Raw genomic sequence first — 133171 nt, forward strand, 5'->3', positions numbered from 1 at the left:
GTCTTCAAATCAGTGAGTCAGATGGCTGAGCGGTGAGGGAGTCAGGCTAGTAATCTGAAGGTTGCCAGTTCGATTCTCGGCTGTGTCAATTGACGTTGTGTCCTTGGGCAAGGCACTTCACCCTAGTTGCTTCGGGGGGAATGTCCCTGTACTTACTCTTATCCAGAGCGACTTACAGTGTCTGCTAAATGACTAAATGTAAATGTAATGTCAAATCTGTTGAACCTGCCGCTATTACTAAGGAACTGTTTATCTGATGAACAGCGTGTGGACGAGATGGGTTCCTGTCTTCTGAAGTCAGTCATGGGGTCGAGAAAACAGGTGAGGCCTAAGTCGAAGCTCATTCAGGACAGGTTCATCCTTGACCTCTGCCTATCAGCAGTGACCTTCAGCTGGCTTCCACAGTCCGATGTGTGTGATAAGCTTGCACAATGCCCTCCTATGTGGGAAGAACATTCCAGTCATATAGGCAAGGGGTATCAATGCATACACACCCAGCTGTTGCTTTTTAAGAGTGATCGGATTGCTAATTCCAAATCTTCTTTGTAACTTCTGTTCCATGTACCTCTAAATCACTTTTGTTACTCGTGAAGGAGATGTTTTGCATTCATGTGTTCAAGTTAACAAGGACAAGGCTGAAAACCACGATTAAGTTTCTTCTTCAATGCCAGTTACAAATCAGATATCTTAGAAAACTCACGGAGGACCTTCGACTAAGTGTCGGGTCCTTTGTAAGCAGGATCGCTGTGAGCACAAGGAACCATTCATGGTCTCGACACTTGAGACACTTGGCAGGTAATTCGATTTTCTCAAAGGAGGAAAAGGACACCTTGACTGCAGTAATGACCCAAACTCATAAAGCCACGTCAGTGACATCAGCAAATAATTGGAAATGATCATTACTGCAAGAGGCAGTGGTGGACAGACTTAACCCTTGTGTTATCTTCGGGTCATTCTGACCCACCGTCGTATTGCGACAAATTTACCTCCTACAAAAACAAAGTGAAGCGTTTTCTTTTAACTATCGGGCTGTCTCAGAGCCCCCACATTGCAATGGTTAAAAGAAAATTATTTTTATTTGTTTTTGTATTGGGTAAAATTGGGTAAACACTACGATGGTTCGTTATGAACCTTTGGGTCATGTGACCCGAAGGCAGCACGAGGGTTAAGACTTTGACCACCTGTCTGCACCCCTGTGAGAGTTATTGGCCCTTCCTGGTTTTGTTTGTTGCTTCATACCCAAGTGGCTCCTGTTCCATTTATCGGAGGCTACTTGCGTCCACCCTCAGCCCAGATTCCCACTTGACATATCTGGTTTCATTTAAAAACAGTGCCCATTGTTCTCCGCAACGATATTTATCACGACGCCAAAACAGTATGTCTGTTGTAATGGCACAGAGCTGGGCTTATCTTCCTGTGCGTTTTATTAAGACGCTGGGCGGGCGGGTGGGGGACAGCTACCTGAGGAGGAGGGCAGGGGCGGTTCTATCACTCTCCACCTGCACTCTGACTGGGACGCAGCACTGGGGAGAGAGACCGAGAGCGTGCGAGGCGTGTGAGACACAGGGAGAGAGACAGAGAGCGTGCAAGGCGTGTGAGACAGGGAGAGAGAGAGGCTGAAGATGGTTTTCCTGACCACCAAAATCATGCAGAGGACAGCTCTGTTTGTGTCCTTCGGAGGTCTGGTCACCACCCTCATCACCACCTTCATTCCCCTGTGGAAGACCATGAACTCGGAACTGAACGAGGTGGAAAACTGGTACTCGGGCCTCTGGCACACCTGTATCTTCACCGAGGAGGTGGGGGTGCAGTGCAAGGCCTACGATTCCATCATGGCTCTGCCCGTGGACCTGCTGGCCTCCAGGGTCCTCATGCTGGTGTCCATAAGCACCGGGGCGCTGGCCGTGGTGGTGGCCTTCCCGGGGCTGGACGGCGTGGAGCTGGGCCCGGGGAGGCAGGGGCTGAAGAGGGGGCTGCTCATCCTCAGCGGGCTGCTCTCCTGGGTGTCGGGCCTCACCACCCTGGCCCCCGTCTCCATCGTGGCCTACGTGACCGTGGTGGAGTTCTGGAACGAGGGCCTGCCTGATGTGGTGCCGCGCTGGGAGTTCGGGGAGGCCATGTTCTCCGGCTGGTTCGCCGGGCTCGCGCTGGTGATCGGAGGGACGCTGTTCTTTGTGGCGGTGTGTATGGGCGACCACGACCGGGAACCCCCCAGCCTGCCCGGATCCCCTCAGGGGAAGCCCAGGACACAGCACTACCTCAGGACTGAGCTCTTATAGATTGTGCTTTGCAGCTTTGAACACCTGAGAGATAAATGGGGAACACAGATATATGGTTTGTGGTGTGATTTCAGGTTGTGTTAAAGGTCTGATTTGTAAAGGTGTTTGATACTCAGTCACCTTGAAATGTTCTGGAGCCATAATGGTGTATTTTGATGTTGATTATGGATAAAGTATTTTTGACTGGAAACTGCAATGAAACCCTTTTTCAGTTAATTGTTTTTAGTTCATTTAGTAATGAAGTCATTGCTTTAACCCTTTGGTCAATATGTGTTTCATTAACATTCTTCTTAATTACTTATCTTTCGGTTGTCCTGCTTCAGAGTGCACTGTTGACTGAATAGAGGATGCACAAACATGAATGAACAAAATACGATAAGAATAAAAGAGAGTGCTTTTGCTCACAGCCGATCAATCGAAAAGATCAGTAAGGAGCTACGTAAGGTGACCCAGTGAAGAGACAGACAGTCTTGCGGGCTTTGAATCAGCATTGCCATAGCTAAGAGTAATTGCACAGAGGAGATGCATTCCAACCACGTCGATATTGCCAGGGTCTCTGTGTCCTGCCGTTCAGAGTTTAATAAGAGAAGCATTCCAGTCCTGCAGCTCGTCTGTGTTGGGTTTCCTACAGGGGAGGAACTTGGCTTTACAAGCTTGCTAATGCACATTCTGGCCCAGGGACTGGACAGTCGGTTGACTGTAGTTTGAATCCGATAAAACCATAAGAAATCGATGAAAAATCATAATCAGTTATGGTCAAAATGATTCAAAAGCTTTCGAGGTATCTTTATTCAGTTAAAACACCGATGATATCGAATATTTGTACATTTTAAACAGGTACATTTGAAATGATGAATCTGTCCCCATGTATGCATGTGTGCACAGGGGTTGCCAGCTTACAGGGGGAAGGTCTCAAATCCACACTTCTCCCAGTACTGTTCAGAGAGCCTATGATATCTTGGCCCATAAATGATTCACTCATCTGGCGTACTCCTCTGAGCTGTTTTTTTTCCTAGTCAGCACAGCCGAGCCAGGCTCGCTGGGTGCGTCGGAGCACTCGTGTAATTAAATTCAACTGACTGATGTACTAGTGATGTCACAGACCCCCACCCCTCCTCACCCTGTCCTTGGAGACAGCTGGTCATCTTTGCTGAGTGTACAGCATCGAACGCACATGACAGACCTGCATACACGTGCAGACGCACGCACACACACACACACACACTCGTGTTTTTCTCTAGCTGGCCAGCAGAGGGACCAGTGAGTAGAACACTAAGGCAGGAGAATCACATTGTGTTCATTGATATTAACACATTCAAGCTTTTCAGAGTTCAAGGGGGGATGTGGCACTGTTACAACTGCAGAAAGAGCAAAGCACATGCAGTGGCACCATCTTGTTTAGGGCATGAGGCAGGGACAACTGAGCAGTGAAAATGAAGTGTTTGTCAACATCTAAACCAAGTCTGAAAATTACCATAAAGTGGTTACATCAGTGCATAGGCAAGCAAATTGGTGGTCAGTCAGGTAAGTATTTACTAGAACCAGATAGATCAGTGCATAGATCAGTTAGCAGATACAGACAAGCAGGCAGGCAGACAGGCAGACAGGCAGACACAGGCAGACACAGGCAGGCAGGCAGGCAGATAGGGAGACAGACACACAGGCAGGCAGGCAGATAGGGAGACAGACAGACACAGACAGGCAGCGAGACAGGCAGGAAGGGAGACAGGCAGGCAGGCAGAGAGACAGGCAGGAAGGGAGACAGGCAGGCAGGCAGAGAGGCAGGCAGGCAGAGAGACAGGCAGGAAGGGAGACAGGCAGGCAGGCAGAGAGACAGGCAGGAAGGGAGACAGGCAGGCAGGCAGAGAGACAGGCAGGAAGGGAGACAGGCAGGCAGGCAGGCAGGCAGGCAGAGAGACAGGCAGGAAGGGAGACAGGCAGGCAGGCCATGGGGGAGCCCAGCGAGTCTTTGATCAGGCTAAACTGGCAAGTCAGGACTTTGACATCTGAAGTCGAGGCTGAAAGAATCAGAGCTGTGCAAGGGAGTGTGTGTGTAAGTGCGTATGTGTGTGAGAGAGGGAGAGAGAGAGAGAGGGGAGGGGTGAGAGGAACGTTTTGAGAATTCCTGCTGTGTGAGCATCCCCCCAGCCAGTCCATCAATACTGCATGCAGCTGAGAAACTGGGGTCTTGGTGCTGCATTTGTGTGTCCTGCTCACAGAACAAGAGCCCGGTTCCTCTTGAAGCTCCCCTCTCCGGCGAGGACCCAGCGCCCACCACAGCCCCGGCCGCTGCCGACACTGCATCACGGGGGGAGAGGAGGAGGAGGAGAGCGGAGGAGGAGGGCAGAGAGGCAGGCACAGAGAGGGAATACTCCAGGCAGGAGAGAGAGCCAATCCCCGAGCAGGGACGGGATTCTAAGGGAGTCTGGCGGGCTGGTTGTGATACCGTGCAGCAGGGGAGTTTGGACTGGAACTCGGCACACCTGCTCCACAAAGACTCGGGTAAGCCTCATTTTTCTTCCTCCTTTTGTTTACAGCTGCTCACAGACAAATTTATGATCGGGTGCTATTGGATGCTGATTGGCTGTCTTTGTGATGCTGTGGGAATCAATACTTTACTTTGACGCGTGGTGCGTCTGTGTCGGTGCTTCGGCAATTAGTTCAGAGTGAGTGGTCTCGTTAATGGTACGGGCTTCTGGTCCAGCTCCGCTGATCTTAGCAGTCCCTCGGAATAAGTAGGACGTAGTGGTGCAGTGTGTTTTTATACACACTGCTCTCGTAACAAACACACAGCGTTCAAACGTTGAGAAAACAAGAAAACACACACACACACACGTGGATACACTCTACCACAGGACTCAGTGGGATTCACTACAAATAGACTCCAAAAAGAGGGTATTTGAAGTGAATTAATTTATTAATTTGTACATTTGCTGTTCACATACAGCATGATATACGTACTTTATATTGATAACTGGTATTGCATTGTGTGTGTGTGTGTGTGGACATAATGTGTTTGTGTGTGTGCTTGTGTGTGTTTGTGTGTGTGTGTGTCACCTGAGAAATGTTTTAATTCGCTAGTTGTTTGTGGCTACCGGGCCTGGCTCCCTTGTGGGAGTGGACACTCCAAGGTACAATTCAGGTTTTCCATGACATCATGGAGAGGCAAGCGCTGAAGGCAACTTCAGAAGGACCCGACACTACAACTCTGCTATTGAACCTCTCTGCATCCGCTAGTAATGCTGTCACAAACCTCCGCCTACACGAATCTTACAGAAGTTTACTAAGGTTAACATAAGTGTTCTAAGTGGGTATTTAGTGTGGACTGACCTGGTGAACATGGCTAGGCATGTCTGTAGCCACATGATTTTGCTGTTTTATCCTCTCCAACTGCACTAAGAGTTGGCCTTTGAATTCCACAACCAGTTGAACAACATGACCTCTGGATCCTGATCATGGTGAAAACACATTTCATTACATTCCTGAGGTTCGTCCCTTCCAGTGGGTGGATGTAGAAACAGACGAGGCAGTGTGAATGCATGTTTCATCATCCAATGCTGTAGGAGTACACAGAACTATGACATCAGGATATTTCTTTATATCCAATGTTGATACTTTCATCGTGTAAGACTGGTAGTCTTGAGAAAGGAATAAAAAATCATTTGACAGCTTCTTTCCATCCGTTGACAATTCAAACATCTGTTTCAAGCATGTTCCTAATCCGACACAGGAACCATCTCTTTAACCAACCTGTAATTCTGGATTTTTAACATAACAAGAACGCCCATTTCGGGTGGGTTTGACTTTAAAAGCCTATGCAGTTTGAGGGGAAACAGATTGTAATTGTCGTTTATATTAATTGTCTTGTACCAGATAGCTATTGCTTAAGTGAAGGCTGATGCAATCCTGGGATGATGTCCTGGTATTTCACAAACCTCAGGATGCTAGTACAGATTGTGTTATCACAGTGTCAAACATTAAGAGTGGTGTGAGTCTGTCAGGAGATACTTTATCAGCTCTGCATCAAGCAAGGGTCTAATCTTTAACCAGAGAGTGCAGAACAGGTGTTTGAATAAGGAACAATAACAGCATGTTGGTGACACACCTACTCAACCATATTTCACAAACAAAAGATGGATTCAGTGACTGATTGATGGATTAATTCAGTGATTGATTAATTGATTGATTGGTTGATTCAGTGATTGATTGATTGATTGGTTGATTGATTCACTGATTCAACAAATACTCACACATTTCTGAGACACATATAGTTAGCCTACAACTGACAACGACATATCCAGTGAAATAATGATGTCTGAAGTACAGTGATTTTTTAAGGTAAAACAGTGCCTTTCACTTTTGGTAGGCCTACATGCTTTTTATCGGTTGTAACATGACAAGGTACTGTACACTTAATGTTACAGTTATTGTTACAATCACAGGACCAGTTATAGTAACAGTGACAATAACAGCTAAAGTTACAGGTACATTTGCAGTAACCGGTAGCTGTGCTGAAGGCTCTAGTTTTAAGGTTGTTCTGTCTCAGGGGGCTGTGGGCTGTTTCTGGGCTCTCTATCAGGGGAAATAAAGTGATCTTGGTGCAGGGAGTGGGGCTGAGGTGGGAGGGGGTGAGGAGGGAGGGGGTAGCAGAGTATCTTTGAGGGTATGATGGATGGAGCCTTTGCTGAGTCGCAACGCTGGATCCTCTGTGTGCACGATAGAAGGTGTAGTTCACGAGTTCTTTTAGCTGCGGTGGACAGCAATCTCTGGGGCAGTACTCGAATACTTTGTCCTTGAGATGGGAAGATTTGTGTGGTTGTCTGAATGCATCTGTGTGTCTCCGCGCTCCAAAGTTGCTGTGTATTCAGACTAACCTGGTTCCCCTTGTCACCTTCCGTACCACAGATACATACTCGGAGCGAGTGAAAGTCATGAAGAGGCTAATACCCTCCTACATTCCAGTAAAAAGTACTGCATTTGTGGAAGGGAGTGAAAGTGACAGCTTGTTTGCAGGAGGGATTATTAGCCTTGCTTGGGGACAAGCCCAGCAGTAAGAAACGGGGATCTGCGTCATGTGTTGTGAGGACCAAATCTGCTTAACCTACTTTAGGTTAGCACCAAATATCTCAGGCTTGCTGGAGACCAACGATGGCAGCCTTTTTCCGATTGAATTTAGTCTTCGTAAAATGTCCAGTTGTGCCAAATGATTGAAATAGAATCACAGAAAATAGTATATGTTTATTTTTGACTTCTCCAAATGCTTCATAGAAGGACAGGAGAAAGAGGAGAGGGTGACATAAGAGTTTTATTCACCGAGGCATGTTCGGTCTGACAACACGCTTTTCTCCGGACTTCAAAGACGGCGCCAAAGTTAAACGTGTGTAGGAGAAGATCCCATGGTTGCCATAGAGATTTGGATACGCGGTTGAGGCAAGGGCTCACGCCCACGTTCGGCTAAAAAGATGCCTTCCCACTTTCTGCATTCCTGTTCTCAGTTTACATTTACAGTACGCTCCCAAATCTGTCAAGTATTTTCTTTGAACTGATGTCAGTTTGTCTCTCCTGATACTCTAAGTTCCTCCTTAGAAAGAATTTGCTATCTCATTTTACAAAAGAAACACATACTGTAAACAAAGGAATCACATTTTTTTGTGCAGGAAAACCTTTAACCTCAGGCTTTTTTTACTTACAACATCTCTGATCGCTTTAAAGAGATCTTTCCACCTCCTCTTTGGTCTCGGGGACTTTGTTAACAACCGATTCATTCAACAGGCAATCTTTTCCCTACTTTAACAACAAAGTTGTGCTCTGAATATCAAGTAGGTGCTTTCGTTGTCACCAAAGGATAGTTTGCTAAGGAACCACATTTAGTCAGAGGAGTCAGGTGGCTGAGCGGTTAGGGAATCGGGCTAGTAATCAGAAGGTTGCTGGTTCAATCCCCGGCTCTGTCAAATGATGTTGTGTCCTTGGGCAAGGTCACCCTACTTGCCTCGGGGGAAATGTCCCTGTACTTACTGTAAGTCGCTCTGGATAAGAGCGTCTGCTAAATGACTAAAATGTAAATCTAAAATGTAAATGTGGTCGACTGCTTCACCTGCCATCTAGTGAGAGGTTGTTATAGCATTCATATTCCTATCAACTGCTGCTTTGCAGAGTTACATTGTGTGGGTGAAATACCAGGAGAGCGGTCGGGGGTGTGTGGGCAACATGGCAACCTAACAAAGGGGATTCAGAGCCTCAAGGGGCCTCCACTTCATTCCCAAACACGGTGTGACAAGAAAGTTAATCGGTGTCTGAATTCAGTTAATATTTAACAGTTTTTCACGGAAGAAAAAGGACAGTTTTTGTCACACACAAGACAAAAACATGGTTTTCGAAGCCTCATCCTGTTTAGATGCTTTTAAAATGTGAATGATAAAATGTTTAAATGGAGAGAGAGAGGGAGAGAGAGGGAGAGAGAGGGAGGGAGAGAGATGGAGAGGGAGGGACATCTTAAAGGATGGGTTACTACATTGTGTAACAATGTCCTATATTAAACGCTTTCCCGAGCCACATTCATGAACACGAACAGGGACGACGACCGTGGGAAAGTGCTCCTAATTAACCCTAGCTACCTTTATGAGGACATGCGCGCACGCTCAAATGCCCGCGCTCGCAACATGCCTGCCACTGCTGCCACCACTGCTGTTAACTTCCTCTGTGGCATGTCGTTTCACAGCAGAGCAGACCAACACAGAGGGCAGCTATTCTTTCTGATGAAGCTTCTTCTTCATGTGTTGGTCGGAGAGCCCTCTGTCACGTCAGAAACAATGTTGTGTGGCCTTATCTACAGTTGAGAACCTTGTGGACAACCACGCACTTCTTCTTCTATTCAATTAAAGCGCCGTCGTTGTTTTGTTTATGGTTGCGTAACCGCCATGGATACCGATGGCTGTTGTAGCAGTTTTAGACTTGTTAGCTGCAGTTTTATCCTTGTGCCTTTCTGAACAACCCACACAGAAGAAGTAACTGACTTCCCAAACATCCTTACAAACACTGTCAACAGAACTGAGAGCAACAAAAAAAACATCAAAACTCTTTGCACAGTAACCACGGTATTGTGATGAGGTGTGGGATGTTGGGGCGTTTCATGGTCTGATCACCCTGTGTTGTCCTCTTGTCTCCAGGGGATGTGGAGGAGCTGATGTCCACGATGGCCGGCCTGGACCTGCAGGAACTCGTACCCCGCCTTCGCTGTTGTCGTTCTCTCGCGACCAAGCGGCCCAGCCTGAGGATCTGACCCCCGCAGCCCGCCACCCCCCACCCTGTCCCACCCCACCCCCGACCCACCTCCACCTCCTCCACCAGGCCTGCTGGCTCCACCCTGGGCCCATCATGGGAGGATGCTTCTCCAAACCCAAACCAGGTGACCACCAGCCCTTCCCAGCAGCCCCCCGCCCGCCCTCACTCCAATCCACCCCCATCCCAAATCCTGTAATAATTGGCACTTGTTTGCCTTCTATATATAGGTCATACACACTGCTCTCCTGACTGCCTTTGTAGCATGGCGGTGGGCGGAGGAGGAATTTTAATGCTCTCGATTGCATTGTGTTCAAGAGGATTACGTAGTAAAACACAGGCATGAAATGTGTCCCAATGTATGGCTGTTTCAAATGTGGTCTTGCTTTCACACGTTTTCGACAAGGCGGCCAGTTTGTCTTCGTTTATCGTTGTGTTGAGTCTTTAGTTAACCGTCAAAGTGCTGCATCTCTCTGCTCTCAGGGAGTCGCTTGGCAAAGCTAAGACCGTAAAAGACCATTGAAATGATTGAAAGCTACAGAGGCTACATGTAGCGACTGAAAACAGCAGTGCTGTGGTTGTGTACGAGGCGGCAGAGACACCAGGTTTGTGCCCTGAGGGGGGAGTGGCATCGTACAGACCCCCTGCTGGGGCAGTCAGACCCCCTGCTGGGGCAGTCAGACCCCCTGCTGGGGCAGTCAGACCCCCTGCTGGGGCAGTCAGACCCCCTGCTGGGGCAGTCAGACCCCCTGCTGGGACAGTCAGACCCCCTGCTGGGACAGTCAGACCCCCTGCTGGGGCAGTCAGACCCCCTGCTGGGGCAGTCAGACCCCCTGCTGGGACAGTCAGACCCCCTGCTGGGGCAGTCAGGCCCCCTGCTGGGACAGTCAGACCCCCTGCTGGGGCAGTCAGACCCCCTGCTGGGACAGTCAGACCCCCTGCTGGGGCAGTCAGACCCCCTGCTGGGGCAGTCAGACCCCCTGCTGGGGCAGTCAGACCCCCTGCTGGGACAGTCAGACCCCCTGCTGGGGCAGTCAGACCCCCTGCTGGGGCAGTCAGCCCCCCTGCTGGGGCAGTCAGACCCCCTGCTGGGGCAGTCAGACCCCCTGCTGGGACAGTCAGACCCCCTGCTGGGACAGTCAGACCCCCTGCTGGGGCAGTCAGACCCCCTGCTGGGGCAGTCAGACCCCCTGCTGGGACAGTCAGGCTCCCTGATTGAATTAGTCCAACTCAATTAAACTTACAAAGCTCTGGACATGACCTTTGACCCCTCCGTGATGAGCACCGAGCGAGATAATTAACCAAATGAACAGAACACAGGTCAAGCCGATCATGGAATTGTCTTAGGACTTAAGAGATGGTGTCCTGTCCTGGTATGAGACTGTTCAGTTGAAGAGGAAAAGGGCTGATGGTGTTTATCAATTTCAGCTGTCTCTCTCTGACTTGGCTGTGTGTGTGTTCGGAAGGGGGAGAGAGAGAGAGCGAGAGAGGGGGGAAAGAAAGATTGAGATGGAAAAGGGAGACCAAATCATGTGAAAATAATACATTTGATTGCATTTTTACAAACTGTACACAAAACTGTCTTCATGTTGGAATGTGGAATCAAATGGACAGGTAGCATCACAGAAAAGCATGACTGGATGTTTTTTCAAAGATCCTGTAGGATATCTCGCTGCAGTGTGTCTTTGAAAGAAAGATCCCCTCTAAGTCTGGGAATAGAGCTCTCTTTCCTCTCTATGATTTTCCATTGATTTTAATTAAGACTTGCTCAGCAGGTGAAAATTCCAGACAGATTACAGAGTAAAGAACCGGATGGTCAGCACATTTTTCCAGCCGAAGAGATAAAGCTAGAACTGCAGTGAAAAGCAGTTACACAACCGGCCCCATCAAACGTAGACATGCAAACCCCTGAACGCAGAGCATCCCAGAACTGCAAAGTAATGATGAATGGTCTATCAGCGGCCCTCTACTTAGTAGAGCGACTGTGTGGAGAGAGTGTCAGGGGGATAGAGCTGCTGACGTCGTGTTGCTGATGAATTTGGGTAGCTCTAAATCATTTCTACAGCCAGGCCAGTTCTGCAGACCTTTTTAAGCAATGGCAGCCTGCTGAATAACGATGATCATTAAACAGATACAGAGGGAGAAATAGTGTTTCATATCTGTTTGAGTAGTGTTCATATCTGTTTGAGTAGTGTTTCATATCTGTTTGAGTAGTGTTTCATATCTGTTTGAGTAGTGTTTCATATCTGTTTGAGTAGTGTTCATATCTGTTTGAGTAGTGTTTCATATCTGTTTGAGTAGTGTTTCGTATCTGTTTGAGTAGTGTTTCATATCTGTTTGAGAAGTGTTTCATATCTGTTTGAGTAGTGTTTCGTATCTGTTTGAGTAGTGTTTCATATCTGTTTGAGTAGTGTTTCATATCTGTTTGAGTAGTGTTTCGTATCTGTTTGAGTAGTGTTTCATATCTGTTTGAGTAGTGTTTCATATCTGTTTGAGTAGTGTTTCGTATCTGTTTGAGTAGTGTTTCATATCTGTTTGAGAAGTGTTTCATATTTGTTTAAGAAGTGTTTTTTTCAACTGCGAGGTGTGTGTCCCCCCCACAGTTGAGGTAAAAGTGGAGCTAACCCTCCTGGAGAAAGAAAAGGAAGTGGACGTGATGTCACCAAACGGAAAGGCGAGCCCGTTCTCTGACTGCCGGCCCAACGGGGCGCTGGGTCACAGCTCCGACGAGGACTCCTCCGCCCGCCTCTACCACAAACCTCGCGACTACGTGGAGGCCTCCGTCTGTCACGTCAAAGACCTGGAGAACGGACAGTAAGATCTCAAAACACCCCGTGGTCACCCTAGCCCAGTCACATGCAGTATGCTAGGGTTTCTATGTTATGTATTCTTATCTGCAGCAGTAGCATTTTTTATAATGTGTGTGTCTGCCTGCCTGTGTGTGTGCCTGCCTGTGTGTGTGTGTTTGCCTGCCTGCCTGTGTGTGTGTGTTTAGGATGCGAGAGGTGGACCTGGGCGCTGGCAGAGCTCTGCTGATTAAAGAGCACGGAGAGTTCTCTGCCATCGGTCACAAGTGCCCACACTACGGTGCACCTCTCGTCAAAGGTGAGTCAGCTATTTGATTGGTTGCGTTTCGTTAATCTTCACTGTGATACCTAGAATCTTCTCTCAGTGATAATGATTCAATGTTTGTGGGAAATGTTTTTCCTGCGTACTGCAGGTGTCTTGTCAAAAGGGCATGTTCGCTGCCCCTGGCACGGAGCGTGTTTCAACATCGCTACGGGAGACATCGAGGACTTTCCCGGACTGGACAGTCTGCCCACCTTCCAGGTAACCCTCCTCCTTGTTGATGTCATGCACGTTCCCTGCCTTGCCCTGTGTCTAAAAGTCCTCCAAAAACTGTACACCTCATATCTGTTTACTTCAGGTCAGAGTTGAAAAGGACAAGGTGATCATTCGAGCGAACAAGCAGGTATAAAGACGAATATTCAGCGAGTGTTATTAAAGGTAAATAAACACAAACGTCTCCGTGACCTATGACCTGTAACCTCTGACCCCTGCAGGATCTACAGTCCCAGAAGAGGTCAAAGGTCATGTCGCGGTGTTCAGCGGTCATCAACTCCAGCACAGGATTCAGCCACATCCTCATCATCGGGTCAGGTGAGGGGCTCGTTCCATCTCTCTCTCCCAAAAACCAACACCGGCCATCATTCAGCACTGGTTGAACGATGGGCCTGCACTCTGCTGGTGTCTGTGGTTGACCCTAGGCCTGCGCTCTGCTGGTGTCTGTGGTTGACCCTGGGCCTGCGCTCTGCTGGTGTTTGTGGTTGACCCTGGGCCTGTGCTCTGCTGGTGTCTGTGGTTGACCCTGGGCCTGCGCTCTGCTGGTGTCTGTGGTTGACCCTGGTCCTGCGCTCTGCTGGTGTTTGTGGTTGACCCTGGTCCTGCGCTCTGCTGGTGTTTGTGGTTGACCCTGGTCCTGCGCTCTGCTGGTGTCTGTGGTTGACCCTGGGCCTGCGCTCTGCTGGTGTCTGTGGTTGACCCTAGGCCTGCGCTCTGCTGGTGTTTGTGGTTGACCCTGGTCCTGCGCTCTGCTGGTGTCTGTGGTTGACCCTGGTCCTGCGCTCTGCTGGTGTCTGTGGTTGACCCTGGTCCTGCGCTCTGCTGGTGTTTGTGGTTGACCCTGGGCCTGCGCTCTGCTGGTGTCTGTGGTTGACCCTGGGCCTGCACTCTGCTGGTGTCTGTGGTTGACCCTGGTCCTGCGCTCTGCTGGTGTTTGTGGTTGACCCTGGGCCTGCGCTCTGCTGGTGTCTGTGGTTGACCATGGTCCTGCGCTCTGCTGGTGTCTGTGGTTGACCCTGGTCCTGCGCTCTGCTGGTGTCTGTGGTTGACCCTGGTCCTGCGCTCTGCTGGTGTCTGTGGTTGACCCTGGACCTGCGCTCTGCTGGTGTCTGTGGTTGACCCTGGTCCTGCGCTCTGCTGGTGTCTGTGGTTGACCATGGTCCTGCGCTCTGCTGGTGTCTGTGGTTGACCATGGTCCTGCGCTCTGCTGGGTCCTCAGGTCCGGCTGCTCTGGTGTGCGCCGAGACGCTGAGACAGGAAGGCTTCACCGACCGCATCGTCATGGCGACCATGGACAAACACCCGCCCTACGACAGGACTAAACTGAGTAAGGTTTGTACAGAGACCCACGGTGCACCACAGAGACCACACAGATGTCCCTCCGGTCAGTGTTATTGATACAAGCCTTGTTTGAGTTGGACAGGGAAAACTACTTGCAGATGGAGCAGTTGGTCTGTCCAACCCGTCCATATTATTTGTATAATTTACTGTATTTTTCGGCTACCTTTTTCCCACAGATTTCATGCTTGAAATGTTTTGGCAGTTTGGTCATGTTGTTGAGTATTAGTCCAATTCGAACTGATCTTTAGTTGTAATCCTGAGACAACATTTCTGGCCAATTTTAATGTGGGTCCTGAAAAAACGATGGGAAGACCCTTTCCCGTTGACATCCAAGCCATAGACCACTTATTTAACACTGGGAAACGTCTTTACATTGTATCCACTCGTCATCGAACCCCGGAGAAAAAAAACGTGTGTGTGTTTGATTCGTGAACCATTTCCTCCCGTCAGTCCTTGGAGAGCACGGCGGAGCAGCTGATCCTGCGCTCCCTCGACTTCCTCCAGAGGCACGACGTGGAGCTGCTGACCGAGAAGGAGGTGAGAGGCGGGGGGCCAGGCCTCCGGGGGGCCAGGCCTCCGGGGGGCCCTGGGACGAGGGGCACCCCCTGTTTGATGTGTGGCTCAGAGATGTCCCCTGTGTAAATCTGCCATGTTTGGATGTCTCAGGCGGTGGCTGTGGACGTGAAGGCAAGGACGGTGACGTTTCAGGACGGCCTCAAGATGGAGTACAGGAAGCTGTTTGTGGCCACAGGAAGCAGGTGAGAAGTGACATTTTTTGTTGGAAATGAGCAGTTCTGTCTGTAGAGCTTTTTCACTTTTGCTCCCGTCTTGACCCGATGCACTTTTTTGTTGCTTAAGACCGAAGCCCATGAACTACATAGGCAAGGACGTCGGGAATGTGTTTTACCTCAGGACCCCTGAAGATGCTAACAGCATAGCCACTCTCGCCAACAACAAGAATGCAGTCATAGTGGGAACCTCATTTGTTGGTAAAGAAAAAAAAATGTTTTCTTGCCTTAACTAAGTTAACTACTTGAACTAGACCCAGGAAATCCCATAATACTTGCCTTGTGTTGGCATGGTAACAGAGTGTGTTCTGTGTGCCCCCTGAACCAGGCATGGAGGTGGCGGCGGCTCTGACAGACAAGGCACACTCCGTCTCTATCATTGGGATGCAAGCCGTCCCCTTCCGGAAAGCTTTTGGGGAGAAAGTAGGGAAAGCCATAATGAAGGTAGGGACCTCTCCCCCCCCCCCCTCACCCCTTCCCCCCTCCTCCCTCCTCCTCCAGGGAAATCAGGTTCCTTACACCCCACCTCTAAAAGTCCTTCATCAGCATTAAGCACCATTTTAAACGCAAATCATTCCTTTGATTGATCCTCTGACACAAGCAACAGAGACCTCAAAGGGAAAGGCAAGATTTCACTCTGGCAAACAAGTGTGTGTCTTTGTTTGTGTGTGTGTGTGTTTCTGTGTGTGTCTTTGCAGCTGTTTGAGACGAACAGGGTGAAGTTCTACATGCTGAACGAAGTGTCAGAGATGCGGGGTCATCATGGACAGGTATTCAGAAAGTGAGAGAAACAGCATGACATGATGCACAGTAGTCTCTCTCCCTCTTTGTCTGTCTGTCTGTCTTTCTGCCTGTCTGTCTCTCTCTCTCGCCCCCCCCGTTCATAGAGCAGGCCCAGAGGTCGGACCTAGACTATCAACAGTCAGCCGACAAACAAAGGATAAGCAATGAAATTACTACCAACCCCCCCACCCCCCCTCCCCCCCATTAGGGTGTGAACTGGTACAAGAGAGTTGCCAGGGTTACTTTCGCAAAAGTAGCAACAGAAAACGGAACTTTGTACTCGGGCAGGAATTACCGGAGCGGTGATCTAATGCCGTAGTAGACGCTGGGTCTAACTGCTGTTTCTGCCTCCTCCTCAGCTGAAGGAAGTGGTTCTCAAGAGCGGGAAGGTTCTCAGGGCGGACGTGTGCGTCATCGGCACAGGTACGTCCACACCGGCCTGTTTATCCCCAGTTCAAACCTGAGGACTAAGACACCTCCCAGGATTGTTCTGGTTCCCCTTTGCTGGCTCACCTTCTACCTTCCAGCATCCTTCCCAGGCGACTTCTAGACGTTCGCTGAACGTCAGGTTACCACAGGTAACCAGGTGTGTGTCATGTGTGTTGGCCTGTAGGGTCTGGCCCAGCCACGGCGTTCCTGAAGCAGAGCGGAGTTCACATGGACTCAAAGGGCTTCATCACCGTCAACAAGGTAAAACCCTACCGATTCCGAACGTTTGTTTCATTCACGGAACCCCTAAATTTGTTCGCAAGCTAGATTAAGAGTTATGGGAATTTATTTACTGTATATTTTATGTGATGATTATGTATGACTATGTTTCTTTGATCTGTAACCTGTATATATTATGTCATACGTGTGTATTTGTTAATTGTTCGAACCCTGGAAGATTAGCCCTTATAGGGCTAAAGGGTATCGCAATAAACAGAATAAAAATAATAAATAGCCTGTGTGGCCTGTGGACGCCGAGCCATGTAAACCCGCCTCGTTCCCTCCTCTGCCCGTCAGATGATGCAGACCAACGTGGAGGGCGTGTACGCCGGAGGAGACGTGGTGACGTTTCCTCTGCTTCAGCGCAGCAACAAGAAGGTGAACATCCCTCACTGGCAGATGGCCCATGTTCATGGTGAGTGCCACGCACCCCACACATCCACACCCCACCAGCTGCACACGCCCCCGCCGTGGCCAGACCCACGGTCTGTTGACGTGACCGAGCTCCCCGTGACCTCTGACCTCATGAAACAGGAAGGAGGTCATGAAAACATCCTCTGTACTGTTGTTGTTTTGTGTTGTATCGACAGGGAGAGTGGCAGCCCTCAGCATGATGGGGAAAGCCACTGAGATTAAAACGGTGCCTTATTTCTGGTCGGCCATGTTTGGGAAGAGCTTACGCTATGCAGGTAAACATACTATAGCTTTTGGATGGGGGGAAAAACTATTAGAAACTTCCAGTTAAGTAAATATGTGGGGAACTAATCTATAGCTTTGTTTATTCATGACTTGTTTACCAGACCAGACCTGCAAACTCTTTTGTACGTTTGAGTTTCATTACTGCCATCTAGCTGTGAGACCAGAACTAGGAGTCTGTGTGTCATGTTGAGGGGAGTTTGGGGAGTAACAGATAGTAAACAAAACTGTTTTGCGCAGGTTATGGGGAGGGCTTTGATGATGTCGTCATTCAGGGTGATCTGGACGAGTTGAGGTTCGTGGCGTTTTATACCAAGTAAGTGTTAGAACACCTCTGTCACTCACATGATGCGGCTTGGGAGGTTCGACGAACACGATCCCTCTACCGGTTCTGACCTCGCAGCACACACACAGTCTTACCTTCCGAGGAGTCCAAACGAAACTCCTCCTCTGACTGGTGACTTTCAGACACCTGGTTTTGTTCGTTTGCCCCGTCTATAGGAGTGAAGAGGTGGTGGCCGTGGCCAGCATGAACTATGACCCTATTGTGTCCCGCGTGGCGGAGGTCTTAGGGTCGGGAAAGACGATTAGGAAGAGAGACGTGGAGTAAGTGCACTTTTGAAATCTTGCGAGGGGCACACTGGTTATTCTGGGGGAGGTGGGGGGGTTATTTTACGGTTTGCAACAGAGAAACACTGGACATTTAAGAGAGAACTTGAAAGATGATTGTGAATTTACAGGAATCACATCAGATCCCAAAGTGCAAAACATCATGTTTGTATAATTCAAATCTGATATGTATTTTCATGTAGCTTGTCCACCATTAACAATTGACCACAATATGTATGAATGCCTTTGATATTAGTATTTGTCTGTATTATTCTTTAGTGTTGTTTTTCTGTAAAAACAACTGTCTCATGTTTCGCATTTATCTCTCGTTTTAATTGTGCGCACAAAAAAATGAAGGATGTTAACCCGACTTGGCAAGTACGAAAACACCGTGCCTCTTTTCTCTTCACCAACTGTTTCAACCATTCATTCATCACCTCGTTGTGATCTTGTGTTCATGGAGTCTAGGTCAATATTCTCAACCAGATGAAGGTTCATCCTGCCTCAGTCACCATGGCTGCAGCCCGCATGACATCTGTGCTGTTTCATCCTGGTTTGTAGGACAGGCGACATGTCTTGGCTGATAGACAAAGACTCCCAGTGACGACCCTCACGGCCACAGCCCTCTCAGTGTCCCTGGAGTCTGCAGGACTCTGAACTATAGACCCTTCTGGTGCAGCTATCTCGTGGACTTTGTGGACAAACTGCAGACCTGGTCTGATCCGGTTGAAACTCCTCCCCTGAAGACAAGACGGTCACTGTTTTACATTGCATTCTATAAAGACACTCTATTGGTCATGGGATTGTACAATACACTGACTGTCTTCTTAATACTAAGCGTGCCATACACAGTTTTACTGTGATGGGAAATCTTGTGGTTATGACAGTAAGGTTTTATCCAATCACAGCGAAGCAACACTGGATGAGCTGCCTTTGCTACTGCATGCTGGGTCTACATATCCAGAGGTGTGTTAACATTTTTTGTACAAGCAACTTTGTATATAGCTATAATCTTCAATGCACTGTTACAAAAACAGGACTGTACAATTTAAACTTAATTTTTAAAAGTATTTGGTTGAGAATGCTTGTGTGGGTTAAACTATGGATCTGATTTTAGCTGAAATAATATTTTGTTGACCCCCAACATAAAGAGAAATGCTACCCGCAAAATAGAAGCCTCGTAAAACAAACCTTAAATGTGTTAGCTTTACATAAACTGTCAACTGCACAAAGCCCATGCAAAGTAACGCAACAGCGAAAGCTACATAATCTGCAGCTGCATCCCTATTAACCCTGAATGTCCTGTTTTCCCACCTGACACAAATGTACACAAACACACAGAGGCGCATGAAATCTCCACAAGACAACTTGTGTGCTTTAAGATGCTAGTAGCATTAAGATTACAACATACCTCTTCCTATTGGTGACGAAAATTGAAAATCTACTTTAATCTACTGTATGCCTCTGCTTGCGCACTAGAATAGAAGTATTTTCTAACCAAATTAAAACAGCCATTATTTTAAATAAGATGCAATAGTTGCTGAAAAGTTATTTTTGGTAGTTTGGTAGGAATAAGCTAATATGGATGTTCTTTGTTACTAAACTCAGGAAACTGAGCTTGGAGGCCCTGTTATACTGGAGATGGTCCTGTTGCGTAAAAACAAAACAAAATATTTGTTTTTATTATAACAAATAGGAATGATCTGTTTTGTGATCTATCATTGTCGTTCAAAATCTGCTTTTAATACTTTTAGGGGTGTAGTGAAGGAACTTTCCCATTGTCGTATTTTTAATAAGTTGAAGATTCCAAAATACTTGAGCCCTGAGGTAGACAAAATACAACACTTTAACCAACATTTTGAAAAGCATATTCTTCAAACTGAAAAGCTTGGAATGGTATTTTTATAACAAAACTTTGAAATAAAAATCTTCAACAATGGGTTCTTTACTGCTTTGAACTTGTTTGTGAATTAAAATGGACTTGGATTGGGAATGATTCAATTATGCACTTTATTAGTATGACATTTTAAATAAATGCCTCATGCGTGAGGTATTGCGATTATGACATTCACAGATTCTTAGAGGAAGACATTTGATGAGAAATTGTAAAAACACTTTTTGAAAAGAACAAAAAAGTCACTTTGTTGATAATTTAAAGATAAACACGCAGGGAACAGCACCATTACATTAACGCCCCCCCCCCCCCCCAACCCTAAACATACCAGGTAGCCCTTTGTACACTTCTATTTTTTTCCACAGAGTAAATGTTTTTTAAGAAGTATTGCAAATATCCCAAAGATATTTCTTAGTGAATAAGTACCCCGAACACACCACTAGAGAGCAATAAATAGATCAGAACACAGAAGTCATTGAAAGCATAACATGGCTGATACTGTTATATTGTCTGGTAGATGAATTGCATCATAACGGTGACAACGCATTTAAAATGAAGACTTCACTACACAAGAAGACAAAAACAGCAGGAAATACACAAGTACATGAAACCTTACAGTTGACAAACAAGCAACAATACTAGTAATAATAGTTTTACTGGCTCTGCGAACCATTCAACAGACAGTCCTGTCTTTCCTGAACACAAATACACTCTCTGTGGAGACGACACCTCCATGTTTCTACCAGCAGAGACAGCTGTCCCTCTGGAGACTAATGTGACTGGCTTCTCAGAATATAACTGGCAATATTTAAATCTTGGAAAACTACTACAAATAAACGATGTGGTTACTGATCTCATCCAAGGAACAAATCCTATTTATAGAAAAAGTTTTCTATATATGGCAGTGCTTTCTAATATGAAATCCTTTTGTAGCAGTAAAATACCAAAGGACGTACACTCAACAATGGTATGATAAGATATAAAAAGACTGTTGGAAAATATGGAAGTTTGTTTATAAGTCACTAGGAAAGCTTGAATTTATATGTAAACAGCTCCATACTTCCAGATCCAAATATTACACACATCACAAGATACACAACAATAATCACAAATTCACCTCTGTCATCGGTAATTACAATCACATTTTCCCCTAAGGCACTTCACAGACTCTGAATTAATGCTTATTTTAAGTATGTCTTCTCATTTAGAAATACAATCCAAATCAATCACATAAAACTACCAGGTATGGTCCAGTTACGTTTTTAAAATTATCAAAGAGCACCCTTGGCATTAGAATCCTCTGGAGTGTCGCCACGGCAACACACAAGACGGCATGACATCTCAGTGTCAGCTCATCAGAAGTCATATTCAGCTGCACATTGCTGGAGGTATTCTTCATATAGTCTCCCCTGTTAAGAAAGATGAAATGATGACATGGGGAAACACATTTGGGCATGTATACACACTATATATATCTAAGTGGTAGAGAATTTGACCGCAGGTAAAGGGGTCACAGGTTCAAATACCCCCCCGTACATTGCTTTGGACAATGGCGTTGACTAAATGAATACATTATTATTATTTCAAGGTTAATACATAAACCTAACTGATGTGTAACGTACAGATTCCTACTTTGTCTGTTCCTCAAGAACAATCTAGAATCAGATTAGAGGTCTTTCTCACCTTCTTGGCTTTGACGACATCCTGGACATAATCTGTGTACTCAGCCAGGGTTCTCTTCTCCTTCTTCGTGAGAGTCCTAGTCCTTTGGCTGGGGCACAATCACAAGATTGTGAGTGTGTGGGCTTGTGTGTGTGGGTGTGACAGTGTGCGAGGGAAAGAGGGAGGGACAGTGTTTGGGGACTAGCTCTGTTTACCGTGCAAAATACTTGGCCAGCCATATCAGGATGTAGCAGAAAACACCAAAGAGGATCACAAACAGTATTTGTCCATCTTCTGGAATCCAGTCCCACAGATACACGACAACTCCCTGGTGACGCAAGCACGAAATCGTCAGTTACATAAACAAAGAGAAAATAACAAGTAGGGAGGTTACCTTAGCATTGCCGTCTTCCATACACGTAGCAATGTTAACTCATTCCACCCGATGTTAACATGCTCTCATGTTCAACAGTTGTACCTAACATCTAAACATCCTCCAGTTTCCTGCAGACCACTGAGGGTGTGCAGCAGTTCCCCCAGCAGAGCTAACACAGCTGAGAGGGGGGGGAGTGGAGTCAGAGGTCATGGGTGTCCCTCCGTACCGTGACGAGGGAGAGGGTGCGGGCGGTGCCCTCCCCCAGTAGCTCATCCAGCTCGCCCTGGGGGAAGGTGCTGAGCAGGAAGCTGAGGATGAAGAGGAAGGGGAGGAAGACGCCCACAGCCCCACACAGGAAGGAGTGGAGGCGGGTGCTGTGATTGGAGCTCGCCGTGGCCCTGCGGACAGAGAGACAGACGGGAACAGGAAGAGGATGGATGTGGTGCATTGTGGGACTGAGGCAAATGGCAAGGTATCTGTAGGAACACACATTACCTACAATAAACCATTAGCTATGAATATGATTTTTTCATATATTAAACTGAAGCTTGATCAAATAACTAAGCTTCCACAGGTTCATCAAGACATTGAAGGTGGCCAAACTGGACTCCCTACCTGTCCTGGACCAGTTTAGTGGTGATAGTGGAGCTGATGAGGTCACAGTCCTTCTCCAGCTGGTTCAGGGTCTTCTGGACCGCCTGGTTGATGGTCTTCTCAATCGTCTCACACACGACGTCAATCTGGTTCACACAGCGACTAGGCTGGGCGGCAGCAGAACCAACAAGGCGAGGATGAGCGATGTTGTGTACGGTAAGACTTTCTAACGAGTTCCTCAAACACTGTCTCAAATACCGTAATTAGTTTTTTATTACCGCTATAGCAATTATTAGTTGGGTCTTGAAGTATGTTGCTACAGAATGAACATGTTTTTACATATGACATACATCCCATGTATATGACTGTGGAGTGCGGAAAGACCAGAAAGTTCCGTTGTACAAGCGGAGGAGACAAAGACTGACAGCCTCTGAAGGCAGCGAGGCCTCCATCAGCCAGGGAGAGTGACTGGTAGCGAGGCAGAGGCCTCACCCCAGCCCCCAGCTGAGCCCTGGAGCACAGGGGGGGAGGAGGCATAAGTCAGGCCTGGGGCTGTCACTGTCAGTCTTGGCTGATCAAGTTCCCTGCTTTATAACCCCTGCACCCCACCCCCACCCCCGCACGTCCCGGAGACAAGAGTGTAACTCTCTCTGCCGTGTCAAGAAGAGTGTAACTCTCTCTCTGCATCCGATTGGTGCTGGTGGTTCCCCATCCAGACAGGCCACGAGAGGGAGAATCTACGTTCACGAGCAATCAATGGCTGCTCGATATCAGAGAGGGTCGGAGGTCGTAAATCCAGACCTCGTTCAACAGCTCTGTCTCAGCTGGAGAGACCTATTACAGAGAACACACTGAGGAGGAACGGTCTAGAAAAGCCTCATGGTCTCTAGACGTCTGGTGTACATGCAATGGAAGCATACCAGCTCTAAATGTGGAGTTCCCAACGTGAGAGAGCTGTGGATCGATTGGTCATGCCTGATCTCACCTTCTGTGGGTTGGGGATGTATATGGTGGGCATGTCGAAACCACACTTGTTGAGGCCCGGTCGTCGACACAGCTCCTGAACGATCTGCATCATCACACGCTGTGGAGGAGAGAGACAGGAGTCAAGTCGGGAAGAACAGACATGTCTAATCTGTTGGAGACGACGGTGCAAATTCGATTCCTGTCCGTGCAAAATGACGTTGTGTCCTCGGGCAAGGCACTTCACCCTACTTGCCTCAGGGGAATGTCCCTGTACTTACTGTAAGTCGCTCTGGATAAGAGCGTCTGCTAAATGACTAAATGTAAATGTAATGTAACTTCAGATCAAGAGGTAGCAGGTTCAATTCCCTTGCTCTCCATGTTGCCTTTAGGTAAAAGCATCTGCAAAATGAAGACTTTTATTCATCATCGTCATCATTGACCTCTAGATGGACGCCTGTTTTCACCAGACGCTGGCTTCCATAAGGACAGATCATGCTGACCTGTCTGTCTGTCTCCTTGCCCGCCTCGTCTGCCTTGCTGAGGTAGAAGTGCAGCTTGTCTCCACACTGCTCGCTCAGGTTCTCCACGATGTTGAGGGTGCGTTTGCACAGCGCCTGGCCCATGGGGTCGAAGAACACGAAGACAAGGTCCGCCTGTTCGCCTACGGAGAGACAAAGGAAGGCGTTGAGGCGGCTTGGATTGACGTGCCTCCACTAACAAGGCTGTGGAGCCACACACTGACAGTTAATCACCCCCAAAAGGGGTCTGGATTAGGGGGTACTGTAACAAGGAGCCCAGCCTACTATGCAGTGGTGGTGCAGTGCAGTCCTTCCTCCAGCCACACTAAAACCTCCTGACACACAGCCATTAATTTATGTCCAATGTAGTGGACCTTGGTTTTGGTCTAGTAACTACACTGCCCTTGGTATGGTCGTTTTTTTTTTTGTCCAATTGAGAGAACATCCTGGGCTTTCTAATGTCGCAAATGAGAATGACCTCAGGATTAGCTGTGTCATTCTGATTAGTTTACTAAATACATCGAATTAGTTAATCCGATTTAAGAAGAATTACAATAGCAAATCAGCAAACTATCTGTTACAACATTTTAAAATCTTCTTCTTTTTTTTCCTGGTTTCATAAGGATAGCCAGGCCAGATCCATTGTCTTACCAAACGAGGTGATGGCCCTGTTGACGTCGAAGGGGTAGATCATGTCTCCGTCCACCAGACCCGGCGTGTCCACAAACGTCACCAGGCTGAACTTCTTCTGCTTGGAGGTGGAGATCTCGGCTGACAGGTAGTCAGTGACACCTGCAAAAACCACACACACACTGTGTGTGTGTACGTGCTGTCTGGAGGGGCACAGGGGACGGCCCCGGAGATGAACGAGGTGTGGGGGTACGAAGGAATCCTGCCAGTCCCAATGGGGCTTATATTTGTTAGCGGGAGCTGCAGTGCGGTCGATACCTGGAAAGCTAGAGAGCGACGAGACCAGGAGCCAGATCAACTTTTCCAAGTACCGCACATCTCTGAATTTGTTCTGTATTGCCAGAAACCGCCTGCTTTGGATTGTTTTGCGTAGTCACTGTACCTGAGATTCTGACAGCCCATTTCCCTAAATTAAGTTATCTTAAGACTGCTGTCGAACTGTAATAACCTGAGGCAAACAGCCACGTCGCAAAAGGGAGAGAACAAAAAAAAAATCCTGATGACACAATGAGTCGAAACTGTCGGATTTTAAGTTCTCTCCATTCGCACGGCAGAGAAATCGGTTGTCATGGTTACCCACAACAGCTCTTCAACTGGCAGCTTTACGGAGAGGAGCGGGACATAAAGCTAGCCAGTGAAGAACGACTGTGAAGCAACGCACAGTAGCCTCACGTTAGTCAGCAAACGTTGGGAGCGAGACTGCAACGCCTACACACACACACACACACACACATAGCCACCTCCCTCCAAGTCAGCAGCAGAACCGGATGGCTGTAGAGGGACCCTCCCTCCTTTCTTCACTCCTTCCCTCCCTGCCTCCCTCCCTCCCTACCCTCTGTCCCACCTCATCCTCCCCTCCCTCTATCCCACCTCCCTCCCCTCCATCCCTCCTCATCCTCCCTCCCCTCCATCACTCCTCATCCTCCCTCCCCTTCCTCCCTCCCTCCCTCTATCCCACCTCCCTCCCCTCCATCCCTCCTCATCCTCCCTCTCTCCCTCCCTCCCAGGGTCTGGTGATGACACTGGGGCTTTCTCCTAGCAGGCAGCAGGTGCTACCAGCCAACACAGATCAGACCCTTGTGCTGCTACTCCCGCCGTGGACATTAGCATCCCCCCACGGCCCCTCCTCCATCCACCCGGCCTCAACCCCCCACCCCCCCCAACCCAGCGTCCCCGACAGCCTCGCACGTACAGGCCCTCGCCGCCGCAAGACACGCCCCGGTCACACGGCTAAACGGCGAGCCGGGGACAGCTTAACGGCAAGATGGAAACGTCCTAACCCCCGACGAGGGTCACTGAGCTACGGTTCCCCTTCCTGGAGTGTTCAGACCGGGTCCTGTGCACTCCAACGAAGACTGCCAGGACCTTGAGGATTGTCTTCCTTATGCAAGGGAGGAATCTAGGTAGAGCAGCTCATCTCTATACCATCAGAACCTTAAGTGAATGAAACCACGTAAGCCTCTTTGAGAGGTGAAAAGGTCACGTGAGTGATAGCCCCTCCCGATTGGCCGTGACCTCCTCAGCAGGATGGCACTAACGCAGGGAGTGGACCTGGCAGGCCAGACCAGACCAGAGGGCTGCAAATGTGCTGCATCATGCTCTCCTTGAGGGGGATGTTGACCCGTGGAGCGCAGTGAAGCAGACCCAAGCAAGCACCACTGATTTGTTTTTTTTCTTTCACAGACGTTTCAAAACCCTTCCCCATTGTTGCCTCTTCTCTAAATTATTCAACGCCAGGATGGATTCTTCATCAGCTGTGTAAATGTTCGGCTTAACAGGGTGACGAGAGGCTTCAGCTAGTCACATTTGACATGCTAATTTTTTTTTTACTGCTTGAGGGGCAATACAACAGATCAGTGTGACACGACATTGACGACGCCTATGCTGGTAACAGACAGCAAATAACGTTGAGCAATAGAACGATATCAAAGGATTTTGATGAGTCATGCTCAGGCGCCATGACATGCGAGCGTTATGTATGTAGAGAGGGAGAGCGAGAGAGAAACGGAGGAAAAAACAGAACGAAAGATAGTGAGAGAGAGAGAGACGGACAAAGAGAAGGTGAGAAACAGAGAGAAAAAAGAGACAGAAAAGAAGGTAGAGAGAGAGACAGAGAGAGAGACAGAGAGAGATACAGAGAGAGACAGAGAGAGAGAGAGAGAGAGAGCATGGTGGCGTGGGTGTTGTCCCAGGGGGAACAGCTCCCAGCCTCGACCCCAGGGGTCACGTGTCACCGGGCGCGGCCTCGCTAGCGGCTCGCTACACGTCTCAGCGGCTCCTCAGGACTCCACACCGCACTGCCGTTGACGGGGCGACTCGCGTGCTCCGCACCCGCTGCCCTCCCGGTCTGCAAGTCTTCCTGTCCCAGAGGAACCCCTCTGACGGCCCCGCCCAGACATGCCTCCCCTGACCCCCCACACATCCTCACCATGCAGGTCCCCCCCTGCACCAGCACCAAGCCCTCAAAGCATACCTGGCCAGCGCCGTAAAAACAAGCGACACATCGTGCTTTTACAGGTCTGAGGACACACACAAAGATACGCGCAGTGGGAGAGAGCTTAGGGAGAGCGTCTGCTCACTCGTTCACACTCGAGGTTCCTGCGAAGACGCAGGAACACTGAGAGCTGATTTCCAATGAAGTGATAAAGCTTGATAGGCTATGACTCACGGAGAGGCGTTAGTCATCCAGATGAAGCACCTAAGCTCTGCTCTACCTCCAAACACACAGACAGGAAGCTGTGGAGACCAAGGATCTGTGTCACAAGCTGAGATCTTTTAAAGGACATTCCACCCCAGGCACAGTGGATTCAATAAACGGGGAATTTATGCATGACTACTTTTTTTTTTCAATTTCATTTGATTTGAAATTAAATTTCAGCAACATCTTATTTAATCTCAGTGAGAATTCCTAGTAAATTGACCAAATAGTGGCATCGACCAAATTATGCATTTTGGTAACCTATGTTGAAGTGGCAGGTGAGCAAAGTTCAGACATCTCTCAAACTCTTCACAAAAACACACAGAACTGTCAAAAAAGGGTGCAGGTTAGATGCCAAATACGACTCTGCTTACAAACAACCGTATCACTTTGCAGATTCCCAGACAAGGAACCCGAAGACGGGATCTGAGCCCTACCTTTAAACTCAAGGAGCGGTCGGAAGTGAGGGTAGAGATGGAGCGTGGCATTGCCCTGCAGAAGAGAGAAGAGAGATTAACAAGGAGAAAAAAACTGTCAGAAAACGACTACGTGTTGCCTGGACGAGACCAGCCGGTCCGCCTGGGCGGCTGGTCCTCTGGTCCTCTCCCCCCAGCTCGCTCGCTCGCTCTCAGCGCCCAGGGGCTTTGCTGCGTCTCCCAGCAGCTGACAGCGCCTGCTTTAAGCCCTGCCTGTATATAGCAGATAATCCTTCCACTCCGGTTGTCCTGAGTAATTATATTATGTATCTTCATCTCCCTTCACCGCAGTAGGACAGAGGGAGAATGAAAAGAGAGAGAGAGAGACGGAGAGAACGAGAGAGCTTGTTCCTCTGCCTGGATTGTTCTGCAAAGCGGACTCCTCCCCCCCCCCCTCCCCCCCCCCCTCCCTCCACACACCCACACACTCTCCCCTGTGCCAGTGCAGCCCAGCCCAGTGTGTGTATGCGTGCAGCAGCAGCAGACAGAGTCATCACCACTCGGCGAGACTGCCTCGAGCGCACACGCACACACACACGATTCTCACAGCATTGTCATTCTACTGTGGCCCAAAGTGGGTGCTTTGTACAGTTAAAGTCACACTACTGACATTTCTAGCTTACTTGAATATTGAATACTGATGACTAAGACACATGAAGTAGCATTGCTACAGCGGCTACCAGAACCATAATGAACATGATGGCATATCATCCTAGACGCATTGGTAATCATTCATTTTTATCAAAACTATTATTATTCAAGTCAGAATCACATTTCTTAAGTGTTTCACAGGGCTTGGGATGATGATGATACTGATACCAGGGTGAAGACAACAGCATGGTGGACATCTTCTCTCTCGGGGAGTCAGATGGCTGAGCGGTTAGGGAATCGGGCTATTAATCAGTAGGTTGCACGGTTCGATTCCTGGCCGTGCAAAATGACGTTGTGTCCTTGGGCAAGGCACTTCGCCCTACTTTCCTCAGGGGGAATGTCCCTGTACTTACTGTAAGTCGCTCTGGATAAGAGCGTCTGCTAAATGACTAAATGTAATGTCTCTGGGATAGTGTCAACCGTGGGGCTGTATCAACCTACCGTCAGCGATTCTCTTTTCCGACCACTTGTGATGAAGGTGAACCCCTGGGTTTCGATCGCCACTCCTGTTTTCTGGATGTGCTCTTCCACGTACCTGGGACGCACAACCATGTGACACAGTTCAGCGAATGGGGTCTAAGTATTACTGTTCTCTGTTATCTATGTGTTTGTTCTCCTGTCACTCAAGAGTATCGTGTTTTAAGAGAGTGTAGACTCTCTCTCACTCCAGCCTGCCATGAGCAGAGCTGGGGCGTTTTAAGAGAAGGTATAGTATGTGTTTCTTACCAGTTAATAAAGGAGCTTTTTCCAGCAGAGTGATTCCCCATAATCATCACGATGATCTTCTTACGTGGAGGAAGAATTCGGACTCCCAAGCCACTTGCTATCTTTACTAGTCCTGAAAACACACAAACGAGAAGGTTTATCAGCTGGATGATGTAGGTACACATTGCCAGTTCAAACACATTCACTGTAACGTTCATCATTATCGAAAGGAAAGCAAACCCTAAACGACTAAACACTGGATATACTGAAAGTAATGTAATTTGACCGAATGGTCAGAGTGCTAGTACTACACATGTTCCTTGATAGGCCTTTGCCATACACTAAATGCTCTTGTCTGCATTTGAACTATCTGATTAGGACACTATACATAGCGGGTCAAAAGGCTGCACTCTGCTACCGCATTGGCTTTAGAGGGATTTAGGCAAAATTTGTTTCCACTCAAGGTGATCCAATCAACTACAAATAACAAGGTAATCTGTTATAATTCCACATTCTTTCACTCAACACTCGTTTTACGAGCCAAGGGCAACATGCCGAGCGAATACAGTCTTAGCATGTCTAGAACTGTCCAAGATAACATCCAAGACGAAATGTATGCACATTTGTTTTTAAAGTTATGCATATTGTATACCAGCCTTATGGAGCTACACACACTTGACAGCTTTATAGCATGGGCGCATACGTTTGGCCATGGTCATACATTTTATGGATACTGTAGGTAGATATTCAGAGCTGGGGGATCTGATCTCTTAGCATTTCCAGCCTTCTGTCAGCGACTGACTGATGACGCCAGTTTGATCATGTTTGTTGATATTATTTGTATAATTTAGGAAGAAGCAACATGTCCCTGGATACTCTGTTGCATTACATAACTTCAAGACTTTTTGCATGAGTAGGCTATCTATACATGTCAATTTCGTTTAGGCTTTGTTTGAACTTATTTACCGTTTTCGTTGTCGATATATAAACTGTGGCATTCTTTCAAAATTCGCTCACTGGGAGTTAAAATCGCCGATTCCAAAGGGTTTGCAACCGAACGAGGTTTTCTACCTCCCGACATTGTGACAGTAGCGATAACTTCTTTGCCTACACCGCTTTCGACCCTCGAGTAGGGGGAACACTTAGGGTGTTACACACGTGTCCACAACGGCTCAATGTGGTCCTATACCGCCCCCTTATGGCAAAACGTACGCAGTCAAGAAACGGGCTTTGCTTCAGTCTTGTGGAAGACCAACCTTGTGGAAGACCAATCGGTCTGAAGCAACCCGGTCTCATCCCAACTCGTCAAATATTGAGACCGGGTTGGGAAGACTATAAGGGGCCGTTTCGAAAATAATTCAGACTGTCCTTACACAAACACTTATGAAACACATACACATATGAAACGTTCACCCACATTCATACTACTAAATGCTCACATCCATATATGTGAAATGCTCGCATCGACACATATGAAACGCAACACAGTGTGAAAATGCATTTCTTGGCCAGACACAATACCGCCCTGCCCTGAAATGCACCCCCATGTAATTTCTGTTCTGAATATCCCAGCATCAAATGAGTCTTACTGTACAATGAGGGGACTAGTATGAGTAACCAGAGTAAGTGTCATGCATGTGGCACTTTCCTAGTCAGTGAGCAGGGGGTGCATTTCTTGGCAAGGCACAATACAGCCATGGGTTTGGAATGGACCTGTTAAAACACGTGTTTTAAAGTACTGTTTTAAAATGTCTTTCTAATAAATGTATAAATATTAGGCTACAATAGTGTTGGATGTTATTGTTGTAAAATCTTAGGCCTGTTCAAGGTATCCATCTAAGTGACCTGTGGAATGATTGGGCTGCAGGCTAGGAAGAGGATTATAAGCTTTGGTGGTCACTTGACTTCAGAAACAATGAGGTCTTTATACACATTTAGGATTATATGAAGGGTTATATTATGGTATAATGTTTATGGTTAAATAAGTTCCAACTTTATGTAATTTGGGAGGTAAACATGATGTAGGCTTCTCATAGTTACCATACACAGTTTTTAGTTTGTATCAGGCTGGTGGAATGCTGTTTTCAAAGTTTACTGGACGCCCCACGGTGTTGAATTGAAACATCTTACGGTAAGTCACGCCTTACAAATTCCCTATTAGGTCAAATCGTTCTGCTACCAGATAATTGGAATCCAGAATCAGACTGCTGTAATGCCATTTGATTAAATGTGTGTTGTATATTTTCTTTCAATGATCAACTTTTAAAATGAACAGAAATGAAGAGTCAACAGAATCACAGAAAGAGGTAGGCTGATGTTTTTTATTTAATCATCAACAGGTTTCAACCTTTTCCCCAAGTTATCTAAGATTATTTCCGCACAAAATTGATTAGATGCATCCACAGTAAAAGACATTTCTGCACATGTCTTTTCAGTAGGCAACTAGAGCTGTACTGTGCTTCCGTGAAGGAGGAAAAAAACTATGGAAATGTAATTGTTTATGCTTTAGAAGGGACAACTCATCAATTGTATCATGTTCACTATATTAATGGGGAACCTCGTCCAGTTGACGAGACGTTTCCCGCTGAAGGATGAGCACATTGAAAACTTTTGTAACATTTGTAGACCACAACAGAAACGGTAGTGTAGGAAACTGAATTAAAATGACGAGGGATAAAAGAAACGAGGAACATCAGCCTTTACTTAAAGACATAAAAGAAACAAAGGGGACATTTAAGGTAGGTGTAGTTATTAAATAAATACACAATATTCCAGGATCAAAGTTTATTATTATTTGACTAAGTGTCAATGTTGGCGAGACAATAAGGATTGCTATATGGGAGTCAGGTGGCTGAGCGGTGAGGGAATCGGGCTAGTAATCCGAAGGTTGCCAGTTCGATTCCCGGTCATGCAAACTGATGTTGTGTCCTTGGGCAAGGCACTTCACCCTACTTGCCTCTGGGGAATGTCCCTGTACTTACTGTAAGTCGCTCTGGATAAGAGCGTCTGCTAAATGACTAAATGTAAATGTAAATGCTATAGTAATCTTTCCTTATGAAAACAAAATACAAAATCATACATTTTTTAAATGAGAATAGCCTTGTTGTTATTGATAGGTCTGTTCTACGGGCTATAGGCCACATGTTCAGAATATCAGAATAATTCAGTCCACACATGTTTATATATGTGTCCTTTTTAGGCCTATAGAATGCTAAACACGTTATTATTGTTGCAGGTTCCTAACAGATCGCTTCTACTGGCTGTTTGTGCAGCATGTATCGGAGGGACCTTTCAGTATGGTTATAATATTTCAATAATCAATGCTCCCACAAAGGTAAGATGCTTTTTCATATTATAAATTCGTAATTAGATTTCGTAAATTTGTATCTGCCGGCTACTTAAGTTAAGATAATGTTAGTGTTAGTAAATGTCGAACCGTCATTCTGTTTATATATAACGTAACCTTTTTGTATCAACATGTTACACGCCACAAAATTGAAATTATCAGTCCCCACGCAGAACACATAGTCACAGTTTGAGTCTCATGAAGACCCCGAGGTTTATCTGCCAACAAGACTGTAGGTCACACCAGCATTTCTGAATTTACTTTGGTGTTACAAGTGTATCACATTGAACTATGGAGAACACTGTATACTTGCCTTCCTAAAATACATTCGAAGTCTGGGGTTGTTTACATAATGTTATACTAATTAAAATAAATATACATTTCAGTTGTGATCTGTTTTTAAGAGATCTTCAGACTGCTCTGTGATGCTTTTTTCTCTGCAGTCTGTGCAGAATTTCATCAACCAAACGTGGCTGGAACGTTATGACAGTCAGATCTCAGAGCAAGCCCTTACTCTGCTCTGGTCCACCATCGTGTCCATTTTCACTTTAGGAGGATTTGTTGGAGCATCAATTGGTGGAACACTAGCCATTAGATTTGGGAGGTATGTTTTGTTTTTCCTTGTAATAGGTATACAGGCGGTTTTGATCAGTTTATCTGTATGTATTGATGATCTGTGTTCCTTCCCTCTCAGAAAAGGGACACTGCTTTTCAACAACCTGTTTGCCCTGCTGGCGGCTCTGTTCATGGGCCTGAGCTACCCCACTGGAGCGTTTGAACTCCTCATTGTTGGACGTTTCCTCACAGGGCTTAATGCAGGTAAACATCCCACTGGGGAAAACTATTTCGTAAATGTAACATAAGTTCCTGGGATATGATATATATATAGATATGCCTCTTGTGCCATCTTGTCTTCTGATTGGCAGGTATTGGCATATGTACTCAGCCTCTCTACCTGGGGGAAATAGCCCCTAGGGCACTCCGGGGTGCCATGGCGATGGGGACCTCCATATTTATCACTGGGGGGATTCTTACTGGACAGGTGATTGGTCTAAAGTAAGGAAAGACCCATTGCTGACTACGCCTCACAGAGCTTTATAGATATATAGATATATCTACTGTCATCTGTGAAACCTATACATTCTATACTGTGCGATATCTGTGTCCTCCAGAGAACTACTGGGTAAAGAGGAGTACTGGCCCGTCCTGCTGTCCACCACGTGTATCCCAGCATTCCTGCAGCTCCTCATTCTGCCCTGGTTCCCAGAGAGCCCTCGTTACCTGCTCATCGACCAAGGAGATGAACAAGGGTGCAAAAGTGGTACGGCTTCACAGAACTGCCTCCATCTGATGACATCTTATACCGATCTAACAGTTCAGATACGCTTGGAAACCTACAGGTCTATTTTTGTGGCATCTGCATAACTCTTCCTCTTGGCCTGAAGATTGATTTTGCAAGCTGCACATGACAGGAAGTCACCCCCATTTTAGGTCATAAATACCACTGTAAACATCAATTGTGGAATAAGTTCCCCTTCATGTGCCTCTGATTCAAGCCAAGCACATGACTAACAGCAGGTTCACAGCCAGGGCCGGTTTCACAAAGACCATCTTCCTTACATCTCATAGATGAATGCTCAATTTTTTTTGCTAGCTGGATGAATCTGTGAATGCATGAAAAGCTCAACAAATGGAAGACAATGTGATCCCTGTCTGGTGTTTCCTGTGTCTCTCTGCAGCGCTGAAACGACTGCACGGCACCGATAACTTTGACAGCGAGCTGGAGGACATGGAGAGGGAGAGGGTCAGCGCAGGCGGGGTCAAAGCCAGGAAGCCCTGGGAGCTGTTCTCAGACCGCAGCCTCCGGTGGCAGCTTCTCTCCATCATCATCATCAACTGTGCTCAGCAGCTCAACGGCATCAACGCTGTACGGACACCACCCACACCAACTTCCCTCCACCCACAACCACCTCACAGACTCACACGTCAATATTACATTTATACATGGAAATATCAAAGCATTTTCAGGGGCAAATAAACAAACAAATGAAAGTTGCTGATAATTGGATGGTATTCTAAAGGGATGTTGTTTGTCTCTCTGTTGCAGATTTATTTCTATGCAGATTATGTGTTTAGGCAGGCTGGTATTGCAGAGGATAAGATACCGTACACTGTTGTGGGAACGGGTGCCTGTGAGTGCATAACTGCCCTAACTTGTGTAAGTATACCTTTGTCTTTCTACACAGTTCCAGACACGGGAACATTGCTGACATGCCCTCCCTTGGATGTTTGATCTTTTTTTCAGCAAATTCTCTTTTCTCGATCTCAAAATGATGATTATTGATTCATCGACTTGACGGCCATCTTGTGCTGTGTTGTGTTTTTAGGGCCTGCTTATTGAATGCTTGGGAAGGAAAGTGCTCATCATTGGAGGGTACACCCTCATGTCTATCTGGTGCATTCTGTTCACTCTGACCCTCACCTTCCAAGTAAGGCTTTTTATTTTTATAGGATGTTCTATTTTTATCCATCCATCTACAGTATCTATTGAAACAACAAGCATGTGTGATTTGCAGTTGCCTGGAGAGCTTCTACCCCTCTCAGATATTTGATATTCCCTCATCTTTGCCCCCCCAGGATGCTAGTCCATGGGTTCCTTATCTCAGCATGACATGTATCTTTGCTTTCATCCTGAGCTTTGGTTTGGGGCCAGGTAACTGACCAACAGCACCACTGATAGACCACATCACACATCTGAGAGTTAGTCTGACCTAAAGGTGTTTACTCATGTAAGGATTCTTCTTCTTTGTCCTGAAGGCGGCGTGACAAACATCTTGACCACGGAGTTGTTCACTCAGACAACCCGCCCGGCTGCCTACATGATTGGAGGCTCTGTGAACTGGCTGAGTTTCTTCTTCATAGGAATGGTTTTCCCGTTCATTGTGGTAAGTGCTTCCTGTGATTTTAAAGATACTACCAACAAATGTAGTTAATATTCAAAGTTATGTTATGGATGTATATCACATGGTACCACCCCTGTCACCAGTGTTTGTCCCTCTGTAGGTGCGACATATCAGCTCTTTTCCAGAGTGTAGGAGACAGTGTCAATTATACAATTAAAGTAACTCAATGAAGAGATGGTTGCCACAGGGTTGAACAGGCAAGGTCCAGATCTGACGTGTTGACATCTTTCCGTCCACAGACTGGGCTGCGGCAGTACTGTTTCCTAGTGTTTCTGGTCGTTTGTTGCTTGGTGGCAATATACATTTTCCTGGTGGTTCCCGAGACCAAGAACAAAACGTTCTTGGAGATCCATAATGAGTTCCAGTCCAAGAAGAACCCCGGCAAAGCAGACAGTACTGATGCAAAGACAGCACTGATGACCACTCCTCTGTGAAACGCAGCCTCTGTTCATCATTCCACATCTTCCAATGCTATGCATGTCATAACACCTGCTTCCAAAACTGGAATCAAGATTTAACCCATTCTAACTATATAATGTGGGAATGTACAAAGCATTACAATTAATTAGGTGCTATTCTTTATCTTAATATGGTATGAATACTAAATGTTGTTGTTTTTTTTATGAGGAAATACATTTGTTTTACATTAAAATTACAAAAGCAGCTTCTTCGTTTTTTTTTGTTTTTTTTTTAACTGTTAAACGTTTATTTCTGTCTTTTATAGGTTTCAGCTCAGGATTAAATTTGAGACACGTGGCCCAGGTTTTATTTAGAAAAATGTTTCAATATTTCAGTACAGATGGTAAAGTCATTCTTCACTTCAGTAACCCCCCCCCCCCCCCCCTCAATAATCTGTAGGGGTTTTCAGCCACAGTGAAGCATGTGATCATGTTATTAAGAAGAACAACGAAGTAATTCAGCGCCATGAGAGGAGAAACGCAGTAAAACAATCATCAGGCAAGCCCAAAAGATTATTGCATATCCCACTCGTGTCGTACAATTGTAGATAATACAATTGCAATATATGTTTTGTCTATATACATTTTTATTTTTTTGTATACGAAATGTTTTGTACAGCACATTTCAAAGACAATAAAGTTAATCGTATCTTAAAACATTTTTCCGAAATTGAACAACTGGGAAAAAAGGACGATTATTTTTGACGTTATTAGTCAGCTTTTTGTTTTGCGGTCGTCACGATATTTTGCCTTTGTGGGTATGGAGGGATGTGTTGAGACAGAGGTGGATTTGGGTAAAGCACTGTTGGAAGCGCTTCAACGAGAGCTTTGTGGACAGTCCTAGATGAGATGTCTCTTCTCACAAGTTTGTCTGACATACCTCAGTCTACCTCTAATTGGATGAGTCCTTTGCAAACTTTTCTTTGCAAGAGTGTTTACATTTGTAAACCGTAATACAAACGGAACCATAGAGGAAATTCAGAGACTAAAAATGAATGAAGAAAAAAGTAATGGGGAGTTTCAGCCTTTACTTAACGACATAAAAGAAACACAGGGAACATTTAAGGTAAGTGTGATAATATATATTTTAAAATGATATTGTATCTAAATAGCTTATATTACTGAACTAGACCTGTACAATTAAACTATATTATATGTGAGCCAATCTTTAGCTGTTTACAAATAATAAAAAGGTAAATAGACAAAGATACGTTTTTATTTCAAGTAGTCTACAGTAGACCATATCTTAGAACACTAATCACTTTATGTTTTCAGTTTCCTAACAAATCACTGCTACTGGCGGTATGCGCAGCTTGCATTGGAGGGTCTTTTCAGTGTGGCTATAATACTTCAATCATCAATGCCCCCACGAAGGTAAGACGTTTTTATTGGATTGTCATTTACGGACATGAACTGATAACGTTAGTTGTCGTCCAAAGCGTAGTTTGAATGCTGTGGTAGGCTATTACTCTTGCCTACGCATTCTCGCCATTATAGGAATTACACATGCAGCCTTCAAGATCTCACGATCACAGTCTGAGTCACATGATTCTCCTGAGGCTTATATTTCAAAGTTGTAAGTCATACCTTAAAAACATGACTTGATTCCCTTGGGAATATCACAAAGAGCCTTTTTAATGAATCAACCGTATAATAGAAATACTTGTAGAAGCTTTGCAGGGCTACCTTTTGGGTTGTTAAGTTAATTAAATGCAAAGCAACTTGATCTCAGCTGTGCTGTATTAATGAGATTCAGTTTTTTTGCATTGTCTGATGCTTTCTCTCTCAAGTCTGTGCAGAATTTCATCAACCAAACCTGGCTGGAACGTTATGACAGGCAGATCTCAGAGCAAGCCCTTACTCTGCTCTGGTCCACCATCGTGTCCATTTTCACTTTAGGAGGATTTGCTGGAGCATCAATTGGTGGAGCACTAGCCATTAGATTTGGGAGGTATTAGAGATTTTTGCTACATAATTTCCAGTAATACTCATCCATCCCTTTCCCTTTTATGATCTGAATATATTGATGATCTGTGTTCCATCCCTCTCAGAAAAGGGACACTGCTTTTCAACAACCTGTTTGCCCTGCTGGCGGCTCTGTTCATGGGCCTGAGCTACCCCACTGGAGCGTTTGAACTCCTCATTGTTGGACGTTTCCTCACAGGGCTTAATGCAGGTAAACATCCCACCATGAACGCATTTTTTCTTAGATCGTGAGAGATATAATATGAAAGTCACCATTGATATATTGTTACCTGATTGGCAGGTGTTGGCATATCCACTCAGCCTCTCTACCTGGGGGAAATTGCCCCCAGGGCACTCCGGGGTGCCATGGCGATGGGGACCTCAATATTTATCACTGGGGGGATTCTTACTGGACAGGTGATTGGTCTAAAGTAAGGAAAGACCCATTGCTGACTACGCCTCACAGAGCTTTATAGATATATAGATATATCTACTGTCATCTGTGAAACCTATACATTCTATACTGTGCTAAATCTGTGTCCTCCAGAGAACTACTGGGTAAAGAGGAGTACTGGCCCGTCCTGCTGTCCACCACGTGTATCCCAGCATTCCTGCAGCTCCTCATTCTGCCCTGGTTCCCAGAGAGCCCTCGTTACCTGCTCATCGACCAAGGAGATGAACAAGGGTGCAAAAGTGGTACGGCTTCACAGAACTGCCTCCATTTTAGACTGAGCAGGCAGTTAAGCTAACTAAAAGGCAGGTCTGTTTGTACACCTGTTGTACACCTGTTAGAGTCGGTTTGTCATCCTTAGTCCTATCGTTTTACCTGGTGCATGTGATAGTACATCAGTCACACCTGAGGTCAGGTAATAAAACTAAAAAGAGAATTACTGGACTTACAGTTGTGATGCACATTTAAATTGAATGCAGATTCAATACACGGCTCATTATTTAACAGAAGATTCACAGTGAGGGGCTTCTTCTCAAAGACCATTTCTGTTACGTCTCCCTGAAACATCCTTTGTTTTTGGTTCATGTGTGAAAAGCAGAATCTTTGACTTGTGAAAGACACATTGGCCATGTGATCCCTGTCTGGTGTTTCCTGTGTCTCTCTGCAGCGCTGAAACGACTGCACGGCACCGATAACTTTGACAGCGAGCTGGAGGACATGGAGAGGGAGAGGGTCAGCGCAGGCGGGGTCAAAGCCAGGAAGCCCTGGGAGCTGTTCTCAGACCGCAGCCTCCGGTGGCAGCTTCTCTCCATCATCATCATCAACTGTGCTCAGCAGCTCAACGGCATCAACGCTGTACGGACGCCACCCACACAAACCTCCCTCCACCCACAACCACCTCCCTTTATCCAATGTCCACCTGCGCCTCATGCATTAAGTCTTTAATTCATTTTAAAATCAAAAGCCTTTTTTATATATATGAATACGTAAATTATAAAGCGCCACAATACAAACACTGTACACATAATATGAATATTTTCTCTTAACTAGATTGGATTTTTGATTTGTTTTCTGTATTTCCGTTGCAGATTTATTTCTATGCAGATTATGTGTTTAGGCAGGCCGGTATTTCAGAGGATAAGATACCGTATGCCGCTGTGGGCACGGGTGCCTGTGAGTGCATAACTGCCCTAACCTGTGTAAGCATCCAGATGTCTTCCCACACAGTTCCAGAACCTGGAACATTGCTGTGTTGACATACACTCCCTTGGGGATTTTTTTTATAATATTATTTTCTATAACTGTACCAACACGTTCTCACTCCTCACTATACCAGTTATTAGTTGTGGGTTTTTTCTTAAAATTGATTTCTCATTCAACAATGTTCTCAACAAAAACCTGCATGTCATGTCTTGTGTTTTTAGGGCCTGCTCATCGAACGCTTAGGAAGGAAAGTGCTCATTATTGGAGGGTACACCCTCATGTCTGTCTGGTGCATTCTGTTCACTCTGACCCTCACCTTCCATGTAAGGCTTTTTATTTTTATATTTAACACTCAGCGGATCATACAACTTGTCTTCCATTATTTTGTATGCAAGTCCTTTGATTTAAAGTTGTCTGAAGAGCTTCTACCCCTCACAGTTATTTGATATTCCCTCCTCTCTGTCCCCCCCCCCCAGAATGCAAGTCCATGGGTTCCTTATCTCAGCATGGCGTGTGTCTTTGCTTTCATCCTGAGCTTTGGCTTAGGGCCAGGTAACTGACCAACAGCACCACTGACAGACCACATTATGCATCAGACTTGACATTGTTTACTCATGTAAGGATTCTTATTCTTTTTCCTGAAGGCGGCGTGACAAACATCTTGTCCACGGAGTTGTTCACTCAGACAACACGCCCTGCGGCCTACATGATTGGAGGCTCTGTGAACTGGCTCAGTTTCTTCTTCATAGGAATGGTTTTCCCGTTCATTGTGGTAAGTGCTTGTACAGGTACGACAGTGAATTTATTTTTTATTTAAAATGCAGGACATTTTGTCAAATGACTAAAGTATCATTTGATACAAAGGGGTGGAGTGGTTGAACAGGTCAGGTCCAGATCTGACGTGTTGATATCTTTCCGTCCACAGACTGGGCTGCAGCAGTACTGTTTCCTAGTGTTCCTGGTCGTTTGTTGCTTGGTAGCAATATACATTTTCCTGGTGGTTCCTGAGACCAAGAACAAAACGTTCTTGGAGATCCATAATGAGTTCCAGTCCAAGAAGAACCCCGGTAAAACAGACAGTCCTGATGGAAAGACAGCACTGATAACCACTCCTCTGTGAAACTCAGCCTTCCACATCTTCCAATGCCGTACATGGCATCACACAATGTAGTAGAATGCTGGAATAAAGAATTTAACCCTGCCTACCCACTAGAGATATGTATTTTGGGAAAAATGCTCACTAAGCTTAGTATTTGCACACACACAAAACACACACACGCATGCTATGATGTTATTAGCAAAGAACAAGTGGGTTTTGAGGGGTTGAAATGTGTTCACTATAACAAGAGCTTCTAGAATACAGATGAAACCATTCATGATATTTTGAATTCAGTATTGTAAAGTGACTTTTGTGAAAAATACACATTTGATAAACATTTTCATTGTTAAATGTGTGCATTGCACAGTATTAAAGTATAATTTATATTGTAAAGTTACCTGGAAAACTGCTTTATTTGATGCATTTTCATTCATATTTCATTCATTCATATTACTCACAATGACCCAATGCTGGGTCATTGTGAGTTTGTGACCCTACCGCCATCTAGTGGTTTAAAGTGTGAATTACAAGTGCAGTTCTCACAGTAAACCACCAGATGGCGATGGTAAAGCGCAGCCTTATGGAACGGGTTTTTAAGGGCCCTGGAACAGATAAACTCTTCGTTCCATCGATGTTTCGGAATGTTTGGTCACGCCTAGCTTTGCTTCAACTCCTCCTACAAAAAATGGCGACCCAGTAATAAGTCCATGCTTGCTTGTTGACATTCGTATTTAACGTTTTCTCACTGTGTGTATGCAATACAGTTCCGCTAACCATGTCGAGATTAATCGTAAAAAACCTACCGAACGGGGTAAGTAATTGGGGTAGTGACAAATTACACTAAATGCATAGTTTTGACGTACTGGTTAGACGGCTAGCTAACGTGTTATCTCAAGCCTCAGCAAAACCTTTGCTACCTAACATAAGGCTATTTGTGGAGAGTTTAGCTCAGTTTAATCGTTTTATAGGTAATCTAGGATGTGAATGTATAGAAACTATAAATACTTTCTATGACGAGTGACACGTTGCAAATCATTAGCCTGTCACAGTTGGTATAAGTGTATCTGTCTCCGTCTACAGATAAAGGAAGACAGGTTCCGGACCTTATTTGGAGCCTTTGGGACCCTGACAGACTGCAGCTTGAAGTTCACTCAAGATGGCAAGTTTCGCAAATTCGGCTTTGTGGGTTTCAAGACGGAGGAAGATGCAAACAAGGCGCTGAAGCACTTCAACAAGAGCTTCGTGGACATGTCCAGAGTTACGGTGAGAAATCCCCTCCCAATCAACAACGATTGTCTTTCACATGCCTAGCGTGGCCCTCTCTGATGGCTCAGTGTTGCGTGTCTGTCTGACCAGGTGGAAATGTGTAAGTCGTTTGGCGACCCTACCAAGGCCAGAGCATGGAGCAAACACACCCAGAGTGCAGGCCCAGGGCCAGCCACCAAGGAGGCCAAAGAGGGGAAAAAGGTAAACAGAGAGAGAGAGATTTACATTTGAATCTTTCCATGTAATATTTACCCCCCATACTGGGGCACCAGTGTGTCTTTAATCTTCCTTTTGTGTTATTTTGTGCTCAGGACAAGAAGAAAGAAGAGAAACCCAGTGTTCTAGGAAATGTAAGTTTGTTTCCCAGAGAAAAGCATGACATACCAGTCAGGTGGCTGAGCGGTTAGAGAATCGGGCTAGTAATCAGAAGGTCGCTGGTTCGATTCCTGGCCATGCCAAAATGACATTGTGTCCTCTCCAAGTCGCTCTTGATAAGAGCGTCTGCTAAATGACTAAATATAAATATATATAAATATGACATGCCAGTCAGCGGTTAGAGACTGGGTAGAGGTGTAGGGAGTTGGAAGCCTGTTCTGAAGCAAAATCGCAAGATCTGATTCTAGTAAAGCTTGTAATAACACAAAAGATGTGTGTTGTCCATGTTTGACCCTGTCTTCTCTGTCTGTCAGCTGGAGGAGGATCAGAGCTTTAAGGAGTTTGTGTCGGTACATCAGAACCGCAAACAGGCCCCTACCTGGGCTAACGACATCGTGGACCAATCGGCAGCCCTCGAGGTTGGGAAGGGAACGAATCAGGAGAAGAAGAAGACCAAGAAGAAGCCTTTGTCAGATGATTACCTTAACTTTGATTCAGACCAATCAGAGGATGAGGAAGAAGAAATGGAGGTGGAGGATGAGGATGATGGTGAAGAACAGGGTGAGTTCTTTGCATAAGACGTGTTGGTGAGTATAGCTGCATGTGTGGAAGTGGTGCGGCTTTGAGGATTGTTGTACTAACTGTTTTTGTACTGACAGGTGCTACTAAGGAGGCTCTGAAGTCTGGCCTGTCTGATATGGAGTACCTGCGATCAAAGGTAGCACAGCCAGGGGGTAACGTGGAGCAAAGTGAGGAGGAGGATGATGATGATGAAGAGGAGGAGGATGAAGAGGAGGACGGTGATGAAGATGATACAGGCCCTGTGCCTACTGACAGTGCCTATGAAAGTGGAGACAGAGATGTCCTGAAGGACAAAGCCTCGGCCCCGGCCTCAGCCCCTGCCCCTGCCCCGGCCTCAGCCCCTGGCTCAGATAAAAACCTCAACAAAGCAGCCAGCAAGTCTGCCAAACAGGAAGTGAGGCCCTCTTTATCTTCTAACCTTGCCACCCGACATCAACCTGAACCTTCAAACTCACCCCGTGATATATATATATATATATATATATATATCATTGATCTTATATAGTGCTTTCTACTACTCAGGGTAGTACTCAAGGTTGCTGATCCCCTGAATTAATGGGTTTCTAAGTGGATTAGATTTACTTGAAAACTTTAACTGTGTGTGTGTTTTATATAGACAGAGCCCACCACAGAGTTCCAAGTAAAACTGAGAGGAGCTCCATTTAATGTCAAAGAGGTGAGTGCACAAGGGTAGGAATCACGTCTAGCGTTGTTAGCTCTCACTCTCCACATTCAAGTCCTAGTTGCTTCTGCATTCCCCCCAAAAAACGTCACTGTTCTGTGTGCGTGTGACACCACCAGCAACAAGTACGGGAGTTCATGACCCCCCTGAAGCCAGTGGCCATCCGGATCGGCAAGAACGAGACGGGCAACAGAACAGGTGTGTTAGTGTGTGTAGCTGTCTCGCCTGTCAGGCTGTTAGACATTATTCAGCAGGGTTGTGTTAGCATGAACTGAGTGTGTGTGTGCGCGTGTGTGTGTGTCTTGTTTCAGGGTACGTCTACGTGGATCTACGCTCTGACGAGGAGGTGGAGAAGGCCCTTAAAAAGAATAAAGATTACATGGGTGGGTGTGTGATTCAGGTGTGTGTGTGTGTGACTGTCTGGGAGTGCAATTTGAAGGCGTGTGTCTCACCAGTGCCGTGTGTGTGTCTTCAGGAGGGCGTTACATTGAGGTGTTCCACGTGGGCGTGCGAGGGCAGGCCCGGACGCCCACGCTGGACGGCGGCAGGGAGAAGAGCTTCACCCGGACGCTGAAGGAGGACGAGGAGGAGGAGGACGTGTCCGAGTCCGGGCGCCTCTTCATCAGGAACCTGCCTTACACGTGCACGGAGGAGGAGATCAGAGACCTCTTCACCAAGCACGGTACCCCCTCTCTCCTCCGACACAGACACACAGACAGGGTGACACACAAACCCTCTCTCTCACACATGCTTGATGCCAGGGGCGTGACAGCTGTTTTAGATAACCGAGGATGCAGTCAGTAGGCTCCTGCTTGACGCTCCGCTCTCCCGCAGGTCCCCTGGCTGACGTGGTCTTCCCCATCGACAGCCTCACCAAGAGGCCCAAGGGGTTCGCCTTCGTCACCTACATGATCCCGGAGAACGCCGTGTCGGCTCTGGCCCAGCTGGACGGACACGTGTTCCAGGTGACCTCTCTGTTCAGTGCCGCCTGTGTCACACTACCGCAATCTAGAACGTTCTGTGAAGTTTATAGCATCTTTTTTTCTCCTTCTTCTTCTTTATTTCTCTCCCCCAGGGAAGGATGCTGCACCTGCTTCCCTCCATCATAAAGAAAGAAAAGGCTGACTCTGCTGGTTACGGCTCGACCGCCTACAAACGCCAGAAAGATGCCAAGGACAAAGCCGCCAGTACCAGGTCGGTCACACACACACACACACCTGCAACTTTGTCTCCACTTGTGAATACACAAACTTATACACACACACTTTGTAGTTTAGCTGGCCTTCCTTGCACTTTCTTTTTGCACTGTTGGCATTGCTCAGTTGAAGAGGTCGTATGTCATGCATAAACTCTCTGCACGGGTGTGTTTTGTCTTTTCCAGCTCCCATAACTGGAACAGCTTGTTCCTGGGCACCAGCGCTGTCGCCGATGTGATCGCCGACAAATACAACACCACCAAGAGCAAAGTTCTGGACCATGTGCGTGCTGCTCTCTATACACACACACACACACCTCCACGCCTGTACCTTTCTTTATCTCCAGTCGTTAAAACGTACGCAAACGTATTTTGTTATCATGACGTGAACTTGACCTTTGACCCCCCCTGTAGGAATCTAAAGGTAGCGTAGCTGTGAGGATGGCTCTGGGAGAGACGGAGATCGTCCAGGAGACGCGTCAGTTCCTGCTGGACAACTACGTGTGTTTAGACTCCTTCAGTCAGGTAAGTCACCATCTGCAGGTCCACCAAGCCCACAGCCTGTGCATGGCACCTGTACCTTCATGCTGCGTTTGTTTGTTTGTGTTTGGTGTAGGCAGCAGGACCCAGAAGCACTTGCGTGATCCTGGTGAAGAACCTGCCCAGTGGGGTGTCTGCGTCCGAGCTGGAGGGCCTGTTCTCGCCTCACGGCAGCCTGGGGAGGGTGGTGCTGCCCCCCGCTGGGCTGACGGCCATTGTGGAGTTCCTGGAGCCCACCGAGGCCAAGCGGGCCTTCACCAGACTGGCCTACAGCAAGGTGAGCGAGAAGGCCTGGCATGAGATGGAGGAGAAGCCGTCTCTCTCAAACACATGCACCTCTCCTGCTGTCACACTCTCTCTCTCTCTCTCTCTCACACTCTCTCTTTCTCTCTCTCCAGTTCCAACACGTACCCCTGTATTTGGAGTGGGCCCCAGGAGGAGTGTTCTCAGCAGCTGCACCTGTGTCAGGTAACTACCCCCCCGCCCACGCACACACTCATTTAAATGAGCCTCCCTTACATCTGCTGCTACTTCCTAGCCGGGCCCTCCTGGGTGTTTCTCATTAGGACTTCCCTCATTGCATCACATCGCCAGTACCCGATACATCAACAACATTCATTTGTGTGCTTCTCAGAGCCAAAGCCCAACCCAGAGACCGCAGCCCCAGAGACGGGAGGAGAGGTGGAGAAAGGTGAGGAGGAGGAGGAGGAAGAGGAGGAGGAAGAAGAAGAGGAGGAGAGTGCCCCGGGGTCCACTCTGTTCATCAAGAACCTGAACTTCAGCACAACAGAGGAGACGCTATGTGAAGTAAGGAAGTCACCAAGCTCAAGGTCGGATTATAAAAAAGCACTTGCTTTTTAGCATGTTGACATAAGGTCCTTTCTTTTTTTACCTCCAGACCTTCTCCAAATGTGGCAAAGTGAAGACCTGCACCATCTCCAAGAAGAAAGACAAGACAGGTACTGATCAGCTAGCGCTGTCATCGAACGTTCATGATCACCGTGTGGGAAGCCATGATGTTTATGTGTCCTGTCTTGGTTCCTGCAGGTAAGATGTTGTCCATGGGCTATGGTTTCGTCCAGTATCTGACCCCTCAGGCTGCGCAGAAAGCCATGAAGCAGCTACAGGTATGAACACAAACACCCTCCTGGCAGCAGTCTTCACATGACACCCACCCTGCCCGCATCCCAGAATCTGGCATTCCTAAACTTTCCTTCCCTCCTCACCCTCCATCAGCACTCCAAGGTGGATGATCACCAGCTGGAGCTGAAAGTGTCGGAGAAAGACACAAAGTGAGTTACCACAGCGACGTGGTCTCGTTCTTGATCTCTCTTGACCGTCCGGTCCAGTTGGACTTCCTGGTCCTCTAGTGACGGGCAGCTGTGTGTCCCCTTGTCCCCAGGCCCGTGAAGACGCCTCGCAAGAAGCAGGCAGAGAAGAAACAGACGAGCTCCAAGATCCTCGTACGCAACGTCCCCTTCCAGGCCACCGTCCAGGAGATAAAAGAGCTCTTCTGGTAAGACTCACACACACACACATTCACTCATACACACACAAATTCACTCAGACACATACTCATACACAGGTTCACAAAAAAAAACATACATACTTAAATAAACAGATATTTATTTAAACGCTGTAATATAGTGTAGATCCAGCATGGCGACGTGTTTGTGTTTGTGTGCAGTACGTTTGGGGAGCTGAAGACCATCCGTCTTCCTAAGAAGGCCTCCTCGTCTGGATCAGGGGCGCATCGTGGCTTCGGCTTCATCGACTTCCTCACCAAACAGGATGCCAAGGTCCGATACCTCGGCTCAATCTGAGCCAAGATCTCTCCCAGCTTCCTGTGAGTGAGAGTGAGTCGTCTGGTGCTTTGCTGACATGACGGATGGTTTCCCCCCTCCCTCCCTCCTCCTTGCAGAAAGCGTTTGCCGCTCTGTGCCACAGCACCCATCTGTACGGCCGCCGGCTGGTGCTGGAGTGGGCCGACGCAGAGGACACCGTGGAAACGCTGCGCAGGAAAACTGCAGAGCATTACCATGGTAACACAACACCAGCCCCCACCCCGTTGAATCCCCCCCCCCACACACACACACACAAAAACATTCACCAGCTACACCATTCGATATACATTATAAACTCACTTTTACTCGTTTTTTTTTAAATCCCTCTCCGTTTTAGTCGCCCCCAAGAAACGGAAGCAGGCAGAGGTGATGGAGGGGATTCTGGAGACGATGGAGGGGGGACAGGTAGAGGACGACTGAACCCCCCAGAGCCAGACCTCCTCAGATCTGCCTGGCCCCGAGCGCTACTGTCCCAGGAGAACCATGTAGACCCGCTTATGGACCTGAGCAACAGACTCCAAGAACTCAGAGACTGCCTCTCTCTCTCTCTCAGTAACAGCCACTGGAGGACTTTCATTGGAGTTGACAAATGAATTCCAACTTCCATCTTTAGACTCCTGTGACTAGTGAACTGAAGTGTGTTTATACAGACTGGGGGTTGTGACTTAGAGATGGGTTATATATCGTCATTGTCATAGATAGGATTACTGTGTACATTTGCTCATTTGATACAAAATAGCCTATTTATGTATACAATTGAAGATGAAACATGTCATTTTAGAATTTTGAGATGTTTTATGATTAAAATTTAATAGTTCAATGTCTGCAAAGAAACTGTGTGTTTGCATTCACCACTACACACAACCATTTAATCTAGAAACTATTAAAATCTTCTTACAACCTTTGAGCCCATCACGGGTTTTGTGACGAAGGTGGACTTTTATTCCGAAATTCTTTGAAACGTTGATCATATGACCTGCTCTTCCTCACTAACTGGAAAGATGGCGTTTAGGCTGCTACGTTTGTCAACAACTTTACATTTAGCTGTATTTCTACATGTTTTATTTCTTTCATGCTCTTCAATAAAGGCTGAGATTAGTACGATAGTTCTTGATGAAAAAACGGGACAACTGACTATTCTGGAGGGATACCGAGATGATTACGTCGCCTGGGCAAACTTTACCGACGACATAGAGCACTCAGGGTAAGAGCCAGACCAAAAATCTGATTTCACAAGAATTTGAACATTGCAACACTGGCTGCATGAGTTTGTTGTTCTATCATGTGTTTTGTGCGTGAGGAGTGGTGTCCATAATCATCAGGACCATACCGATTCAGTCTCTTATTGCTATGTTGAGTTGAGGCCACAACAAAGTGCACTTTGGATCACACATGGATCAATCATGATTTAAAAAAAGAGATGACGATTTACTTGGCAGTGTCGGTAAACCTGTCTCCCCTCCTCTCAGATGGGCCTTTCTCGAGGTAACCACTAGCGGGCGCTACAATGACAGTATCCAGGCGTACAGTGCCGGAGCCGTGGAAGCAGCTCTCACTTCCCAGGTCTGACTTCCCGTCCCCCATAACCCCTCACCTTGCAGGCTTGAAGCTTCATATGCGAAATCAGTTCAGTTCTATAAAAAAACGTTCCGTCTCTCTGTCGGTCAGCTCATCTACAAGCACTGGATGAACACCTTGATGAACTACTGCGGGCCCTTCACGTTCCACTCCGGTTACTGCCACCGTCTGAAGAGTTACATCAGCACCAACCTGCAGTGGGTGACTGATCAGATCGACAAGGACCCGGAATCGCCCTACTGGCACCAGGTTCAAATCAAACACCTCCCACAGCCCTCTATAACTCTAACTCATGCTGTACACGTCCTCTTACAGCAGCACCTTATCCCTGTCCTCCCTCTCTACCTGTCCTCCAGGTGCGTTTGGCTCTGTTGCAGCTGAAGGGACTGGAGGATCTTTATAACGGTCAGATGTCGTTTCCCACTGGCCCTTTCTCCATCGAACCATTCGGTTTCCTGTAAGTAGCGACCTGCCGTCTGATTCGCCCACATTCGTTTCCTCCCCCCTTCTACGTCGAGTTGTATCCATTCCCCGACGTACAAATAACGCACATAGAATCTACACGCCAGGCGTTTATGTGAGGCTTCTAGAACCTTCTCTCTCTCTGTTCTCCTGCCTCGCAGGCTGTTCCAGATGGGTGGGGATGTAGAGGACCTGGAGGGAGCCCTCAACAAATCCAGCCAATCACAGCCTCTGGGCTCAGGCTCCTGCTCTGCCCTCATCAAGCTGCTGCCTGGCAACAAGGACCTCATGGTGTCACACGACACATGGAATACCTACCAGTCCATGCTGCGCATCATAAAGAAATACAACTTTGCCTTTAAAACATCCCCCACAGGTACCTCACTCATTTCCCTTTAATGGTGAATTGACATCTGAAGTAGGCTCTGTTTATCGTCCAAACTCTAGGTCTTAAAGCCCTCTACCTCTGGTCCAAAATGTCTCTCATAAAGCTACCGCATCTCAACGCTTTACGCTCAGGTGGCGATCCGATTCCCGGAGCAGTCCAAGCTTTCTCCTCCTATCCTGGATGCATCTTCTCTGGAGATGACTTCTACATCATCAGCAGTGGCCTGGTAAGAACTGGGCATGAATGTCGGATTGTGTGTGTGGGTGTGAGAAGGATAGAAAGACGGAAGAGAGAGAGAGAGATTAGAGTCTTTATCCAGTCGTTTTGTATTGAGTTTGAGACCCATTTCTTCACAGGTTACCTTGGAAACAACCATTGGCAACAGCAATCCAGACATCTGGAAGTTTGTTAAGCCGACAGAGTCAGTCATGGAGTGGCTGAGGAACATTGTAGCCAATCGTCTCGCTGCTTCGGGCAAGGAATGGGCCGATATTTTTAGCAAGTACAACAGTGGAACGTGAGTATGACCACAGTAGGCCTTGTCTTATCATGGGATTCAAGGAATCCTAATCAACATTCGTCTCTGGGCGATTGACTCTTATCTTGCTGACCTTAAGATAGGATCAGTGAGTTGTTAGAGAGTAGACCGCTCCATTTAAAGCTGCGGGGGGAGCTCAGAGGAAGGGCAGCAAAGAAAGTGAACAAACATCACATGAAGTGTGTGTGTGTGTGTGTGTGTGTGTGTGTGTCATCTGACAGCACTATTGTTATGATGAGTAGGAGTTGTTCTGATTTCTGGAGTCAAAGGTTGGTTGGGATAAGGTTATCTCTGATTGTGTGTTTGTTTGTTTCAGGTACAACAACCAGTGGATGATTGTGGACTATAAGCACTTTACTCCTGGGAAGACTGACATTAAAGACCAGCTCTTCACTGTTCTAGAACAGATTCCGTATGTTCTCACTCGCCACCACATGCAGCCTTTCAGTATACGTGCTGCTTTCCATGAACACCTTCTCACCCTCACCAGTATAACGTCTCTTGCTACTGCAGGGGGCTGGTGATTTACACGGACAAAACCCAAGAGCTGATGGAAAAGGGCTATTGGGCCAGCTACAACATTCCGTAAGTCCACAGAGCTAACGTTAGCTCTTTCTTCATCATTCCCAACACGTGAGGTGTGTTCTACTTTCCGAATCTAGGCTGAACAATTAAAACTGTTTGTGTGTGTGAACAGGTACTATGAGGAGGTGTTTAATGCTAGTGGCTGTCCTGAGCTGGTGAAGAAGTTCGGCCCGTGGTTCACCCTGGACCAGAACCCCAGAGCCCAGATCTTCAAACGGAACCAGACGGCAGTTACAGACTTGGACTCCATGGTCCGTCTCATGAGGTATGTCAGTCCGAGCCGCCCGCTGCAGCGTGACGAGTGTCAGTCTTCCTGTTCTTCTCCGCCTGCGTACATTCACATTTAGTCATTTAGCAGACGCTCTTATCCAGGGTGACTTACAGTAAGTACAGGGACATTCTCCCCAAGGCAAGTAGGGTGAAGTGCCTTGCACAAGGTCATTTTGCACGGCCGGGAATCGAACGGGAAACCTTCTGATTAATAGCCCGACTCCTTAACCGCTCAGCCATCTGACCCACATAAGCACGTTTGCGCGTCTCCTTTCAGGTACAACAACTTCAAGGAGGATCCGTTGTCGAGGTGCGAGGGCTGCGACCCGGCGGGTAATGGAGAGAACACCATCTCAGCCCGCTCCGACCTGAACCCGGCTAACGGGACGTACCCGTTCGGAGCCCTGAGACAGAGGCAGCACGGCGGGACAGACATGAAGGTCCGTTTCACTTCCTGTCTGGCCTCTTTCACTCCTCCCTCACTTCCTGTCTGGCGTCTTTCACTCCTCCCTCACTTCCCCCTCTCCCCACACACCCTCCTGTCTCAGCAGGTTCCTGTTTCTCTGCTGGAAACAATATTTAAATGATTTTCCCGGTACTTACACTGATCATTCTCTGGTGTGCTTCTTGAATGTCTGTCAAGAATTCAAGATTAGTACAGTTCATTGAGTTGAATAGAGGTAGGGATAATGTTGGCACTGAACATTGCTTATGTGTGTCATGAGGTAAGGAGGCAGACCATAGATCACTGATTGGTGTTTGTGTATAATTACTGATTGGCTTTTGTGTGTGTTCCTGTGCAGCTGACGTCATATGGAATGTTCCGTAATTATGAGTTGGTGGCAGTTAGTGGACCCACCTGGGACCAGGTGCCAGTCTTCCAGTGGAGCACCTCGCCTTACAAAGACCTGATACACATGGGTCACCCTGACACCTGGGCCTTCAAACCTGTGCACGTCACCTGGAAACCATGACAACTGTTCTTCATCCTCGCACCAGCCTTTTCTCTGGACCCTCACACCTGTACATGACCCCCCTAGGCCGGATAAACCCTGTTCCTTCACTTGGTTTTCTCCTAAAATTGCATCACCTCCACATTTACCCTTGAAATCAAGTGGTTGTTTGTGTTTTATGTACATTTCTGATGGAAAAGGATCCACAAAGGGAATAGGTTTTGGGAAATGTTTTTGTACAATTACAAATACAGAATGAGTTTTGCACTATTTTAGACTATGGATAACTATGTAATGTAATGAAATGATCAGAATTACATTTCATTGTGTCTTATCTTTAAATGCACATTAAATTAAAAGTTTCATTAATTTTTTTATATTTGATTTGTTCTTTTGTGACTGTAAAATAAAATGGTAATAAATGTTTTATGTCACCTTGTGTGGTTTTTGCTGAACTTTGGCTTGGTACAGATATAGTTAATGGCACATTTGACATTTCGAAATCAATCAAAATAGATTAAAGTTAAATGTACATTTGAAATGCTCATGAAGAAAACATACAGCAAACTGTTGTCATATTGTGTGGGCGTGTCAAACAAAATATCCAATCAGAGCACAGAAAGCATGTCCTTCACTTTCCACTATTCCGGCTAACAAAGGGAAATTACTTAAGTTCCGCCGACATTTCGCCTCAGCAGCTGGCCCTTTTACGTGACTTACCTTTAAATAGTTATTTCAAAATTCTTTGTGTCTAAACAACGTTGTAAAAAATAATTTAATGCTTGGTAAAATTCAGCTGTTAATGTACTCTAGCTAAACGAAATCAGTGTGGTAACCTGACATTGTAAGTTATTATGGCTATGATGATGGTGACTTGATATTTTCTCGCTATCTAGTGTACTTTCAACTGTGACAGAAATACTTCGCTGTGAGTTTGATAGCGAGCCATTGCGACAGCATGGCAATCATTAACTTGGATTCTAGAAACACAGAAAGTAACGCCATCCTTTAAAACCGAGGTAAGTTGACTTTAGGTTATATCTTGCTTGCGGAGTCCCGTACGGTCAGTTTCAAACACTTGTATGTGGCATCTTGTGACGCGCCGGTGACATGATGTTAAAAAACAGGAAGGGGGCATAAGAATCCGTTTTCTTAAGCGATATGGCCTCCACAGCCTATGTTTACTAGAGTTGAGTAGTAAGTATGCATTGCATAAGCTGTGTGTACGTATCTTTTTTCCATACGTTTTTCCTGTCAAATTGCAGGTCACATGTTGTATCCATAAGGTGCCTTATGTGATGGGTTCCTGGCACCCAGTTTCCAACCTGAGAAACTATGCTTCCCAACATCCTCCTGCGGTGACGTTTGTCTTGTGTCTGCTGATCCTTGCCCTCTCCTTCATCAGCATCAGCTCCTATGCCCACACACAGACCCTGCCCAATCCTGATACAAAGGTATGGTGGTGTATCTAGTTTATACACGTCTATAACACAGAATGTGCTGTTGTTGATGTCTAACCTGTGCAAATCGCTCATTTCCTTTCAGGACTGGAACAACTTCCTTTCCTCCATAGCCCTTCACCAGCTGTGTGAGGTGACCAATGGCACAACGGATGAGCAGGTTTCTAGTCCTCCGATTGAGCAGAAGACAGGTGGAAACTCATTGGAGAGCCCTTCCCAGAACCCGCCTCCTGTGACCCAGTACTCCCTCCTTGTCCCACTGGCTCTGGTCCACAAGCCTGACAGCCAAACCCCGAAGGTTGTGGAGCTGCACACCAGTCTATTGGCCAGTCAGCTGGGCTTGACAGGTTAGTGTCCCCCACATATTTACATTTACATTTAGTCATTTAGCAGACGCTCTTATCCAGAGCGACTTACAGTAAGTACAGGGACATTCCCCCGAGGCAAGTAGGGTGAAGTGCCTTGCCCAAGGACACAACGTCAGTTTGCATGACCGGGAATCGAACTGGCAACCTTCGGATTACTAGCCCGATTCCCTCACCACTCAGCCACCTGACTCCCCTGACACCTGACACATATCAGATAAGAACCCACATTTAGCAGTAAAAGTCAGTGCACTGTTGATAGTTTCTATTCTGAGCACGTTCTGATCAAGTTTGTCTTGTGTAGGTTGTGCCGAAGGCCTCCTGTGTCTAATGTTGTCGCTGATTGACATCAATGGTACATTGGGTGAATGTGTGAGATGCATGCGGTGGAATTGATCCTTTATACGCTGTGTTTTTATCATTTTCAGGTGATGAAACTGTGACTGTTGCTCTTCAAGTTTTCCCTCTCCCTACGGGGGAAAACACCTTCACCTGCCTTACCGTCAGCGCACCTGCACGCACTCTACCTCCAGCCCCGTGAGTCTCACATCCTTCTCCTCACAGACAGATGCATGTTTGTACTGTGTGTGTGTGTGAGAGCGTTTAGGCTTGATCTGTGTTGTTGTGTCCAGTCTTCCCCCTCAGTGTCCAACCAACGAGAAGATGAGCCCACCTGTCCGAGTGGTTACCGTGGAAACGGGTAGCCGGTCACCCACGGCCTCGCGTTTGTGTTACAGCCTGAAGTCCACCCATGACCCCACTCTCACAGCTTTGTTGACTGAGGTGCGGGAAACAAAATAAACTCCAAAACATGCTGCATTAGTGCAGTTTTTTACTCACATAAAAGCCAGAGAGTAATTTTTAAGTTGTCGTTTTTTTTTTCTTCTTCTGCAGGAGCAACGGGACATTGCAGTACAGCACCTGGTGCAAGTGAGTGTGGTCCTGCTGGGAATGTGTGTCCTACTCTGTCTCTCAGCCAGCTTCTCACACACACGTCGTCACCAAGGCAACGGCCTGGGCCTACAGATGGTAACACGCTTTTCTACTGTATGTTGTGTCCTTTGAACCTCACGTGCAATGTTATTATAATATTTTATTTTTATATATAGGAGCCCCTTATTGACTCCTGATATCGACCGTCATAAAACCAAGGAGAGATCAACGATCACGGCGCCAGGAAAGTGAGAGAACAGAAAAAGGACGGACAAAAAAGCCTTTTAAGGAGGATATCTGCCTTTTTTAAGACAATAATTCAATGGACCAACTCATTTCTTACTTGCTAATCTTGTGATTGATCATTGACCCTTTAAACACCACCTTCAGGACCAGCTCTAATAATAAACAGCTCTAATAGAGTTGTCAGCTAAATTAAACTTTTTTTCCATTTGCTCAAAGGCTGTCATAGTTCTTTGTTGGAAAATGTAATATAGTGTACTAAGCACTTCATCCTAGTGGCCTTGTCTTCAGTGGGCATTCAGACTTTGCACATTCTTGTGATTAAGTGTTCAACATTCCTTGACAGTAAGAATAAGCCGACTGGATGTTTTCATGAATGCAATAGAGAACAACCATTTAAACAACTTAAAATGTGTTTCATTCCTCCACCCAACTCAAAGCAGTTTGTGTTGTTCAGTTCCACACCTTGGCATGACTGATGCCAGGCTCTCCTTTTACATTCCTCTAAGTTGTAGTTTATCCTTTTCTTGAGCCCCTGGCATGACTGTAATTCAAGGCTCAGAGTTAGGTAGTAATTTACAGGTGGTTGGATTCAAGCAGCCTCCAGTGCAGCCACACTGCGAACCTGAAAGGCATCTTTATACAAACTCTCCAGCAACTGTCCCAGTAGGCATTTCATATACACAGCATAATCAACGCACGTGCTTCCAAAGTAACAAACGACGTTTCTTGCTCCAATAAGTTTAGCAAAATATATTAAATATTTATGGACAAAAAATGGATGTCGCTACATTAGTTGCAAAGAAGTTATTTATGCGCTTGCTTTTTCCTATTTGTCTAGAGTGACAGAACTATGACCAAATCAGATGAATATGTTCACATTTAAAGGTCTCTTATTGGATTGTAATACTGGAAAGAGGCGGATTTTGGTTTGGTTCCACCCCTTTTCGTAGCCAGTCCAATGCTCGAAGAGCTTGACTGGAAGGAGCGATTGAGACAGGTTTCTAGTCTCTACTGCGGCCTACCGTGGGACTGTTAGTGTATGTATTATCGACAGAGAGCTAACTAGCTAGCTATGTCTAATTTCTTCTCATTTCTTTGACGGATATTTCACACGGACCTGGAGTGATTCTGAAGTTTCTTGCCCAGAAAAACGGTTTGCAAATTGGATGATAATACTCATGCGATCTTTGCAGGTGTTAGCTATAACATTTAACAGCTTCACATAATTCTATGATAAAAAAATGTGGGTGTGGGGGAAAACTAGAACGAGGTCATTACACCATTTATCGAAGCATGACTACATTGAAAACCTCCAACACTGACAGTTTATCGTATCGCTTAAGCAGCTATTTTGGCAATAAAATGGCGTGAATAATGGGAGACATTGGTGGGCTGATCCACATACATGGCAGACAAACAATGTCGTTCAGAACGAGTAGCTAGGCCTCCCACGTGAGTTTGATCAGTTTTGGGAGACCCGCTTGGAAAGAGGGGTTATCAAGTTCTACTGGGCGGTCAGAGGGAGTTTTCTGGTCCCAGCCCTGAGAGTAAAGAAAAGGCACTGATGATAAAAATCATAATAGTTTAATGTTCAGATATGCTCAGGTGAAACGTATTGTCAAGATACTCATCCCTCTTGACTGGGTTCGTTTTGCCTCCCTCATCTAGTAGTACGTAAAAGTATTAGAGAGCGTAATTTGACTCACAGGAAGTATTGAACAGCGCTTGAAAACGTTTTGTTTTCATAAATGTCTGACATTAGACTGCCATAAAACTGAAACAATAAAACGTCATTCTGAATAAATGATACAGGCTACCTGAAAGTCGCGGGCCTCCTGTACGTCTACAATACAAAAGTAATACAAAACGAAATGGTTTTAAGTAATACAAAACGAAATGGTTTTATTCCACAGAATTATTGTCAGTATCGTTGATGCAGTAGACACCAAAGTATATCTCGCCCAAAACAGTTTTATGAATGAACTTGAGGATGTTTTTTCAGATAACGTATTCTGAAACAGCAAAACTTCGGAGGTACACTTTCTAACAAGGTGGATGCAAATGTTACTTGCTCACACTAACCCAAAATAGAATGGGGGAAACTTAGAAATCATGGTTCCTACTTTACAGGGCCTTCAAGAAGACCAGGACATAGTTTAAGTGAAAGGTCATGGCTTTCTCCAACTACAGCAGTCTGAACAGAGCTCAGCTTACCTTTGAGTATCTTCACACCAACTCGTAAGTATAATTTGAGAAATAAACAAACATGCACACAAAACTATTTACAAAAATATCAGGAACCAAGAGTACCCAGCTCAGCAAGAATCGTATTGCACGCTGGTCACTGTTGGTCACTTATCTCACAATTACATGTTTGCGTTCCATATTTCCCAGCTCTTTTAACTTTCTTTTATAGAAGGTATTTTCTTTTAGAATAACTTAAGCACCACGGATTAAGGTAAAGGTTAATGGTTTAATGTAGCCATCGTCCTTCTGCGGTGATGGACGTACTTGGTGGCGTGAAGGAAGAAAAGATTCACTGAACAGAATCAAAAAGGTGAAGATGTCGAACACTTTATCAATAATTTGCAAGCCTCCGTTTGATGGAGGAGGCGGTACCAACATCAAGGATAGCAGTGGACTGGAGATCATCGGCTGCGAGGGCTGGGCCTCTAGAGATCATTGGCTGGGAGGGCTGGGCCTCTGGATATCATTGGCTGGGAGGGCTGGGCCTCTAGAGATCATTGGGTTGGAGGGCTGGGCCTCTAGAGATCATTGGCTGGGAGGGCTGGGCCTCTGGATATCATTGGCTGGGAGGGCTGGGCCTCTAGAGATCATTGGCTGGGAGGGCTGGGCTTCAACATTTGCCCATTATCCTTTCCTTCCCCATTCAACACAGCACTACTATTGACCGCCTGCTAACTGGTATCGGTCTAATATGCCTCCAAGCCCACTTCCCGTGAAGCTGACAGGAAGCAGGGCACAGCTATGTGTTGCTGAATGAGACCCTGAACATTAACAGCAAAGCAAGGATTGGATTTGTCATGCAAGACAATTTTAAACAACACGGCTAGCTAGATATGAGACTGGCCAAGACCTTGTACATGAATACCAACACCAGTGACCTAAACCTCTCATTGAGTCCATTTGTATTTCCTGTTTTTAAATGTTGCCACAACCCTTGCTATAACTTCACACCATGCAAACCAGGAACATAAAAAGAGACTTTGTGTTTCATGTTAAGTTAGAAGCGGTGAGCACCCCGGAAGTGACGTGTCCAGGAGCAAAGATGAGGCTGTAGTCACAGGAAGTAGTAGGTGACAGGATGCACATAGGACCAGTGGATGGAATGATACCCCACACAGAGGACCATAAAAACAAACTTGCAAAGTGCCAAATATATTCAACTGTCACTTTAACTACCTAATACAGAACCGTAGAAAGTCCCTGTGTCAGGGTAATGATTGGTTTGCTTCTGTTAGTCATGATGTGCACTCACACGTCGCTCGCATCCACAGCCTCCCTCATATGTACCTCACAATGCCCATCGAACCAGGTTGACCTCTAAAAGACCGGTTGTTGTTTGTCTCCAGGACGACACACGAGTTCCTGTTTGGAGCACTGGCTGAGCTCGTGGACAACTCCAGGTACAGGCGGTTTCTACAGTGTCGTTTCCTGCATGCTAGACATATTCAAAACACCTCTAATCTACACATCAGTGTGAAGAAAGGCGCGATTTGAGAATGACTGCAGTCTTCTGCGTGTCTCGAACACAAACAAACTCAGACACGGACAGGTCATGAAGTCAGGATAATATTCCATAACAGTCAGGGTAATTCTCATTGGTCTGATCACCTGTCAATCATTTGTCTTACAGGGATGCCAATGCCACCCGAATTGACATCTATACAGGTACATGACTTGCGCACACCCTCACACACTCCCAACACACACACCTCTCCCTGCACACACACACCCACACACTCCCCACACACACACCAACCCCTCCCTGCACACACACACCCACACTCTCCCAAAACACACACCAACATCTCCTTGATTCCGCCTCCTGTTCTGATGCCTCTCTCCTGCTTCCTCCTGACCGGCAGAAAAAAAAGCCGACACGCGGGGAGGCTACATGCTCTGTTTCCTTGACGATGGCACTGGAATGGACCCGAGTGAGTGACATCACTCACGTCGTCAGATGACAAAGGATACACGCCAGTATCCTGACAGGAGTTGAACGCCAGTCCATCACACTAACCTCCCTCCCTCCATCTCTCCTCCACTTGGCTTTCAGACGAGGCGACTCACGTCATCCAGTTTGGAAAGTCCAGCAAGCGCTTTCCAGAGTCCACTCACATCGGCCAGTACGGAAACGGACTCAAATCGTAAGACTTTTCCTTTTCTCCTGATCTCAGACGCCAGCGAGGCCGTGTCCAGTCAGCATATCTGTGGTCGTCACCAGTGTGTCCTAAATGTTTGCCATCCAGGGGCTCCATGAGAATTGGGAAGGACTTCATTTTGTTCACCAAGAAGGACAACACAATTTCCTGCCTGTTCCTGTCCAGAACGTTCCATGAGGAGGAAGGGCTGGATGAGGTGTTTGCCAAATAAATACGTTATTATTTTTAATAATAAATCCCCTCAGTGCTGAGGCGAATGGACTAAGTATACTTGAGTTGTGACCAGAGATGGGAAGTAACAAAGTTTTTTTTTAAATCCAGAAAAGTTTGTTCAAATTTTCTTTTCCCAACCTTTATAGAAGGGGGCGGGGAGGGAGTATATAAAAAAGGAGGGAGTATATAAAGGGTGTATATAAAAAAACAAAGTTTCTAAAGGTTACATTTTTCTTCTTCTTCAGGTGATCGTCCCTTTGCCCACCTGGGACCTGAGGACCAGGATGCCCATCACTGCCGACATGGAGAAGTTCACTGTGGAGACAGGGCTCATCTATAAGTACTCCCCCTTTAAAAACGAACAACAGCTGATGGAGCAGTTTAACAAGATCGAGAGCAGCAGTGGTAAGTGTTCAATAACATTGTGTATGTGTGGGTTGTCATAGCGATTAAACAGCACATGTGTAAATATTGTATTTTTTATCCCAGGTGAGCAAATAAAGGCTTATGAAGCAATACAATGTCAAATACTTCACTCTAACTACACTTCTTAGTGTTTCTCAAGGGTTTCAAATCTAACAGTGGTTACAGCAGGGTCTTTATTGATACTGTTGTTGTGCAAAAAAGATACTTTTCATCCCTCCATGTGCTCAGAAATAGCATCCTTGGCACACAAACAGATACTCCCTTTTTCTCCTCCAGCTCGCCGTCAGAGTTGAGATAATGTTCAAGGCTTAGGAAACAGAGTTGAACTGAGACAGGCCTCTAACGGCAGTTTACACCGAGTAAAACATCAAACTTCAATAACAAGGTGTGTGTGTGGCCATGTAATTGTGTGATCTGCTAAACTTGTGTGGTGTGTGTGTCTGTGCAGGGACCCTGGTGATCATCTACAACTTGAAGCTGATGGACAACAGAGAGCCTGAGCTGGACGTGGAGACAGACCATCAGGACATCCTGATGGCAGGGACTCTCTCAGAGGGCGTGTGAGTACCCCCCCTGTCCTGCTTCCCCATCTTGCCCCCCCCATCCTGCCCCCCCCCCCCCCCCCCATCCTGCCCCCCCCCCCTCACCACGCCGGCTCACCTCACCGTGCATGCGGTCAGAGATGTATACAGCCCGTCGATGACATCACTTCCTCTCACCGCAGGAAGCCAGAGCGCCGGTCGTTCCGAGCGTACGCCGCCATTCTGTACATCGACCCTCGCATGAGGATCTTCATCCAGGGACACAAAGTGAGGACCAAGAGGATGTCCTGCTGTCTGTACAAACCCAGGTAACAAGACCGTGTCAGAGGTCACAGCCCGGACACGACCGGGTCTCCTCGTCTAAACTTCCCTCCTCAGCCTCTTCTACAACCGTTTAAATGTCTTTTGAATGGCTTCAGAACTAACCGAGAGTCTTCTCAGGGTGTACAAGTACACGTCGACCCGCTTCAAAACCCGCGCTGAGCAGGAAGTGAAGAAGGCCGATCACCTCGCCAAGATCGGTGAGTCCAGCTTAAAGGACTCAGCCTGTAGCACCCTGTCTAAGGGTCACTGGGCCAACTGTTGACCCTGCGTGTGTGTGTGTGTGTGTGGTGTGGTGTGTGTGTTTCAGCGGAGGAGAAGGCTCGCGAAGCGGAGAGCCAGAGTTTAGCAGTTGAAGCCAAATTGGGAGGTGACCTGTCCAAGGATGCACGAGTAAGATTTCAGCCAACGTCGCTCTTACATTGTAATATAAAGGCCTAGCTCGTTGTTACAGTAGATATATCGCATGCAGTCATACAATAAAGTCTTTTTTATTCTATTGTGTGAGTCCTCTAACCTCCCGCTCTGCCACAGGCCTCTCTGAGGAAGGCCCAGGACTCCGCCATGATGCTGCGCCGCGACGCAGACATGAAGAAGAAGATCCTGGAGTCCAAACAAAGGTCTGACAGGACTACAGATGCTACATTCAGAACCCAATTTTTGCCCTCCGGGTTAAATAAAAATAGATCAAATACTTTGATTTGTACTGTACTTGACAGGATGAGTCACTTGTATCATGAAGGCATCTCGACAGAATGTCTACGTTCTGTATTTGGCGGTATAATAACTTTTTGCGTCCTCCCTCCCTCTCATCTCAGGGCGCTGAAGGAGCCCAAGGAGCTGAACTTCATCTTCGGCGTGAACATCGACCAGCGGGACCTGGACGGCATGTTCGTGTACAACTGCTCCCGCCTCATCAAGATGTACGAGAAGACGGGACCCCAGCTGGAGGGCGGCATGTGAGTGTGACCGCCACGCCCGCCACGCTCTCAGTCCCCTCTCTGTGTGTGTGTGTGTCTAACTGACATGCCCGTGTGTGTGTGTGTGTGTTCTCCAGGGCGTGTGGAGGTGTGGTGGGCGTGGTGGACGTGCCCTACGTGGTGCTGGAGCCCACTCACAACAAGCAGGACTTTGCGGACGCTAAAGAATACAGGCATCTTCTGAAAGCCATGGGAGAACATCTCGCCCAGTACTGGAAGGACAGCAACATCGGTGAGACACGCCGCGGGCTCTCTGTTCCTCTGATGCTGCCACCGTGGGCCTGTGTGTTCAAGCCTGTGTGTGTGTGTGTGTGTGTGTGTGTGTGTTGCAGCTCAGAAGGGCATCGTGAAGTTCTGGGATGAGTTTGGCTACCTGTCAGCCAGCTGGTCAGCTCCACCCTCCTCAGAGCAGCGCTACAAGAGACGACGGGCCATGGAGATTCCCCTCACCATACAGTGTGGTGAGACACACACACACACAAACCATACAGTGTGGTGAGATACACACACACACAACCATACAGTGTGGTGAGATACACACACACACACACACAACCATACAGTGTGGTGAGATACACACACACACACTCACCATACATTGTGGTGAGACACACACACACACACTCAGATTGGCATACTCTCCATAGAGATTCCTATCACTGCGTAACCACATTCACCCTAATAAACAAGTGTGGTTACACACACACAGACAGACAAACGGAAATGCACACACGTATGGCTACACACACAGAGACAGAGAGGGTGTGAACTGTGTGTTTGTGTGTTGTCTAGATAAGTGTTTAAAGTGGAGGACATGTGTTTGTGTGTTGTCTAGATAAGTGTTTAAAGTGGAGGACGCTGCCGTTCCAGATGGATGCTGTGGACAGACGCTACCCCGACAGCTGGGTGTGTCTGATGAACCCAGACAGCACCCAGGACAGGTACACACACGTAATACACACACACGTAATACACCCACACACACACATGTAAACCCAGTGAGTCACACAGGCGTGTGGCGTGCCTGCAGGTGTGACGCGGCAGAGCAGAAGCAGAACCTACCCTGTGGGGCTCTCAGGAAGGTGGTGCAGACGGCCGAGGACAAACAGAAGGAGCTGGCAGAGAAGATCAGACTGCAGCAGGAGAAGTTGCAGGCCCTGCAGGTACACACACACACACTCAGCGTGTGGGCGGGGAGGACAGGGGGCTCTGTGTGTGAGGGTCTGCTCACTGTGGTGTGTTTTGGGTTCTGGACCTGATAGAAAACCAGCACCATCAAATCGTCCGCAGACCTGAAGAAACTCCCTCTGGACGTCAGCATGAGACCTGCCTCCGAGGGCTCTCCTCAGGTACACACACACACACACACACTTAACTGTGTCCTGGATATATTGATCTCCTGCTCACTACTGACCTCCTGCTCTGTCTCCCAGGCCACCAGGTCGTCTGAGAGAGTCCTCACCCGGCCTCGCTCCCCTCCTCTGCCCTTCCACCTCAAAAACGCTCCCAGCATCCCGCCCCCGGTCACCCGGACGCCCGCTGTCTCGGCCCGGTCGCCACGAACATCCGCACCTCCTCCTCCGGCACCCAAAGTCGAACAATCCCGAGCCAGAGCTGCAGCTAAGACGCCGCCACCTGGAGCAAAGCCCGCCCCTAAAGCTCCAGCCAAAGCACCAGCTAAAACTCCCCCAGCCAGCCGGAACTCTCGGGTAAGTGTGTGTGTCTGTGTGTGTGTGTGTGTTCATTAAGTACAGCAGTCAGTGTCGATGCTGATCTGATAGTGCTGTCTTAAGGGTTTAGGTTGGTTGTAGGTGCTGATTTGTGAGCATCAGGGAAGTTTTCTGTGACAAGAGAACCAAAGTTTGATCTGATGATCTTATGGTGTTTGTTTCCACTCAGACACCAGCCAAGCCGTCAACCGCCAGAACCCCCGCTCTGGGCAACACACGCAAGAGAGTGGTGGAGGAAGATGAGAGTGAGGAGGAAGACGAGGAAGAACAGGAGGAGGAGGAGGAGGAGAAGGAGGAAGACAGTGAAGAGGAGAGCGAGGAGGAAATACTGCCCAGGAAATCCAAGATGGCCACCGCCGCAGGGAGCCGAGGAAAAGCTGTGGAAAAGGCCACTCCTGCCAAGAGGGGCAAAGTTAATGAGGTACAAACATGCACTCACACACACACACATGTACATACACATGCATAGTCACACACACACACACACACACGTCTTCAAGGTTTACAGGTGAGGATCAAATATAACCTCCATCAGTGAAAGGCGTATTAGATGAAGCAGTGAGCCAGGCAGGTAATGGTTGTAATGGGGCACAGAGAACCAAGGGACTCCCGTACACTGTCACCACACAGCCTGAGCAGCACTGGGAGAAGACCAGGCCCACCTGGCCAGAGTCCTTCAGGTAGGACTAAGATGATACCAGAGCTGTCAGTCAGAGCTTCTGCCATGTTCACCCCCCCAGCCTGGAAAGAGGGGCGTGAACGCCACGGCAACACGGCCACCCCCCGCCACCCCGCCCTCAGCCAGCAAAGCCACACCCGCCTCCACCCCTAAACCCGCCCCCTCCGCGCAAGCCGGGTCTAAAACCAAGGTACTGACTGGTGACTGCCCCCCCCCCCCCCCCCTCTCGACAACCACAGAGAGCAAGAGATTACAAACCTCTCTGAATAGTCCTATCCCTCCCTCCTAACCCAATCAAAACAGTCCTATCTCTCCCTCCTAACCCAATCAAAACAGTCCTATCTCTCCCTCCTAACCCAATCAAAACAGTCCTATCTCTCCCTCCTAACTCTTCAAATCCGTCTTCCTATCTCGATCCTTACTAGACTGCTCCTCCATCTTCTTGAACTCCAACCGGTTCTATTCTCCTCTGGTCTCAAGTCTTCATAGATTGGGTGTTTGTCTTGGGAAGCAGGGCTCTCTCTCTCCCTCTGGGTGCTGGTTCTATTAGAGAGCACGGTCCCTGTCTGATCTGTGCTGCATCTGCAGGTATCCGATGACGACCACGATAACGACCCTGAGAAGGACTTGAAGAACACTCAGAAAGGTGAGACATGACCTGAACTCCAGGTGAACTCTCCTCTTGTACATCTGTGTTCCAGTCCAGTGGACCCTGGACTGGAACACTCTGTGTGTCTGTGTCTGTGTGTGTGTGTGTGTGTGTGTGTGTGTGTGTGTGTCCTCTGGTTAGACAAGGGTCTGCTGGTGGAAGTTCGCGTCAACAAGGAATGGTACACTGGGAAAGTGGTTGCCGTGGAGACAAACAAACAGAGCGTGCGCTGGAAGGTGAAGTTTGACTACGTCCCCAGGTCCACCCCGAAAGACCGCTGGTGAGGTCACCCTTCCTGAGTGTGAATATTTGTGTGTTTTGTCCGGTTTGTCTTTCGCTGACGTTGGCGTGTGTGTGTGTGTTTGCAGGGTGTTTAAAGGCAGCGAGGATGTAAGGTTGATGAGGCCCCCTTCCCCAATCACACAGACACCAGACACACAGCAGGGGGCGGAGCCAGAGAAAGGCCCCGCCCCCATGGAGCCAGACACCACCCAACCAGGAACCAGTCGAGAGGTGACTGAGAGCCTGGTCACCATGATGAGGTAACGTGAGAACGCTCCTCTTTTCTGGAACCATCCGGAGGAGGGAGAGGGGGTGAAGGGAATACAGGTGTCTGACCTTACTCTGTGTGTGTGTGTGTGTGTGTGCCTCTCCAGGACACTGCTGCGGTATTTCTTCCCTCCTGACTTCCGGATCCCCAAGGACGACGTCAACAGCATGACAGCCGAGGAGCTGGTGGCCTTTCCCATGGTGAGCCTGACCCCTGACCCCCCCCTCATCTGTACCTAGGAAGACCCCAGCGCTCCTTTAGATATGAAACCATCTGCACATCTCATGGTCTCATACACAGCCATATTCAGGGTTCCCATGGGCCTTGAAAATCCCTGAAAGGTTAATGAAGGTAAAGTAAGGCCACGAACTTTGAAAGTGCTCAAATACACAGTTGAGACACACAGATCTCTCTCTCTCTATATATATATATATATATATATATATATATATTAGGTGTGGGTGGGGGAAAGCGCTAACATTTATGTGAATCGTTTTATTTATTTTTTATTTTTTTCGTGAATCGATTTTTTATCTAATCGGGACCCCAAGAATCGATTAGAATCATGAGGTACCAAAAGATTCCCACCCCTAATATATATACTGAGAACATGTGTGTGTGTGTCTCCTCTGTAGAAGGAGTACTTCCAGCAGTACGAGCTGGGCCTGCAGGCGCTGTGTAACTCGTACCAGAACCGTGCGGACGCCAGGGCCAAGGCAGTGGAGGAGAAGAGCAGCAGCGCCGAGACCAAGCTGAAGGAGGCGGACGAGAAGCTGCAGAAGCTGCGGACCAACATCGTGGCCCTGCTGCAGAAGGTCCAGGAGGTAAACCACTGTTCAGAAGGAATGCGTGCAGGGTAGGGCTATGCTGGACGGAAGGGTGTAGGGTTTGGATACGAGATGCCAAGTACTGCTCTCTCTGTCTCTGTCGCTCTCTCTGTCTCTCTCCCTCCCTCACACTATCACACACACACTATCTCACTCTCTCCCTCACACTGTATCACACACACTGTCTCACCCTCTCACACGCACAGTAACTAACATGTGACCCTCCTGCAGGACATTGACATAAACACAGACGATGAACTGGACGCCTACATAGAAGACCTGCTCACCAAGGGAGACTAAACCACAGAAGAAGATCAGAAGAGGAAAGGCCGGAGAGGAGAGAGAGGCTCCTGGACTCCTGACAGGACGAACACGCGCTCTGCTCTCTCTCCCTCCTCTCACCACCAGCGCTCTGTTCGATCGAGGGCTTGGGGTTTCATCTTGCCAATCCATGCCAACGCGCTTCTGTGTTCGTGGGGCGGAGGGCATGGTCTACACGCGCACACACGTCCTGAGCACAGGGGAACGAACCCCTCTCTGTTGATTAGACTCCTGTTTGTTTTTATAAAACGGCAGTATTTTTCACCTTATATCGTTTCTGTTTAACTGGTCGTCCGTGTTCTCTCTGGGTTTGGATGGGTTCTAGGGCATGTTTTCATTTTAGTCCATTTGTATATCAGCTAGCAACTCTTATGTAAAATCTATATTATATTACAGTAGGGCCAACCAGTCTTGATTTGTTCGTGTCAAATCTGTCCTGAATCTGTGGGTTTGATGCCTTTTACTGGGTCTGTTTAACAGTCTTGTGTTGACCCGTGATTGAAAGTATGTGTGAGAAGCATTACTGAAGCAGTCCGTGTACTAGCACTCACCAGGTTCATCCTTTTCTCCTCAGAGTAGTCTATCTACCTATTGTGTTGCTTGGGTATCGCACTCACGAAATGTAACTACTTACTGCGTTTTATCAGTATGGTTATGTCCACACCGCCCTTGTTATTGTGACTTGACTGTTCTCTGTGTTCGTTTTGATCTCATCGTTTTTTGAATAATCATTTGTTGAGTTACCCAAAGGTCTGTGTTCATATTATATTCGGTGCCCATGTTTCTTCTAAAATATATTTTTACCATGTCATGGCAACATTTTATTGAAAGGTGCACGTAATATGACCTTTGTATTACCATTAAAGAAAAATAAAGTATTTTTCACTGATCTACATATGGAGCAACAATACGAAAGTTCCATAACTATTCCACTGAAATGTGTTTTTGTCACGTGATGTTGCAGTCGGTCATCCAGGGTGGGACTTTTATTTTGAAAGAAATTATAGTGCTTTTGGAAGGGGTTGAAGAGGTAAGGTAGCTACGCAGATTGTCAACAAAACTACGTTTTTTCCATAGGAATAATGCTTGAGTGTCAGCTTGAAATTAAATAATTCTATAAATGTACATACTTAAGTGAATGCATTAACTTAACACTAAAAACCTAAACTAAAAACCTATCTTGGCATGACTCATTCAGTGTATGTTTACTTTATGCGGTTCTTTAACAAAAGAAAATACGGAAAATAACAATGCCAGTTTAGATCCTAGTTTTGTGTTATGCAAAAATACCTGTTAATATTGTCATTCTGGAAGAACGGAAGACAATTGCATTGCTTGCCTCTGGTGACCCTTGACACAGTTTCGCGAAGTTGAGGCGATTTTGAAAAACATTAGAACTAGCACGTAGTACCTCTCCTTCAATCAAGGCATTATTAAAGGGATATTTCACTAGTCAAGACCATTTAATTTTTCCCACTAGGGGAAATTTGTTTGTAGACGGGTATTAAAACACATTCAATCTTAAATACTACATAAACAGCATACCTGACACCACACAGAGACCACAATACAATTAATTACAGTACAAGGATCACTACATAAACAGCACTCGGACTAAAATGTTAACGTTTAATATCAGCTAGCAAAATAAAAATGGCCAATCATCTGCACATGCAAGTCAATGCAACCTAAGTCATTATATTTCAGCCAATTCCTAATGATGTCAGTGAGGCGGCTGTTCCTCAATTGTCAGGTAACGGGAAACCGTTACCGGGTCGTCCGCGAGGTCACCACCCGGCCTGACAGTGTGGTTCAGCATGCAGACAACGAGTGGGAAGCAGTGGGGCATCCGGTGTTCTCCCGTGCTGGAATAGGGGCGTTCTTCCAAGACAGACCAGTGCTGAAGAACCCCTTCCTAGAAGATGCACTGCTTAAAAGCTACCTTAGGAGACATGTTCCTCATCAGGTGAGTAGGCCAACAAGGACTGCCTTAGCTTCACTAGGATAACAATGATGGCTGTGTCTTCAAATGTTCAAAACATTGCCATCACCAATATCTGTCTGTGTTTTCGAAGGCTGTGTTGTCAGACCTGTGTCAGTTTGGGGAGAAGTTGTCTACAGAGGTGGATGGGTGGGGTCGGGAGTGTGAGGTCACGCCTCCTACGCTTGTGCACTTTGATCCCTGGGGTCGCCGCGTCGACCATATAGTGACCTCTCCCGCCTGGGGACGCATGAAGGACCTTTCCGCAAAGGAGGGGATGGTTGCTATTGGATACGAGAGGACCTATGGCGAGTGGAGGTCAGGCTACCCAACTGTCATCTTTCACTGTGCTTACACATTCCCTCAAACTTGTACAAATGCATGTGTATGTGTTTCAGCCGTGTGTACCAGATGAGTAAGCTGTACATGTACTCTCCTTCCTCTGGCCTCTTCACCTGTCCTCTGGCCATGACTGATGGAGCTGCGAAAGTCATGCAGGTGCATCATGGGAAAAAGGCCCTCGGCGGTCCACTTTGTGTTTGACATCAGAATCCTTATATTTGTGCCTCTGTGTTCACATGTCCCATGTAGTCTCTGGGAGTGCCCTGGACTGTGGAGGAGGCTTTCGGCCGCTTGACCAGCCGTGACCCTGACAGGTTCTGGACGTCCGGCCAGTGGATGACCGAACGAAGGGGAGGTTCTGACGTGGGTCAGTCCCCCCCCGTCTCAGTACGGGCCGTAGCCGTCGGCGATCGCCCAGCAGTGGATTCTGATTGGATGAAGATAAAAAACACCCTGTCGTTTGTCTACTGTTACATGTGTTTCTGAGTGTCTCTGTCTCTACAGGAAGTGGGACTGAGACGGTGGCAGTGCGGCAGGGAGATGGCTCGTACAAGCTACACGGCTTCAAGTGGTTCACGTCCGCAACCGACGCGGACGTGACCCTCACCCTGGCCAGAGTCCAGGACAGAAAAGGATCCACCACACAGGTACCGCACCTCTCACTCGGGTCATCGTCCGAAATCCTCGTATCTCTCCTCTACTTCACTCCACCTGTCCACACGGGACGCAGAAGCTTTACTGTGTGTCTCCCATCTGTGTGTGTGTGCGTCCTGTCCAATCTCTCCAGGGCAGCAGAGGGTTGTCTCTCTTCTATGCGGAGGTGAGCCGGGATCAGGACGGCCTGCTGAGGGGCATCGAGGTCCAGAGGCTGAAGGACAAGCTGGGCACCAGACAGATGCCCACAGCTGAGCTGCTGCTGGACGGCCTGCCCGCACACAAGGTCCGCTCAACGCCCCACGATCCCCCAATAGTAGGGTTCATTTGAGCTTATGTGGATGGGAGTCGATCATTGGTAGAGTATTCGACTGCGGAGGGGTGCGCAGGTTCAACTCCCAACTCTGTACATGGTTTTGTTTATAACGTCTGCTGTTCGAATACGTTGCATGTCGTCGCATTAATGCTACAGTAGGATTCATCTGTGGACCGAGCAGCATTTAAACACAGTTTGAATGTTCAGTTGTCAGAATACGGAAGGGGCGTGGCCTCCATCGCCAACATGCTGACGGTGACTCGGATCCACAACAGTGTGGCGGCAGTAGGAGCCATGAGGAGGTACTTCCTGTTTCCTGCTTCCTGCTGAACCGACTTCATAAGATGATTCAAAACCAACAAATGTTTTACGTGCTTTATGTTTCGTGAATAGTGTGTGTGTGTGTGTGTCACAGGGTGGTCCAGCTGTCTCGCGACTACGCCACCCGCCGCACTGCCTTTGGGAAGCTCCTGAAGGAGCACCCTCTCCACATGCAGACGCTGGCCAGGCTGGAGGTGGAGACTCGCGGGGCCTTCCTGCTCGTCATGGACGTGTGCCGCCTGATTGGCCGAGAGGAAACTGGACACGCCTCCCAGCTGGAGGCCCACCTCTTGCGCTTGCTCACACCTGTGGCCAAACTCTACACTGGGAAACAGGTGGTTCACCTCACGCCCCGTACACACACACACACCAGGTAGACGGAGGTGTGTATTGGTTGTTGTGAAAGTTTCTCTAAATTGTTCCATGTGTTGGCCCTCAGGCGGTTGCTGTGGTGTCAGAGGGTCTGGAGAGTTTCGGGGGACAGGGCTACATTGAAGACACCGGGTTACCAGGACTACTCAGGGACGCACAGGTGGGTCACCTGACTCAGGGACGCACAGGTGTGAGGGCCTGGATTCATGATGTCTCATGCAAGCGGGACCTGTTGTATCTCACTCTCCCTCTAACTCTCTATTTCTGTTTTCCTCTCTCTCATCTCTCTCTATCTAACCTTCTTCCACTAACTCCTCTATTTCCCTCTCTCTCCCTCCCTCTCTCCCTCCCTCTCCCTCCCCTCTCTCCCTCCCTCCCTTTCTCTCTCCCTCCCCTCTCCCTCCCTCCCTCCCTCCCCTCTCTCTCCCCCCTCCCTCCCCCAGGTGTTAAGCATCTGGGAGGGGACGACCAACGTGCTGTCCCTGGACGTGCTGCGCTGTGTGGCTCGCAGCTCCGGGCAGGTTCTCCAGGCCTACTTCACCTACACCAAGGTCAGCGCCCGTGGACGAGGCGGACAGCCAAACCACACTGTCCCAACGTCATTCTGCCGTGTTCCAACCTGTTCACATGCTCTCCCACCCCTCCTCTCCTCTGTCCCCCTGGCCCCCAGACCCTGCTGGAGGCGGCCTCTGGTGTCCCTGCCCTGGCCCCGGCCGTGGCGGCTGTAGACAGCGCCCTCTCTGGACTGGGGGTCTTTGTGCAGGCAGCAACCAGCAGGCCTCCCAGTTACCTGCAGCTGGCGGCTAGAGACTTGGCATACAGTCTGGCTCGCATCTACATGGGTACGTAGCCTGGCGTACAGCACACACACTCACACACACACTCACTCACACACACGGATGTGTTTATCATAAGCTTGAACCGTGGAGACTGACTTGAATGTAATGTGTGTGATTTAGGTGCTCTGCTTATTGACCATGCCTCCTGGGAGGAAGCCTGTTCTACTGATGTCTATGCAGCACTCAGGTTAGTACACACACACACACTGTACATGTAATATCACATACAATATGTCACATGTTGGCGGGGATATGTTACATATCACAATAACACAACATCTGTGTCTCTCAGGTGGTGTGAGCAGGACTTGTGTCCAGTGGTCAGCCAGGAGAAAAGAGGTTGTTACGAACCCAGGACCCCGCCCCTTGATGCTGCTTTGGTCTACGGGGAACCAATCTGTGACTGAGTACCTCCAAATGAGCCAATCACATCCTTTTTGTATGCTGCCTTAAAATGGACATTTAAGTGTAATGACACACCCCTATGTCAGCCTTCATGTGATCCACCAGAAATTACTCTCTGGTGAAAAGTTGTGGATATGGGATTTTTCATGATTATATTCCTTTTGGAGACAAAATGTACCATTATACCAAAAATAGTACTTTTCCAACGCCGTGAACTGTGAAATTAAAATGTTATTTAATCTGAGCCGTGTCGTGTATGAGCTGCAGAGGTGAAGGGGGACGGGCTTAAACTCAAGCGTTGAAACGTCAGGACAAGGAGGGCGGTGTTTTGATTGTTTGTGTTTGTCTGTACATTATGTCCAGTCCATGGGAAAATAGATACTACTTTAATGATTGGTGCCTTAAGAACTATTGATCACAAGGGCTGAATTTCACTTGTAAACAACACTTCCGATTGTCTGAATGTCCATGCGTCGCCAGTCGTGTTTTGAGGAAACTATCGGAACGGTCATGCTTCCTGAACGAAGTGAATTATGAGATCTTGGAGTTTTGTACCACTGCCAGTAACATGTCACGTTCCGGTTTGTACTGAGCCAAGTACATTTTCTCGGAGACCTCCGTTGTAAAGCGTTCAATCGTCGGCATTGAAGATCCCTTCGAAATGTCACGTGGGGTAATGTTGTTCCATGGCAGTGTTGATGAGGTTAGTAAGATAACAAATTAGATTTTCTTCTTCGTAATTAAATTTAAACAGGTGCATTCGTAAATCTGTTTTTCGCTGTTGACAATGAAGTTAATTCACCATTTATGCCATTGCGCAAAACGAAATTGGCATACTGTCAAGGAACTAATTCCAAGCTCTCACCTGACCTGCAACTTATTTTAACTCAGAACTTTCATTTCATTCATGCAGAATGACTTACTCGATATTTTCTTATCAAAATTGATTTAAGCGCATAATCCTGCCATTTCAATTCTTAGATAGACAATAGACTAAATCATTTAGGCTACCATGGTTTAGGGCAGTCTAGATTTTTGTGTGACAAGTTTTTTTGTGTGACAAGGTTTTGTTTAGGGCCCCCAAAACCCTTGGGCCGGCCCTGGACATGTGTAACTGTGTGCAACATGTGTCAAAGTTTGTGTGTGTGTGTATTCCAGTGTGACATGGTGATGAACCTGAGCGCTGCAAATCGCTGTGCGTTTGTGAACAACACCCCAGACTGCAGTCTGGAAGACGGCTTCATCAATTACCTCTGGCTTGCCTTCTGCCTGCTGCCCCCCCACCTCACACCCCTCACAATAACTCTCTGTGTAAGCGTGTCTTCCTTCTCACACCATCTCCCTGGTCCGAGGACTGAACTTTAATAACGTAACAATAACGTAATCTAATAGTAATAAAGTAACTTGTTTCCAGAACTGATGTCATGGCTATGTACAGTACGGGGAACAAGCCTAGGTTTATATACAGTGCGGAACTAGCAAATGTTGTAAATGTTAGCAAAATTTGAAAAAATATAGTAATAAAGTAACTTGTTTCCAGAACTGATGTCATGGCTATGTACAGTACGGGGAACAAGCCTAGGTTTATATACAGTGCGGAACTAGCAAATGTTGTAATTGTTAGCTAAATTTGAAAAAAAAAAACCATCAACTGAAGGTTAGGCCGGTTATCACTTCCCTTCAGCCTAGTGTGGACAGGTTCCTCTTACCCAGTAATGTGACCATCTGTCAATGGTTTGTGGAAGAATTTACCAATTCTACCCAGTGTTACAAAACCTGTGTAGATTCCCTGAATATACTTTTGCCCAAATCTTTTTTCGATCTGGAGCTCAAGCGAATGTACAAAGAAGGCTCTCTCTCCCTCTTCATCTCTCTCCCCCCTCTCTCATTCCTTCCTTCTCTCTCTTTATCTTTGTCCCTTTTTCTGTGTCACCACTCTCTCTCTCCCCTCTCTCTCTCTCTCTCTCTCTCTCTCTCTCTCTCTCTCTCTCTCTGCCTTATATAAAATTAGTAGTTCATGATAAAAGAAAACTAAAGGGGAAGTATAGACAACTTGCAGCTGTGTATGAATCTGTCAATCTCTTTTTCTCTTCACAGATTGTATGGCTGTTCTTCTTGTTTCTAATTTTGGGACTCTGTGCGTCAAAGTTGTAAGTTCCCCCACAGACCCTCCTGTTCAACTCTACTGTCTGGAGTGTGTAGTTACAGTCAGTCATGGTGTTCTTCTTGTGTTGTGTTTAATTGCTGGCACGTGACCACTATCTGGACAGAGGTACGTGCACAAACTAACTGAACAAGGAGTCGTCTTTTGTGTGTTCCGTTGAGTTCTGTGTCGGCACATTCCAATGCACATGCACTCTTGACTCCATCATCTTATCTTGAAAGGGGAAGAACAGGAGTCACATGGTAGCCTGTTACATGACCACAAGGCATCAGCGAGTCATGGTTTAATACAGTGTAGTAAAGAGTGCAAAGAAAGGGAGGAGTGAGGCATTGGGTTCAGTAAACTTCTGAATAGAGAGATAGAAGTTGGTTTCTTTCTCAGTCATGCTTCCACATGCATTTTAAAGCAGTTCAACGACTCAATAAACACACACACATATTTGAGGTTGAATTCATAAGAGTTCTCCTCATTGACTGGTCGATGGCATTGTTATGTTTATGATTTGTTTCTTTGTTCCTTTGTCTGCAGTTTCTGTCCCAACCTCTCCGCGATCTCCTCCACTCTCCGCCTCACTCACAACGTGGCCGTATCCTCAAACACCCGACCACACTCGATCCTCCTCCCCTGGTCACACGCTCACCAAAACACGCTGAGTAGGGTTTGAGGGTGTGTGAGAGAGAAGAGATAGGAATCTCCTCTCTCTCTCCTGATCAGCTCTTCCACTGATGATTTCATCAACATTCAAACAGGAACATCCACTTCAAAGTGTATCTAAGAACCTGACAGTACAGTCAGCAGTTCTCTGTTCTGTCTCCGTCCGCAGGGGGTTCTAAGATCAGTAGGTTGTGTGTGTGTGTGTTAGCCTTGACTAGTCTGTGTGGAGGGGGTGACCTTCCTGGCGTTCGGCAATGGAGCCCCTGATGTGTTCAGTGCTGTGGCAGCCTTCTCCCATCCACATACCGCTGGGTTGGCGATAGGAGCCCTGTTTGGTATGCACACACACTCACCGCACACACAACAAAAGACCAACCGTTTTTTGTTTGTTTTTGCGTTCGATCCCCTGACCTCGTTCTCTCCCGTTTCTCCCTCCGTAGGAGCGGGGATCTTCGTAACCACGGTGGTTGCCGGGAGCGTGGCGTTGGTCAAACCGTTCACGGTTGCGTCCCGCCCCTTTTTGCGTGATGTCATCTTCTACCTGGGCGCTGTGTTCTGGACCTTCATCATTCTTTACAGAGGAAATATAGCTCTCGGAGAAACACTGGGTAAACACACACACACACGCTCTGTAGTCAGAAGCTCACTGCCTGACCATGTCGTATGTATTTATTGTTGCTTTGTAAATGAGATGTTGTTGTTGCACTCAGGGCTGGACTGGGACCAAAAAAATGACCCTGACATTTTTGCTCAGACTGTCCCACCTGTTTTTGCAAAATGTCAGGTACTGTAGGCTTAGAAACTGAAGCTACAGCACTAAACATGTCGGTTATTTTGAAACACTGGGTAAACAACACACACACTGGAGTCAGAAGTTCATTGTAGTAGCTGGACAGAATGAAACTGCTTGACCATTGAAGAGGTCTGTCCTTAACCACTGTACTTTCACAGCAGTTGGGTACTATCTAATACGTCTTCACCATGTAGTATGTATGTATCGTTGCATTGTAAATGTTGTTGTTGCACTGTAGTATTTGAGCTCACCATGCCTGATAGCTGAGCCGTGGTTCCTTACTTTCAGTACAGCAGAAAGCGTACAGTACTGCTGTGAAAATGTGGTCCTCTTTTGATGCGTGTGTGTTTAGGCTACCTGTCCCTGTACGTTGTGTATGTGATCACAGTCATCGTGAGCGCCTACATCTACAACCGACAGAAACACTCAGCCACAGCCTCCATCCACACCTCAACGCATGTGTCAGGTGCCCTTTGCACACGCTCACACACGCACACACACACAGGTGCACGCACACACACACAAGGATACTAATGTTCTTCTCTCTTGACAGAGTTTCAGTCATCAGAGTCAGATGATGAAGTTCCTTCATTAAGCAACCGTGGCATCCAGCATGACTATGGTAAGAATGCATCACTGTGCTGCACTATGTATACTAAACATTACTCCCAGGTCTGTGCTAATCAGAGGTGAAATGTGTGTGTGTGTGTCAGAAGATGAGTACAGACCGCTCCTGCCTTACTCTGAGTCGACGGTTCAGATTTTCCTGAGCTCCATCAACCCTCTGGATCACAGGAAGTGGAGGAGGAAGTCCTGGGGCTGGAGGACACTGAAAGTACTCAAGGTGTGTATTGTGTGGGTGTGGTTTTTCTCTCTGCTAGGGCTTCGTGGTTAGTGTGTCTTGTGTGTGTAATCTGTATGTGTGTGTATGTTTTTTCTCTCTGCTAGGGCTTTGTGGTTAGTGTGTCATTTGTGTATTGTGTGTGTAATCTGTATGTGTGTGTGGTGTTTGTAGGCCGTGTAGCGGTGTAGCTGTATTTTTTAGCTCTCTCTGTGTCCTGCATCATTGCCAGTCAGTGTGTCGCCGTGACCTAAGCTGCAGTTCCCTCCTGCGTCCACCAGATGCCACTAGAGGTGGTGCTGCTGCTGATCATCCCTGTGGTGGACCCTGACAAGGAGGACAGGAACTGGAGGCGGCCTCTAAACTGCCTCCATCTGCTCACCGCCCCGCTCGTCTGCGTGCTCACCTTCCAGTCGGGGCAATGTAAGTCAGCAAGCTTGACGGAGTGTGTTTCATCGTTTGTGTGTGTGTGTGTTCTGGTGGTATAAATGTGTTTGTCTCCTCTGCAGATGGTACTTATATGATCCAGGGGGACTTCCCCGTCTGGCTGTTGACTCTCCTCCTGGGGTTATTCCTGGCTGCCATCGTGTTCTTCACCACCAGCAATGACACGCCCCCGCCCTTCCACTCAGTAAGACAGGACACGTGGGGTGTGCCATCCAGCTTCCTGGATTTGTTTACTATTGTTGTTGTTTTTTTTTTACTTGTCGGTGAAGTGTGTGTGTGTGTGTGTGTGTGTAGGTGTTCTCCCTGCTAGGCTTCGTGGTGAGCGCCATGGTGATCAGCGCTGCAGCCTCAGAGGTGGTCAGCCTGCTGCACATGCTCGGTGTGGTGCTGAGTCTCAGTAACACGGTGCTGGGGCTCACGCTGCTCGCCTGGGGGAACAGCATCGGAGGTGACGCGCACACACACACACACCATACACACACACACACCATACACACACACACCATACACACACACACACCATACAAATACATACCACATGCAAACACACACTTTCACATTTACCAACACACACGCACACACACACACAATACAAACATATACCACATGCAAACACACACTTTTACATTTACATACAAACACACACACTTACTACATGCACACACACACACACCATACAAACGCCTACAAGATACAAGAGATGACTTCATTGTCAACTGAAAGGTGACAGTAAAGATGAGCTGTGCCAGTGACATGCAGTGATCCACACGTCTGGCCGTCTCGTCAGAGAGCAGATGATGGGCGTTCAGCACGACAGAGATCACCGTAGATGTGCCCGGGATCCAGTCTGGCCTCTGTATCCTGCCGCCACCATTCGATCTGTCTCCTGAGTGTATGGGAACACTGTCCTGGGGGGAACAGCATCGAAGGCGACTCCCACACCTACAAACTTACTTTACTGTCGGGGTTGTTAAAATAGGTGTTTTCTAGTTCTACATACATACATACAGTCCCCCTACACATGCATTTCATCAGAGCGGTCCTGGGTCTCTTGCTGCTCTTCTGGGGGAACAGCCCCGGAGGTGACAGACACACACCGTAACACAGGAGAGTTAGGGGTTCAAGCCCTGTAGGTGCTAAAACCTTATTGTTTTTGTGTTGATTTATTATTATTAGAATGCTGGCTTTCAGCAAGACCTTACTTCAGGGTCTTGGGTTTGAATCTCACTTGAGCCATTAACATGCATGTCCTTGCCTCACTTTCCTTGTCTATCTTCACTGATCTGTCCCAAATAAAGCAGAAATAAGCCTGAATCTAGGCTACTGTCAGCTTTTAAAATCTAGAACAAATTCGTAGAGGCAAGTACCCAAGAGCGGTGACCGTAGCATACCAGTCCCAATGGCTCATTGATGAGGGACGCTGTCTCGTAAACAAGAGGTTGAAGGTTTGATTCCCAGCAACTGTCAGTTTTTAAAATCTAGAACATATTCGCCGAGGCAAGTACCCAAGAGCGTTTGCCATATCCTATCAGTCCCAATGGCTCATAGAAGTTTGACTTCCAGCAACTGTCAGTTTGTAAATTCTAGAATAGATTTGCAGAGGCAAGTATCCAAATGCATACCATGCCAGTCTCATAGATGAGGGATGCTGTCTCGTAAACAACAGGTTAAAGGTTTGATTCCCAGCAACTGTCAGTTTTTAAAATGTAGAACAGATTCTCAGAGGCAATTACCCGAGAACAGTGTGGATATCCTACCAGTCCCAATGGCTCACAGGAGAGGGATGCAGCCTCACAAACATGAGGTTGATGGTTTGAATCCAGGCTGCTGCCACCAAATTTTTAAGCGCAGATTGGCATTGAAATGCATGTCAAGAACGCCCGGAGAAAGTACTTCTCTGCGAAGGGCTTCCGTGGTGTGGTGGTTAAAGGGCATGAACAAAGACAAGTCACTGGGTACTTCAAGTTCACACATCGCCGGTTCGAATCTCACCCACGGTCGGGTTGAATCGTCACCCACGGTTGTCTGGAGCCGCCCCGGCTACACGAGGCAGGGGGGGGGGCAATCTCCCCCCCCGGTGGTTCCCAACAATAATCTAAGAGGTCATCCAGTCCAGGAAGCCAACAACAGGGACTTTTTACAAACATTTCTGTAGATTTGATTTTCATGTGCCCTGCTAGCCGGCCGGCGAGGCAGCCGAATTTTCGCCATATTTTGGGGAGGAGGGAGGAGCCACTGGACCAGGGGGGAGGGGCCACATGGAAAAGAGGAGGGGTCTCAGGAAAAGGAGGTGGAGCCACAGGAGGAGGGAGGAGGGGTCTCAGGGAAAGGAGGTGGAGCCACGGGAGGAGGGGTCTCAGGGAAGGAGGGGTGTGGACCGGCTTTTGTTGAGCAGTCAGATGAAGCTTCGTTCCACAAACTCCCTGCGTGACGACATCAGGCCACAGAGGGAGGGACCCCCTTTTTTGAAACAGCTGAGTGTTTTGACTGTTGGGGAGGAGGAGCTCTAGCGTGAGCGTCATCTCTCTTGTCCAGCTTCACTGAGGCATACTGAACTACCCAAGCTGTCCCGTACCTAACACACAAGGTTTCGATCAGTCAGATGAAGCTTTGCAGTGTCGAATGATGAGTCGGGTGAAGCTTTGCTCTAGTTCAGTTACACCTTCCAACACACAAACTCCACCAACTGTAAAATGACTAAGGTCTGACATGCATCCAGTAGCAGGGTTGCATTTTCAGTCTTCAATAAAGAAGGTTATACTCTGAAATCCATCTGACCCTTTCTCGCTTAGCGGTAGAGTATTTCTCTGACTTCTCTCTCCCACCCTCGTTTTTCTGCCATTGGATTTAAAGATTTGTGTTTTCTCATTTCAGATTGTTTCTCTGACATCACCATTGCGCGGCAGGGCTACCCCAGGATGGCCATATCTGCCTGCTTCGGAGGAATCATCTTCAGTATCCTCTCTGGTGTGCTTGGGGGAGGAGCGGTGAGGAGTTCAGAGCAGGGAGACTTGGGTATGTTTGTGGTTGGGGGGGAGGAGCCCAGAGTAGGGAGACTTTCCTTGACCAGGTTCCTCTCAGACATGCTGTTTGGCGTGGGGCTTGGCTGTCTGCAACACGTTTACACCCACAACAAAGTCCTGCAGGTAAACGTCTCTGCGGATGTGTGTTCAGAGATATACGTCACCAGGAATCAGTGTTCTCATTCCTCTTACCTGTTCTTCTTCAGCTGGATCCGACAGGTTTGCTGACGTGGGTTCTAGCAGGTTCTCTGGGCCTGTCCCTGGTTCTGTCCTTTGTCATAGTACCCCTATGCCGGTTCCACCTGGGTCGGTTCTACGGCATCTTCCTCCTCGCCTTCTACGCGATCTTCATCATCGTGGCGCTGCTCACGGAGTTCGGCAAGATCAGAGTGGGCTCAGCCTGAGTCGGAACCCCCCTCGGAACTGGGCCTCAGAATCACGACAGACCCGACCAAACTAAAGGAAATATTCTCGGCTCAGTGCGCTGTTCCGTTTGTAGCATGCTGTCTGACCTGCTGCCCTAAAGGCTTCTCCTTTCAAGGAGGTGAAGCCAGACACTGTAATGTTCCTCCAGCTTGCACTGACTGGACCTTCAGTACTGAGCCTCCACTGGACCCCTGTGCTGGGGAGAAGGACCAGGAATGGAACAAGTCTAATCAATATGATTGTAAATCAGAGCTCAGATGGACTTTACTGTTTGTCTTTGGTTAGTGTTAATTCAGTTATATAGTTCTATACGTGTGGGCATTAACTTGAAACTGGTTGAAAAGGGTTATTTTACTAAACTTCATGTTTTTTTCCTGACATGTTCCTGGAAATATTTTTGACTGTTGAGACCAGATTTGACCTGCTGTATTTAAAAAAAAGAAAATCCTGAAACCGCAAGGGTACACAAATTCACTTGAGAAAGTGAACAGTTTAATAAAATTATTCATTATTCAATACACCAGATACATTATAATACACTTACAGAATAACGAGATATAAAAGTAAAATCTTCCATTTGGTTAGGAGATATATTGTAGCTGTAGGTTGTTACAGGGCAGGGACTGATCTGAGAGCTGTGTGTTGGACTGGAGTGTCGCGGGGCGGTCATCCTACCTGGTTTTAACATTGTGCCTCTAAACTAGGGCATGTTATGAGGTGAAAGACGGTTATCTGGTCTCAACATACGAGAAGCAGCCACTTGCCTTCACCACACTAGGGAGGGGGGCGGGGGGGGGGGGTCTGTAGCAGGCCAGGGGCAGCCCCAAGGTTTTGGTTGTTGGTCAGGTGACATCCCACCTGGAGATGAGGCGGGAGGGGGGAGAGTCTGTGGTTCCTCCTTACCCACAGGGCCGTTCGGCTGTGGCGGGGGGGGGGAGGAGACAGGTCTGAGGCGAGCGTGTCTGTTAGATGATGGTCCCTGTGAGGGCGTTGCGCTGGGGCTCAGGTGAAGGCGACGGGCCGGGGCTCTCCAGCGGTCTCTCCAGCGGTCTCTCCACGATACAGTCTGTCTGGGGCAGGTTCTCTCTGGAGTACTCAGCATACCACTCCTACACACACACACAGAGATATCACCTCAGAGGCTGTACCACACGCAAACACAGCAGCAGCCAGGAATTGCACGTGATGAGACAGGCCAGTCACATGGCGTCATGGTGGCCCTGCCTGACCCTCACCTGGATCTCCTCCTCGTACATCTTCATGCTGAGGTCACTCTTGGTCCTGGACCTCCGCCCCAGGTACACCAGAGACAAGTGCTGGAAACACAGGAGCTGTCAGCTAGCAGATAGCAGAGCCTGGAGTGTGTGTGTAGTGTGTGTGTGTGTGTGTGTCTCTCACCCCGCTGCGGTCCATGGCCAGCAGGACTCCCTGTAGAGAGTTGAGGGAGGACAGTCCAGGGCTGGTCTGCTTGTACAGCTCCAGAGTGGTCAGAGCCTCGTCACGACTCACCTCCGCCTCAAACACGATGCCGTTCTCATCTGCAAAACACACATACACACTTACACATGCTTCCAAAACACACACCCTAACTCATACATGATCCTACGGATTCCACACACACACACATTCTGAGAGTCCAACACACACACACACACACATCTCACCCTCCGGGTCCTCCACAGGCTCTCTGTTCTTGCGACTGTAGTTCATACGGAACACAAACGCGTCCAGGATGAACGCCACGATGATGGTCATCACCACCTGGACAGCAGGGAGAGATCAACATGTTACCCCCCCACACAAACACACACCTACAGTTCTCTCACACACACACACACACACACACAACTCACCATGGTAACAATATAGAAGGTCATGAAGTAGAGGCGACTCCAGTGAGTGGTCATGGACGTCACTCCTTCCTGTAGGGGAGGGGACAACAGCTGTCAATCAACCTCAGCCACCAATCACATGGAACATGAAATAACTTAACATGACATGTTAAGACAGGTGAGGGTGTTTAGTCACACTGTTACCATGGTGATGTACCAGTTATTGACCACCGTCAGCTCAAACAGAGTAACTGCAGACAGAGAGAGAGAGACATATTACCATAGTGACAAGTCTGTAACTGTCAGAACTGAAAGGTTTACATTCTGAGAGTGTGTGTGTTGGTGTTTACCGAAGCTGCTGAGAATATTATTGAAATTGTTGAGATAGTAGTAGCCTTCCTCCAGGACCGTCTTGTTGCCCACGGTGACGTTGATCTGTCTGTAGGAGTCTGCTACCGTACTGGTGCTGCGGGGGGCATTGAACCAAGAGTCAGCCACCAGGGGCAGTGTCAGGGCAGCAGGGTTCGAGGCAGTGTGAGGGCAGCATGATTCGAGGCAGTGTATTCTGGACTCACTTGCAGCAGTTTGGGAAGACGACATCAGCGAAGAACTCCATCCCCACAATGGCAAAGGAGTAGTAGAAGATGATGAGGGTCAGGCCCAGGCTGGAAACACACACACACACAGTCAAATACAGGACTGAGAGACGGTTTCTTCTTCTCTCAGGTGACTTAAGGGTCATGCTTAAGGGTCATGCGGGGGGTCAGGAGTCATGGTTAGAGGTCGGGGGTTACCTGGCCATCCTGGGGAAGAGTTCAAACATGGTGTCCAAAACGTTTCGGTACCTCTGCTTGATCTTAAACAGCCTGGTGGACAGATGGAAACAAGACCATCATGGGTAATTACCTGAGCTGTCTTTATAGGACAGCGACACATTTCTCCAGCTGTGTTTCAACCGATCACAGTAATCACATTTTCACAGATACAAGGAGCTGAAGAGAAGCCTGTGTGTTTCCGTGGCGCCCCACCTGAGGAGCTGCAGTGGCCTGAGCACCACGATGAAGTAGAAAGGCTCCATGTCGAAGGCCAGAGCAATCAAGCCCAGAAAGGCGAACACCGTGACGGAGAAGTCAAACCTGAGCAGAGGAGCCAAACAAACAGAAAATCCGCTAAAACACTGTTGATAGAGATACAGTGTGTGTGTGTATGTGATAGAGAGAGAGTGTGTGTGTGTGTGTGGAGGGACAGGGGGTAAGAGGTCAGGGGTCCAGGCCTCAGTACTCACAGGTTCCAGCCAGAGCTGAAGTAGGCCATGGGTCCCAGGCCTGTGATCTTCAGCAGAACCTCCACGCCGTAGACTGGGCATGGGGGAGGAGAGACGCTATACTGACTGAACTGTTCATCTCACTAAGAAAGTAGGCTCTAGTCCAAAACAGTTTGGAAATCAAAGTAAGCCTCTAACACCCAAGGGTATTTGATGCTGTGTGTGTGTGTGTGTGTGTGTGTGTGTGTGTGTGTGTGTGTATCTGTGTGTTTGCCAACTCACTGGTGAGGAAGATAATGTAACTCAAAGGGACGGCACGGGACCAGGAGTATCCACCTAGACCAGGAGAGACCAGAACTCACATCAGGGGTCCAGGGGTGTGTGTGTGTGTGTGTGTGTGTACCGTGTGTGTGTGTGTGTCTTACTGTTCAGCATGTAGGTTTCCACTAGGATCCACACACCGTTGAAAGCCACCACCACATCTGCAGGAAGAGAACAGGATCAGGACTGTGTGTGTGTGTGTGTGTGTGTGTGTGAGACAGGAGACATGTAAGTGTGTGCTCTGCTGGTTGTAGAAGGGCCAGCCACTCTAGCTGTCTGAGCGGAGGACAACACTCACACATAGTGTACTGGAAGGCCTTCGACTTCACCAGCATGTTGATGCCTGTTAGGAAGCAGAGGCAGACCATGAGACAGAACAACCAGGGGGAGGAGAAGGAAGGGCAGATTGGGAGGGAGGGAAGGATGGGATGGATAGATGGAAGGGAGGGAATAATAGATGGCAGGATTGATAGAAGCGGACCACTAACCTTTGAAGATGAGAAAGGTGGTGTTTGGAAGGTCATCAAACCAGTGCTCCCCACTCCGCCGTGCCTACCTCACACACACACACACACACACACACACACACACACACACACACACACACACACACACACACACACCTCAGGATGCGGTAGTACATCAGCTATGTACAGGTAAATGCTGACCTGAGGTAGGCTTACCTTCCACTTGAGTCCGATGACCTCATAGAACTTGTAGAAGTCGTCCAGGCTGCAAAAGACGAACACACAACTGCAGATCTGTACATGTGTGCGTGTGTGTGTGCGTGTGTGTGTGTGTGTGCCTGTATGCATGTGTGTGTGTGTGGATGGTAGGTACCTGAGCATAGGTGCCCCAGCTGTGTTCAGAGCCTTATAGGTGAGGAAGCGATCCCTGGCAGACATCCGTGGTCTGTAGAAACGCATCAGACCGTCAAACTGCTTCAGCGACACACCCATCGGTCTCTGCGACACACACACACACACGCCTTATAGCAGTTAAACACACTTCTATTATTATCATTATATATTGATAGTCTCCCCTTTCACTAGCTCTGTGTTTGTGTATGTGTGTGTATGTGTGTGTGTGTGTTACTCTACCTGCCGGCTGACCAGTAGTTGAAAGGCGTGGTCGATGGCGGAGCGCTTGTGTAGCAGCAGGGATTTGAACTTCATCTTCTCCACCCCGTTAAAGGTGTCAAACACCACAGCTAGGAGCTGCACACACACACACACACAGACAATATTCGTTATCAATCCCCTTGCTGGATTCTTTGGGTGTGTGTGCGTGTGTGTGTATGTACCTGTATGCATGTGTGTGTGTGTGTATGTATGCATGTGTGTGTGTATACATGTGTGTGTGTGTACCAGGTTCATGATGAAGTACAGCTCTATGGAGAGGTAGACTATGAAGAAGACGCAGGACCAGCGGTTCCTTGAGTACGCCGGCATCATTACGTCCGGAAAACTACAGACAACAGGAAGCACACCGTCAACTCAGGAACACAGAACACTTAAGTAGGGAATCCAAAACAGAAGTTCATTGAGGTATGTGAGGGGTGAAGGTGTGTGTGTGTGTGTGTGTGTGTGTTTGCAGTGCGTGGGCTTACTTTGCTGTGGTCAGGAGCACAAACAGACTAACAATGCTGTTCTCCAGAGTGCTGAAGTACTGAGGGAGAAACACAGTCACACAACACAGTTAGCAAAACTGGTCACCAGCATGCACATATAAAGACGCCCGCATACACACAGACTTCGATGCACATGCAGAAATCACAGTTGCACACTTCTGAGTAAGACATTCTGGAACATACCGGATCAGCAGTGTTTGGGGAGAACAGACAGAAACCTGTGGAGAAACAAAAGACGATCAATACAACGGTGAGACAACAGAACTGACTGATTCACGGTATGTGTGTGCGTGTGTTTGTGTGTTTCTTACCCAGGATAGCAAAGATAACCGTGTGTGTGTGTTTCTCACCCAAGATAGCAAAGATAACCATGTGTGTGTTTCTCACCCAAGATAGCAAAGATAACCATTGGTGTGTGTTTCTCACCCAAGATAGCAAAGATAACCATGTGTTTCTCACCCAAGATAGCAAAGATAACCATGTGTCTGTGTTTCTCACCCAGGATAGCAAAGATAACCATGAAGAAGAGCAGCAGCAGAAGAATGTCAATAAAAGGTGGGAGGGACTGGAAGATCTGACGCAGGTTTCTGATTGGAGGAGAGATAAGGTCTGTCAGTGACCCCGGGGGTTTGGGGAGCGGCAAATGGAGGAGCGTGTGTGTGTGTGTGTGTGTGAGCGTCCTACCTGCGGACAGCGCCACAGTATCTGCAGTCCACCAGGAAGATGGGTCTGAGAGCCCGGGTCACGCGGAGGTGAGACGTTTGGCGGATCAGAACCACTATGGCCTCCACGAACTGGAGCAGCAACACACAAGTCTACACACACACAATATAACATAAAGAGCTGTGAAAAAACCCTTCTGGTTCACCGGGTACAGCACGTACCACAAAGTATAAGGCGTCAACGCAGGGGCCATTTCCTGCATGTCTTCCTCCCTCTCCATGCTTTCCTGTCTCTTATCAAAGATACATAAAGCCGAAAAAGGAAGGCTGTGCTGACCTTCACCATGGTCCTCTTGTGGCGTATGAAGGTGTGGAATCCGAGCCAGCGCAGCTTCATGCAGAGCTCGAAGGCCACCATGACCAGGGCCAGCAGCTCCAGCGTGGCGTGGACCTGCAGACACAGCAGCATCAGCTCCTGTACGCAGGCACAGGACTGGGAGAGCACAGTACGACTGGGTCTGTCTGTCTGTGTGTAGTGTCTGTGTGTGGTGTCTGTGTGTGGTGTCTGTGGACTGCCTGGGTGTGTGTCTGTGTGTGTGTATGGACTCCCTGGGTGTGTGTGTCTGTGTGTGTGTATGGACTGCCTGGGTGTGTGTGTCTGTGTGTGTGTATGGACTGCCTGGGTGTGTGTGTCTGTGTGTGTGTATGGACTGCCTGGGTGTGTGTCTGTGTGTGTGTATGGACTCCCTGGGTGTGTGTGTCTGTGTGTGTGTATGGACTGCCTGGGTGTGTGTGTCTGTGTGTGTGTATGGACTGCCTGGGTGTGTGTCTGTGTGTGGTGTGTGTGTCTGCGTGTGGATTGCCTGAGTGTGTGTTTGTCTGTCTGTGTGCAGTGTGTGTATGGACTGCCTGTGTGTATGTGTGTGTGTCCGTACGTAGACGTCGAGCCGTAGCGAGGGGACAGCGGGGGCCTCGCACAGCGACAGCACCATGAGCAGCAGCCCTGTGAGAAGCTCCATCATGTAGAACAGGTGGTTGTGGGCAAACAGGTAGGCAGCCAGCGCTTTGGGGCTCCGCGGATGCGTGAAGAACTTGTCATTGTTCTCTCCTTCCTGTTGTGGAACACACACGCGCGCACAAACATGCATGCACGTGCAGGTATACACACAAGCAGGCAGGCACACACACACAAACAAACGAAACCAACCATAAACATCCATTGCAGAGTAATTGTCACCTGTCCCAGGACCATTCCAGGTGTGTTTTAACAAGCAAAGCTCACACAGGCAGTAAACCATTACAAGGTCACATGAGCTGTAGGTTGGCTAGCTCAACACAAACCAGAGGTAAACTTACTTATACAGAACCAGGCATGTGTGTGTCTGGTGGTCAGTAAAGCAGTTATTGCCATGCCTAGGGGTTTACGGTACCTTTAGGAGCGATTGTACTTTCCGCAACAGTTACTAATTCCAGGATGAAAACATCTCTGAAGAATTAGAGTAATATCAAGTTATCACGGAGACAGAACGTTTCTGTCGTCATCTGCAAATACCGAACTTGACAAGTTGCCTCCATGATTGTAGTTTGTTTCGCCGTTTTGGTGATTCAAAACTCCATTGGGTAAGTTTTGGCTTTGGCACACTGGCAAATAGTGATTACAACCAGGCAACCCTGATCTGAGAGGTAAACTACATACAGAAGCAGCAAGATGTGCGGCACTGGTACAGTACCTGCAGGTAGATAGCTGCTTCTTGGTAATTCATCTCCCAGCTATGTCGCAGTGATGCATTCTGGGGCCTGTGGTTCTGTGGTCCCGGCGTGGGAATCACAGCATTGTTCGCAATGTCATAGCCTCCTCCTCCATCTGTAGGAGAAAGAATCCACTCAGTGTGAATGTGGTTCACAACCACAGAGTAGTGAGGTTAAAACAGCAGTCTAAAGCCTTGAGAGGGCTCCCCCTTATCTGCTGATAGCTGTCCAGACACATACCAGGGTTGTCTACTTCTTGCTCCACCATAAATGAAGATATCAAGACAGGATTATCCTCCACCGTCAGGTTGTCATGGATACAAGGTATCTCTGTCTGAACAGATGAGCACTCCATGGCTCAGTTTCCTTTCACGTGTGTATGCGTGTGTGCTTGGAGCCCCGTGGTCCTCTAAAGCCGTGTGTGTGACATTGACAGTCCGCAGGTCTGGCTCCAGTGTCCGACAAACTTCCAGGGACACACGCTCACATTCCTGAGGGGCCACAGATAGGAGGGATGCAGGTGCCAGCCACGTCCTCAAACCCTGGTCGTTTCTCTCTGGGGGGCACCAGGTACACCAGGCAAGAACAACGATCCTCAGGCCAAAGTCCAGAGGCGTTCAGAAGATTCAGCAGAATCAAGACAGGGTGGGGATCGCCACTCTGTTACAGACCTCCTCACCAAAACAGGAAGTTGGGACCCGAGGCCTGGAGGATCGGGACCGGTAAGAAGTTGGATAAGGAGGCACGGTCCTGAGAGTTCCAACTGTTTCCGCCTCTCTCCTGCTTTCTGCTAGAAAGTGGAGTTTGACCTCTGAACCTCGTGTTCCCTGCCTGTTCCCTGCCGCCTGTTCCCTGCCTGTTCCCTGCCGCCTGTTCCCTGCCGCCTGTTCCGGCGTCCTGTGAGTCTTTGCGAGGATTTGAAAGAAAGTCACCCTGCAGACAGCTGCTCTAAAATGGGAACGCACAGTGACTCACCACCAGTAAAGTAGCCTTTGTACCACAAACAAAAAAAATCCAAATCTTATCCTTCCTCTTTGCAGATTGTTTTTAAGGTTGTTGAGAGTAAAACAAAAAAGAAAAGAAAAAAGTGATTACTTGGCAAATATGTGGCTATAGCCGTCTGACCAAATAGAAACTGCAAAAGCTACTGTTTAACTTCCTCAGTGTTTCCTCTATAGCTCTTCAGTTAAGCATATAGATGGACAGTTTCTTCCTAATAGCTAACTAACATCTCATATGTGGCATAATAAGGGTCATCTCCATCGATGAAAAACAGAACAAAACCGCAGACTGATAACAGCCAAACACTATCAAAATAAACCTTAGATCTGAAGGATCAAAACGGCCTACATCTTCAAAAGAAATTAAATCACGACAAGATCCTCTTCGTCTTCAGGTGGATGTCGTTCTGACTTGTCTACATCACCTCGGACCTCCGGCCAGCGTTGCTGTGTGAGGGGGGGGCGGAGTTATTCCTGCAGGAGTCTCCCTGGCTCCTCCACCAACCACATGACTCACGCTCCGGCTTGCTGCAACGCTGTTCTCTGGGACCACAGACGAGGAGAGTATAGACGTGTGTCCCTCCCTGCGGTCAGCGTGAGGCTCCTGTACGGCGCGCCGAGTCCCCTGGCGTTGCCGTGAGAGCTGTCGGCTGAGGTGTCAGGTAAAAGATCCAACTGGGGTCTTTCCAGGGCTTGCTAACGTGGCTATACCGGGGCCTCGACTCTGCTGTTGCCCTGGCAGCGGAGCGTCCTGTGTGAGCTGTGTGCTCTCTCCCTGCCTCACATTTGTAAGAGAACAATAACTGGTTTCAGTGTTTGAAGCTGCCTGTCTGTCAACAACACGCTGAGGTCCAGCGGACGCTGCTCTTCTCCAGGCCCACACAGAAACTCAAACAAACCGAGTCTGCCTAGTCCTCCCAGATCAGACAGAAATATCCCAGAATTCATCCTCCCCATGTGACCATTCTTCTTCACGTGGCCCCCTCACAACAGAAACCTGCTTTTCCAATCAAGAGTCCACAGCAATGCATGTGGTGTGGTGTGGTGTGTTGTGTGTGGGTGGGGGTGGGGGGGGGGCAGGGCTTCCTTCCACTGTGTATGGGTTTAACTCTCTCTCTCTCTCTCTCTCTCTCTCTCTCTCTCTCTCTCTCTCTCTCTCTCTCTCTCTCTCTCTCTCTCTCTCTCTCTCTCTCTCTCTCCCTCCCTCTCCCTCCCTCTCCCTCTCCCTCTCCCTCTCTCCCTCTCTCTCTCTCGAGGACACTCCAACCCTAGAGCAGGTTGGTTAGTCTCTTTCCTACAAGTGACCACTCCCAGATATCCTGGACAAACAGTTTCCATTATCCTGTCCGTTTTTAGAGCAGTAAAAAAAAAAAAAAGAAGAAAAAAAGACCAAGAAGGATGCACAGTCAGCCCTGCAGAGAACGCTGTGGACGTACACACTCACGTATAGACACACACGCAGCCCCTAAACATGGGGCAGGGGGGCCACTCACACTGCTGACACTGCAATTTGCAGCGTGAGTGTGTGAGAGGCAATTTGTGGTGTGTGTGAGGGATACAAAGGCTGCAGGATTACTAGACAGGATAACACACAAATATACACACACACACAAACACACAGGGCCAGGGAGCTACTCTATATTTTATTTTTTTAAACATGACCTTTGACTTGGGTGTAAGGCAAACAACGGATGTAGTCTGGCAGCAGAGGAGCAACGCTGGTAAGTTTAAATGGGGGAACAAACTGTGGCCCAACTAATACTATCTGTTCTCAGCCCTTCTACTTAGCCAGGCATTCCTGAGAGGACCAGAAACTGTCTATAATCAAACTTTGTGATTTTATTCAAATCATTGTCAATGAGTCTACATATAATTCAACGTTATTGATTTAGCATTACAGTATGGTTGAGAATAAGTTGCAGTACAACACCACATTGCAAGGCAGATCCAACAGATGATCTAACGTAAACAACACACTGATTGCAGCTGATAGCCTACCCTAGGGTTTGCTATTAAATTTGGTGTCTGACTACACAGTTCAAAGATGCAGAATTTGGATGACAACAAAAACTTACTCTCATCGCCTCTCTCCGTGTCTCCTCTCTCCATCTCATCGCTTAGCAAACCGCTGTTCGCATCGTCCCAGGTTAGGATGAGGGGCACATCGTCATCACTGGCCTCCATTATGGCCAGAGTTCTGATAGATGTGAAGATCTAAGAAAAGTATTCCACTCAACTAGCTTCCTAATAGCCCATTAGTTTTAAAAGGAGCTAGAAACTGTTACCAAAAACATTCTTACGCAAGGTATTCTAGCTAGAAAGCTAGCATGTCGTCAGGGACATTAAACTCCTAGCTAGCTAACTAGCTATACACAGTCGACTTCTCAAACTTAGCAAGTCTAGCTATCTCTTAGCTATGTTGTGCTAGCCAGCGAGCAATATTGCATTAATTTACCCTAAGAACTTTGGACTTTAAACTAGTTAGCTAGCTAGGAAGATAAGTTCCTCAAATGAAGCGCTTGTGAATCAATCGAATCGCTAGCTAGCTAACTCAATTTGGTTAGCTAGCTAGTTCAGCTGATTTGATGCTGCTTGATTTGTACTTAGTGACATCTGTCGCTGACCAGCACGCCAGGCTGGCCTTATAACTGTCCATCATCATTTGACTTCCAATAAGTTTCTACGAGACTTGTGAAGTACTAGCTACCGTAGCTATAAAATTAAACCATACAATGTTTGATTCCTAAGTTTGGTAATATTATTCGGAGCCAAAGATATATAATATTTGAATAACTACTTTAATATTAAGCTAGTCTAACTGTCCTTCAAGTTGGACCGTTCATTATCGCAAGAAACAATGTTACATTTTACGACAGTAACGACGGACGGCACTGGCCACAGGGTTTTCAAAATAAAAGTGGACATGGAAATCTATGTGGATCTGACATTTATTATATGATATTTACAATTTTACCAAAAAGGTCCGCCAATAGACAGCGTATATCTGTGCAATAAATACTAATTAAATCAATATATGGCAACAATGTTGGTGCCTTCACCGAAATACCCTCCAGTTTTGAAAGTATCTCGACAGTGGATGCATGCTGTATCCTAGCAACCATGGCGTGAACCATCAACACAATTATAATTATTTTCTTGGAGAGACTGTCAGAAACAATGCGGACCATTTATCTAGCTAGCGCTAGCTAAAGCTGTTATAAACTTTATGTAAAAAAGATTTGTAAGGTTTGTAAGAGGTAAGTAGGTTCCTTAAAATAAGTGACATATTCTAACACATCAACAACAACAAAAAAGCTTAATAGCCAATAGTGCTCAGTTAGTTAGACACCCCTTGACAGTTCATTAGTGCACTGGAGCAAGATAGCTAATTTAGCTAAAGTAGCAAAAAACTCGAAATATATTGTGAAATAGTTTGTCTTTGAATCAGATGTACATGGAATAATTGAAATGTAAAATTAACGGAGGATCTTTTTTTAGCATGTCAGCAGAGGCTGCCTTGCCCACAGAGGATGTCACCCCCCAGACCCTGCTCCACTGCCCCCAGCCCAAGGTCAAGGCACGAGAAGACTCCCTGAAGATCCTAGACCCCTCAAAGACGAAGCTGTCGTCGCTGGAGACTAAGCGAATAGCCGGAGTGCTGGACGAATGCATCAGCCGGGTGGAGCAGGTGGCTTTACTGCCAGCTGTGCTGGCCCACCTGGAGGATCTGTCAGTGGGGCTGGGAGAGGAAGTGACCGGGGCCCTAAGGGAGCACCGGCTTCTTGAAGAGAGGCTGGCGAGTCTGGAGAGGACACCCGGTGGTGAGGCCGTGGGGGGGAAAAGAGTCCAGGCGGAGAAAGACATCCAGAGCTCCTTGAAGAACGTGTTGCGTCTGCTCCGAGACCAACCGGCCGCCAGACGCGTTCTGAGAGGGGCGGCGGTGAGAGGGGAGGGCGTATTGAAGGGATCACCAGGGGTGAGTGGAGGCATGCAGGGCGTCTTGGGGGGGCTGATGGAGCTCAAGGGGGTGCTACTGGAGAAGCTGTTGACCAGCCCCACAGAGGAGAGGGAGCGGAGATGCTACATGCAGGAAGTGTCTCTGAGGCACAAGAACAACATGGAGCTGGTAGCTTTGCTGGAAACTGCAGTGGAAGCTTCCATTAAGGACAGTGACACAGAGGTATAGAGGCACCTAAAACCCACCAGAATAACTTGTCTGTTTGCAAACAAGAGCTTTCTGTGCAAGATATTCCCTCTTCCGAATAGAAATGGTAATTTCTCTACCACCCTATTCCCCCTCTCTCTGTCTCTTCGTCTCTCTTAGATTGGCAAGAAGAATGAGGTTATCAAGAAGCTGAAAAGCTCCCTGCACCAGATGGAGAAGATCTCGGAGGACTTTGTGCTGAGAATGCAGCAGGACGCCGAGAAGCAGAGCCAATCAGACGCCAAGACCTCGGAGGGGAAACAGAGCCGCATGCAGCAAGAGGCCAATCAGCTACGAGTCCAGCTCAACAACCTGATTGCAGAGAACCGCGAGGTGGAGACCACTCTTCGAAAGGTCAGTCTTTAAAGGTCAAGCAGCATCCCTTATCAGTTGGAATCTTCATCTTACATTTTAATTTGGGAGAAAAAAACATTCCAACACCGAAATCGAGTGTCTGAACTTGACAGTAATGCTGTACTCTGCCCCTCTGGCGTTAGAAAAAGTACAAGGTGGAAACAGAGATCGAGAACTGGATCCAGAAGTACGACGCCGACATGGGAGAGAAACAGGTAGAGTATCCATGACGACACAGAGACTCAGCTGGTGGGGACAGACATTCAAGATTCCAAATGCATTCCATCTTTTCTACCCCCTCTGTCTTCTGTGGGTGGAGGGTGTGTGGAGGGTGTGGGGTGTTAGATCCCGTCTTATCCCATATCCCCACCTCTCTACCCCTCCTTTCTCCAGCTAGAGCTGGAGGATATGATGGGCGTGTTCGAGGAGGAGAAGGAGGAGCTGAGGCAGCTGGAGGAGGCATACGCCGTCCTGGAGGTGGAGTTCAGCCAGATCCAGGAGGAGAGGCGCCTGGCGGAGGAGAGGAGGGAGGAGGACAGGAGGCTGCTGGAGCTGAAGAGCCAAGCCGCCACCCTGATCCAGGCCATGTGGAGGGGCCACCGCGTCCGCAAGGCCATGAAGGGAAAGGGCAAGGCCAAGAAGGGCAAGAAGGGCAAAGGCAAGAAGGGCAAATAGAGCCGGTGGACTTCCTACCTGCGGTTCTAAAGAGCTCTCCACCAGTGACCAGTACGTGGTCACTGTGTGTTTTTACATTTCATATATTGTACCTGGGGGATTTATTTGAGTGTTATTTTTATCTTCGTAATTCATTTGAGATGATTTCCTATTAAATGCCGCTCCTATAATGCTGCTTGATGACTCATGTTATATTATGTTTTAGTGTGTGTACATGTATATAGATATATAAACTATATATACTTTTTTTTTTCAGTTCAGTTTATTATAAAATGCAGAAATGAATCTCATGATCGAAACATATAAAGCAGTTCAAATTAATAATTGGAAAGAAAACTTCTTATTGTAATAGCTATGCAAATAAACATACAAAATTACAGAATTTCATATGAGTAAAGTAAAAAAAAATTAATGAATATCCATCACAACCATTGTGTGGTGAAAGTTGAGTTTGGCACATATTAGACATTTTCCCTCCCCAACCACATGGTGGCAGCAGAGTTTAGATTGTTCAGTGTTTGGAACGGCCCCAAACCAGACTGCCAACCCAGGCAGGCCTCCCTGCTCCACAGTCGACAGGCCCTTCACAACATGTGGGACGTCCTATTCTCCCCACAGTCTCCTCACAGTCAGCTGGAATTGTTCTGGAATCTTCTTGATCTTCTTTCACCTCCTCACTCTCTGTCATCTGAGGGATCCTGACCTTGGATGTGGCTCACAATGGCTGCCTGGTCCTTGATGAACAGCTGTATCTGAAGCAGAGACACCACAGTGATGAATGGTGCTGTTGCTGTTAGACATACCAGTGGAGATTAATGGCAGCCAGATGACCCTGACCTTAGATGGCCCAGTCCGACCCAGACACGTGCTACATCACTGGGAGACGACCAACCTTATCTAGCTGCGCCTCTGTGTCGTCAATGGCCACACCCTCTTCCTGGTCAGTCTGCCCACCCGTCATGTGATAAAGGTTAAGGGTCACCACTTTGATCTGGCCCAATAGGAGCGTCTCCTTCGCCGCTGTGGTCTGGATGTGATTCCACTTGCTCTCCTGAATTAAAAAAGGAGACCATCCTTGTCATTAGCATTATTCGGGAACAAGACTAAAAGATCGAAATCCAGCAACAGTCCCTTAGAAATCCATCGATCGTGTCTGCTCTGTGTTTGATTGAGGATGTCTGACACCCACCCATCGGAGAGCGTCTGAGCGTGCCTGGTCCAGCTGGCTCTGGAGCTTGGAGAGCAGGTTGTTGTTGTGCACCAGCAGACAGCTCTGCTGGTCCGTGTATCTCTGGAGGGCTCCTCTCAGGCCGTCCACCTGCTCCTGGACCTCGATCTCCCTCTGTCTCAACTGGTCCCTGGTGGTCACCAGGGTCTCGAAGCGACCCAGCAGCTCCCAGACCTCCTCGAACTGCGGCACATATACACACACACACCCACACACACACACAATAATTACATCACAACTTACCTGATTTAATTGGAAGACATCAACTTCCTTTATTCACCATAACAGTTTTGTACAACTACACACATAATGTTTGATGTGATTTGTTGAACTGGTGTACCTTGGACATTCGGAGGACCTGTTCCAGGAAGTTCCAGTAGAGGGCGCTCCTCTCCACTCTGCCCTGCAGTCTCTGTCTTCGGGCCTCCAGGATCGCACACTCGTCCTTCAGTCTCTCGATCTCTGCCTCCTTCTGCAGGACAGCTTCCCTCTCTTTCTCTGCTTTCTTCGCTCCGCGACTTCGCTTGGCATCGTTTTCCTAATGAGCGGTTGAGACATTATCACCCCCTGGTCCAACAAGGTTCAATGAAACACTACAGATTCGATGAGAAAGGTTGTTATGTCAGGTAGAACCTCCAGATGGAGGGTTGTAAACACAGACTTTGAGGAATTTGTCAAACTTGAGAAGAGACTCCTTCAGCAACTCCTCCTTCATCATCAACTCATTTCTCTGCTGTCGCAAACTCTGCTTTTTCAGCTCAAACTCCTGTGTGCACACACACAAACACACACACACACACACACACACCAGAAAGACACACAGGACTGTTAAAACCGTTGGCATGGCACGACCGCCACAGATTCATCGTCACACGAGGACAAAAACAGGTTCAGACAATCACAGATAGCAGGAACACAGAAGAGGGAAGCTTCTGTAGTCCATCGTTGGCAGTTGTGGTCATTGTTGTTTGCCGAGTGTGATACAGCTCATGATGAGCGTTGCGAGGTTTGTCCTGAGCACCTCTCTGTGAGTCTTCAGCCGTTTGTCCACCTGGGTGATTTCACTCCGTTTCTCCAGCAGACGCGTTGCACCTGTCATCAGATCTCTCTCCCTCCTTGGCACTTTTCTACACACACATACAAACACACAAAGGTGGACATCCAAAAAACCAATTACACAGACAATGATTTGCATTAAACTCACACACAAACGTTAGGTCCTTTGAGGACCATAAGGATTCGAGTTGTATTTATTTTGGAAAAAATAAATTAAAATCTCTCTGACACACACACACTCACTCACTTTGAGAGTTGTTCCTCAAAGACTGTCTTGAAATAATCCTCCAGGTTCAGGGCCATTCTGTTTCCTGTGTCTGGAGAATCCTTCAACCAGCCGGGGTGATAAATGACGGTGAGTAACTTTGGTAAGGAAACTTTCCTGTTGGAGTTGGTTCAATCTTTCTACTTTGCTGCGTGTTTCTGTTTCTATGGCAACACACACACACAAAGCTTCTTGGAGCCTCCTGTGGCTGGATCTTGTATTCCATCCAAAACTGCACACCAGATCTTTCTGACGTGGAGGCCAACAAGACTGAAGGTTTCTTCAGCTGATTGACAGATTGCTATCCTAAATGGAGGAGTGTCATCTAACTTGAAGCTGTGAATTCACACATTCCTATCCTCTGTGTCACCCACGGAAACCTCCTGAAACAGACACACACACAGTGACTTCACTAACCACTAAGTGAAAGCTTTCGACTAGACATGGCTCTGGGATCACCTTGTGGTACTCGTGGCGTCGGCCTCCCCCCCGGTGACAGAGGAGAGAGTCATTCAGATGAACGCAGTGGGAGGTGGCCCGCGATGTCGTTCCCGCATTAGGCACATCAGGTGGGATGTCTAGGATTAGGTGAGGCAGACATCATCACCAGAGAAATGCATCTGCAAAGGCACGCACGCACACACACAGACACACACTTACAGAGAGAGAGAGAGAGAGTTAGCGAAGAGGAAAAACAACAACACACAGATCTGGTAGTGGGGATGCAGCTGAATCAATTTTTGATGAGCAGAAAGCACACTACACACACTGGGCTTTATTAATGCTAATGGAGAGATGCTATCAGAATAAAAGCATGTTGTGCTTGGTGACAGAGACAGTGTGTGAGGCTGAGGAGATGTGGACCTCACACCCGTGTAAACATCTGCAGACCTTTTAACAGCCAGGAGCACGAGGGCAGGAGATGAATATTTGAAGGCATCAGCGCAGAGATGATTATTTGTACATGTTTGGGGAGGAGAGGAGCGGAGAGGAGGAGGGTGCATTAGGGCAGTGGAAGAATACCGTTGATGCAGTGTATGGGATAGGTAGGATGGTGGCTCAACCACACACACACACACAGACACACACACACACACAGAGACACACACACACACACACACACACACACACACACACACAGAGACACACACACACACACACACACAGAGACACACACACACACACACAGAGACACACACACACACACACAGACACACACACACACACACACACAGAGACACAGACTCATACTCCAGTGGACAGGTGATAAACATTTAGGGATCCATTATTAAGGGTCAACAGCCCGATACAAACAGATGCTGAGAGGAAGTCTGTGTTTATGCTAATGACCCTGTCAGAGAAAGGGCCTTCATGCTCTCCAAGCTCATCTATTAGGAATGAGAGACAATACCCCGTCCAGCACAAAACAATGCTTCAGGGCTGGAACAATAGGCTCTGAGGTTAGGGGTGGGGGGGGTGCAATGGAGTTTTGTTGGGGAGAAGGTTCGCTGTGTGTGTGTGCATGTGGGGGTTGGGGAACTGGGGGGGGGGGGGGGGGGAGCTGTGTATGCATTTGTTTGTTTATGGATGTTTGTGTTGTTGTGTTCGTGTCTCAGCAGTGGTCTTGTCGGCTTGTTTGCTGACATCCTGGTTCACATGTGGAGACATGAGAGCCAGGGAAGCCAGGGGGGCTGTCAGGGCCCGGGCTGGGAAAGGGAGGCCTGTGTGGGGCTACAAGGATGGACCTCCACTGCCCACACCCTGGAGCTTATTTATCTTCATCAAAACACACATTTATATATGTTTTAGATGTAAACATATACATATATTTATGTATTCGATTGTATATATAAAAAAGGAGAAATGCATATTTATATGTAAGTGCGTCCGTGTGTGTGTGTTCATGCAAGGCTACCTCTATTTGTGACCTTTTGTCCAAGTGGCATGACCTCTTGTCCAAACACAGCAACAGTGTGCCGGTAGTGATATCATTATACTGCGTGCCGCCATCCAGACACACCGACTGCAGTGTGTTGGTGTGTGTGTGCACTTGTGTGTGTGTCAGTATGTGTGTATGCGCGTGTGTCAGTGTACATGTGCCTGAGTGTGTGTCAGTGTGTGTGTGTGTGTGTGTGAGCATGTGAGAGAGGATTAGCCTGCCTCTCCAGTCCTCTGGCTGTAATCAGACAGGACATTGGCTCCATGTCGGCCACTAACCCCCCTCATCACCCAATAGGGGGTCGCGTCTCTCCTCTATACCCTGTCAAGCGTATGTTCATATGGCGGTCTTTGTGTGTGTGCGTCCGTTTGTGCATGTGTGTGTATAAGTACATGTGTGTGTCTGCCCGGTACTAATCCCTTGTTCAGCATGCTGTGGGTCATAGAAATAGAACTGCATGGATGTCGATGTGGACGGGCCCAGGGAGAGCGGCCTGGGTCAGGGGCTTGAAGAGCAGGGCTGATAGGGAGGTGCTATCACCCCTGTGGTATGGAGGAAAGAGCAGATAAAGAAGGGCCTGATCATGTTAGGCTGACCCATGTGACCCTGCGCTGGTCTGTCTGCTGTGTGTCTGACCTGTGACCCCTCCCTTTGTCTTCGGACTACCCACGGCTGCACGCACACACACAGACATACACACACACACAGACTTACAAACACACGCACGCACACGCAGACATACACACACAGGCACCCACACACATGCATGCACGCACACACACACATGCACACACACACACCAGTGGTCTTTGTCCTCTTTAATCTCTGACAGCTCCTGCTCTCATATTAAGATCTACTCCAGGGAACTCATGACTATTTCAGCCATAAACTCTCATTTGGGCGAATTAGCTTCCATCCGTGGTCTCGTTACGATACACAGCTTAATGGCATTACCACTCAGGGCTTTTAAACCAGGGAACTGGAATTTATAGAATGGACATTAGCTACATTCAAATAAACCTTCTCTTGTGGATGGGACTTGAGTTTGCAGAGTTCCTGCAAATAGTCGTTCCCTGTCACAGGGGGGCTTATAGTAGTACTGTATGTTTATGAATGTACCAAATTAAAACAGTCTGCTCTGTGTTTTACATGCCTCTGGGGTGATGTGGCTCCCCTCCCTCTGTGTTCCCCTCTGGGTCCTAGTGCCCCCACCGCAACCACAGACAAGCCAACCCATCACAGAGCATAATCAACTTTGTCAATTACACTGCATCTCTGACCACTTATGTCTCTCCAAATAAGGGTTGAATATCCCACAAATGCTTCACAAGGCACTGGAGGAGCGGTCTGAACCACGCAGATATCTCTATCTAAAGACGAGGAGATTCTGATTAGACCTCAATCGCAGTACTTTGAGCGGGAGAGGAACCGAAACAGGAAACAAGTACCTGAAATTCACAAACATTTCTACCTTCTACAGGAAACAAAGGTAGGAAATGGAAGACTAAAACACCAACCGTTCCAGAATGGGAATTAAAAAATGACACAATGTCATTCTTTCCGAACACAAAAATGTATTATTCGTGGCAGACAACTATTGAATTGAGCATATGGGTGTATGTGCGCATAGGTATGTGTGCGTACTGAGGGAACTCAGAAGAGATGAAAATCGGAGAGAAAAAACAGCAGCAGTTTGCCTCAAATACCAGGCTGAAAATAGTGATGGGAAGAATGGCATTGAAAGGGTGAAAGGCGGGGGGGAGGTGGGGGGAGGTGGGTGTGGGGGAGGTAGAGAGATAATGATAAGCACCACTTAGGGTCTTTGATCACTTGGCTCATCTGTCTTTGGTCAGACCAGTGTATCTGGGAGAGTCTACTGGAACAGCTGGACCGAACCCTCTATGTACACACACACACACTCGCAGACACACGCACACACACACATCCGCATGCACACAACATATAAATATACGCGCAATCGTATCGCTCATCCGAGGTTCGCGCTGTGCTGCTGATGTAGCACAGACGTGATCCATCTTCTGATGAAACCGAGGAGGGGCCCCTGGGAGCCGTCTGGGGGTCTCCACTCTCAGCAGACTGGCGCATGATGGAGACAAAGGGTTAAGGAGGACCAGAGCTTCTGAAGAGCCGCCTGCTTAACCCCTGACCCCACTGTGTCTGAGAGAAACAGGGGAGAGAGGCAGGCAGGGGAGAGGGGCAGGGGAGAGAGGCAGGGGAGAGAGACAAGGGAAAGGGGCAGGAGTGGCAGGAGAGAGCCAAGGGAAGATAGAGAGGGGGAGAGAGGCAAGCAGGGGAGAGAGGCAGGGGATAGAGGCAGGGGAGAGAGGCAGGAGAGAGAGCCAGGGGAGAGAGGCTGGAGAGAGAGGCAGAGGAGAGAGGCAGGAGAGAGAGGCTGGAGAGAGCCAAGGGAAGATAGAGAGGGGGAGAGAGGCAGGCAGGGGAGGCAGGCAGGGGAGAGAGGCAGGCAGGGGAGAGGGGCAGGGGAGAGAGGCAGGGGAGAGAGGCAGAGGAGAGAGGCAGGAGAAAGAGGCAGGAGAGAGCCAAGGAAAGATAGAGAGGGGGAGAGAGCGAAGAATTCTCTGTGCAGCAAAAATATTTAAATATTTTGATTATAGGGTTTCTTGTAGAGTGCAGCGACAGAAGCATTTGTGAGGGTGTTGTGTGTGTGTGTGGGTTGCAGGGGGGATGGGGAGGGGGGTTGTATGTGAACTGTTAACAGGTGTGAGGGCCCTTAACCCTATGCGAAAATAATAGAAACGTGATACCCTTAACCCTCAAAAGAGGGAGGTGGGGTTGAGGAGAAAAGGAGAGGGACCACCAACACACCCCACCTTGCTGTGTGCTCCAGCCCAGCCAAGCCCTCCTGTCTGTGGGAAGCAGGTTGTCTGTGAGACGGCCCAGCTGGAGGAGACTGGAGATGCCAAACAAGCTGTCAGAGATAAGAGGAGCACGCACGCACTCTACCCAAGCACCACCATCACACACTTACACACACACCACCACACACTTACACACACGCAGGACACACACCACACACACACACACACTCATACACAAGCAGGACACACACCACACACACCCACACACACACTCATACACAAGCATGACACACACCACACACACACAGCCTCACACACGTACACATACGCAGGACACACACACCACACAGGGTACATCCAAACACACAGGGCACACACACACAGAGCGGACACACATACCACACACACACTGTTTAGTTCAAACCTCTTTATCGGCGTTGACAGGGCAGGTCGGGGGTCAGGCGAGCTCCAACCATAGAGGTTCCAGGAGAGAGAGAGAGAGTCCCCCTCCTCTCCCAGTCCTCTTCCCTTCCCAGAGTTCCTCTTTGTGGTAGGAGCCAATAACAGCTAGAGCAGATGAATGATCCAGATGATCTTATGATGTGGCCTTTACAGACAAGTGGAAGGATGTCTTTGCATCACAGCGGGACCGATAAACTGCCATGTAACTGGTAGAGTGTCACTTCCTTATCAGGTGTTGAGCGTCCTTTAAATAACCCTCTGGGAACGCAATGCTTCTACATCAGGTTCCTGCATGCAGGGGAAAAAGGTCCAGGACAACAGACTGAATTTTCAAAATGCTCTTATATTTATTTCAGTTCTATGTATAAATTAGAGTTTATGTACATCAGAATGGAATATTTAACAACTCAGTTATTATGACAGGCTGTGGCCAATAGGGAAGGAAGGGAGGAGCAAGAAACAAATATTTATAATAACTTTAAAACACCTCAAACACTATCAGTTAACAATTTCACCACAGAACTAGACTAACAAAATAAATTTTAATAAATACTATAAACAAGAACAATAATAAACAAAAAGCACTTCCTGGAAAGACCTTTTCAATTGATTGCGCACACCCACATCTCCAAACACACACACACACATGCACACACACACACATGCCTTCTTTGCCTGCCGCGTTCTGTCACCAGTGTGTGCACCAGTAGGTCCTTAATCAGAGTGCATAATGGACAACTGGCCATGTATACCAGCACATGAAGGAGAGCGTCGTTCTGAAACATGTAGGTCGTACAAAAACAAACTATCACTACATCTCAGGGATCCTTACAAACGGTAAAATCAACAAACTTCATCGTGTTTGAGCCTTCAACATAATGTCTGGGATCATGTCAGAGAGAAAAAGAGAGAGAGGCAGAGAAAGAAAGAGAGAGAGAGATAGCGAGACAATGAGACGGATAGAAAATAAGAAGGCCAATCGCTTTAGCACCACAGGGGGCAGTTAGGGAGGCAGGGAGTAGATGAGGCAGGGGTGGGGGTAGTGGGCCAATTAGGATTTCAGTAAGAGACAGGCGTAAATCCTTTGCGGTCACTGGAGGACATGATGTACATCCCCCCCAAAAAAACATTTCCTTTTGGAGAGCCTTCTAACTACCAAGAGCTTACACTGATCTCATGAATGATTCATCAACAAACACATGATACAACTGGAGAGCTTTGATTGGCTAGCTCTGGACGGAGTACAGTTTTTATTGGATGGTTTGGGGTGACAGAGAGGACAGCGGTGACAGCTGTGTGACGCTGCAATGTGCAGTTACCCAGAATGCACGGGGAACAGTGTGTTCAGGTCCTGCGCCCCCCCCCCCCCACCCCCCCTGGCATGGTCTAAACAAACTGTTTATCTCTCTGGTGTAGCGCCTGCAGCCACTGTAGCCCGTCTCACTGGGAATGAATACACAGCAGTCTTGAGCTGAGCTGACACACACACACACAAATACACAACAGATACACACACACACTGTGCAAATATACCGTAGACATTCACACACACACGCGTATGCACACACACGCACAGACCTTCTCTCGCTCCCTCTCTCTCTCTCTCGCACACACACATGTACAGTACAGACACACACAAACAGATGGCATTGCTTCAGCACACAACGGTAGAAATCAATTTCCCCTCAGGCTGGGCTGTGAAAACTGAGCTAATTTACTCTACAGTATAAGAAGCATGGCTGGATAGGAACACTGTCTACTGACAGCACACAACACTACACTGTACATATATGGGTCAGGAGAAGGGTTCAGTTTGCTGGGGGGGGGGGGGACACTGATGTCACAAAGTTAAACTGAACCACAAAAAAAACACTGAGGGACTTCTGGACAGGATAACCCGAGTTTGGAGTGCAAACTTTAACATCCCTCAGCTGGGATTCATTACACACATAAGAGATGTTGATCCATAAGGGGGCTCTTTTCTTCGGCCTCCAGGGTCGCAGATTCCACTGTGGTAGGTTCCTACGAGCGCAGGGTTTCCGAGTCAAAGGGGGAAGGAATTAACTGTGACACTCCCATGATCCATGAAGCACAGGGGAAGGGGGGGGACCACAAACAGCAATCGATATCTCTTCACAAAGCATAGAACTGGGCACACTTTACACTGTCAACTTCGCCGACAGACTGCAATGTCTCATCAGGATAGTACCGAGGCTGTCATGTGAGTGACAGATGTACCGTAGAAGCACTAACCATCAATCAAAAGTCTTTGCCCTGTTACCGAACAGACTTCTGGTCCAATCAGGTGGCTTCACTCCACTCTGGGAGTCCTCCCCTGCTGTGTGTGTCCAGTGTGTGGTAGAGGGGAGGGGTGAGGTTGGTGGAGTAGCCAGGGTACTCTCCCAGGTGTGGGCTAAGCTGCCTGCTGTGGGGGTGTTGGGGGGTCTGAGAGGACGGTCCTGAGGTCTGAGTCTGGTAGGGGTCGTGCGAGAGAGACTCCCCCAGCGGAGGTGAACCCTGGTGGGCTGCAGAGCTGAGCCGAGAGCCCCTAGGGCTGGAGCTGTAGGGGGTGTGGGAAGCGAAGGTGGGGTAGGGGTCCATAGGGGTCATGGCAGGGGTCAAAGGGCATCCGTAGGACCAAGACGTACAGCTCAGATCCTCCAGCCTGGGCTCCGAACCTGCGAACATGCACGCCTGGCGCTGTCCCCCCTCAAGGCTGTAGGGGGAACCAGAGAGTCCCAAGGGGGGTTGGTGTTGGTGTGGCAGCCCGGGGGGAGGGGGGAGGAGAGGAGGGTAGGGAGCAGGGCGGTAGTAGGATTCGTCTTCACTTGAACTCTCGATAAAAGACTTCCTGTACAGATGCTGCTGGTCTCCTGCAGAACCGCCATCGTCCGCTGTGGATAGAAAGAGACACGCAATCATGAGGAGTCAGGTGGCTGAGCGGTGAGGGAATCGGGCCAGTAATCAGAAGGTTTCCAGTTCGATTCCCGGCTGTGCCAAATGATGTTGTGTCCTTGGGCAAGGCACTTCACCCTACTTGCCTCGGGGGGAATGTCCCTGTACTTACTGTAAGTCGCTCTGAATAAGAGCGTCTGCTAAATGACTAAATGTAAATGACTGAACACAGTTCCAAAACAGGAGCAACGCTGTTGTTTTTAAGCAATTCCCACAACATACAAACGATTAGCCAGTTAGCATTTGCCAACGGCTTCACTGTTCAAATGTGCTGACAGTAGAGGCTACACACACCTGTCCTCTTGGTGCAGTGGTAGGCCTGTTGGTGAGGATGGGGGAGGCCGTAGGGGGCCAAAGGGGAGGTGAGAAGCTCCTGGGGGCTGCCGCTCACCCCGTTCTCACAGGGAAACGGAGCTCCCAGCCCCTCTGGGGAACCGAGGCCCCTGCCGTCCCCCTTGAAAGGACTCCCCCTGGATACAGCCTTCTGACGCGCTGTGCTGCGGGGGACCACTGGGTAGTCCTTACTGGGAGGGAGGGGAACCGAGGGGATGTAGGGAAAAAAGGATGTTTAAAAACCTGACCAACACAGATGGTCTTAATGCCTGTGAGGTATGTTTTTGGTATTATAGTTTAAAATAGACCATAACTAAATTTGACACACTGTCATTTAGAAAGGAACTAAATGAACAAAATCTTTCCCACTACTATGAAATCTGTAAAGTATATTTTTATTTTTTTCCTTTAATTTATAGCTCTCTCTCTCTCTCTCTCTCTCTCTCTCTCGCTGTACACTGTGACATCTCATTGACCTCGGTGCTATGCAGGAAACAGTGGGCAGTGTCTCTCTGCCTCTCATCCACTTGTGACACACACACACACACGCACACATACACACACTGTGCTGTGAGATAATGTGCCGATCTAAAAATAAGTCTGTGGCCGTATGTCACTTCAGATAGACTCTGCCCCGCTCGCCTCTCTCCCCTCAAACAACCAGAGACCCACTGTAACCCAGGACTCTCTCCCCCCTCTCGGCCACTCCACTACTCCGGCCTTCCCTCCCCCCCATCCCCTCCTCCATCTCACCCCCTCCATCTCACCCCTTCCATCCCCTCTCGTCCCCCCACCCCCTCCTCCATCTCACCTCTTCTCTCCACCTTTGTCACCTCCTCTGTATCAACCCCCTTTTCCACAATGTGACACTATCTCTTCGTGACACCCACCTCTACACCGCCTGACACATTTAGCACATCAGCTGAGATTAGGACCAACACTTAACAGCCACGACATTACTACATTAGCGACCGCCTCAACTTTTCGCATGGCCTGCCTCAGGAATAATAGGTGCGACCATGAGCCACACTCAGAAACATAACATACAAAGGTGTTTCTGGTACCTTCTAAAGTCACAGAGCAAGAACACAGGTACAGAAACAATTAAGATAGTCACTTCCATAGGAATAAACTCCAGGGAGAGTTGGAGTACTGTTCCCAGATAGCCTAGCTGAAGGGGCTGAGATCTCTACCTTGCAGTCTGATTCATACACTTGCAAGTCATCACAGAGGGAGGGGGGTCAGATGGGGACCATCTGCACTCCATCATAACCACTGCTGTTCAACTGTAAAGTGGGCTGCCTTACATCAGGCCTGAGAGCGGGGGGGGGGGGGGGGGGGAGTGAGACGGAGTGGGAGAGAGACAGACGGGTAGAGGCGACGGAGAAGGACAAGAGGGAGAGAGTGAAAGAGAGTGAAAGAGAGAGGGTGAGGAAGAGGGAGAGAGAGGCGGAGAGAGAAGGGGAGGGAGGGAGAGGAGGAGAGAGAGAGAAGGGGAGGTAGAGAGAGAGAGGAGGAGAGAGAGAGGGGGAGAGAGAAGGGGAGGTAGGGAGAGAGAGGAGGAGAGAGAGAGGGAGGAGAGAGGAGGGGAGGAGAGAGAAGGGGAGGTAGAGAGAGAGGGAGGAGAGAGAGGAGGAGAGAGAAGGGGAGGAGAGAGAAGGGGAGGTAGAGAGAGAGGGAGGAGAGAGAGGAGGAGAGAGAGAGAGCTGTGCTCACCCTTGTATCTTGGCCATACGGTGAAGCTCCATGTCCTCTGTCCCTCTGAAGCCTTTAGCAAACGGGTTATTCTCGATCTTCAGCTGTGTGATCTGGGGAACAGAGCACACTGCGTTACATTTCAGCCGAAACACACACAACCTCACACACACACACACAGAGCTGGAACAATAACATAGATGACCAAGGAAAAGAACGAGGTCATATCTGCCACATTACACACAGAGAGAGCAAGAGAGCGAGAGACAGAGCGAGAGACAGAGAGAGAGAGAGAGAGAGAGAGACAGAGGGAGAGAGAGAGAAAGAGAAAGAGAGACAGAGACAGAGACAGAGAGAGAGAGAGAGAGAGAGAGAGAGAGAGAGAGAGAGAGAGAGAGAGAGAGAGAGAGAGAGAGAGAGAGAGAGAGCGAGAGAGAGAGAGAGAGAGAGAGAGAGAGAGAGAGAGAGAGAGAGAGAGAGAGAGAGAGAGAGAAAGAGAGAGAGGAAGAGAGACAGAGACAGAGACAGAAAGTTGAGTAAATAACCTGACACTGTGTATTAGACCAGTGGCTGAAGACGGGCCTGCTGATTCACATTCACAACATCAACCTGAACAAATGAGCCCTGATACTTCAGTACATGCCAATATTCCATACGAATCATTTCAACAAGCAATTACAAGAAGCATTTGTGATATTTAACAAGGATATCAAACATGTCTACATTTGAAAGCACTGGTTTGGACAAACATGTATGCTTTTAGTAGAGCCATACCTTGTGGTTTTGGTATGACGTCACTGCAATGAAGGCAGTCTCTGAGAACACGTGCGTGCAGAACGCGGTGTTCTTCGATCCAAATCCGTTGTTTTCATCAGCTTTCACGATATGAAGGCGGGGTTGGTATCTGTGCATGGAGTTCAATATAATCTGTAATAGAATCAGTATAAATTGACCAACAGAAAAAAAAACGGAATTACAAACACCATGGGGAAATTATAAGAGTTTCAACCCTGCATGTTGAAATCAACTTACTTCACAAACAACAGGCCTCACTGCCATTGTGGCAATTGTAAGGGTATTGACATAAGTGTGCGATTATGGTGTGTGAGTGTGTGTGTGTGTGTGTGTGTGTGTGTTAGCCTCAGCTTAATTGCTGTGACAGTCCCACCAGCCATGGCCATTAGCTAATGGCCTGAAATTTCTTTGAAATCATTTCTGCTGGTTTGCTGTCTACTGTAGCCTATACAAGGCCCTCTATCACAGGCTTAATATGGAATTAACATAAATTACGGCACACCACATTTTGTGTAGGCCTACACATGAATGATTGTCTCTATTGTTACAGTAACATAAGTTAAGCCGAATCACTCACGTGACCGAACGGGTCCAGGTGGTTATTAGTGAGCTTGAGCTTCTGGAAGGACACTAGCTGGCGACTCCAGTGCGCGCCTGTGGCGGGAGAATCTGCATGCACGTAAAGTCTCCCCGGCATCGCAGGTTCAGCTTTCCCAGTGACCGACCTACGATGTAAGAGAATGGGGTCAGTCATTTTCGCGCAGACTGTCAGTTGTCCCGGGTCTGACCCGTTCGTGAACTGCGCTCTCCCCGCGCGCTGTCACACTCATGCAGGGCAGAGCCGCTTCAACCCTGAGCTGCCCGCCGGCTGTGGAAGGGTTCTCTCCGATAATAACATCTGTATGCTCAAGGATTTTATCCTGGAGAACAGCAGCTGGCACGTTTCTGTTACATTATGGCCATTATAGTCCTACGCTACAAACACAAAATCAAACCGAAAAGGTTCTGCTTAATGCACATGTCTCAGTCTCTGTCGGCCGATCACTTGGGACACTTGGTCGCATCATTTTCAAACTATTCACCTTTACAGAGGTCAAACAAAAAGTCGAAATGAATGTAGCCTGTATGTAAATACAGTGGCCTACATGGTTGTGCTATGTGGTGCCTTATATCCCATGTCTCATTTGTTTACAATGTGAAAAGGTAACTGAACTGCAAATCGGCAAACTTATTTATTAAACCTTAACGCTACAGTCAAAGAGAGAAAACAGCACGCTCTGCGGATATTTAGAGGACATACTGTAACATGACATCCCTTGGGGATGTATCCACCCATTCGCGTTCAGCGTAAAAGGCGCGCTCACAGACTATTTACCAGAACCTCCTCAAAATCCCCAAATTCTTAGTTTTATCGAGATTGCTATGTTCATATTTATAATCACCACAATTTGCATTGATAAATCTCAGCTTTCTTAGAAAATGCCATTTGGATACTCTCCGCTGATTTGAATAGGACGTTTTAATCCACGGCTGTCCGACTAATGAACCCTCAGCACTGCGATTGAACTCGCGGGCAGAGACAGGGGGCACGAGGGCATCGGGCATGCACGGGGAACTAGGCCACAGGGCTCCAGGAGGCACAAGGACGTCACCAGAGCGATGTCACATTTTGCCCCTTGCCTGACCCATGGCATTCACACACCTGCAGGTCTTCTCAATTTACCAAAGCTATTTTTTGCTTTGAAATGTTGTAAATTGACAACGGCCTGCACAAAAACACGAACAACAGTTTCAGCGGTAGACCTATAGGCCCAAATGTAAACTATTACAAATATACACGCATGTGTATCTAATACCTCCCATTTATTCTCCTTCGTCAGGCGTTGTTTTGAGTGTCCAATTAGTCAACCGATCATGCCAGAAGAAAAAGCATTGTAAAAATGTGATCCAATAGATTTGATAGCTTAAATATCTTACCACTTATTGTCAGCAAATTTATAGCGATGGTCATCAGCGGGAACAATGTCCATTAGAAGAATGTACTTGGTTTTGGGATTTAACCCTGTGACCTTTATTTTGTAGCTGGGAAACATCCTCCTGTAAACGAAAGATATCACGAATAAATATGTTGACAAGAAAACGAACATCCCAGATGATCTAGTCTATAGGCTACTTATGCCTATGTTACGAACATTATATCGACTAATGAAAGATTTGGGAATTGTTGATAAAATCAAGTTTTTTGTTTTTACAAAAACTTTTGTAAAAAGCTGTATTTACATAATCATGCAACTTGGGTAAAAACCTATAGGTTATACAGCCAAGAAAGTGACGTGCTGACTCACATGATGAGAGATATATTAACTAATATCTTACATTTTATTTAAGTTTTGTAACGAGCAATGGCTTACCTTCCCGCCTTCGTGATAATCATTTCAGTTTCAACCTCGTTAAACTTAGTCCAGAGTTCGCGCTCATGGAGATACACCTTGATTCCCTCCATTCCCTGTTAAAGAAAAAGGAAATACACTGTACATCTGTTTCTTAAAAGTATGCTTTTTATGCCTTATAAATTAGTCATATTTGTGTTAGCAACATCAACTTGAGTCAACAAACATTGGACTGTGATTTCATTTTTTCTATTTTATTTTTGCCTATACTGACACAAACTGTGGTAGGCTAAATAACGAAAAACATGTTCCTTAATTTCCTTTATCGCCTTAATTAACTTGCATTTAATCTTTTGTTTTGAAAAAACTAAAACGAGCCTTTAACGTGCTATGGCGGCACCATATTCACATGGGCCTAGTTGGGCCTACATGGATCTCTGCTCTTACCTGTTGTGCGCAGGTGGTTTGAGGTGAGGACACGCGCGTCTGATTCTCTGGTTTATTCTCTTTTGGTGTGTCCGAGCAGTCTGTGTCTGCGCGCTCCGGAAGGCCAAACGAGTCTCCGCCGTTAGCCATCACACTCACCTGATGCCGCGGGACTCACTGACAGGACACACACACACACCACATGTTTGCAAACTATTGAAATAGTCTAGTATGAACGTTTTATGGCAGGCCTATCTAAATATTTGAAATCTGGATGATATGCTGACATGATTTTAAAACATTGGACATTGGTTATCATACTGCAAATAACTGGACGAGCAAAATCCAGGTTTTAAAAGGTTTCACGTTTGCATTGATGATTAAAATATGACCTAATATTGGAACAAATGGAATGACTAATATGTGACAATATTGATGTTAGTTTAAAATATTAATATTTAACTGTTACAATAATTTGTTTAAACGTTTTTTCTATCAAGAAGTACACCTTAAATCAACAACAATAATAGTAGTAGCCTATCATAATAATACTACATTTCTACAAGCCCACTATAAACACAAAAATAGAAGTAAACAGTCTAAGGTTAAATACAAAAATTATATCATAAATACGTGTACATTACTAGCAAGAAAAAAAGTACAGCACTGATAAACATAGTAATAACATTATTACGATTATTAATATTAACATGCATACAGATTGTTATTTTAATCGACATGCATATTGCTGTTTTAATATAGCCTAACAATATTAAATAGTAAGTTTAATAATTTGAAGAAGGCTAGCCCGTTTTCGTTTGGTTATATTTATGGTGATTGTTCTCCGGCTGGTTTGTAAAATGCCAAACATTTTACACGTAGGTAACATTTAAAAGCATGGTTGGTGTCTTCATTTGCACATATTGTCACATCTTGTTTTGAGGCCTACCTGAGGCCCAGCCTCCAGACGCGCATCCACAGCTATATTCCCTTAAAACAGGGTACAGTACACGCCACGGTATCCTGTCAGCACATTTTCCTAGATTGCAGCGTCACCAAAATCCCTAGACCTACATCAACAAATGATCTAAACTCAGTCAATGTAAAATTAGGCTAAAGACAAATAGCCTATGATTGTTTTTGCTACCCCTGCTTGTTGTCAGACGTCTTTCCATGGCATATCTTCCTCAATCCGGTCCACCACTGTCCCCGCTCGTTACCCTGTCCACTCCAAGAATCGAAGTGAGATGCCTTAGTAGGCCTATTTTCTCTTCAAATCAACAAAGATCTGTTTCAAAGCATTCCAACCCTCTCCAGTCCCCACCCCCATCTTAAGCCGTCAAACTGTATACACATTTCAAATCGACGCAAATGCTCGACGCCTTCCGTTCAACCAGCCTTCTCTTTACATATCCCTCCTATACAATAGGCCTAGTGTTATAGGTTTATTTTTAATATTTTAACGGATTTAATTGGCCGCTTGGTCGCTCTCCTTCGATCTCCTTCTCAAACAATATCTCTATTTCAGCCATGGAATTAAGTTAAAAAAAAAATTTAGTTGTCAACCAAGTGTGTTGCAGCGTTTCGTTACAATGCGTGTGCATTATTTTGACTGGATTACTGTGGTTATCCAGAGAATAAATCGGTGGCGCGCAGTCATCCAGAGTTGAAAGTTGAAGGGGTCAGCGGGAGGTAAGCGTTATGGTTTTCGGTCAAATTCGGGTGTCTCCGTTCAGCGAAATGAATTTGACGCCAAAATTCATAACATCCAGCAGTTCAAGCCTCACAGCCTTTCTATTCACACACGTGAATAGAAATAAAAAACCCAATAGTCTCTACCCGTCGATGTGAGGTTATGTCCACATTTTGTGAGGTTTGCACTAGAAACATAGCACATTGATTTTCAAAATTCAATGAGCCTATTCATTATTCTTTCCGTTGTCAGTAGCGTATTGTGCTTTTTATTTTATTGACTGCCGTCGATGAGGTATTTGCATCACCCTGCGCGTAATTCTGTCTGAATTTGTATACAAACATGCAGTCCCGCGCCCTTTACGCGCAAGGCGTTCTCCGGTAAATGCTTTGCCATAGGTTACAGATATCTTCCCATCGTTTCCATATCACATACTTAATTTGAAACATTCAACTAGAAACTAAATGACTTCTTACCTTGTTCAATTGTTAAGTGTGCGCTGGTACATTCATCAAAGATCGCAGATCTGTGGGCTAGAATAGTCCTCAACGGTCATGTGGAGCAATAGTCTAGGCTATGTTTCTCGGCAGAGGGCAGTCTCGAAGTGACATGGGGAAAGGAAATGCGCTGTGTGTGTGTGGGTGTATGTGTGGGTGTGTGTGTTTGGGCGCGTGTGTGGTGATTGTGGGGGGGATTGTTCATAATGATGCTATATCAAGCCTCGGTCTGCTATAGACAAACCAAAGGCACATCACAAGACTGACCTCGCTGACGGACATACAAGCTAAATGACACCGAACAATGTTACAGACGATATGTTTTTCGGCGTAGTACACTATAAAAACCAAAGATAGACTACTGTATAAAAGCTTATTCACTCGACATTACTTCTTGACATCAGATCTCTGACCCAAATGTGTGGCCCAAATGCTTAAATACAGTATACCTATGCCATGGTAAATCTGACAACTGTACAATTAAAATTTTGCCGATGATTTTCTTAACTGTCAATAATTTCCAAAGACTAACCCGTTTTCAAATACGGGTTTATATATTTAAATAGCATATTACTACATTCATATTTAAACAATGTAATGCGAGTATCATGTCCATCATTACTGACTTGAGTAATATTATAAAACAAAATTATTATTATTTTATATAATCATGGATACGGCTATAGACCTAAAGTTATTCCATGTCTATATACATAAATACGGTATATTCAAATGTGTATTAAAAGTAATAATTATTCTACCGGCCTTCTAAAATAGGTCTGAGGAATAAGTGTGGGAATGCAAATTTTTTTTATTTGAAAGCGCGCAAGGTTGAAGTCATTTGATAATGCCAATATGATAATACATCATCTTTAATGCATTGAACCATTCAATTCTAGTGACCTACCTTACTGTGTCGTTGACTTTTCCCCCCCCACAAAAGCATGTGCAGCATCTTTAACCTCAGGGTGTTATTCTTGAAACTAAAAAGTCTGAAGAAAGGCACATTCCAAAGTAGCTACAATAACATGTAATTTTGGGGAAACAATTTGAATTTGTATTGTAGTATTTTATAAATTTAGAGTTACTTAAATAGATGCATTTGCATGGATTTGTCATACTAACACAGCAGACTTAACTGATCAAATGTCAGAAGTTGGACGGGGTGTAACCTATGTTTGGAGTGTGTGAGTATGCAATAGAGGTCAAGGTCAACGAACTCCTCTGCAAACAATCACATCACACAGAGCCAATTACATTCCAACCCTCCCCTCTGCATCTCTCCGTGTCTGTAGCGTAATCACACTTCAGTCGTCAAGCATCAAAGCAGACTGTAGAAACCTGAGAAACGAGTCATGTAACTCAATGCCGTCTGGTGAATTGTAGCCTCCTCTAGCGGTAGACTTCAGTCAATACAGACAACATAAATCCGCGCTACCTTGATGTCCGTCGGGTGGAATAACTGAAAAGTTGACCGTGCGTCGACCCTATACTTCACAATACAAATCTTTAACAGTGTAATAGATTTGACAATTTTGCATGGCATGCAAAGGAAGATTTAGAGAACACAGCAACTCTACCCTCTACCTTGCTCCCCATTCTCTGAGCCTATAAAGACTGAGACCAAGACGGCTTGGCAACTAGCAGCAGAAAGGCGTCCATGTGGGAAAATTAACATTTAGGACGCCAACATCTGCAAGACTGCCCTCAGAGCAACCTGTCACTCACTAGAGTTAGACAAGAGGTGCCATTTCTGACAGGTGACCTTTAAATGTTGGCACAGACACAGGCTTACGATATGCGCAGACACACACAAACACACAAAATACGGAAGTGCACAGACACAGGTGGTTTGTGAAGCCCCCCCACCTCCCTCGCCTCCCCCCTTCATAACCCCTCACCCTCTCTTAATCAGAGTCGGGCTGACCGTTGTCTTTAAGGCTTCAAAAAGGTTCTCATGCTTGGGTACCTCTCTGGTGCTGGAGGGCCCTCTGACTGGAGCGCGCTCAAGGCTCATGTCACCACACAGTTGACATTTCCTGGTCTCTCAGGGCCTTTCACAGCTGTGCAGAGCTCAGCAGGAGACCTTCAGTCCGGACGCGGCTCTGGTGGCCTGAGCGAGGCCTTGGGGAGACGGGTCTGGAGGAGAGAGGGGAGCAGGGAAGCGGCCTGACTTAGAGATGGGTCACTAGCTCCGGAGGGACGGGGGTGTGAAATACTTCACTTAACACAGCCTCTGGATGGGTCAGTGTGTGTGCGTGTGTGTGTTTGAAGTGGTCTAAACTTCTGTATAGGCTCCCATAGGGTCTAGAAAGTATGTAAAAACAAACTTTCATTTGAATCAGTTTTAACCCATAGGAACCCCGTAGTGGAATTGTGCTTTGAAGTGTCAAGTTCTTGCAGGTGAACTTGAATAACCCAAAACAAAGAAAGAAATAATGTAGCTTATCAATATTCATTCATTAAAAAGCCGTAATTATTTATTGTGCATATAACACACATTGATCAATATTACAGTCAGATAAGTGAATTTGTTTAATATCTCACCACGTTCAACTGATCAAATTCACGCCACAGTTGAGGTCCCAACCATGATTGCCACTGAACTGCTAGCATTGCTTCAGCGTTCGGCCTAAGCAGTGGTTTCGCGGAGGTGATCGAATGCGTTTCTGAACGTGAAGAGACAAGATGGAGGCCAGCTAGGTACTTGGTTAGGCTAAAAGCAATACTGACGAGCACAGTGGACCCTGTCGTGCGAACAGCTTCTGAACAACTAACCGAGTTAACCAATCAAAGCACCAGCAGGTGTCTGACAAGGCAAAGGTACCAAGTGGACCCATATAAAGCACCAAGGTGGGTTTCACAGTTCCTGTGGCAACTCAGACAAGCAAAGCCAAAGAAATAATTCAGGTCAAAATGTGAAAACCAGAAAAGATACATTATATATGACACCAGAGACAAGTTCTTCTTTCTGATAAAAACAAAACAATAAAAAGCAGAGAGAGCAAGTGTAGGATGAATCAAACAGCTAGCTGATCAACTGTTACTGTAGGTTACCATGACGATTGTGAGTAGATTCCATTCCTGGCAGCAAATAAATGATTGGCTAGGCTTTCTGGAGCATGGGTGGACCAGGTTACATAACTAAGGCTAAGACAGAATGTGTTAGTTTGTTAGACAATCATTAAGGCATACTATACCTTGGGACAACGACCAAGGAGGACATTCAAGTTTTCAAAGGAAATCGTACAAAAACAACGTACCCCTTCACAGTCCGGGCCTTCAAATAACTCCAGGCCCCCCGTTTACCCCTCCCAGTGGTACCCTCTTTCTGCCCTCACCCCTCCCCTTCATAGACTGTTCCGGAACACTGCCCGAAACCCACTTGTCGACGCCACCTTGCCACCAGGGGGCCACAACAGCAGGCCAGACCAGCAGACACACCACCGTTCCACAACAGAGGAAGAAGGGAGTCTCTCTCATCTCTATCAGTCACTATCACATAACAGTCTTCAAGCGAGGGCACTTGACCGGCGCTAGACGTCGGTGGTGCGGACCCCGTCCTCGTCCAGGACGTAGGGGAAGCTGCGGCTGGGAGGCTGCGGCTGGGAGTGATGCCTCCTGCGACCACCAGAGGGCGCTGGGCCTGCCGGGTCCCCCACCGATCCCAGGGACACCTTCTGACCCAGGGCTGCCGCCGCCGTGCGGGGCACGCCGGGGCCAGGGGCCGGGGCCGGGGCGGAGAGGGAGGTGGAGGAGGAGGAGAGGGAGGAGGAGGAGGAAGAGGAGGTGGAGGAGCGAGAGGGCATGGCGGGCAGGGAGCTGAAGGTGTGCTCTTGGTCCAGCGTGGGCAGAGTGGAGGTCTCTCGCTGGGGTAGGGGTGTCCAGGGCTGCCAGCCTGGGGCTACTGAGCAGGACTTCACCAGGGGGGGTCTCCTGTCCTCCCCTTGAGGACGTGAGCGGGTGGCCCGGTTACCGCTTTGACACAGTGAGGGGCCATGCTTGAACCCAGATCCCTGAGAGAGGAGGAAGAGAAGGAGGAGAGGAGTGTCAAACAAGACCTTCTCACGGATGGGTGTACTGTTTTACTTTCATGACTATTGATTTTTTTTTTTTATGAGAGGAGGAGACGACACAAGGAAAGAAGGACATGGTTGCCAGGGGAAACTCAGGCTCGGTCTCCAGGGGCATGTTTGTGTGTTTGGATTTCAATGCCCTGCACAACGAAGCCCCACACCAACACAAGAGTCCCAGAAAGAGGAAACATCACTGAGCTTCCTGCAACAAAGGTTACACAAGAAGGGAAGGGAGCACAGAGAGGGTAGAGAGACACAGAGAGACACACAGTGTGAGAAAACGGAGAGAGCAGAAAGAGAAGGGAGAGTGAGATTCGAGAGAGGAAGAGAGAGAGAGAAAGAGAGAGAGAGTGAGACGAAAGAGAGGGCAGGGAGAAAGCAGAGACTTTAGAGTGCGTGGAAATAGAGAAATGCCTCTTACCTTTGGAGGGCCTCTAAAGTCCTGTATCTTCATCTGGATATCTCTGATCCAGCCATGCATGTCCTCTGGAGAGTCTGTCTGCACACACACACACACACACACACACACACACACACACACACACACACACACACACACACACACACATACGTCAGGCACCCACACATCTTGAAACTCAGCATTTGAAACTCAAGTCAAACATGCTGAGAAGTACAACTAAACTACATACCCCAACTCCCCAACCCCCCCCCCCCCCACACACACACACACACACAGGCCCATGTGCCCCCCCCTCCCTCTAAACTGAGTGACCCCAGTCGGCTGTTCTCCCAGAGGGATCCTCAGGATATTATTGTTGTTATGCTTGCTGTGCTATGCTTGTTTTTGTCTGATCCACAATTAAAAACAGTCAGTTGAGTCTAAAAAGAGAACCAGCCACACAGCAGCAACAGAGCACTGAGGAAACAAAGGTGACCAACCGATGACACACACACACACACACACACACCATCACACACACACACACACACACACACACACACACACACACCAACCCACCATCACACACACACACACACACACACAAACCCTCCATCACTCACTCACACACACACACACACCAACCCACCATCACACACACACACACACACCAACCCACCATCACACACACACACGAACCCACCAAGCCTCCATCACACACGCACACGCAAACACACACACCAACCCTCCATCCCTCCATCACACACAGACCCACCAACCCTCCATCACACACACACAACTGCACACCAACAGCTTCACCGAACCTGGTCCGTTATGACTGGCAGGAAACTGGAAGCAGGTAGCTTACCTGGACGTAGAAGATTCTGGAGCTGGTGATGATTTCAAACAGGTTGTCTCTTGTTAGTAGGTCCCTGAGACATCCACACACACTTAAGCAACAGTTATCCAGTATGCATATACATATATATATAAAATGGTCTACTATTGTGTCTATTATTTAAGGTTGTAAAGAAGGAAGGAGCAAGCAGGAAATAGAGAGTTGTGGACAAACCCAGACTTGACCAGACATTCATGGACCTTCTGGATGTCCCTCAGAGGAACAGCTCTCAGGGGCTCCTTGTCCTTATATAGAGACAGAACCAGCACTGGTTATTACACACACACACACACACACACACACACACACACACACGCACGCACACACACACACACACACAGATTGTGACCTCACCGAAGCACACTTGTAGTAACTGACAGTGTTGTGGTCCAGGATGAAGTAACGTCTTTTCCAGCTCTTCCTCTAAAACACAAGTCACCAAAACACATCTCAACACCACAAGAAGACAGGGTACATGTTTAGTTTTTGGTCATGTGAAACATGTGTGAGTGTGTGAGAGTGTATGTGTGAAACGAACCACGTTTCCCTGTTTGACACAGAAGCCACATCGTAGAACTCCCGGCCTGGTGGGCTTGCTCTCTCTGATCTCTGACTCCTCCCCATTGTTCTGCAACACACACACACACAACACATCTCATCTACACCTTCACCACCAGCACCCCAGGCCTCCTGCTCACTGTGGCGGTCCCAGAGCCCAGTACCTGGTAGATAGGGGTGTGAACCACAACACCTCCAATAATTTCTGCTCTGTAGGCCTGCTGTGGCTTCCCTCCATCACTGGTCACCGTGGTAACATCGCGACTAGGTTGGGTGACAGGTCCAGCTTTGGGAACCTAGACACCACACACACACACACACAGACATTTTACATGACTAAAACAAAAACCAAAAACACTGCACACTAATTGTTACACAAAATGCCTCTCTCTCTGACCGACTTGACTCGGACACACTGTCAGGCATCCCTGTGACAAGCAGGGCATCCAATGCACAGGGTTTCCCCAAGGAGTGCAGAGGCAATGATAGAGGAAGTAAAAGTGAGCGAGAAGACTGATTTCCTGTGACAGGTAAAGAACACACCCATGTCTACAGGCTGTAGGCCCTCGACAGCAACACAAACACACACGCACACATCTGCTAAATGAATGACCACACACACACACACACACACACACACACATGGCTAATGAAGTTCATTGAAACTCCGCCGTCAATTTTCAACATCTCATTGTTAAGGGGAGGCTGCTGATAAGGCTGTGTGTGTGTGTGTGTGTGTGTGTGTGTGTGTGTGTGTGTAACGTACACACACCCAGGCCTAACTGTTGATCGTGACCACAGAGCACTTCCGCCTGAGTGCTTCTGTTTTGTTCTGTGATGTAATATCCTGTGTGTGATGTCATATGTATGTGTGTCCTTAATGATTCACAGAGCCCTAAAAGGAGATAAGGAGAAGATATGGACAGGGAGCTTAGAGGAGTCTGTACTGTTGAGAGCTGGCGCAGACACATTTCAGATAGTTTGTCCAAAAGGGTTAGGGTTATTTGCTTTAGATCCCAATGCCATACAGCTAACCAGGATTCCTCTAGTCTAGGAGTTAGGGTTAAAGGTTAGTGTAAGGTCTGTATTACATTAGCACAGTGTCTTGTGTAGCTGTTTGGTGCTGTAGTGACTCACTGTGATCTTGGTGGCCTTGTTGAGAGCTGCCACCCAGTCTTTCATGTCTGTCGGGTCGTTGGCTTGAAGGTAATACCGGCGAGACACTGAGTTGATCACTGAGGGAGGAGGCTTGGGTTAGGACACGACTGACACACACCCAGGACATGTGACTAGAAAGGCAGGGATCTCTGTCTGTGTGTAGCTCCATTATCTCAAAGACCAGGGACACTGTGTGAAGTCTGATTTGGAATCTAGTCTGACTACTTTCTGTAGAAACACTGACTCACCAAAACAGAACTCAGTCTTGGGCTTCTGTTTCAGTGTGGCCTCACTCACCTGACCGTGGGGGAAGAGAGGGAGGGGAGAGAGGGAGGAGAAGAGCAGAGAGGAGGGTGTGGGAGAGGAGAGGAAGAGGACAGGAAGGAAGGAAGATGAGATAGGGTTGGTTAGTTATAATTCCCTGAAAACCCAAAGTCCATAGTCAGAAAAGGTGAGGTGAGTTTACCTTGGAGATATAGGTCAGTCGTAGGCTTCCCACAGCACTAGCTCCACTAGGGAGGTTCTGCACACATACGCACGTACACACACACACACACACGCATGACATTGGACTCAAGATCAAGATTACGCATCACGGTCAATATCACTTCCCCTGTTAATACTATGCGTGTGTGTGTGTGTGAGAGAGAGTGTTACCTGAGGGTTGTGTGTGTGTGTAAGAGTGTTACCTGAGGGTTGTGTGTGTGTGTGAGAGAGTTACCTGAGGGTTGTGTGTGTGTGTGAGAGAGTTACCTGAGGGTTGTCCATGTGTGTGTGTGTGTGGGGGGGGGGGGGGGGGGGGGAAAGAATGAGAAAGTGTTACCTGAGGGTTGTCCATGTACCAGCGCAGTGTATTTCCCTGCGTGTCCAGGATGAAGTACCGCCTCTGGAATCGACTGCTGTTCTCCTGCTCCTCGATGTCCAGGAAGCCACACACCCTGCTCAGTCTGTCCAGGTACGGCATCCTGCCCTGGAACACTACTTCATATCACTGACAGGAGAGAGGGAGGGAGAGAGAGAGAGGAGAGAGACAGAGAGAGAAAATGGGGTGGTTTGAAGACAAACAAGTTAGGGCAACATCTGGGAGATGGGAGGTACATCTATTGAACACGCGCGCGCACATACACACACACACTCAGCAGTTTTTCATGTGACGTTATTGAGGCACCAAGGCTAACCCTGCAGACCCAGTCTGAGCTGAGCACTCTACCACAGCCAGAAATTACAGACTGCACTGCAGATCTGCAGACACGCACATTTCAGCTGGCCAGAAGAGGGAAGGAGGGAGGAAAGCAGAGAGGGAGGGAAGAGGAGAGTTGAAAAATACTTAGATTTACTTAGAAATACAAGATTTGATCTTGAACAGAAGATCAGTAGAGAGATTGCTGATGGATTTGTTCATGTGGTGCTTCTGATGAAGCGAAACTGTGAATGTACAGCTTGATCAAGCAGAGATAAAGCCATGATAATGGAGGCCAGTTTACTTTATACACAAACTATAAATAGTGTGTTTTGTGCTGTCAATCCTATGACATAGTCCCCATTAAAATCTCTCGTTAGAGAGATAGTCTTTGTAATCAACCCTAAACTTTGGATAACTCTATAAACAGAACACAGAGACACTATACAACCCTGTTGTGGTTATCGGCTAATCAGTTTGAATTAACCGCAGCAGCGGCGATTATGTCTGACAGTTAAATGTCATGTTGGTCTCACTGACAGACATGTATTAGCCTTGGTCTCAATTTCTAGCAGGCATTGCACGGGACGTCTGACAACCACACTCAAGGCTTGGATCCGTATGATCCAGAAAAGTCTAACTTAATTTATATCCATAGATAATTTTTTTGCTGAAACAATGTTACAATGCTACTAAATCTTGCCATTCTCCCGAGACTACATCACGAGCCAAATGGACCATATTTGGGTGGGATTCCAGCTTTCTCATTTTTAATGAACCCCATCTTCCGCCCCCATAACCCTGCTGGAGACGCATGATTCAGACTGATGACCTGAAACACCACCAGCTGCACACAACCCTTACAGAGGAAGGTGCATGCCTTCCCATACTCCGTTAACAAACAAACACACGCACACCCACGCACACGCACAAGCATAAACTTACCCGCTTCTGAAATTCTGTTGGTTGCCGTGTAAGCCGCAACCCAATAAACCGAAGTGTTTAAAAATACTAATTCTATAGGACGCGTCTCGGGCACATGATAAAAATAACGTTTTCGTACAAACATTTACGAATTGTTCACGTTCCGGGCGCTGACATGTTTCTGACATGTACTGTGCCTGATCGAGCCACGGAAAGTTGTCTAAGTTTTTTCCGGGTAGAAGGGCTCGCGATTAGAATAAACCAACCCCGGATGTGATCCGCTTTGCTCTCTTTTTTTTTATCTGTCAACCAAGAAGAACCGAGGGCAGCTAACGCACTCCTCTCTTCATTATGTCAGTCCCTAGTGAATAAAAAAACTGTCTGTCTGAAATTTTCTTATCAGTAAACAGAGGAAGCCCAGTAGCCAATTGTTTTAGATAACAGCCTAATGCAATATAAAGACTTGAAATGTTCTCAACTTCTTTACATCATCTATTTGGCACAGTATCATGAGAACTAGGTCAATGAGGACTAAACCCTCATGTTCCATTTCTGACATTTACATTCTAGGCACTTGGCGCATCCATTCAATAAGTGCACGAAGTGAAACAGGATGCCGATTGCCGATGAATCTCCCTTCACGGTTTTGTAGTGTGAGACGGAAGGGCCCGTCTTTGTGTAGTAATGCATCTGAGCCCTTCTGTGTTTCGTAAGACAGAGCGGGAGACAGATCTCACCAAACCTGTCTGATATCTTCACTTAAGTCGAGACCGTGTAATCATTCACACAAACAGTAGATTAATCTGAGCACACAGCCAGGCCACCCCAGAGACAAGACCTGACTGTGTGATCAACAAACATACAGTAGATCTACATGGGCCAGGTCTTATAGACCGGGGCAAACAGGACGTTCAAATGAGACCACTCCTAGTGTGTCTAGTGTCTAGTGTGTGTGAGAGAGATATAAATAGGGCCTGTTTGTGTGTGTCTCATGCCTCAAGGTCCTAGACTGGTTAACCACCTGCAAGCAGCGGAAAACTATTGAGGGGAGCTCACCTCATGTAGTTGGCAATTAAGGCAAAGGACACAGAGAGGGTGCAGGAAGTGAGCGTTTTTCAACATCCCACCACCCCTGCAGACTAGTCACACACACACACACACACACGCACACACACACACACACACAAACACACACACACACCCACATGCACACACACACACATACACAAACACCCAGAGACGGACAGGAGAAAAGAATCACAGGGTCAAAATTAAGGGTGCAATTGCTAATTTATTCAAACATAAGCATACGTGCAAAAACATCTGCATGATAGCATGTGACATGCTAAAAGGTTAGCAAGTAATTCTTTCTCTCTGGGATGTTTGGAGTCTCTTAACCAGTCAGATCTAGCTGGCGAGCATTCTTCTGTTGCTAAGGGATGGATTCTCCAACTAGAGCAAGCTCAGCACTAACCCAGCCTCATGCACCCTGAAGTCTACTGAGACCACAGCAGCCTCACTCTGATAACATCAAACACGGTGGTGCGTACATGTTAGCTAGCAGTCAGCCAGACCCGCTGTGGGGCTGTGGAGATCAGTGGTCTGGCAGTGACTGGAGCCCTGCCATGGACCCAGAGAAGGCTCAGACAGGACGGTGCACACCAGCCATAGACCGACCAGGATAACCTTTACACAGAACCCCCCGTACAAATCACGAATGACTGCATTAATGAGGAAAGAAATATGTATTCTCCCAGATTGTTTTTTCCTTCCACCCCTATCGCCCCCCCCTCCCCCCACCCCTACTCACTCACATGTTGACATGTTGACATGTTGACATGTTGACATGTTGACATGTTGACATGTTGACATGTTGACCCCCTGCCTTCACAAGGCTTTTTTACTCAAATCCCCCTTGAACCCCCGTACCCCAACCAAATGGACATGTACCTAAAAAACGTAATCCTCACTTCACCACGTCACGAAGGGTCGTTCGCCAAACCCTCTCTCACAAGTTTAGACACACTGGACGGAAGGACTGTATAAATTAATGAACGGAGGGATAGATGGATGAAAGGATGGATGGATACATTGATGGATGGATGGACAGACGGATAAAGACACAGGAAGAATAGTTGGGTGGAGAAGTGAAACAATGACTTAATGACGCATAAGAAGGGAGCAGAGAGGAGGGCAGACAGACACGGTGGTGTAGGGAAGGGGCTACACCCTGTTGAGGGCCAGGCGCAGCACGAGAGCCCCCAGGAGCAGGGCGGGGCTGGAGCCCAGGGCACCAGCGGCGTTGTGGTGCTCCCCATGGCTGTGGCTCTTGTGGGGCCCGTTGCAGTCCTCGCTGAAACAGCACTCCATCTTGGATCCGGAGTTGGCGTTGTGGCCCTTCTCGCAGAACGCCTTATAGGAACATGACTTCATCACCGTGTCTGAAACGCGAGAGGAAGAGGAGGGAGGGGGTTAGAGACGCGGCTCATCTCCAGGGATCGGTTCTTTCTCCAGAGGCTTTGTGGGACTTTGAACATAAACTTTTGGGGTTTTGCTCTCTCTGTTTCTCTCAGAGAAGCCTGTGGTCGCTAGAAGCTTCTTGGAGTTCATCCAGTTACCCAGAAGATGAGAGGAGAAGGGCTAAGCCCGAGCCATCACAAACATACGCACACACGCACACGCACACGCACACACACACATACACACACAGGTTCTTAATTGGTCACAGAGAAACGAGTGAAACTGCTTAAAAATGAGTATTAAGAAACATCAATTTGTCATGTTTTGTTGTGAAAACTTCAAAGTATTTTAGTCTTTTCAGTGAACTGCCATGAGGAACCACTGTTCCTAGGCTGTAGCCTGACCTCTAGTGTCTGTAGAGAATACTACATGCTGTTGCCACGCAGTGAAATAGAAAAACCTCTGATTAAATCAAATAACAGTCGAAGTGCTGGAATACTACATAACCTAGTTGATTAACTGATTATTAGCATAGAAGCTACATGTTTGTGTGTGTGTGTATACTCACTGGGCCCTGTGATGGTGGAGCAGGCATCAGCATACTGGGGGCAGGAGGAGGAGCCTTGTTTGTTGCAGTCATCGTCATTGGACGCAACGCACGTGTGACACTTGAGGGCATGGCCTTGGCAGACGGAACAAGAGAGAGCACCTGAGACGAGACTAAGCAGAATGTTCTTCTTCTACAACACATGCACACACACACACACACACACACACACACACACACACACACACACACCTCCCCCCCCACACACACACACTCACATACCCCACACACCCACACTCACACACATTCGCACACTTACACCCACCCGCCCCGGTTTGGGTTTGAAGTAGCAGGCATTAAGATGTCTTCAGTAGGTTCAACCTGAAGGACCTCTGTTTCACAACCAAACTGTCTCAGCCTGTTAGTTAGTTCTCTGCTCTGTGATACACAGCAACACTTTTTTCTTTTCTTACTACAACACGTTTCCCCTGGAAACAAAGATCCCATTGACTTTTACATTTACTCCTTTATGATTTCAAGTGCTCTATAGTAAGAAGAGAAATGAAGGGAGAGGAGAGGAAAGAGTGGAATAGAAGGGGAAGAGGTGGAGAGGATACTAATATCAACATACGCAGGTCTAAAAAACAAATTAGAGAATGAAAGCCAGGCCGTTACCGGCAAATACACAACATGTGGTCCTCTGAATTCAATCTAAGCACTCAGCATTTTTCATTTATGAAAGACGAAGAGCTGTAATCATCTTGCATCCTGCTGTTTCTGGAAAGGACCAAACCTTCCACAGCACAAGCCAGCAGCCTGGGCCCTCCTGACCCAGCACTGAGACACACAGACCCCCCAAAACAAACCCAGCTGCACCCCCGGACTGGAAGTTCTCCCACCCGGACCCCTTCCCGAAACACCTCACCCTCGAACCGCCAACTCCCATCCAAATGATAGAGCCCACAGTCATCAAGCCCAAACCCAAGCTGTGCAGCCGAGGTTAGACTTACTGTGGCAGGCCAGGGTCACCAGCAGCAGAAGAGCCAGGATAGTCTTCATGGCGGTGAGAATCACTGGAGGCTTGGAGGGACGGCAGAGGAGTGGGAGCCCACGGGGTCGACGAGACGGAGGGGAGAAGGGAGAGGAGGGGTGGAGGAGGAGGAGGTGGTGGAGGAGGAGAGGCTCAGCCAGGAGAACAACTGAAGTATTAAGGTCTTAGTTCTAATCCCAATCATTGCTGCACAGCCAGCACACTTTGCTAATGGACTTAACCTGCTGCAAGCTTTAACAGAGCCATGGCCAGAGCCAGGGTCAGGGATACCCTCAGAGGTGCTGGGCTCCACATGGAGCCTCGGAGGACGATGGAGAACGGGTCAGATCTTCATCAGGGAGGGGGACAATGGACTGGGGGGCATGTGGGGGGATGCCTGTTTCACTTCGGAACGACCACATCCTCGTGGTAGCATCCATGGGTCACCTGCGTCCTGCTGTCCTAGTCGGACAACAAAGGACGTCTCTGCCTCCACCCCCAACCTCAAGGTCACACACTTACGACACACGTCCTATCTCCAGCTTAGCGAGTGTGTGTGTGTGTTTGTTTGCGTGGCTAGTGGGATAAAGCTGACAAACTCATTGACACCAACAGGTCTGTCTCCCCTTGGGGTGTCGAGTTTGTCGTTCTCAGTCAAACGGCGCCTGTTGGCTGTGCACAGCCAGTGAGCAAACACAGACACCGAACACAAACACAGCGACGCTCGCTCACGACTATTCATATTTATTCAGGCAAAGGTACACACTCGGCAAATGTTAATAAACAAAACACAATGTCAAAAGATCTGTAGTATGTGCTTGTTCTGAATTTGCAGTACAGATACAAATCATCTTTGTAGAAAAGGTCACAGAATGATAAACTATACATTTTCTAATATAAACATGATCATTGTTGCTGGAGCTAATAGGATGGTACGTGACATTGTCTGGAAGGATGAACAGGCATGGCATTAGTTCACCTAGCTGAACTTTACAGTTGGCATGTAACAAAGTGGATTATCACAGACCAGCTTGTCTTAAACAATAACTAAAAGGTATGTTTCAAATGGTAAAAGGATCAGCCTGTTTAAAGATCCAGAGAGCGAAAACATTCTTCCAAATAACATTTCTTCGAACACATTCACGCAAAAAATTGTTTTTGTCTCAACCTCCAGTTGGTGATTATATTTCACTACATTGGTGAATGATGTCTACAACCGGCAAAGTTTAAAAGTCATGTGCAAATCCCAAAACGCGTACAGAAGCAATTCTGGTTTCACAGTAAACCAGTATCAGGGAAGGACGGAACACAGTTTATAACAACAGCACAAGGCCTCGCAGGTTAGTAAAAGCTATCCACAGTATTTCCTTGAGAACCTCCTCCCTTCTCTCAGCGACAAAGCACCCTGACCTTGCCCATGCCACGCCCACCCCACCAATCTGACCCCAATTCATCCATACATCCCAGTGCAGTAAATTACTGTGATATTATGGCAGGTGTGGAGAAGGTTTTTGTACAGATAAAATCATTGTCAGTTACATTTATTTAAGCACTTGTATGCAAAGCCATGACAGCTACAGTCAAGGGGGTTACTAGAATTGTGTTTATACTGTGGGAGGAGACATTTGCAGGGGTTGTGAATATAACAACTTTATTTACACTGAAGATATACAGTATTTTACCAAGACATATTTTTTTTTGTGTGCGAAGCTGCAATAGGTTCCTGAAGTGAAGGAGGAGGATCCACATGTAACATAGACCTTGTTTTAAATTAAATATTTAGTGCAATATCTGGTGCATGTGGATAAGGTGCACTCTATAGGATGTGTTCATAGGGTGTACCAGTTAAGCAGCAACATCCTGAGGGTGGGCTCACAGCAGGGTTGCAGAGCTGCTCATTGGCTGGATGCATGCAGAGCGGAACGCTATAGGCTGTTGGCAAGGCTAAAAGGGTTCGGATTGGTTGATTGGGGAATTCATGGAATCCCTCAGTCGGATGTTCCCATCTTGGCGATGAGCTCGTCACAGATCTTAGTGAGCTCCTCGATCTCCTGATTCTGTGGAGCGATGACAGGATGACAGTGGGGGACAATTAGGAGATCCCTTTCCGGCACACAGCTTGAGGACTTACATTACATTTACATTTAGTCATTTAGCAGACGCTCTTATCCAGAGCGACTTACAGTAAGTACAGGGACATTCCCCCGAGGCAAGTAGGGTGAAGTGCCTTGCCCAAGGACACAACGTCATGTGGCATGGCCGGGAGTCGAACCAGCGACCTTCTGGTTACTAGCCCGATTCTCTAACCGCTCAGCCACCTGACTCCCCGACTTTGAGTTAGCATGTACTGTAGTGTCGGGATTAGCATGTTGTGTAGAGTGCAGTAACATTACACTTAGCATATAATAAGACTTTATTTATACAGCACATTTCATACAAGATAGAGTGTTAGAGTTAGCATTTAGACTAATACGTCGTACGTTTTGTTAGTTAGCGGTGTATGTAGCATGCTGTGTGTAGTCAGGCTGTGATGTCGGTGTTGGTGTCTGACCTTCTGCTGCAAGGCTCTCTCCAGGGAGTCCACCTTCATCTGCTCCTTCCTCAGACTGGCCGTCAGAGCCACGCTCTCTGAGCTCGCCTTCCCACGCACCTGGGCTATCTCCTCATTGGCCCTGACAGACAGGAAGGAAGAGGCGCAGGGAGAGGGCCAGCGTGAGAGAGTTTCCATCAACCGTCCCACCGTGGAGTGGTTTAGAGCGTTTCAGAGAGAAGAGAGTTTTTGTGTGGTTCCTACTGGTCTTACTTGTCTAGTTTCTCCTCGGCATGGAGTTTGAGGGTCTGGTATCTCTGCTCCTCCTGCTTGACCCTGGCCAAGTATTCCTGCGCACACTTCTTCAACACTTCCTCATTCTGTAATGAGACGGCCCACAAGACGACTCAGCATCCAGCGCAACAAAAACACAACTAAATGCAACGCTTTTTTCTGTACCACTGTGACCACTGATGCCCTTTGAGCCCTGACCCCGCACACCTTCTTGAACCCCTCCAGGGTGCTCTTCATGTTCTCGTAGCGACGGAACATGTCGGACAGAGAGCGCTCTACAGAGTTCAGGTCCCCCAGCGCCGAGTCCTTCTCCATGATCACACTCTGAAGGGACTTCTGGTGGCTCATGCTGTTACGCTGCTCGTCCTCTGAAAGAGAGGGAGAGACAAAGAAAGACAGAGAGAGAGAGAAAGAGAGAGGAAGAGAGAGGGAAAGAGACAGAGAGAGAGGGAAAGAGAGAGAGAGGTAATGTGGAAGAGTGAGAAAGGGAGTGAGGGAGATGGAGAGAAAGACAAAATGACAGAGAGAGAGAGTTAGAGTTATCATCTGTAGGATGTCTGAAAAAGCCAAGGGGGAAACCTACCCACTGTGAGAAACATCAGCACTCACCGATCATCTGAGCGATGGTCTTCTCATACTCTGCCACTATCTTCCTGTAGAAAGAGGAGGACGTCCAGAGATTAGCTCAGACCGTCCAGCTCAACACACACATCGTTCATTGTATTCGTTTATACAAATCTAGCGGTCTGAAACACCGACCACGTGTGTTTGGGAGAACACAACGTTGTTCTAGAACATTCCCAGGTACCTCATCTCATGGACTTCCTGCCTGCTCTCCTCATGCTTCCTCCTCCAGTCACTGGCCTCGACCTCCTTGGTGATGATCTGAGAAGAGACATCTGTGATGAACAGAGCTCTTTGTGTGTGTGTGTGTGTGTGTGTGCGTGTGTGCGTTTTTCAGTACCTCCTCTCTGATGAGGGTGAGAACGGCTGTTTTCTCAGCCTCGCTGATGCAGATGGAGTCTAAGACCTGACTTCCTGTCTTTGGCGTGTCACTTCCTGACAGACTGGCATTCTTCAGTTTGCAGGGTTCCTCATACTTATCAGGGTGGGGTGAGTGAGAGAACAGCAGAGGAAACAAGACACCACATTAGTACATCACTCGAACGCAATCCAACATTGAGCTTCGAGGGAGTGATGCTTAGGGTCTTCAAATTGTGTTTTTTTTTCTTTCACATCCCTCTTTCAAACCCCCTCCCCCTCTATTAATCTCTCTCTCTTTGCTCATGCTGTTAATATCCCTCCTATGCCCCCTCCCCCAGCCATCTCCTCTTGCCCTTCCTGGGATTATAAGCATTGCTAGTCATGATCTAATCTCCTGGATTATAACCCTAATCCCTTTGTCACCTAAAGAAATGCCCCACTGGCATATTACACCACACACACTGACCACTTATCTGTGGCACGGACAAGCAAACTACATCTGTCAAAAAGGGCATTGGAGAAGTTATTTAACGCCACCAAGAGGTGAGGTGAGAGATTGCATACTCACCATGGAACAACATTCTGCCTCTTCTGCTTTGGGTGACACACAACTCTCTGGATCTGTAAGAGAGATTGACAGTAAAACACAAGATATTCTATTTTATTATATTGTTACTGTAAATATATCTAAATTCTTAGATGACATGAGTGTTCCACTTGCAGCTTCAAGGCATAGGTATAGCTCAGGGATAGAGCAATTGACTACAAGAGGTCAAAGGTTCAAATTACCCCCGGTCATTGCTTTGGATAACAAAATTAATACATGACATTATTATTACTGAACATTATTATTACTGAACAGTTAGTTCTCCAAGTTTACGTCTGATGAGACAAATGGCCACCAGGGGGCAGTGTGTGTATATACTGTAATCTACACATGTCGTGATGCTATTCCCAACCCCAACGTGAACCCTCTCCCCAACCCCAGCTCTGAGGTCTAGAGGGAGAGGTCAAATGAGGAGTGGAGCTACAGCTGTTTCTCCTGCTGCCCAACGGCATCATAGATCTGCAGTAGTAATGTCTGTCTGCTCTCATCAATATACCCTGCTCAGACAGCCACCCCAACACAGCAGGGGCTCCCCACAGCCCTGGTCCTGATCTGAGTCCTGCCAGCACACAACCCAGCTGCCTCCCGTCCCCTTCCCTGTGTCTGCCTCACCACAGTTACTCACACCAAGCCCCGACTCTGGGCGGAGTAGTGGATCATTGATCGCTGTGTTTGTGTTCGTGCAGGCGTGTGCAAAAAACAAAGATGACCTTTTTTTCCCCAGTTTGACATTGATGGAGGATGGCTGATTGATTAGCCTCAGGGAAAAGTACAGTTGAACAATTAGCTACTGTATCTGAGCCACACACACTGTCCCTCTCTGGGGACAGACTCTCCCTGGGTACCAGGCTGCATTTGAAGTGCACGTGAATTCAACTCAATAAGCCCTTATACTGCATAGAGAAGACAGAGAGAGTAATTACTGGATGGAGAAAGTGTGGCGTACCCACAGAGTGTATGTGAAGCATATAGAGTAAATACATGGATCAAGTATGTATAAAGTACACAGTATGGAGAAGGTACACAGACAGTGCCTAGAGAGTATTTCGAAAGTACCCAGAAAGTACTCTGAGAAGACACAGAAAGTACAGAGAGTAAATAGTCTTACTGCTCTGGTCTTTGTCTGCTCTGACACCAACACTGCTTGCCAGCTTCTCTTCATCTGTGGCGTGGCCCTCACGAAGATCCCCCTCCTACACACACACACACACACACCGAAAACAGTCTTCAGTGGGTCTCCGAGTCAAAGAAAAATTCTCTGCTGCACTAAGAAACAGTGTGATCTCTTACCTTTCCACTGACGTCCTGCTTCACAGCCGGGTTCCTGTTCACTTTACAGGAGTTCCTGTTGACGAGGAAGAGGAAGGTCAACAACCACGACAGCAACAACAACCAGCTCATAGCTGATCAGTCGTGTGTGAGTGTGTGTGTGTGTGTGTGCGCGCGTCTTGGCAGTATTCCATAGGGAGCAGAACAGCCCAGTGCAGACTGAGTGAAAGAGTGTGTAAATGCGACAGGAGGGAAAGCGACTGGTCGCACCTCATTGTGTTGCCGAGTGCGGCTGTGAGCTCGGAGACTCGGACAAATGGCAGAGTTACAGCAGAAAGGAGATCAATGAAACACATTGCTGCCGTTACACAATCCTATAAAAAGAGGCTGATTGAGAATGAGCTGGTATGAATGCGTGCTGGTGGGGTATGCTGAGGGCTCAGCTGCAGGGGAGAGAAGGTGGGAGGGGCTCCTGGTACAAAGCCAGGTTTGGGTCTAACTGGCACAGGTGTTACCTGTTGGCTAATTATCCTTGTCCCTTTGTCATGCTGGAAGTGGGCGGGATAAACACAGACATTGGAGCCAGAGAAGGATGGGGCTTGAGTTCTCTGGGATAATGTTATGATGTTTGTGTTATGTAGGAGACTGGACTGTATGCCCGCTGAGAATACTGGGCAGGGAAGACAGAGAAATGGGATTCATGTGAAAGTGGGTGTTTGTGTGGCAAATTAAAAAACGACATGAAGTGAAAATATATTTTCTCTCTCTCCTTTCAGCTTTCTCTTCCCTTCCTCCCTGATGAGGTCAGAAGGAGGGATATTGGGGTCAGGTTGAGGATGATGTAACAGGTTTTGGAACTGACTGTCAAACCTTGCTGAGACACATGGAACTGATGTGGGGAGGGGACACCAGCCAGGGAGGAAACACACAGGCGCTTGCACACACACACACACACACACACATATAGCTCTACTGTACTTACAACAGCACACAGAGGAAACGGACTTGCTCAGCAGTCCTGAAGGCACACAGGGGAGAGGAAGAGGAGGAAGAGGAGGGAGAGAAGGAGGGAGGAGGAGGGGGACACAGCAGGACAGGGTTGATTGAGGGAGGAGGAAGAGACAAGGTCACACTGTGTGTGGAGTGCGAGCTGAGGTGAGCAGGTGCAGACCGAGGGAGAGGGAGGGGGGAGGGCGGGGGTTAGTGTGTAAGTAGAAACAAGGGTTTGACAGGATGCTCTCAGAGCAATCACAGTTCCGCCTCAATGCAAAACCAGAATTCAAATGTTTCTCAGTGTGTGTGTGTGTGTGTGTGTGACTGGATCTCTGTGCTCGGTACTCACGTGATGATGCTGCTTCCGCCGCTCCTCTGAGGCGATTGGTTCTCCGAGTCGTCAGGTCCCTCGGGGTGAGACGGAGTCTCAGCGCTGGACGTCGAGGACTCGGAGGTCAGGTTTCCGTTGAGGAGGTCAGGGTCGATGGCGAGGTCATGGTTCGGCTTGGGGTCAGGGCTGGAGTCAGGAGTCACGGGGGCCTGGTCGTCCACCTCCGAAGGGTCCGGTCTGGTCAGGGACGAAAGGACAGACAGCGAGGGGGGGCGAGGCGCTTGCGGCTGGGGGGGGGAGGGCAGCGAGAGCCCCTCCATGGGATTGACTCTGGAGCTCAGGGTCAGGTTGAGGTTCTGGTCCCGTCCAAATCTGTTCTGACAAGGGGCGGGGCTGTTGAGGTTGTTGAGGGCGTCGACCTCCTGGCTCGAGGCAGGGCAGGCATCCTGATTGGAGTTCTTGTCCAGGAAGGGGAGGGGAGTCTGCTGTCCGTCACCTGCAGAAAGAATAGAAGTAAACAACTCATTCTAGCCTTGGACCTCACCATCTCTCTCTCTTTCTCTCTCTCTTTTTCTCTCTCTCTTTCTCTCTCTCTTTCTCTCTCAGTTTTCTCTCTCTCCCTCTTCCTGTCTCTCTCTCTTCT

At 47.6% G+C, this 133171-nt stretch overlaps 17 protein-coding genes across 28 annotated transcripts in view; 11 read left to right on the plus strand and 6 right to left on the minus strand.

Moving 5' to 3' along the window:
* The first annotated feature begins 1607 nt into the window (after nt 1–1607).
* cldn26 (claudin 26) lies at nt 1608–2279 on the plus strand. The gene has a single exon (XM_067231577.1). The coding sequence runs from the start codon at nt 1623–1625 to the stop codon at nt 2277–2279; it is 657 nt and encodes a 218-aa protein (XP_067087678.1). The 5' UTR covers nt 1608–1622.
* Nucleotides 2280–9653: 7374 nt separating this feature from the next.
* On the plus strand, nt 9654–19292 carry LOC136938144 (apoptosis-inducing factor 3). Of its 2 annotated transcripts, none has more exons than XM_067231406.1 (19): nt 9654–9685; nt 12144–12371; nt 12553–12662; nt 12778–12887; nt 12985–13029; nt 13121–13217; nt 14119–14231; nt 14691–14777; nt 14907–14998; nt 15099–15229; nt 15357–15472; nt 15727–15798; nt 16171–16234; nt 16425–16501; nt 16817–16934; nt 17110–17208; nt 17456–17531; nt 17717–17821; nt 18386–19292. In XM_067231406.1, the coding sequence occupies exons 1-19, from the start codon at nt 9654–9656 to the stop codon at nt 18426–18428; spliced, it is 1815 nt and encodes a 604-aa protein (XP_067087507.1). In that variant the 3' UTR covers nt 18429–19292. The 2 variants fall into 2 exon arrangements, with proteins under 2 accessions (XP_067087507.1, XP_067087508.1); XM_067231407.1 differs by having other exon boundaries at nt 9654–9684; nt 12161–12371.
* A 543-nt stretch (nt 19293–19835) lies between these two features.
* Nucleotides 19836–30135, minus strand: si:dkey-98f17.5 (uncharacterized protein LOC569123 homolog). The gene is made up of 12 exons (XM_067231353.1): nt 30021–30135; nt 29076–29187; nt 28791–28884; nt 27660–27714; nt 24486–24626; nt 23817–23977; nt 23336–23434; nt 22372–22517; nt 21983–22154; nt 21596–21708; nt 21402–21489; nt 19836–21127 (listed from the first exon to the last, which is right to left on the minus strand). The coding sequence occupies exons 1-12, from the start codon at nt 30133–30135 to the stop codon at nt 21074–21076; spliced, it is 1350 nt and encodes a 449-aa protein (XP_067087454.1). The 3' UTR covers nt 19836–21073.
* Nucleotides 30136–31248: 1113 nt separating this feature from the next.
* On the plus strand, nt 31249–35929 carry LOC136937958 (solute carrier family 2, facilitated glucose transporter member 11-like). The gene is made up of 12 exons (XM_067231134.1): nt 31249–31360; nt 32290–32388; nt 32844–33004; nt 33095–33219; nt 33327–33456; nt 33573–33721; nt 34140–34327; nt 34508–34618; nt 34788–34889; nt 35038–35113; nt 35218–35345; nt 35603–35929. Exons 1-12 carry the CDS (start codon nt 31322–31324, stop codon nt 35795–35797), a joined length of 1503 nt encoding a protein of 500 aa, XP_067087235.1. The 5' UTR covers nt 31249–31321; the 3' UTR covers nt 35798–35929.
* Nucleotides 35930–36678: 749 nt separating this feature from the next.
* Nucleotides 36679–40890, plus strand: LOC136937967 (solute carrier family 2, facilitated glucose transporter member 11-like). The gene is made up of 12 exons (XM_067231153.1): nt 36679–36887; nt 37097–37195; nt 37612–37772; nt 37873–37997; nt 38088–38217; nt 38334–38482; nt 38905–39092; nt 39326–39436; nt 39662–39763; nt 39917–39992; nt 40085–40212; nt 40366–40890. Exons 1-12 carry the CDS (start codon nt 36813–36815, stop codon nt 40558–40560), a joined length of 1539 nt encoding a protein of 512 aa, XP_067087254.1. The 5' UTR covers nt 36679–36812; the 3' UTR covers nt 40561–40890.
* Nucleotides 40891–41226: 336 nt separating this feature from the next.
* Nucleotides 41227–47889, plus strand: rbm19 (RNA binding motif protein 19). 2 transcript variants are annotated; one of them, XM_067231151.1, is made up of 24 exons: nt 41227–41350; nt 41620–41802; nt 41896–42006; nt 42117–42155; nt 42495–42741; nt 42840–43156; nt 43379–43438; nt 43564–43642; nt 43756–43827; nt 43920–44126; nt 44279–44409; nt 44520–44638; nt 44826–44922; nt 45054–45164; nt 45256–45456; nt 45578–45647; nt 45814–45986; nt 46078–46138; nt 46227–46306; nt 46416–46471; nt 46582–46695; nt 46867–46978; nt 47101–47221; nt 47361–47889. In XM_067231151.1, exons 1-24 carry the CDS (start codon nt 41315–41317, stop codon nt 47441–47443), a joined length of 2880 nt encoding a protein of 959 aa, XP_067087252.1. In that variant the 5' UTR covers nt 41227–41314; the 3' UTR covers nt 47444–47889. The 2 variants fall into 2 exon arrangements, with proteins under 2 accessions (XP_067087252.1, XP_067087253.1); XM_067231152.1 differs by having other exon boundaries at nt 41234–41350; nt 41672–41802.
* A 105-nt stretch (nt 47890–47994) lies between these two features.
* Nucleotides 47995–52223, plus strand: plbd2 (phospholipase B domain containing 2). Its single transcript, XM_067231231.1, has 12 exons — nt 47995–48227; nt 48493–48586; nt 48692–48850; nt 48958–49058; nt 49225–49439; nt 49583–49677; nt 49808–49968; nt 50306–50401; nt 50503–50574; nt 50687–50839; nt 51122–51284; nt 51648–52223. The coding sequence occupies exons 1-12, from the start codon at nt 47995–47997 to the stop codon at nt 51816–51818; spliced, it is 1713 nt and encodes a 570-aa protein (XP_067087332.1). The 3' UTR covers nt 51819–52223.
* Nucleotides 52224–52689: 466 nt separating this feature from the next.
* On the plus strand, nt 52690–55011 carry zgc:158398 (uncharacterized protein LOC568894 homolog). Its single transcript, XM_067231475.1, has 7 exons — nt 52690–52816; nt 53063–53251; nt 53343–53604; nt 54051–54159; nt 54255–54405; nt 54517–54651; nt 54732–55011. Exons 2-7 carry the CDS (start codon nt 53096–53098, stop codon nt 54750–54752), a joined length of 834 nt encoding a protein of 277 aa, XP_067087576.1. The 5' UTR covers nt 52690–52816; nt 53063–53095; the 3' UTR covers nt 54753–55011.
* Nucleotides 55012–55811: 800 nt separating this feature from the next.
* Nucleotides 55812–67340, plus strand: morc2 (MORC family CW-type zinc finger 2). 5 transcript variants are annotated; one of them, XM_067231123.1, is made up of 28 exons: nt 55812–55838; nt 56932–57039; nt 58395–58448; nt 58679–58713; nt 58911–58979; nt 59102–59192; nt 59295–59403; nt 59666–59825; nt 60295–60406; nt 60571–60696; nt 60830–60909; nt 61020–61102; nt 61244–61329; nt 61528–61668; nt 61767–61921; nt 62022–62150; nt 62525–62630; nt 62720–62852; nt 62952–63038; nt 63123–63398; nt 63589–63840; nt 64160–64288; nt 64687–64744; nt 64889–65027; nt 65116–65289; nt 65404–65497; nt 65933–66121; nt 66356–67340. In XM_067231123.1, the coding sequence occupies exons 2-28, from the start codon at nt 56972–56974 to the stop codon at nt 66422–66424; spliced, it is 3204 nt and encodes a 1067-aa protein (XP_067087224.1). In that variant the 5' UTR covers nt 55812–55838; nt 56932–56971; the 3' UTR covers nt 66425–67340. The 5 variants fall into 5 exon arrangements, with proteins under 5 accessions (XP_067087224.1, XP_067087223.1, XP_067087222.1 ...); XM_067231122.1 differs by having other exon boundaries at nt 55818–55994; XM_067231121.1 differs by having other exon boundaries at nt 55818–55954.
* A 126-nt stretch (nt 67341–67466) lies between these two features.
* On the plus strand, nt 67467–71919 carry LOC136937954 (acyl-CoA dehydrogenase family member 11-like). Of its 2 annotated transcripts, XM_067231128.1 has the most exons (14): nt 67468–67475; nt 68153–68411; nt 68521–68744; nt 68825–68924; nt 69018–69135; nt 69273–69415; nt 69556–69708; nt 69946–70040; nt 70154–70394; nt 70499–70591; nt 70875–70982; nt 71102–71273; nt 71391–71457; nt 71563–71919. In XM_067231128.1, exons 2-14 carry the CDS (start codon nt 68163–68165, stop codon nt 71675–71677), a joined length of 1878 nt encoding a protein of 625 aa, XP_067087229.1. In that variant the 5' UTR covers nt 67468–67475; nt 68153–68162; the 3' UTR covers nt 71678–71919. The 2 variants fall into 2 exon arrangements, with proteins under 2 accessions (XP_067087228.1, XP_067087229.1); XM_067231127.1 differs by having other exon boundaries at nt 67467–68411.
* Nucleotides 71920–72028: 109 nt separating this feature from the next.
* slc8b1 (solute carrier family 8 member B1) lies at nt 72029–80401 on the plus strand. Of its 3 annotated transcripts, none has more exons than XM_067231052.1 (15): nt 72029–72378; nt 72834–72986; nt 73773–73825; nt 74368–74425; nt 74723–74828; nt 74934–75101; nt 75639–75752; nt 75840–75908; nt 76000–76130; nt 76409–76550; nt 76637–76758; nt 76869–77022; nt 79449–79529; nt 79656–79720; nt 79804–80401. In XM_067231052.1, the coding sequence occupies exons 1-15, from the start codon at nt 72337–72339 to the stop codon at nt 79999–80001; spliced, it is 1656 nt and encodes a 551-aa protein (XP_067087153.1). In that variant the 5' UTR covers nt 72029–72336; the 3' UTR covers nt 80002–80401. The 3 variants fall into 3 exon arrangements, with proteins under 3 accessions (XP_067087153.1, XP_067087154.1, XP_067087155.1); XM_067231053.1 differs by having other exon boundaries at nt 76003–76130; XM_067231054.1 differs by lacking the exon at nt 76869–77022.
* An 84-nt stretch (nt 80402–80485) lies between these two features.
* Nucleotides 80486–91294, minus strand: tpcn1 (two pore segment channel 1). Of its 3 annotated transcripts, none has more exons than XM_067231049.1 (27): nt 90558–91294; nt 87463–87596; nt 86668–86844; nt 86070–86183; nt 85755–85885; nt 85569–85657; nt 85254–85288; nt 85050–85108; nt 84808–84907; nt 84541–84657; nt 84281–84405; nt 84124–84172; nt 83929–83992; nt 83739–83783; nt 83545–83601; nt 83402–83455; nt 83141–83213; nt 82884–82991; nt 82650–82721; nt 82431–82520; nt 82206–82321; nt 82060–82106; nt 81877–81945; nt 81688–81784; nt 81422–81561; nt 81259–81339; nt 80486–81132 (listed from the first exon to the last, which is right to left on the minus strand). In XM_067231049.1, the coding sequence occupies exons 1-27, from the start codon at nt 90664–90666 to the stop codon at nt 80989–80991; spliced, it is 2496 nt and encodes an 831-aa protein (XP_067087150.1). In that variant the 5' UTR covers nt 90667–91294; the 3' UTR covers nt 80486–80988. The 3 variants fall into 3 exon arrangements, with proteins under 3 accessions (XP_067087150.1, XP_067087152.1, XP_067087151.1); XM_067231051.1 differs by lacking the exon at nt 90558–91294 and adding an exon at nt 87163–87218 and having other exon boundaries at nt 87463–87522; XM_067231050.1 differs by lacking the exon at nt 90558–91294 and having other exon boundaries at nt 86668–87218; nt 87463–87522.
* Nucleotides 91295–91981: 687 nt separating this feature from the next.
* iqcd (IQ motif containing D) lies at nt 91982–93733 on the plus strand. Its single transcript, XM_067231549.1, has 4 exons — nt 91982–92662; nt 92807–93040; nt 93184–93255; nt 93434–93733. Exons 1-4 carry the CDS (start codon nt 91982–91984, stop codon nt 93713–93715), a joined length of 1269 nt encoding a protein of 422 aa, XP_067087650.1. The 3' UTR covers nt 93716–93733.
* Nucleotides 93734–94389: 656 nt separating this feature from the next.
* cfap73 (cilia and flagella associated protein 73) lies at nt 94390–96302 on the minus strand. The gene is made up of 7 exons (XM_067231592.1): nt 96247–96302; nt 95965–96070; nt 95605–95709; nt 95284–95481; nt 94905–95126; nt 94608–94766; nt 94390–94467 (listed from the first exon to the last, which is right to left on the minus strand). The coding sequence occupies exons 1-7, from the start codon at nt 96300–96302 to the stop codon at nt 94390–94392; spliced, it is 924 nt and encodes a 307-aa protein (XP_067087693.1).
* A 7504-nt stretch (nt 96303–103806) lies between these two features.
* tbx5b (T-box transcription factor 5b) lies at nt 103807–110249 on the minus strand. The gene is made up of 8 exons (XM_067231436.1): nt 110121–110249; nt 109695–109789; nt 109261–109380; nt 107861–108008; nt 107263–107415; nt 106510–106601; nt 104755–104984; nt 103807–104399 (listed from the first exon to the last, which is right to left on the minus strand). Exons 1-8 carry the CDS (start codon nt 110247–110249, stop codon nt 103807–103809), a joined length of 1560 nt encoding a protein of 519 aa, XP_067087537.1.
* Nucleotides 110250–114747: 4498 nt separating this feature from the next.
* Nucleotides 114748–121681, minus strand: plekha2 (pleckstrin homology domain containing A2). Its single transcript, XM_067231225.1, has 12 exons — nt 121505–121681; nt 120203–120370; nt 119846–119902; nt 119628–119676; nt 119359–119456; nt 118386–118517; nt 118202–118291; nt 118018–118086; nt 117838–117908; nt 117634–117697; nt 116787–116864; nt 114748–116305 (listed from the first exon to the last, which is right to left on the minus strand). The coding sequence occupies exons 2-12, from the start codon at nt 120341–120343 to the stop codon at nt 115826–115828; spliced, it is 1329 nt and encodes a 442-aa protein (XP_067087326.1). The 5' UTR covers nt 120344–120370; nt 121505–121681; the 3' UTR covers nt 114748–115825.
* A 4562-nt stretch (nt 121682–126243) lies between these two features.
* Nucleotides 126244–133171, minus strand: part of LOC136937818 (transforming acidic coiled-coil-containing protein 1-like) — a 16297-nt gene continuing 9369 nt past the window's right edge. Inside the window, exons 3-13 of the mRNA XM_067230935.1 lie at nt 132547–133024; nt 131226–131280; nt 131044–131128; nt 129897–129949; nt 129309–129443; nt 129153–129229; nt 128954–128997; nt 128552–128712; nt 128324–128430; nt 128072–128192; nt 126244–127577 (exon numbers count right to left, since the gene is read on the minus strand). Of these exons, the coding sequence (XP_067087036.1) occupies nt 127509–127577; nt 128072–128192; nt 128324–128430; nt 128552–128712; nt 128954–128997; nt 129153–129229; nt 129309–129443; nt 129897–129949; nt 131044–131128; nt 131226–131280; nt 132547–133024 (1385 nt within the window). The 3' untranslated portion in view covers nt 126244–127508. The remainder of the gene's footprint in view (nt 127578–128071; nt 128193–128323; nt 128431–128551; nt 128713–128953; nt 128998–129152; nt 129230–129308; nt 129444–129896; nt 129950–131043; nt 131129–131225; nt 131281–132546; nt 133025–133171) is intronic.

The sequence above is a fragment of the Osmerus mordax genome, chromosome 28 (assembly GCF_038355195.1).
Source record: "Osmerus mordax isolate fOsmMor3 chromosome 28, fOsmMor3.pri, whole genome shotgun sequence".
Taxonomy (NCBI): domain Eukaryota; kingdom Metazoa; phylum Chordata; class Actinopteri; order Osmeriformes; family Osmeridae; genus Osmerus; species Osmerus mordax.

Excerpts from the sequence above, each read along its gene's own strand:
- cldn26 (XM_067231577.1), top strand. The coding sequence starts at position 1,623 with ATGGTTTTCCTGACCACCAAAATCATGCAGAGGACAGCTCTGTTTGTG.
- LOC136938144 (XM_067231406.1), top strand. The coding sequence starts at position 9,654 with ATGGGAGGATGCTTCTCCAAACCCAAACCAGG. Across the intron at positions 13,218-14,118 it reads CATCCTCATCATCGGGTCAG|GTCCGGCTGCTCTGGTGTGC; the intron begins GTGAGGGGCTCG and ends CTGGGTCCTCAG. Across the intron at positions 17,532-17,716 it reads TTCGTGGCGTTTTATACCAA|GAGTGAAGAGGTGGTGGCCG; the intron begins GTAAGTGTTAGA and ends CCCCGTCTATAG.
- si:dkey-98f17.5 (XM_067231353.1), bottom strand. The coding sequence starts at position 30,135 with ATGTCGGGAGGTAGAAAACCTCGTTCGGTTGCAAACCCTTTGGAATCG. Across the intron at positions 28,885-29,075 it reads AAAAGCTCCTTTATTAACTG|GTACGTGGAAGAGCACATCC; the intron begins GTAAGAAACACA and ends TGTGCGTCCCAG. Across the intron at positions 27,715-28,790 it reads GGAAAAGAGAATCGCTGACG|GGCAATGCCACGCTCCATCT; the intron begins GTAGGTTGATAC and ends TCTCTTCTGCAG.
- LOC136937958 (XM_067231134.1), top strand. The coding sequence starts at position 31,322 with ATGAACAGAAATGAAGAGTCAACAGAATCACAGAAAGAG. Across the intron at positions 31,361-32,289 it reads CAACAGAATCACAGAAAGAG|GTTCCTAACAGATCGCTTCT; the intron begins GTAGGCTGATGT and ends TTATTGTTGCAG. Across the intron at positions 33,005-33,094 it reads CTAGCCATTAGATTTGGGAG|AAAAGGGACACTGCTTTTCA; the intron begins GTATGTTTTGTT and ends CTTCCCTCTCAG.
- LOC136937967 (XM_067231153.1), top strand. The coding sequence starts at position 36,813 with ATGAATGAAGAAAAAAGTAATGGGGAGTTTCAGCCTTTACTTAACGAC. Across the intron at positions 39,764-39,916 it reads CTCTGACCCTCACCTTCCAT|AATGCAAGTCCATGGGTTCC; the intron begins GTAAGGCTTTTT and ends CCCCCCCCCCAG. Across the intron at positions 39,993-40,084 it reads GAGCTTTGGCTTAGGGCCAG|GCGGCGTGACAAACATCTTG; the intron begins GTAACTGACCAA and ends TTTTTCCTGAAG.
- rbm19 (XM_067231151.1), top strand. The coding sequence starts at position 41,315 with ATGTCGAGATTAATCGTAAAAAACCTACCGAACGGG. Across the intron at positions 41,351-41,619 it reads TAAAAAACCTACCGAACGGG|ATAAAGGAAGACAGGTTCCG; the intron begins GTAAGTAATTGG and ends CTCCGTCTACAG. Across the intron at positions 42,007-42,116 it reads AGGCCAAAGAGGGGAAAAAG|GACAAGAAGAAAGAAGAGAA; the intron begins GTAAACAGAGAG and ends TTTTGTGCTCAG.
- plbd2 (XM_067231231.1), top strand. The coding sequence starts at position 47,995 with ATGACCTGCTCTTCCTCACTAACTGGAAAGATGGCGTTTAGGCTGCTA. Across the intron at positions 49,969-50,305 it reads AGCAAGTACAACAGTGGAAC|GTACAACAACCAGTGGATGA; the intron begins GTGAGTATGACC and ends TGTTTGTTTCAG. Across the intron at positions 50,840-51,121 it reads TCCATGGTCCGTCTCATGAG|GTACAACAACTTCAAGGAGG; the intron begins GTATGTCAGTCC and ends GTCTCCTTTCAG.
- zgc:158398 (XM_067231475.1), top strand. The coding sequence starts at position 53,096 with ATGGGTTCCTGGCACCCAGTTTCCAACCTGAGAAACTATGCTTCCCAA. Across the intron at positions 54,160-54,254 it reads CGCACTCTACCTCCAGCCCC|TCTTCCCCCTCAGTGTCCAA; the intron begins GTGAGTCTCACA and ends TGTTGTGTCCAG. Across the intron at positions 54,406-54,516 it reads TCACAGCTTTGTTGACTGAG|GAGCAACGGGACATTGCAGT; the intron begins GTGCGGGAAACA and ends CTTCTTCTGCAG.
- morc2 (XM_067231123.1), top strand. The coding sequence starts at position 56,972 with ATGGCTTTCTCCAACTACAGCAGTCTGAACAGAGCTCAGCTTACCTTT. Across the intron at positions 61,330-61,527 it reads ATCCTGGAGTCCAAACAAAG|GGCGCTGAAGGAGCCCAAGG; the intron begins GTCTGACAGGAC and ends CTCTCATCTCAG. Across the intron at positions 63,399-63,588 it reads CAGCCAGCCGGAACTCTCGG|ACACCAGCCAAGCCGTCAAC; the intron begins GTAAGTGTGTGT and ends GTTTCCACTCAG.
- LOC136937954 (XM_067231127.1), top strand. The coding sequence starts at position 68,127 with ATGCAACCTAAGTCATTATATTTCAGCCAATTCCTAATGATGTCAGTG. Across the intron at positions 69,416-69,555 it reads GAAAAGGATCCACCACACAG|GGCAGCAGAGGGTTGTCTCT; the intron begins GTACCGCACCTC and ends CAATCTCTCCAG. Across the intron at positions 69,709-69,945 it reads ACGGCCTGCCCGCACACAAG|TTGTCAGAATACGGAAGGGG; the intron begins GTCCGCTCAACG and ends TTGAATGTTCAG.
- slc8b1 (XM_067231052.1), top strand. The coding sequence starts at position 72,337 with ATGTCACGTGGGGTAATGTTGTTCCATGGCAGTGTTGATGAG. Across the intron at positions 75,753-75,839 it reads CACCTCAACGCATGTGTCAG|AGTTTCAGTCATCAGAGTCA; the intron begins GTGCCCTTTGCA and ends CTCTCTTGACAG. Across the intron at positions 76,759-76,868 it reads CGCCCCCGCCCTTCCACTCA|GTGTTCTCCCTGCTAGGCTT; the intron begins GTAAGACAGGAC and ends GTGTGTGTGTAG.
- tpcn1 (XM_067231049.1), bottom strand. The coding sequence starts at position 90,666 with ATGGAGGCCAGTGATGACGATGTGCCCCTCATCCTAACCTGGGACGAT. Across the intron at positions 81,340-81,421 it reads TGGCCATGGACCGCAGCGGG|CACTTGTCTCTGGTGTACCT; the intron begins GTGAGAGACACA and ends CTGTGTTTCCAG. Across the intron at positions 81,133-81,258 it reads TGTACGAGGAGGAGATCCAG|GAGTGGTATGCTGAGTACTC; the intron begins GTGAGGGTCAGG and ends GTGTGTGTGTAG.
- iqcd (XM_067231549.1), top strand. The coding sequence starts at position 91,982 with ATGTCAGCAGAGGCTGCCTTGCCCACAGAGGATGTCACCCCCCAGACC. Across the intron at positions 92,663-92,806 it reads TTAAGGACAGTGACACAGAG|ATTGGCAAGAAGAATGAGGT; the intron begins GTATAGAGGCAC and ends CGTCTCTCTTAG. Across the intron at positions 93,256-93,433 it reads CCGACATGGGAGAGAAACAG|CTAGAGCTGGAGGATATGAT; the intron begins GTAGAGTATCCA and ends TCCTTTCTCCAG.
- cfap73 (XM_067231592.1), bottom strand. The coding sequence starts at position 96,302 with ATGGCCCTGAACCTGGAGGATTATTTCAAGACAGTCTTTGAGGAACAA. Across the intron at positions 95,710-95,964 it reads GGCTGAAGACTCACAGAGAG|GAGTTTGAGCTGAAAAAGCA; the intron begins GTGCTCAGGACA and ends GTGTGCACACAG. Across the intron at positions 94,767-94,904 it reads GCTCAGACGCTCTCCGATGG|GAGAGCAAGTGGAATCACAT; the intron begins GTGGGTGTCAGA and ends TTTTTAATTCAG.
- tbx5b (XM_067231436.1), bottom strand. The coding sequence starts at position 110,249 with ATGGCTAACGGCGGAGACTCGTTTGGCCTTCCGGAGCGCGCAGACACA. Across the intron at positions 108,009-109,260 it reads AAATTTGCTGACAATAAGTG|GTCGGTCACTGGGAAAGCTG; the intron begins GTAAGATATTTA and ends CTTACATCGTAG. Across the intron at positions 104,985-106,509 it reads CGTATGGCCAAGATACAAGG|TAAGGACTACCCAGTGGTCC; the intron begins GTGAGCACAGCT and ends CCTCCCTCCCAG.
- plekha2 (XM_067231225.1), bottom strand. The coding sequence starts at position 120,343 with ATGCCGTACCTGGACAGACTGAGCAGGGTGTGTGGCTTCCTGGACATC. Across the intron at positions 119,677-119,845 it reads GACTGACCTATATCTCCAAG|GTGAGTGAGGCCACACTGAA; the intron begins GTAAACTCACCT and ends CCCCACGGTCAG. Across the intron at positions 117,909-118,017 it reads GTTACTACAAGTGTGCTTCG|GACAAGGAGCCCCTGAGAGC; the intron begins GTGAGGTCACAA and ends TCTCTATATAAG.